The 115,441-nt window shown below is 43.0% G+C and overlaps 1 protein-coding gene across 2 annotated transcripts; it reads right to left on the bottom strand.

Annotated features, from left to right (window-relative positions):
• Window positions 1-17,452: 17,452 nt before the first annotated feature.
• On the bottom strand, window positions 17,453-113,579 carry foxp2 (forkhead box P2). Of its 2 annotated transcripts, XM_073480739.1 has the most exons (18): window positions 113,513-113,579; window positions 81,999-82,185; window positions 63,457-63,546; window positions 53,642-53,779; window positions 52,088-52,177; window positions 50,809-50,880; window positions 49,970-50,156; window positions 48,590-48,884; window positions 46,871-46,975; window positions 40,275-40,362; window positions 38,425-38,508; window positions 34,118-34,328; window positions 32,949-33,025; window positions 32,694-32,795; window positions 30,151-30,272; window positions 29,864-29,933; window positions 28,764-29,071; window positions 17,453-21,258 (listed from the first exon to the last, which is right to left on the bottom strand). In XM_073480739.1, the coding sequence occupies exons 2-18, from the start codon at window positions 82,173-82,175 to the stop codon at window positions 21,114-21,116; spliced, it is 2,361 nt and encodes a 786-aa protein (XP_073336840.1). In that variant the 5' UTR covers window positions 82,176-82,185; window positions 113,513-113,579; the 3' UTR covers window positions 17,453-21,113. The 2 variants fall into 2 exon arrangements, with proteins under 2 accessions (XP_073336840.1, XP_073336841.1); XM_073480740.1 differs by lacking the exon at window positions 50,809-50,880 and having other exon boundaries at window positions 32,949-33,052.
• Window positions 113,580-115,441: the final 1,862 nt, after the last annotated feature.

Genomic DNA, 115,441 nt, shown 5'->3' with positions numbered 1-115,441 from the left:
AAATGTGAGTTTTAATTTACCTCATGCCGAGACGAGCTGTGGTCACCTGCAGAGAGCCAATTCAGCGCGCATCGCTCGGTGCATGATGTCTGGCTCGGACAGAATGCGTCGTTAAAATAAACCCCCAATGCCAATTTATGGAACAGCGGTCAAATATTTATCCAGTTGATGAGCTGGGCTGTGTGTTCCTCGCCGACAATAATTAAAGACAAACCCCGAGCTAAAGGTGAGCGGCAGCCATGACATCACTTCACGATGGCGCTCGGATGGCCTGGTTTGAGCAGTGGACAATACAAAAACCAGCTGTAATTTGCATTATTTTCCTTTTCGTGACTCATGCATGATAAGTAGAAGGGAGGCTGGATGCAGCTGGTTGTTTCTTCCTGTTAGCATGTGTGGGTAAACATCCTAAATGTCAGAGTCGCTGCTTATCCAAACCAATTTAACCTCCTCAACAGCTGCGGCGAGAATAAGCACAGTCAGTCTGGGAAAGGGAAATAAATGAGTTCGCCTTGTTGATCTGAACCTTTCACCTCCACCAAAGCACGACACCCATCCCCACTCGACATGACGCGGTGGAATATCAGCCTAATTCTCTCATCTGGAAAAAGGAGTACATTCCCCCGTCTTCCAGCGCGCACAATAGACTTCAAAGATGTGAGAATGAGCCTCGATGCCCTTATTCCCCTATGGTTGCCTGCTACCTCCTCAGCGGAAGCTATTGAGATGTAGTTATGAATGGGTATGAATGGGGCCCTGGGTTGTGTGCTGTGGGAAGGGGCCTGTTGTGAGAGCTGGGGTTTCTCAGACAGGGATCACAGCCTGAGGTGCTGCGTGTGTCCAATGAACAGTGCTCAGCACCCTGGGATAACAATGAGAGCAGAGCAGTTCTGAAAATCAATAAACTGCTGGAGCTCTCCGTATAGTCTCCCTCATAGAGAAATAACAGCACGCCAGAGTCGATCTGTGTCTCTTTCTTTTCTTTTTTTTTATGTGTATCTCTTTTAACACTCTCTTTCTCTTTGGCTTTTTTGTTTTAAATCCAAACACACTCATATAAAATCACAAAATCAGGTCAAAAAAGCGCATAGAGTAAACACTAACTCCTCTTCATTTAATCTTCATGCACTGAGGGATATTTTCTATACATTTTCAGCTAAATACGCCCTTATAAATGTCACATCTAATCCACGGACTCACAGCATTAACGTGAAGATTGCGAGACGTGCATGGAAACAAGTCAGGACGGGAGAAAAGGGGGATTTTGTAAATCTCCCATCAAAGTTGTCTAATTATGTTAATCAAGAATTCTCCAAATGTCAGCGTTGCTGGAGAGGATGAGATTTGGAGAGAGAGCACTGTAAATGATGAACCAACCAATCAGCTGGACCACAATGATAGTAATGACATTAATTAATTTAAGTTGGACATACAAAAGAGGCAGGCTTAAATCACGGGCACACTTCAAGAGTGAACACATGAATTAATATCAAGAATCAATTTGTTGAAAGATAAATGTTTTCTTACGCTGAATCAGCATAGATTCCCGCTCAGCGTTTATGGAAATTAACAGTTTGGCTTCCCGAATGAGAAATCTGCCATCTGGAGAGACTGACATCCACCAGAACTCACTGATAGAACTAAATTAATAGAAGCATGTGTGTGAAACATTTTTTTTCCACCTCTTAAATAATAAAATTGAAGAAAAAAACTCTTGAAATATGTCTGAGCATGTATTCAAAAGAAGGGCTGTCGAAGAGACTTGCAAATTCATTCTGCAAGACACGCTAGTCTGACACTAATCTGACCTCAACACAAAGAAGTTTAGAGATTTAATCTATTGACCTTGAAGGAGTAGCTCAACATTTTGGGGAAATATGCTTTGCCTATTCGCCCTCAAGCCCATAGATGAGAAGATCATTAGCCTACTTGCAATTACAGCCTAGACTAAGGCTAAAGCGAGCAGCTGGTTAGCTTAGCTTAGCATAAAAGTTAGAAAGAGCTGGCCAAGCAGCACCTCTAAAGCTAGAAAAATTAACACATTAAAGGTGTTATTGATAACCATATCGCTTTCCATCAGTCATCTGCCCCCTCAAATGGTTGCCAGTTTGTGCACTAGCTAACGTTGCTAACGCTAGCTAAGAAATCGTTGCCTATGCTAGCTAGCAAACGTGAACTGTACTAACACTAGCTAGCTAAGAGTGGGGCAGCCATGTTAGAAAGTCAGCCATTCTAACGTTTTGTTCCACAAACTGGCAACTACCACACAGATACAGATAGTACCATGTGATACCAGTGACATAAAAATGCTATCAATATGACCTTTAAATCTTATTTGTTGTGTAAAAGCGTAACGAGCTTTGGCTATGTGCAAGACAGTTTCTCTGCCCCAGTGCTAGCACAAGGATATTACTGCGCTACCTTTTAACATAGCTAGGTTAGCTATTTCCCCGTTTCCATGCTTAGCTAACTGTTGACTGGTTGTAGCTTAATATTTACCATACAAACATAACAGTGAGTCATTTTTTCCCCCCTATTTCCTTCTGTTTCTAGTCTTCATGCTTGCTTGCTAACCCTAACCCAAGCCAGCTAACCTGAGCTAGCTAGCTGCTGGTGGTAGCCTCATATTTAGTGTACAGACATGAGAGTGGTAGGCCTATCAATCTTTTCTCTTGGCAAAAAAAGCAAATAAGTATATTTCCCGAATGTCAACAGCTACCCTCGTATGAGTTCTGAAAATATTTCCAGTTTTTCCAATTTTGGTTTATTTCTGTGTTAACACACATTCTCGATAATTAAAGAAAGGTAGTAGGTCAAGATGTTTTTGAAATTTAAAATATATAAAACAAAAGAATTATCAGTTTATTCTTGAGCAAAGTAGAATTTAACTGTGCACAGTGAAACCTGCATTCAGACTTCAGTAAAGCACAGGGGGCTCTGGGGCAGAAAGGGTCTAGTAGCATACATTAAAAACAATCAAGCTGTTTATTGTGTTTGCAATAATTAGATCTTTAACAGCAGGAGGCTTTTTCCCTCTGATTCACTAATTTGATACAGTATCATCTCATCATCGTGCTGCAGGTTAGCCACATAGGGAGGAAAGATTAATTTAATCCAACACTTTATTCAAAACTCCAGGGGATCCCCGCTAAATGTTGCAATCTCTGACTATTAAATCAATGTTGTTGTTTGTTTCGTGACGGAACAAATAGGATATACTTGATGAATTAGTTCCTTTGCTGAGCAGAAAATTGGACATTTGAAATGATGCACGGCGGTGGTGGGAACATTATTAACATACCTGTGGGCAATATTGGATAACTAACAGATTGGAATTTAAATACGGTGTTATCACTTAATATTAGTGTTTATATCAATTTGATGAAGTGAGTCTCGGAGCTTGGATCTGTGATATATGATCATTTCAAAGACACATTAATAATTTGTTAGATCTGTTGCCAGGGCGCTCTTGTAATTCTTGATTACTGACTGCATGTAATGCAGATGATTAAAGCTCGCCTTGCGTGAGTGTAAGTGGATGAGAGCGTCGGATAAAACGCCTGAGATGTGAACTTTTTCATTTCGAACGGTTCGGACTTATTTGTGATTCCTGGCAGCCGGTGATGGGTCAACCGTTCTTTAGGACACATATGCAGACTATGCTATAATTCCCATAACATCACAGAACTCTCTGGAATGGGCTTGAGACAGAACAAAACATTACGCCCCCATTTGCATGTCATTAGGAAAATGGAAAGCCACCTCCCCCCTGTGGGTTTAACCCCTTATAAATATATTTAAATATATAAATATCATGAATACATTAATTGAAATTACCCTCACAACACAACCACTAAAAGCACGCCACAGTCCCACTGTGGAGCTGCTTTGTCTCCTGGGAGAGGTCATGCATGCAGACGGCTCCACGCGCACCTGGAAACGCACAAACAAAAAATCGCCACAACTTGGCCGCACATCTCACCCAACTTATCCCCGACCTCCTCATAAACACTCACAGAGCCTCACGCTCCACCCTCTATAAAACAGTCACGCAGACATCCTTCCTCACCCCCCTGTCACATAATCCCGGGCCTCGTCCTGACTTTACAACACAGACTGTCTCTCTCTCTGTCTTTTGCTACTTTTCCTCCCTCGCCTTCTTTCTCTCTGTTTTCATGGATCAGCGGAGAGAGCAATTACATCAGCGTCGGTCTGGCGGCCTGGAGATGAAGAGCCGTGTGGCTGTGGGCAAACACCTGGCCGCGGTTAGAGGAGCAGGAGGAGTACGATGCAGGAGGGAGGAGGAGGAGGAGATGCAGTGGAGACAGATGTGCTGCAGGTTCTTTGGGCTGTGGGGAAGGCCTGGAAGCACAGTGTGTGTTGGGGGGTTGAGTTCTGATGGAGAGAGCGCTGGAGCACAAACGTGAGAACCAACAGGATGTGTGTGTGTGTGTGTGTGCCTATTTGTAAATCATGTGTGAGCGTAGAGTGGAGTGGAGTCAGTGAAGCCCTAAAACAACCCCCCCATCACAAGCAGTTAACATTACAATCCTTCACAGCAGTCAAAACTCTGCACCGCCAAAGTTTCGGGCGATCCGTTCAGCATGCGTCTGCCTTTCTACTTATTGACAGAGTCACATCCATTTGCATTACAAAAGGAGACTGTTTGAAAATATGCACAAAACATGTCATCTCTGATACGGCTTCAAAAAACGCTTCAAACATGCCCAAAAACGCTGGAAAAAAACCGTCACGGAAAGTCAAACGTAAAGAGGACAATAGAATGTAAAACACTCGCCGCGCTGCCATTGCTGAGGGTTATTTAACTTTAATGGAGAGAGGGGAAGGAGAGAAAGAAAGACATGAAACAAAGAAAAGGCAGGAGTGAAAGAAACAGAGCGATAGAGGGGGTGAGAGAGAGAGTGGGGTGTGCGTGTCACTGATCTGCTCTTTGACCTCGGTCTAACCTCCGAGAGGCCTGAGACAGGCATGTGGTTGCCATCTGGCCTGGCTCACCGTGCTATTATACCAGCTGATTTATTCTTAAATGCTCTTTGGATTACGCTGCTATGGCTGATTTAGCTTTAGTTTTTTTTGTTCATAGCTCACTTGGATTTAACTCTTGCCTAAGGTGTTTTATGCAGCACGTAATAAAGCTTTATTTTTAAAATGTGTACGTTGAATTTTAGTGGTTGTATCAAAGCAATCATCCAAATTTTGGGTTACATTCAACATGTCTGATTTGATCTGTTCATATAAACTGCATTGGATAATAACTGCATTGGTTTAAGTTCAAAGTATAACAAACAAGCACAGTAAGACACTTGGCTGGGATGCTTGTGTTGTAGGAAACAGACAACACAAACCGCAGCTTGTCTTTTCCAAGATTCCTGGCTTAGATTTAGTTAACTACTGATTAAAGGCTCCTGTCAAAGACATTTGGCAGACTTTGCAACTCAAGATTGATTTTATAAATCAAATTCAATTTATATACCCGACAATCGCGTGTTTGTTTACCATCCTTTCATTTGCAGGCTCTGAAAGTCTGAACTCTGAGAGACCAGAGAGAGAGCTAGAAATCCGGCACACGAGTAAGGCCCCGAATGCAGCCTCGCAACGACAATCTTTACTTAGTCGGTGTTGGAAAAAAAGCAGCTTTTATGGGGAAAACATTCAAGTAATGACATTGAAAGTGCTCCTTTGACCATGAACTTTGAAATTTTGTCTGCCTACTAAAAAAATGAAAGGTTGGAGATAAATACGGGTCCAACTGTTGATGATAATGCAGTCGGAATGAACAGTTTGTCGAGCTCTGTAAATAAAAGCACCGCAGCAGCTATCTGTCCAATGCAACTCTATCCGAGGGTGCTGACATCACGTCTCTGGCGCTCCAGCCCAACTCGTGGGCACTTGTTGCAGACGAGCGTACAGCCACAGCATGCCTCCTAGCCAATTAACAGTAAAATCAACCCAAACAGATTTCCAATTGATAAATCTTTAATGATACCAGGGATTTTACACAAATGCACACTTGACAGTGCTAATTTAAAGCAAATAGGAGGCTTGATTAAAAATTCCCCAGGCATGGTGGGGGGAAGATAAATGTTTGAATAATTTATCAGATTTAATTGACACGACTGCGATGTTGTAAACAGAAATGTTTTGATGTTCGTAATGCATTTTGACACGATGAGATTTTGGGACGGTTCCAAGGAAGCGAGCGGTGGAATGTGAGAGACTCATGGAGGGGGAGAACCTCCAGGAAGAGGAGGAAGAGGAGGAAGAGGAAGGGGTGGTGGAGGGGAGGAAGGGTACACTTTGTACTCCCTATTTACATATTATTCCGGATCAAGCAGCCTGTACAGCACTACTGGGTATTTTATCATAACAAATAAAAAAATAAATAAAGCAGGGAGAGTGCCGGGCTATGATAGGCGGTGAAAGTGATCAGCAAACACAATGATACACAAGCCTGGGAGCCAGCCCGAGGCAACAGCACTTTGGTTTGACCCCAAGAATGTGACACTAAACAAGGATGTAAATACGGAAGAGAGGGTGAGATAGAGGGAATGAAGGGGGAGGAAGTGGTGGTGGGGGGGAATTCTTAGGCCGAGCACATACGGTGTTTGTCGGAGCGCTGCACACAAAAAAATACAAGCACACATCAAGATATACAGAACGGGGGAAGGAGGCGTCAGGAAGACGGTGGGAACCTTGTCTTAATAAGATGGTGGGAACCTGTCTCGTTGTCTTCAGGCTCCTGTTCCACTGGGGACCGAGCAGGGGTTACATGGCCGGCAGGTGCAGGGCCGCAGCTCGTCCGATAAGAAACCGATCTGCATGTGCCTGTCCGCCCCGGCCCCTGGTAAACATCCTGGTTATCTGCAAACAAACAGAGTTTACTAGTGACTGTGAATGAATACATCAAATTTTGATGGAATTGCCATGTCGGGCTCCCCCGCGCGCTGAATGCATCTCCACCATGATACAATGTACACCTGAATACATGAATAGCCAACAAGGAGGGCCCTCGCTGTTTGTAGGGGTAATGTTGACTGAATTTTTAAAGATGTTATTTTGATTTGACACGACTGCTGGCTCACTGGAGTTCGGAGTGGGTTGGGGGGGTCGGTGAGATACGAGACAGCCGGAGGAAGGGGCAGAAAATCATACGAGGCGGCCTGCGTCTGGGGAAGGGGCTGGATAAACAGCAGTGGGAGAAAGAGGACGGAGACAAAAGACAATCAGCTGGTAAGGGATGGAATCACCATATTGACTGTCACGGGGACAGACAGTATAGGAAGAGAGGGAGGAGGGTGGAGGGGGGGACAAAGATACAGAAGCCAGGAGATAAACAGGTCCAGAGATGACAGGCTCACAGTGACAATCCTACACATAAAGACATAAAAGCACTAACACATAAAGACAGCCAGATGCAAAGATGCAGAATCAGATGTCAGCAGTACAGACAGCAAAATAAAGTCACCCAGATTGCCTGCAGGTAATGTAAGTAATTGGCACCATTTGTTTTTTCTTACACCTTCAATTTATTCCTAACAATGACAATAAGAGTCAAAGTGAGAAGCACGACGACGCGCCTCCGCACTGCAGTGCAAAAAAAAAAAAAAGGAGGCTAGAAGCGGAGCTGACACTACAACAAAATGCGTTTATGTTGCTTGACAATGTATCGCTTCCACATCAAAGGAAGCTTCACCTTTTGCAAAGGAGGCGAGGGCGAAATAAGTGGAGGGCCCTCGCTTTATTAACTCCCAATCAATAAACATGCAGTCGGTGGCAAGGTAATCAGGAAACACTGGCAAATGGCCTGACAATGTATCAAAGCCGACGCTCCGAGGCAACGGCACAAACCCTAACAAGCATTTTATTACCGGTAGCTGTTACTGACATTAGTCAAAAACCAAGAGAGATAAAATAGAATAAGGAATGCAGCGTGGCTGGGTGAGAGGGCCCCTCGGCTGAGAGTGTGTACCTCGCGCGTTTGATAGCCGCACGCCTCCCCTTTGATATGATAACAAATATAAATTGTTTAAAAACATCAAATGGGCAGCGAGCTAGAAGCAGACTTGCTGTGACGGGCGTCTGGTCTAGGGGGCGATGGAGCTGCTCGTCCGCAGACGAGAGACAATTGTGCTGCGGCTCGTTTTCTCAGCCACAGGATGTTTTAGTGGGATGACGATGCAGAGTTAGGTTCAGTTTTTTCGGCACTTGTGTCCCTGCATGTCTGTCTTTTGGCTTTTCTGCATGTCCCCACTGGAAGAAGTAGTCAGAGCCTGTACTTGACTAAAAGTGCCAATACAATGATATAAATAAACTAAGTTTATGTGAATATTTGTACCTCTTTGGACCTTGAACAAGGGCCCCAAATGTTAAAAGGGGTCACAAACCAGTGTGACCCTGTAATCTTTAAAGGAATAGCTTGACATTATGGAAAATACACTTACTTGCTTTCTTGCCAAGAGTTAGATGAGAAGATTGATACCACCCTCATGCATCTACGCCAAATATAAGGCTAAAGCTATAGTTAGCTGGTTAGCTCAGCTTATGTCCAACGATAACATAATACGTCCATACATCTTATTTGTTTAATCTGTACAAAAAAGAGTAAACACAGCACACTGTGTTGTTTTGGAAGGTCACCTGTGTGTGCTAAGCTAACTGTCTGCTAGCAATATCTTCACATTTACTGCACAGTTAGGAGAGTGGTGTCGATCTTCTCAACTAACACTCAGCAAGAAAGTGAATAAGTGAACCACTTTCATGTCTATACACTAAATATGGCACTACTGCTAGCAGACACTTAGCTTAGCTTAGCATTAGGACAAGAACTAGCTTAGCTCTGTCCAAAGATAACAAAAAGCGAATTTTGTTAAATGTCTGTGTTCCTTTAACAATGCATTTATAGTAACTACAGCTGTCTAAAACATTTAACTAAGTTATATAATTCCCTCTGAAATAAAGTATAGTTAAAGTTAGGTACGAGACACTTAGCTTAGCGTCAAGACAAGGGAAGAATCACGAAGACTCAAAATAAGGGGAAACAGCTGAACCACTCTTGTGTCTGTACGCCAAATATGACGCTACTGCTAGCAGACGCTTAGCTTAGCATTAAGACAGGGAAAGAACTAGCTTAGCTTTATCCAAAGGTAGCAAAAAAGGCATTTATACTAAATACAGCTGGCAAATACATATCGAAAAGTAATATAGTTCCCTCTAAAATAGAGTAGGCCTATAGCTACAGTAGCATAAAATGTAAATAACATGTATCTCACATTTAAAGTACCTCAAACTTGAAGTTAAGTCGGCTGCAGTACTTGAGTAATTGCACTTATCTACTTTTCCGCCTCTGCCAACTTCTGCCTCATCCCATTTGTCTCTCGCCATGCTCTCACTGTTTGGGAGGCTTGTTCGGGGGCTAACTCCTCACCCCAAGGATCACACACACAGGTGAGCAACCGAGATTGAAACTCGCTCCTCCCGTCAGCTAATTTGTTTGTTTCGTTCTGGGGGCATGGCTGATATTAAAAGGAGATCCTGAGCGGCGCTGCAGTGGGGGAAAGAGGGATGGAAGGGGAGCCGGGGAAAGGAGGGAGGGGAGGGAGGGATGAGTTTACAAGCCCCAGGTACGGTGAATGGGTGAGTGAGAAGATGCAGAAAAGAAGGCAGTGAGGGAGCGAGAAGAAAAAAAAAAAAAATCTCATCCAAATAATTTTCACCCCGTGGGCACTAAAATGCAAATCACAGATCAAAGAGGTTTGGAATGGAAACTAGCGAGATTGGGAGAGAATATCATCAAGCCGGGGTTATATATGTATGTTCAGGATGTGAGACAGACATGCTGGACCCAGGTAATGGAGCTGACCTGTACTTGAACACTGCCCCCCACTGCCACTATCATTTCCCCGCCTGCCTTCTCCCAGGATTATAGCATGTACAGTACACTGGAAAGTAATTTACTTTCTCCTTACAGTACCTTTCTTCCCTTTCTGTCTCCCTCCACCTCTGTTTATAAAGGCTTTTCATGAGCCGGTGAATGTGCAGTTTACACAGACACAAACCTCTCAAAGCAGCGGCGAATTCCCCTCTTACATGTTGACACTGAATTGATGTTTGGCAACTATACGGCGGCCTGTTTGCATGTCGCCCTGTACAGCGAGACGCCACCCCCCTGCACCCCCGCCGCCTCAACACACAGCACACTCTACAAAACAGATTAATGTCAGGAAGGAAAGTCAAGTAGTTTGGAGAGGTGTTTGCAGTTTGAATCCTCACCAAAATGCACCCTGCTAGAGCAAAATTTGAAATTTTAACCTCAACCTGCACTCTAAATAGTTAGATGAGAGAGAGCGTGCGGTGGGTGGAGGGTGAGGTACAGAAAGGCACGTACAGTAGTGGAGAAGGTGAGGGTAGACTGTACAAAGAGTCTCCACATTAATGCCTAATTAATGTCTGTCTCCCCGTTAATGTCTAATTAATTATTCATGTCTGTCTCATCCACCTGAAGCTGTCAGAACTTTTCTTGTATTCTGACATTAAATGTGACAACGTTGTCTCGGTGCACGTACTTGTGTTGCCCGCTCCTGACTTGAACTGGCAAAAGCATCTTATACTATAATGTGAACAGATGACTTTAAGCAGGATGCATGTATATTCAGATACAGATTTTTGTGTATTTTCAGGAGGCGCAATCCAAAAAACACCAATTTGTTCGGGATGTGACAATATTCCTGGGCTGTCAACATGTATTGTACTCAAGTACTATACTTTCGTACAATTTTAAAGTACCTTTGATGACACGTTATGATAACTATCATGAATAAATGGTCAATTTAAAGTTAATTAAAGTTAATAGTTATTTCACTTTTCACAAACAATGAAGTGCTAAATACAGCATTCGTTAAGCAATTGTCTATTGCAAAGCTGAAACTAATGTTTGTGATACAAAATACTGTGTAGTTCAGTATATAAACATTATCTGGATGGCCGTTATAAAGTTGAAACTGATGTTTATAAACCTTTACAATTCTAGGGTTTATAGAGCATTTCATTGGTTGTTAACAGTGAAATAACTATTAAGTAATGTTTAGTTAATAGGTAACTACTTACTGTCTTAGTTAAGTATTACCATACTTTTTAGTTGTGACAGATGTAGCCACCAGTTACTTTTCAGTTCAAGATTTTATCGAAAAACAAATATCTGATATTGTTATAGAATAAACAAGTTCCCCGTTAAACTTCTCAGATGGTTTCATTTCAATAACTGAGACTTACTTTTTTCTTCTTTCCATTAATCACCTCACGACCCCTCAGATTTAGGTTGTGACCCTTAATGGGGGCCTGACCCCTAGGTTGGGAACCACTGGACTAAACTATCAACTGTATAAAAGTACATTTTGCTGATGAAACTTCAGTATTTCTTTCAAATGAATGACTTGCAACTGAATATATTGACATTGTTGTACTGGTACTTTTACTTATAGGATTCTGAACACTATGTCTACCCCTTATTTCTCCAGAGGAAGTGGTGAGAAACTATTTTCCTTCTATGGTGAAGAGAAAACATAAGAAAGCCTCCTTAATCTGTGGTCTTTAAATTAACACCACCTAGCAAAACAAAAACGCTACCAACATACTGCATACTTCCATGCCTAGATCCATTTTAAAAAAGTCCACACACATCAAAAGAAATACACCTTCTCCTCCACAAAGTGAAGGTTAATTTTCCCAAAGCTTCACTATCTCTTTTCAGAGCCAGAGCAGGTATTCAGTTGCACTTCTTCCATGTGCCATCTGCATCAGCACCAAAGCCCTCCACTGATGTGGATTAGCGGTTCGCAGCACTTTGACTCTCACTGCCACAGGATTCAAAACACAGCTGGTTTTTATAGCTGGTCAGCACAACCTGTGCAGAGCCACACTCAGTCTCCACCCTGCCCTCCTCAAAGACACTGTTTCTTCTGCACTGTCGTCTCTTTCTCTCGTGGTATTTGCTTTTGAACGTAAATCCTTAATCCTCCCATCTTTTCTTCTCTCTCCCCACCTTTTCCTCTTCTCTTTGTATTTGTCCATCCATCTCCATCCTTGTGCCTTTCCCACCCGTCAACCTCTCCATCCCCTCGTTATTGCCAGCCGTCCAATTTTTTTGCGCCCGGTGTCACCTGCTTTGTAATCTGATTACTTCACGGCGGAATTAGTATGTATATTTAATGCGGCTTTTTTTTTTTCTTTTCTCCTCTCTGTCTTTTATTCTTTTTAAATCTTGATGAGTGATGCGGGGAGGAACGGAGATGGGGTGGGGTTGCTCTTCTTGCATGTCTGGCGGATATGCCAGGGCCATGCTAATAAATGACAGCTGATTTATGCGTCTGTATTCTTTTATTTATAAAAAAATAGCAAGCGGGCTGATTTCTGATATTAATAATACAAGTGGATCCACTTTGATTAGGCTTCTGTGGAGAGCTGTGCATATTCAGCATTACAATTAAAGCCTCTGATGTGAAATAGGAATGACACGCTAATGAAGCGAGCTAGCGAGCCTGAACCGCGACTGTCCAACAGCATTACGGCCCATCTCGGATGAAGAGTAATTATACGAGGAACACTGAAATGTCATTAAAAATCTTCAGTAAGTGATTTAACCCACCATTCCTCACTAATGCTAGATATTTCTTTTTTTCTTTACCACCCCTCACAACCCCCCACATGAACAACTCCCAAGGTTTTTCCTGTCTTTTTTTTTTTTTTTTGCTTTCAAAAATGTCTTTCTTTTTTCCACGAGGCTGAGACCAAACTTCTCCTTCAGAAGTTCCACAAACAAAAAAACAAAAAAAAGGGCAGCCGGGCGCCTTTAAACACAAACATATTGAGATTTGAGACAAAGACGTACAATTGCATTGTCCTAATTTAATTGCAGAACTCAGTGGTGCCGGTGGTGGTAGGTAATTGAAATCATTCCATTATAAATTCCATTATGAATTGGTGATTAAGGCCAGAGGTGATTACCATGGATTAAAGATGATAGTTGGGATTTTTTTCTTTGCCAGCATAACCTCTCCAGCCACCTGCACGCTATCCACCTCAAACAGCTTGATTTATCACAACTAACATGTAAGGGGAGAGCGTAATATGAGAGAGAGAGATATAACGTGTGAAAGAAGAGGAGGCGATAAAAGGCAGCGAGTGTGTTGTTTCTAAGAGGATTTAGTTAATCTGATTCTACCCTTTCGTGCTTGTTTGATGTGCTCATTTTCACGGGCGCGAGCAGCCTGGGAGGGTTGTTATTGTTGTTGTTGTTAAAGCATAAAGAAAACAAATAATGAGCTATATCATGTTGCCATATCATATTCATTAGGGCTATTGTCAAGTCTCTCTGTGCTCGTGTGTGTGTGTGTGTGAGAGAGAACCTGATAGGATGCGTGTGTGTAGATAATGCCACAGGCAAGAATTCATGAATATCAGCAGTTTCTCACCATTTTGTTGGGTTAATCCCTTGTTTCAGTTGGAGAAATAGGCATTTCTGTTGCATACATTACACCGGTGCCTGCACATCACATCCGCACAAAGTGAAAAGCACCTCAGCGTCAGGTCCCTCTGATGTAACGATGAGTGAAGTTTTATGTATCGAGGTCACAGGTTTTTTTGTCCGTCTCAGCAGCTCCTCAGACAGAGTGGAAAATCAGACGATGGGGCAGATGAGTTTGGACAAGTGCGAACACAACACTAGAACGAGCATTAAAGACAGTCTGACCTCGTGGGAATTTTGCTTATTTGAAAGTTGCATCTTTGTCTTCTGATGTGAGTGAAAATCTGCTGACTGTGAGGATGCTTTTTACATAAAACTGGGCCAAAACATGACCAACCTAAACCAAGAAATGCACTCAAAACTCTAGAGAGGCAACCACGTGACTCCACTGATGGCATCTGATATGGAGCACAACGCCTTGTGGCACCCAGCTAGGCACCGGCTGGGCGCTTACAGGAGCTGGGTGGGGTAGGGGCGCGGGCACACGAGTCCCCTCGCCCACCACCGAACCGAGCATCATGCCTCCGAGCTATGCAATTATTTTTGCACTGCGTCCAATATCAACTTGAGAGCAATGCAAATTATTTAAGACGCGCTTTTCAGGGCTCGCAATTATAATAATGATGATCTCAATTAGCGTTGCCATTGCCTCGGACTATTTAGCAGGCAATTTTGCAGCCTGGGGCGAGGGTCTTCTAGGGAGCCGACACGCATCGTCAGGTCAGGAGGGGTGGAGAGGGAAAGGAAGAGACAGAGGGAGAGAGAGTCGGCACTCTTAATCAATAAACTGTGAGACTGTGAGATATTTACCACCCAATCCCGCAAGGGGACGGTTCATAAATTGACCTAATTGGTCAGTGTTGGAGATGAGACGAATGATGCCAGGATGCACTGTCTAATTCAGAAGGGCAGGATGTACGCCGCTTGGCCTCTTTCCATTGTACTGAGAGAACTACTGTATGTCAAAGTGGTTCAAGGAATGGTTTTGAAACATGCTCACGCGATTTATCCTGAATATTGATACCTCTCTAATGTCTTTACGGTAAATATTAAGATACAACCAGCAGCCGGTTAGCTTAGCTTAGCAAAAAGCCTGGAAACAGAGGGAAACAGCTAGCCCCGCTTCATCCAAATGTAACAAAATACACTGACAAACACCACTAATTAACAAGTTAGTTCTTCTTTGTGAATCTGTACACAAAAATAGAGTAAAAACAGCAGACTGCGGTGATATAATAGCTTATATTTTTGTGCTAAGCTAAGCTAAGCTAAGTGGCTGCTGGAACTAGCTGTATATTTTCCACAGATTTGAGAGAACACTCAACAAGGAAGTGACGCAGTCAACCAGCAACAACTTAGCTTAGCATACTGACCGAAAACATGGGTCAGCAGCTAGCCTGGCTCCGTCCAAAGGTAACAAAACACCTCTAAAGCTTACATCTGGTTTGTCTTTACGAAAAGATATGATATGATATCTTTTTGTAAAACACTGCAGTGATATCATAGCTTATGTGTTTGTGATAAGCTTTATATTAACATACAGATGTAAAGAGGGGATTTGTAGTCTTGTCTCGCCTACAGTAACTCTCAGCAAGAAAACAAATCACTCTCATATAAACCATAGCAATCGTTTAGCTTAGCATATAGAGGGAAACAGCTAACGTTAGCTCTGTTTCTCACAATTTAACAATGCTATCTGATTACTTTAATCTGAAAAACAATAAAGTGGATAACCCCCATGTAAAACCCTTAAAATGTGTCATTTTAACAAGATACAGTATAACAAGAGTTAATGTGTTAATTAATTAGCTTTATAGCTGCGTGTAGATGACTTTTTTTTTACCTTCAAACACGTAGCACATTCATGTGGTGTCAGGATAATCAGAAACATTAGTCTCCAACAGCGAAAATTAATGTGAACGCCCTTGACTTGGAACAACAGCTAACAGCAAAAATGTTGATAACCAACTTGCCAACTTTGACGTCATATATGCAGAAACATGGTGGATGGAAACTTCACGTATTGTACATACATTTTTTGCTCACATGTAGTTTGTAATATGGCATAAGGTTGGAGCCATTAGTTGCTGTACACGTAGCATGACCTAGAATACTTAGTAAAGTTGATTTATTAGCATTAACTCTGATAACAAATCAGGTAAAGCAATATTTTAGTGGTTTTAGGGAAGTCTGGGACGAAATCACTTTGTAATACAACACATCTGCTTTGCAGCATCCATGTTGTTTCCACATTATGACTCACAAAGCTCATGAACGCATTGAAGTGGCAGTGTGATGCAGCAAGAGTCGAGCTAGGTGTTTTCTTTTTCCTGTTTTCATGCTAAACTAATTACATAGCTTATTTTCTCATCGATTTCCCAACAAGAAATTGAATAACCCCCCCCAAAGCTTTCCGAAACACTCACTTTTTCAAATAATTAACTCCAGTTCCTGTGCATCCTCTGTCTCCCGGCCTCTCATGTAGTGTACTGCACTGCCACTGTGTATTAGAGGGACTTCTTTTCCCCCCACCATTCATGTGGAAAAGGCTTGCACCACCAGCTACCCTTTCTTTTATTCATCGTACTGTAAATAACTCCACTTTATGAAAAGCAGCCAGTGTGACTCACGGATACCTCTCTAACCACAACCCATTATTATTTCATGGCCTTTGAAAGAAGGGTCTATAGCAGGCGCTCTCACACTTTAATGTCGGAGCTCCCTCTGATGTTGTGTAGTACACAGCGGCCCTTGTTGCACTCCGTATGCGATCCCTCACTTGAATTCACAAACACTTCCAAGTGCATAAATAGCACGGAAGACGAGTGCCTCGCGAGCTAGCTAATGCTCTGGAACGCCGTTGCTGAGGAGATAACAGGAGCCTGCCATGGCTGATGCCTGGGACTGTCATGGGGGTGGGCGGGTGGGGGGAAGAGAAAGAGAAGTGCTCCTTTATGAAAAATGCTGTTGTTTTCTGACCCCTCATGGGACATCATATGGTAAGGAAAAAGAACATGCATCAGCGTTACGACTAAATGACCAGCGGACATGATTCAAAGGGTCCCACGATGTCCCTGAGCACCCTTCGGAACGTGTAGAAGGCTCTCGGCATACAGACGAGCTAATGGGCAACCTATTGGTCATGGTAGATTCAGTTTGAATCTCAATGAGGGTGTCAGTGTGTGGCTGCTCCATGACCGACAAGGTGTGGTAGGCCTGCTGGAGTTGATTTAGCCAACACGGCCTGTCATAGAGTTTTACCAGTCAACATCCATCAATCGAAAAAGGGCTAAAAGGCGTGTTTTTTTTTCTCCATCTTTTGAAGTGTCAAGAGGAAAACTGTTCTCTTGAAGACGGGATGGAAAATGGAAGACGTCTGATGAAATTTCACATCATTGTTTGCTCTACGTGGTGCGGAACCTCGATGGTAATAAGGCAGATATTTTTTACATGAGCATGACAACAGACTTAATAATGCGGTTTGTGCCAAAACCACTTTTGCAGAGAAATGAAATCCTAGCCGGGCCTAGTCGCTTCTTACAAAAAGGCGTACACAGCAGTGTTTCCGTGTATACTGGGACACGCTTGTGGTACATGAAAGCAGTGGACTTGAATCATACAAAGGCTAAACCCATTACAGGTCCAGAGGGGTGGGCAATACAGTGCCTTGTCCCGCTCTTCTAAACAAGACTCTAGGTGCTGCAAGCTGGAACAAAGCCTTGTAACATATACATTAAACTTTAATTGTTTTTTCCAACCCCTTCCCTTCACATCTCTGAAGTAGCAGCTCCTGAAACGTTAAAAGTGTAATGCCAGCTAGATTTTCATGGCTGTGCCTTTGTAGAATAAAAGATATATGTGTAACAGTGGAGGGGGAGAAAAAAAATACTCTCTGATGCTGGAGGTAGACAGTTGCTTTTCAAATTCCAAGTTTTGGTCCTTTATTTTATTCAGCAGTGAAATGCCATGAATACAGAAAATAATAACGTCTGTTACAATTCTCAACCATGACCTTCTAATGTCAGAGAACCTTTAACGTATGGACACAGTACACAGTAATGAAAAGTATCAAAAAAAGTAGTTGAATCTCGATCATAAAGGAAATGAAACGAAACAAAAAGTCTTCACCAATTACATAAACATATGTTTGCTACAGTCCCAATTTACTGTATACATAGGGGGATCATATTCCCAATTATTAGAGAAGGATAGCAGTAGAAAGGATACATGACTCAACTGCCAGACATAATGCTTCATAAAGTATGCACAGAGGTACAAGCAATAAATACACACATTAGGTTAAGCCTTACAGCTACGCAAAGCAGATGCAGAAAAAGCAGGTTTGCTATTCTTAGCGAGCAATGAGAGAGAAACAGTAAAAATTCAGGTAAGTCAGAAAAGAAACACTGAGATTTTTTTTCCTCTTAGAAAAAAGTCTGGTAAATTTATGGGTCCACCAACATTTTTTTTTTTTTTACATAAGTATGCACAGTTATCAAAATACAGACAAAATCAACCCAGAAAATCCAGACAATCCTAAAATCTAGTGGAGGAGCAGATCGCAGTTCTGGAGGTCTTTCTGGTATTATGTGCAAGCAACTATTTTAGACATTTTTTTACTTAATTTATACAAAACCCATGCAAATCTACAGGTAATATGCATTCTGTGGCTGACAGGTTTTATCCCTCCCAAAACAGTATATCTGAGGTAATGCACTCCTATGCATTGTACGTACATTTAGGCCATCGTCCCGATGATTTTTATTATATTCTTTTTATTGGTTCTTGTTTCCAGTCCACCAAATGATTTTTAGACATGCATTTTTAAAACACAATATTCCCTTACAGGTAATCTATACATTATCATTCTACAAATGTTTGAGGACAACCTATTACAATGCAAATCTTCCATATCTTGACGCAGGGAATGTAAACGTTGGTTGGAGCCACGTCCTATGAGACAAGCGTAGTAAAGTGTAACAGCTCTTGTGGCGTTCTAATAACTCGTGCAATCTGTCATAATTGTTCTGAATTTTTGTTGTGCAGAGGTAGAAGCTTTTCGAAAGCCTTTTTGGGTGTAAGTGGGAGAACCCTTTTTTTTTTTTTTGAAAGACGCAGCGTCCTTTTTATTTGGTGTGATAAGATTATTAAGAACGTCGTCTTCAAGTCGTTTTGCTGACTCCAGCTAAGTATTGAAGGGATAAGCTTTGTTCCTGGGCCCAGTACCCTCTTGACGTAGAACTGGCATGTATGTGTGTGTGCGTGAGTGAGTGTGTGTGTTTGTACAGTACTGCACGTGTCTGTGTGTTAAGCTCTTACAGCCAGTTTCTTGGCTTGGCACAACACTCGAAAACAACATATGCACAGTGTCTCCACTTTGGTCCAAGCAGGCAGACGCGTCGCTCGTTACAGCACGATACAAAGCCACTCGTCGGTTCTTTGACAGCGTGCGTGTTCTGCAGCTGGAGAGTTAACTGAAACAAGAAAGTTGGCAAAAAGCTCGGGGTCTGTCTGTGTGTGTGTGTTTGTGTGTGTGTCTGTTCGCGCACAGGGTGTGTGTGGTTGTTTTCTAAGCATTTCTTTATCCCATACAAGAGGAGGCAGAATTTTGTGTAACTTTGGTTTACTGAAAACAGAAATGACCATTAAAGCAACAACACTTTTCTAGATGACATTAGCTGTGAGGGAAATGACGGGACGTAGTCTCCACAACAACTCTTTAGTCTCTAAGTGTGTTAGAAAAAGCTGGCTACCTATACAGAGTACATCAGTGGTGACACCGGTTGTATCTATATAGTTTAGAAGCTATGAACCACACAACGAGTGTCTGATGTTAAAGCAAATATCACCTAGAAAAGGTTAACTTTCACCTAAGATATCCTCTTCTGCAATGGCTATTATTATTTGCTTTTACATGGTAACCAAGCCACATCATTTCATATCAACTTGAAATTATGACTTATTTGGCTTCACTAGATATTTTTCATGTTTGGTTAGCGATGTTTTCAGTTTCGGTTTTCGACGCGGCTCGGAACAAAAAAAAAGAAAAAAAAAAAAGCCACAGAAATAAGACGTGACATTATTTTGACAGTCCCACTTAGAACATTACATATTTACCAGGTTAGAAAAACAAAATTGTAAAAAAAAAAAAAAAATCAAAGAAAACAATGACTTCTGATGTGTTCAATGCGTAACCAAAGTCAACAAAAAGTAAAGTCACAACAACACAATGTTTCTGCACTTCCATTGAATACACAAATGTCTTGTTTTGGTCATCATCCACTTTAACAGTTAGCTGCTCTCTACCAGTCAAAGCACAAAAAAATGCCTGCAGTTCAAATATCACATCACCTTTTTTTACCTAACAGTACGTCTGGCAGAAAATCTTCAAAGTGGACGTTCTATGAGTTATCAAATTACACATCAAAATCAGCATTTATTCCCCCTCTCTCTTACTCGTCGTGATCATCTTTGTATAGGGCTAAATGAAACAATCCCAGAGGTTATTCGAAGGTAGTTTGCGGAACGAAAGCTTCTCTTTGTACTAGTTTAAAGTCACAGAAGGCTGACCAAGAGGAGTTTGGTGGCTTCTGTCTATAAGCTATTGGCCATTGCTAGTGTTGGCTTTGGTTTCTAGCTGTTGCCTGTGACTGTTTGCAGGTAGACAAAGCTTTAGAACGAGGAGGTAAGGAGAACAGCAAGAAGAAAATTATGCAGAGATGCATTTGTTTTGTAAATGGTGCTTTACACAAACTGTTTTTTTCCCCAACTGAATTTCCAGTTCTTTTTACTTTTAATCACAAACAGATAATAGACTGGAAGCCAACTTTTTTTCTTTTTTTTTTCTCTTTTTTTTTTTCTCTGGACAGCTGCAACAACAGTTTTGGTACCGCGGTTCCGTTAATGGTGTGATTCAGGGAATGGCATTTACAGTTGGTGGTGTCGAAAATCATATTCTGAAATTAACGATGGTAAAAAAAGAAGAAAAAAGAAAATAGCTAAAAATAATATACTGGTTTTCATAATAGTAGCAACATACAGGCAGTGACACAAATTTCTGAGACTACTCCTGTGCAAATGATAACAGAGCAACAACTTGAATTGAACCAGCAATTGTCTCTAGACATTAACAACTACTGGGGGTCGGGTTATTCACAAACATAAAACGTCTTCCTTTTTGGCAGTATATGAGGCCGCTAGCTTTCAACGGAACATGATTTGCTCATTTGTTTCAGGTTTTTTTCCCCCTATCCATGAGTCCATCATCCTTGTACTGTATGTGGCCACGCCATCTCTAATGAAATAGGTCTCGAAGAGTTAATTTTTTTTTTAATCAGACATCTCATGCCTGTCATGTTTGGGGATCCCAAAGGGCTGCAACAAAGAGTTCCTTTGGAACGGTCTCCGTCCGGATGCATGCTCAATAAATAGTCCCAGTGGTGAGAGAGACGAAGAGAGAGTCAGCTGTGGTTTGCTTGGACTGTGGAGTGGTTTCTTAGTCTTGCAGGAGGTCTGTGTGAGAGAAACAGTGCGGCTGGGTGAAGGGATACGTTGACCAAAAACTGTATCCTAGTCACTCCAGGTCTTCTGATAAGTTCCCTTCCTCCAGCTCCCGGTCATCGTCCAGCTCCGGACTGTGATTGGCTGTCGTCACCAGTGACATCGGACAGTCGTCGTCATCCATGTTGAGTGGCTCCTCCTTCACGTGAACTTGTGGCCTGTGACACAATCACATTTGGGATGAATGTTAGATTTTTATACATACAAATTCCTGCAGCCAATAGCACTTGTTTGACCAAGAACTCAAAATGTACAGTTATTAGAAAACAATGAGGAGTAGAAAGACAATAAATTAAAGGTACACTGTAGTTTTGAGGAAGAAATTTTTATCAGAAGAGAAAGATCTTCATTGACTGATTTTTTTTCTTGTTGTTTTCATGCCTGAATAAACAAGCTGACCTTCAAGGACAACATACTTTCATATTGTTTTACTTTGTTCACCTGCCACCTTTTCAGCTTCAAACAGTGCTCTTAGAACAGCTTGTTTATTCAGTTATGGAAAAGATAAACATTTCTGAGTTTGTCTTATTGAGTTTGAATTTCTTCTCCAAAACGACATAGTGAAATACTAATTATCACTATAAAATAGTATGTCATATATAATATGGCTGCAACTAAGGATTATTTTCATTGTCGATTAATCGTTTGTTTAAATTGATTGTTTGGTCTATAAAATGTCAGAAAAAGATGAAAATTGTCTATCAGTATTTCCAAAGCCCAATATAACGTCCTCAAATGTCTTTCTTTGTCCACAACCCAAAGATATTCTGATTACTATCATAGAGGAGCAAAAAAACCAAAAAAATGGAGAATATTTTCTTCTTTTTCTGTAAAAATAACAGTTTGTGATTAATTAAATAGTTAGCAACTAGTTGATTGATCATTACAGCTGTAGTATGTTAAAAAAGAAAGGGTTTCTGGTCGTTAGTTCCCTTTACTACACACAGAATACACAATGTGCTGTTTGTCAAACAGATAAATATTATGGTGCATCAAAAAAACAGGCATATAACAGCCATTACATGCATTATCTAGTGAAAGTAACAACCATGTTGTTTGTGAGACGCTAATTCGACATGATGCCTCACGTCTACTGTAAGTAAGCGCATGAAAATTGCATGAAAAACATGGCCCCTGTAAGGCCGATAAGCTGTGATGTTCCAGACATGTTTGGCATTTAAAAGTTTACTGATGACACCAGGTTGAAATACATGAAAAAGGAAAAAGGGAAGAAGGAAAAAAAAACAGGCCACATGATAAATAATGGAGAATTTCTCATCCCTGAGCCCCCTGGAGCAAAGGCAGAGGAGAGGCTTTTTTATCTAGTTAATAGAAAGCGCAGCCACTCGTTAATATGCAGGGGCTGTGCATGTCGCTCCTCAAGAGGAAAAACCGGCAGCTAGGTTCTGCCATTAATCAACTTCAGCCCCGGCAGTTCGCTCGGACACCATGATACATGTTTTTAACTCTAAATGGATGAATATCTTTAGCCACTGTCAATAAGCGCTGGGCAGGAAGCAGCAGAAGCAGCGCTGCGAGCAGGACGCCTTTCCCTTCACAACAACACAGGAGTGGGCGGAAAGAGAAAAAAGTGTTGGGCGACTAACAAGAATAATAATGCTGTCACACACAAACAAGGCATAACATGATCTGGGGCCCTAGTCGGGGAGAGGGGTTTGTGCCACGATGATAAATCTGACAAAACCTAATTATTTCTGACACATCGGATGCATCAGAAAATCCCCCAAGACTTTGAAAGAGGGGAGTGGGGAGAGAGAGAGGGAGACTTGTGGTGGTACGTTAGGACTCGTCTCATAGCCTCTCTCCTGGGCTGCCTTCATCAGTGGAAAGGAGGGGTGGGGGTGGCGGTGGTGGGGCTTTGAATTTGAAAAGAATTTTAAAAGGTACAGATGGCTTTAATATTCAGAGCCAAATACTGTAAATTAATATTCTGATGTGGTGGGATGAAGAGAGGAGGCTGATCTTAGCAGGATGCAAGCGGAGCGATGAATATTTCTGTTTCTGCTCCTCGAGATTCACGTAGGCAGCGAGAGGCAGAGGAAAAACACCTCGGCCAGAGGTTACAGCAAGAGAGAAACACTAACTCTGCTGCCTCTGACCTGGCAACACGCGGTCTGCTCAATGACTCATTCTGATAAAGGAGTCAATTCTATTGTTGTTTTGCAAAAAAAATAAAATATAAAAGTATAATTAGACCATGCTCATTTAAATGTTAGTTAATGAAATCCTTATAAGAGATCTGAGATTTTCTAAGACAATACAACTAAAGCTGAAACTGATAAATTAGACAATAAAAAGATAATTTTATCAGGAACAGCTTTTATAGTTTATCATTTATGAGCAAAAATGCCAATAATTCTCTGTCTCCAGCTGTTAAAATGTGGTAATTGGCTCTTTTCATCACTGCAAATTGAAAATATTTGGGCTTTGAAGCAACTTGAAGACCTCTATTTGGACTCAAAGAGGTACTTTTTCCTATTATATGGCTTTTTATAGAGCAGATTCGAGTAGATTAAACATTTGATTGAAACAAAAGCTGATGAATTAATCCATAATCAAAATAATTGTTAACATTTGTAAATTGATATGTTTGCTACTTTAAAAATTAAACCACCATCAAAAAGATAAAGGATAAAAGTTGCCTTTTGGCTAATTCTTGCGGTTTTATTCACGTATCACTATGTGTTATATTCATTCGCGCTGTCCTTTTTTAAATAAACTAAACTAGACTAAACTAAATAAATAGAGGTACATGGTATCACTTTAAGTTCTCCCATTTAGCGTTCTAAACATTTGCATTTAGCATACAAACATTTAATAAATGGTTTGTAACTCATGATAATACAGTTGTACCAACCAATACTATCGACCGATATTGGCCTATCACAGGTGTACGGAATCAGTGTATATGCTGTTGATATCGACTGATATGAAAACATTTGGTTTTAAAGAACACAGTGCAGAAAACGATGCTTGGGGTGATTTGTAATTTGCAATTTCCAGTGAAGTTTACGGTTTCAGGCCACTGATGTCATTTTAGACAAATGTATTGTTAAACTGTAAAACATCCTGCATCCATTACATATTTTGTGTAGTTGTAGTGTTTAATAGCCCCATTTGAGGGATCACTGCAAAAAATGCGTGCATGTGTCGGCAGATAAATCGATATTGGAACTTTTTACTTCACTATCAGCCATAAAAACTGTATCAGCTGGGCTCTAAAAATAAAGTTTTTGTATGTATTTTTGTGTGTTTTGTTACAGAATTGTGTTCAAGATGTAGATGAAGATACAATAGATGGTACCCAACATGAATAAACGCACACATGTAATACACCCACCCTCTCTACCTGCTTATTGCTGAGTACGTAGTGTATGACAATAAAGATTGTGAAACTGATAAAAGCAAAAGGTGAAAGTAATAATGGACAGTGGAGGGGGCAGCCACATTTTGTTGAATGTTGACTCTCGGTTCTTCAGAGTGAACCTTATTTTCTCGAGGTGAAGGGTATTGGTCATTTCAGTGAGCCACAGTTTTAATTCTGCCAGAATGTTTCACTCAGAGCCCTCAGGAGGAGTTGTAGTCCAATACATTAATACGTGGATAATGCTCCCACAGCTTGGTTCTCTTAACAAATCCTGATCATCCTTTAGACACCGTGACTTAAAAATCTAAATCTATGTGTACTTGAATGCATCACATCGATCAATTGACAGGGCTAAATGTGAGCTGTATCACAAAATGAAGCTCTCTGCTGTTATCTGAATATGCAGCTCATTAGGTGTTTGTGTGGCTTTGAAGAAAAATATGCAGGAGCATATTCACAGGCCGGAGCTTTCTGACACTTTATTAAAAGATGTGGATGAGCCATTTAGTGCTTAATGGCTAGCTGCCATTATGGAGTCACTCAGGAGTAAAACACTGGACTTTGCGGTGTAATAAATATGTGGTGCTTTGCGCATGTGTGTGTGCGTGTTCTCGAGATGCCTGCTCTCACATCAATCGGAGATTAGCACCAGCAATCATGCAGAGGTATGTCAGGGATGCAAATAAGGTCATTAGTCCACGGGCCTAATGGTAGGTTGAGGGGGGGGACAGGAGAGGTGGTGTGGCGAGGAGGGAGGAAGACGAGAGGAGGGTAGTGGGGGTAGGAGAGGGAGGCAAAGGAAGCGAGGGCGAGGCATCAAAGACATTCATAACATCTCACTATGATTCATTAACTAACACCAAAGTGGGGTGGTCACCAAACAATTAGATGAGACAGCAGCACAAGATGCAGCTGATAAAATAAAGTGATATTAAAACTTTGATTGGAGTGCAGGATTAAGTTGGTTAATAGGGATGCAACTAATGAATATTTTCTTTATCGATTGATTGTTTTGTCTATAAAATGTAACAAAAATTGTGAAAGATCACAATTTCTTATTTAATTTTTAAGAAATTAAAAACCTAAATTCTCTGATTGCAGCTCTTAAAGGGGCACTATGTAATTTGAGAAGAAATTCAAACTCAGAATCTTAATATTTACAAAATGTTTCCATAAGTGAATAAACAAGCTGTTCTCAGAGGAAAATAAGGTGCCCAGAACGCTGTTTGAAGCTAGAAAGGTGGCAGGGTCCAGGCATTAAAAAAATCAGTCACTGAAGTAACGACATAGTGCACCTTTAAATGTATATATTTTCTGGTTTCCTTACTCCTCTATGACAGTGAACTGAATGTCTTTGGGTTGTGGACATATAAAGACATTTGAGGGGCCTAACTTGGGCTTTGGGAAACACTAATCATTACACTAAACAGTTTTCACAATTTTCTGGCATTTTAGTCCAAACAACTGATCAATTTATCAAAAAATAATCAACTATGAAAACAATTATTAGGTGTAGCCCTACTTCAAATTGTTTCGTTGGTCTACTCAACAGTCCAAAACCCAAACACTCTTCATTTACAGTCATAATTGACAGAGAAAGCAGCAAATCTGTACATTTACAAAGCTTGAGCCAGCAAATGTTTGACATTTTTGCTTGAAAAATGGCTGAAATGATTAATTTTCTTCCAATCAACTAACTGACTAAAATATTCTCCACTGGTTGTTTTAATTTTGTGTGAAGCAGCAAATTTGCTCACATTAGAAGACCCTAATTTACAGTTTTACTCATTTCTGGTTTATAGTACTACTTCTTTTAAGCATAGCCCTTAGGGTGTACATGAGTGTATTGCACATGCATACACACACATGCATGCGCGCACACACACACACGCCCAGTGTGGCCTGGGGCGATCTGGTTTGCGGTTAAGCAGATAGCATTAACCTTTAGACGTTGAGGGGAAGGCGAGGTTTGTCTAATTGTTGGATTGCCTCGGTTGTGCCGAGGAGTCCTCTCCTGAGAAAGGCCCTTCAAGGTGATGTACTATTTAGTTTAGTGCTACGAGCCGCTCCATTATTTAAACAACATCCTGGAAAAGCCAGTCATGAAAAACACATTTCTTCCATTTTGAGGTTGTCGTAGCTGTGTAAAGGCAGGCGGGGATGGAAGGAGGGAGGGAGGGATGGATGAATGCGTCTCATCCTCCGTAGCCACTCATGTCGGTGTCAAGGCGGCGTGGCCAGAGAGGAGGAGGAAGCGAGTGAGAAAGAGAAAGTCAATGCCGTCCGGTTACTAAAAGTTAAATGAGCTGAGGGAGTGGTAACACTGGGATTCTGTCGAGAGCTGGGCAGATTTGCTCCACTTAACACCCCATTTCAGAGAGGGGTAAACACGTCCAAATAGATTAATGTATAGACGTGCGGTCGGGCTAACCAAACACTCTTCTGTTCTCACTCAGAGAGGAGTGCATCCTTTATCCATTACAGAAGTGGTTGGCTGATGTCGGCTGACTTTGCAACACGAGCTTTGATGGACAGCAGCAGAGAATCGTTGATGTGTAATTTCTGTTTTTTCTGAGAATGGGCCCCATGTGTGCGTTTCCCTTTGGGATGCACCGATATATTGTCTGAACATCAGTATCGGTATTGATATTCAGCACGTTGACTAATATCGTCCTATCAGCAAGTCAGACATCTACCAATAGCAGAGGTCCATGTTTATCTGATCACACTTTTGCTGGCACATTCATGAGCTACTTGCTTGCGACATCCCTGCCATCAGTTTGTAAGACTATGAAAGTTACTGAACATTTTTTAGCATTGACTATGTAGTTGAATAATAATGCTTTTGAAGCAGTAACTTGTCAAAAAACTAATCTTTTTCACGTGATAGAAGATTCTATTAAACATCGTTTTGTAAGTTGGTATGATCAAATTTGTTCTCTTTCAAGATATTGTAATAAAGAGCTGAACTAATAAAAAAAATAAGTTTTTTTTATCACTAAAGAGGGAATAAATAACAACAAGAACAGAATAAACAACAACAAAATCAACATCTATATCAGTTTCGTCCCAGACTTCCACAATCTTTCCCTGCATGCTACCTTCACCACACTGTGGGCTCACGCAGACCTGCGTCACACCACTGGGCTCGGCTTGTTTCAGACATTTCCTGAAACTCGCGCATCAATTTTTCAAAAACACTCTCTTTCTGTCTCAACTCCATTAAAAACAGAGATGGGAAAAGGGGGCAGATTTTTAAAGTAATTAATGCTTCACTTGCTCAATATTAATAGGAACAGTCTTGCATAAAATATAGCAGCTAAACCCCTATAATGCAGACGGTGGTGTAATTAAAGAAGCATGTGTAATAGAGCCTATTTATAGATTCAGAACTAACTGTTATCCAAAACGTCAGGCTCACCTCAGGTAGGAGCACAGTGCCATTGAAAGCACTCTGCCTATGATACAATACATAGTAGAAAGTGAACCCTGTCCCCAGGTCATGGAGAACTGAAGAACATACTGGTACTGTGGGTTTAATATAAGGCAATTAAACTAACAAAGGGTGTAAGGACAGCGAGTGAGCTCAGTGTAGGAGAGGAGGTGGAGGTGGGGGGTTGAACATGTGGTGCATTCTTAGATAGCTCCTCATAAAAATGTGAGATGTGTGAGTCTGTGTGTGACACAATTATCTCTCAGATACTGCACTGAGAGAGCAGGGAGGGATTAGGGGTGAAAGGTGTTCACTCTGGTGGGTGTCAGTGGACTCCATGGCTGTTGTTGGTTGTCAGGAGTATTAGATCATAACCCAAACTTTAGAGTCTGAAGTTTGGGTTATGATCTAATCCTCGATTTATTTTCTCTTTTAAATGATCAAAAATGCACCAATTAATTCTATTTTTTTACATTTAAACGGAAAATAATGAGCCCTAAACAGCAGAGCTTCAAAATTAATTTGAATATTATTGAAATCACAGTATGGCCAAGCGCAATATCCAAATCCCCTGAAGCTGCAGAAATGTATGACAAAACAGCATCACAATGAAATACTGTAGTGCTGCAGAGATGCCCGGGCCAAGAAATCTTTTAATCCAGATGTAAGAAAGAATGTTTGTTTGGTACAGACTCCAACAGATGTCACATATTCATGAATCAATTTTTTTTTTACCACATTGTGCAGTCCTACCAGTTATCATGTCATTATCATATAGCTGCATGCTTGTGTGTAGCTGCAACGCACACGTCACACTCCACACTCCATCTGAAGGAACTTACATGTGTGCTGGTGGGGAGTATCCGGGGCTGCTGTGTCCGTTGGTGTCCAGGTGGTCGAGCGAGCCATTGAGCTCCTCGTGGGCCGAGTGCATCAGGATCGGGGGGCTGCTGCTCAGCGTACCTGGTGGGCTGATGCCCAGCAGTCCCGGCGGGCTCCCGCCCAACAGCCCTGGCGGACTCCCACCCATCAGGCCGGAAGGGTCACCGCCAAGGAGGCCGTGGCAGCTGCCTCCCATTGGGCCCGTGGAGCCGCTGTTCATGAGGCCGGGGGTCCCCAGCAAAGGCAGGGAGGTCTCTGCCAGGGCAGCCTGCAGGAGGAGACAGGGAGAAGGAGGATTAGAGTTTGCAGGGAGGTTGTTGGTAAGACAGGTAAGGTGTTTGAGAGGGGAGGAAAAACTGTCAGGTGAGGGAAAGATAAGATTTAACGTAGTAATTATTAAAACACAGTTGTCTCATGCTGTTGCAGGCTATTTTTCCCCCTGTGACACCTTCCTGACAACTACCTCCCCCCAGCTGCCATTCATATGCCCTTGTGTGGTGTGGCTATTTAAAAAAAAAAAAAAAGTCCCCCTGAAAACTTTACCTCAAAATAATAAAAAACTCCTGACACTTTCGCCTGCTGCGCATTAAAGTTATATACAGTGATTAAATTTTTAAAGTTTTTGCCATGAGCACCTCGCCAGCGTACACTATGAAGCCAAATCATTTATGACAGCTTAGATAAATATTAATGCACATGCCCTTGCATTTGCACATGCCGCTATCAATCTAGGGTGGCTGCTGTAGCCGAAAGAGGAGGGAAAGAGGGGAAAGAAGGAGGGAGAGCTGCTTCCTGCTCCGACCACAGGGTGGCCAACTGAGTCTGACTGCACAGGAGAGAGAGAGGAAGGGGTGAGAGAAGAGATATAGAAACACAAGAGCAGAGAAAGAGCCTGACAAAAGAAACTTGCTCTTATGAGTGTGAGTGCTAATGTGGAGGCCTATTGTTCACACTCATTCAGTCACTCAATTGGTCAATCAGTCAGGCAGCAGTCCTGCCTGTCAGTCAAACACGCAGGCAGCTGGTGAGTCAGAGGTTCTCTGAGGCTTTTGGTTCGTACCTGTAAGCTGGCGTTTAGTGCAGTTCCATAACCAAGACTGGAGGGCAGGTTCTTGACAAGTGATGGGCTCCTGGAAACATAAGGGTAAGGAAATATCAGATATCAGTAACTAAAGAACAGAGACGAGATGGTATGTATAAAGAAAGAGAGGGGCAGAAAAGAGAGACAGACAGAGGTGTGTTTCAAAGAAGAGAAAGAACAGAATTTGGGGCCTCTGATTCTCTATGATCCTCTAGATGTCATCGACCTTCAGATCTAGATCTAAGGCGAGGTGACAGAATTCGTACCCTGTGATCTTCTGCGACCTGCGTTTCTGGTACTCCACCTCATCTACCGTCCACACCGCCCCCTTCACGTTCTCCACGCGCACAAAGCACTTGTGCAGACTGAGGTTGTGGCGGACGGCGTTCTGTAGAGACACAGGTCAGAGGGATGAGGTAAAACCAATCATATTCATTCATTAACTGTCAAGAAAAAAAAAAGAAGGCTTGGAAATTGAATTTTTTTTCTTGCATTTTGAAGAAATTCTTAACATTCACGCACCATTGATTTAATTAGTAAAAATTGAGTGAGAGCGAATGCTCTTACAAGTCCTGCACACAGTACATATCAATCAGAGTAAGTAGGCTAAAAGGAGGTAATCAGCATAGCGAATGGCTTATGGTGGTGACAGAAGTGGTAATGCCGGCCTTGATAATGGTGATGTCAGTAACCCTTTCTGCTCCAGAAAAAGCATTTCTCTTAATGGACACATCGCTTTAAAGATGACAGAAAGACAGTCATCTGGAGGCCCTTTTGTCAGTGTGTGTGTGTGTGTGTGTTTGAGAGCGTGTGAATAAGGAGGATTAAGGTGAACTGTATGTGACATCTATATGTCCAAATATCCTCCATGTGGTGTCACATCTGGTGTTGACGACATGATTCCATGACACGATTATCTGTCGAATTTATTATGCATTTAAATTAAATCATACTATATCTGTCATACAGTAAACCAGTAAGGTGTTTTCATTAATTGCAAAAGAAGGAAAACCTATAGAATAAAAAGCCCTCTTATATTAATATGACCATATGACCATAATTAAAACATGCATCAGACTCTACAAATAATAACCTTGGCTTTAATATCCCTGCCTCTCATATTTATCATCTCCTTTAGCTTGCTGTGTACCGCTCCTTCTGCAAGAAAAGGGATTCAGAAAAAAAAGAAAAAGAAAAAAAACTCATAAGCAGATCTCGCATCTGACCTGAAAATCCCAGGATTTGATTGATCTTAATGCCCATGGCTCTGAATATGATAATTTTAATATTAATGAGCAAATGAGCAGTTTTATTATGCATGCTATATAGTTAGAACTAATAAGCTTCTGGGGTGAGAGAAAAAGAGAGAGAGAGGGTGGGGTGGGGGGGTAGATCCTTCTTTTGAGCTGATGAGACCAAGCTGAGATATTAAACTACCTTTCATATCTTTCTTTTCTCCTTTTTTTTTTTTTTTTAAAACAAATTCCCCCCGTTAATCAAATGACAAGCCCATCGCTGATCATCCCACTAATACTTACAAAGGGAATTGTGGAGCTGTAGATGTAAATAGATCACCTCGGTTATTGTGCGGGGTGGGAGACGCCGAGATATTTCTAATGTCATTGTGATATCATTGCTGTTGTACCGCAGGAACAAAGGAAACCAAAAAAAAGAAAGAAAAGATTCTAAAAAGGGGCATATGCGTGTTGTGTTGTTTAGTGCTGCGAATGTGACAACAGCCACATGAGAACATATCTTGTCACAACATTATTACGCAGCAAAACACGGCTCGTACTGTACCTAACAAACTGGAAAAGGGCACCGATCCTTTTTGCATGCCCTCCTGAATTGGTGATCACACGCCCATGTGCTTCATTTGCATCCCAAATCCAAATTAATTCACTTTGCTAAATCTAGTGCTGCGCCATGTCTTGCATACTGATGAGCGGCTGGTTTTGAGTTTTCCCTCCAGTCCTCTGTGCAGCCACAAAGGCTAAAAGGCGGCTAACGGATGACGCGCGGGGGCCACGGGATAAAACGCCGACGACGCTCGAGCGAGGCTTTCTTTATCAGCAGGCAGACACACTTCTGGTTAAAACGTGTGCTGCTGGAAGAGACATTTTTTACCATCTTTGTGAAGGCAGACAGGACAATAAAGTTGTCGGGACAGATATACAAATGGGCTCTTTTGTGAGGGTAAATAAAGAGTGCTCCCTCCATGACAGGCCAATTCTCACTTTCCTCGCTGCTTTAGTTCCACATGAACACACCCTTAACCCCTCTCTTAGACGCAGTGTATGTGTTTGTGGATTGTGTACATGTGAGCTCCTGTGTGCATGCGTCTACGGCCTCATGCGGCTGAGAGCTGGTTAACAGGCAAACAGCCATCTTTCTTCCTAATTAACCAATGATATGCGAGAGAAGGTGGTTTCAGGAGTAGGAGGTGGTGTGTCTCTGTTAACAAAAGGTGCTGATGATGGAGTGGCTGCTGTATAATTAGTGCGTCAGAGCACCTCTCCTCTCCACGCCAAGCCTCCGCTATTAATTGCACCAAATTAGAAAACGATATCTGAGGCAGAATAATTCTTTCGGCTGTCATTTCCAAACAGAAAAGGCAGAATGGCGGAAAAAATAAATAAGAGAAATAGAGGGGGCTCCGTTGGAGAGGCTGAGTAAATATGTGCTTTACTTGAGGTTTTGTTTTCGACTTCACCAGCGAGATGAAGGAGTAGTCTTTACAGTAAGAGGAGTGAAAGGGCACAGCGGGGTGCAGGAGGTGGACGGCTGCGTGGGGGTTCATCAAGGTTACCTTCCAAGTTGCAGCATTGCGTCTGAAGTAGGCGAACGTGCGTGTGAACCAGCTGTAGATTTCATTAAGCGTTAACTGCATGTCGGCAGAGTCCATGATAGCCTGAAATGAGATGACATCAAATAATGGTTTACTAACGAGACCACGTAACTGACACACACACGCACACACAGCAACGGATTGAGCGAGCTGCCATGATTCATGCAGCAATTAATTTTAATCTAATCAGGCAAAGTTAATTTATTTCCCACTCACCTGTCTTATGAGGGTTGCATAAGTAAATGGCGGTCTGACATCTGCGTTCTTATAAAACTCGTAGTTTGGGGCGATCTCTGGAAAAATAAATACTGTGTCACCACCTGAAATAATTGGTAAATTTTATTCCTTTAGGTATTGAATTTACTCAAGGTTTCATCAAATTAAAAGGGGGTGGGAGAGAGGGGAGAAAAAGAGGGTGGGGTGGGGGGGTTAGTGGGGGCACATCAAATCAGCATTTTCCATGTCTAACAAAATGCATTTTTAATTAATCTCTCTCACGAGAGATCTTAAACACTAATACATCCATAAAATGAGATCCGTGTAGTTAGTTAGGCTCAAGTTGAATAATTTATGTGTCTTCACACTAAACACAGAGAGAGTAAATATAAACATCAAAGACAGACCGTTTAAAATGCAAAGCTTAATACATGGAACGTCTTAATGTAATAAATATTGTATTTTTTCACCATTATTTGAACTTAATTAACATTCATGCAATATTTATGCACAGAGGAAGTTCTTGTCTATTTACATATAGAGTGATTAAACACAGGATTGCTTTTATAAACCAGCCAGACATCACACAGTGCTAAGACCAACAAGCCTCTGACTCTGAGTGTGTGTGTTTATGTCAGTGTATGTGTGTGTGCGAAACAGTGTGTGTGTGCACATGCATGTCTGTGTATGTTAAAAAGTACACCATTATGGGTTGAGTAATATTAACAGTGCAGTGCTCAAGGTTGTGCTATCACATGTAATTTGCTATTTCAACATTATGATGTCATTAAATATGAATAGAAATTCAGTTTAAAGGGAAAACAATCAAGTCAACAAAGTCTGAATTGGATTTTAATCCAAGTCAAATCAGTGACACAATTTAATATTCGTGTGTGTTTGTCTATGTGTGTGTCTGTGTGTGTGTGTGTCAGGGTCAATTCACATTTTATACAAGCAAATTAGGAAGCAAATTTTCCTCAGATTACAAAAATCAAAGACTTTTATCTCGTCTTTTTTTTAGGGATTTACACGTATTCGAACATATTGTAAACACATTTGCTTAAATGTGAATTGTCTGCACTGACTGATCATGTGTGTGTGTGTGTGTGTGTGTGTGTGTGTGTGCGGTGCGGTGCGTGTGACATGCAGTGCTGAGTAGTTGGTCCTACCTGACGAAAGGGGCATGGAGTATTTGTCCGAGTGGCGTCGGCGCATGGCTCCCATGCTGGGGACGTTTGCTCCTCCCAGTACTGATGGCACCTGAGGCATGGCAGCCATGGGTGTGATCGGCGCTGTGGGCGTGGTGGGTGTCTGAGGTAAGTTGGGGGGTGACGCTGAGGGCAAGTTCTTGGACATGGTGACGCTGGACACCAAGTTGAGCTGGGGCGGAGGAAAGACGGTAGCAGGGAGCGGGGAGGAGGGAGGGAGGGAGGGAGGGAGAGACAGATAGAGGAAGGCATTATTTTGTGGTTTCTCTGACAGAGCCGAGTGTCTGCTCTCCTCCTCTCTAACACAGCTGTGTTTCCACTAACAAGGCTCGTGGAGAGGAGCCAGCCCATCTCCACTAATTACAACCACCAAATTGTATCATAAGAATTCTAATTAGAGCACGCTGTTCAAGATTATCCAACGATCAGCCTCCGTGTTATCCCGGCCCCATCTCTCTTTATCTCTCTATTTATCACTCCCACCCTCCGTCACCCCCGCCTGCCTCCCCACTACAACCACCCATAATCCTTTCACGCTGAGGCAATAAGCGAGTTAAAACCTTGTTTGCTGTAGGTGTGAATTGATCGACCCTGGTCCAGAAGCACAACCCTACTCATGACATTACTGAACTGAAGTTACTGTAGTGACCCTGGCATTACTCCTGTTGCCAGAGACATTGGCAGCAACTTCGAGCCACCTCAGCCAAAATTCCTGCTATTACAGGTGGAACCAGTGAGTGGCCTGCGCAGTGGGAGAAAGTAATTAGACCCAGTTGACTGACCAATTATACAAGACTAATACTGCATCATGGGTAAATACCAGGCCATTACTGTCCATAGAAACACTTGAGTCTACATCTATGACTCCTTTATACTGTTGTGCTGGAATGGATGAGATACTGTGATTGAATACATCTGTTTTCATTATTTCGTCACCATTTTTTGGTCATGGTCTACTGTCATGTTCAAATATTTTTGTGATCAAGTAGAAGTAATGGCTGAGAGGGCTTGAATCCTGACAAATATGTAGTTTAAAAGAGTTTCTATAAAACTGGAGTAACATATAGTAACAATTAAAGCCACTGGCCCCCATTTCATAACAAGGCCAGGGTGTTTTTTAAACCATACAAGCCTTTGTTGTGAGCAGGTTTTATTAGGGGATGACCAATAATGCAATTTTGTGGTACTTTGCCTGAATATTTCCGTCTTCTGCTACTTTATACTTCCAGTCCGTGACATTTTGAAGGCAAATACTATACCTTTTTACTTCAATACATGTATTTGATCACTTTCATTACCAGTTTCTTTGCAGATTAATGATATATTACTATAGTTTAAGCAACCCAGAAGTACATAAAGTAATTTGAGCTCCACCTTGAATACAAGACAGAAAGGGTGTACTGTACTGTACATGCCAAGCAAGTATTATTTTCCCTAAAAGCCTTACTAGATAGGTAGAGTTTGAGACTGTATTCTAATTAGTCTTTGTGGATGAACACTTATAATCACAGAACTTCAAACATCATCAACAACACAACTGGAAGTCATTATTACTGACAGAGATTATAGCTTATCTCTCTATCTCCCCTAATCTGGTGAGACATCCAGTGGATGAGGAATTATAACACATAGAAGTTCATGTTCTTTCTCCGAGTGGAAAAAAAAAATGTGCATGTGTAGTTATGATGACTCCAGACACACTCACATTCACTCCGTCTTTGTCTCCTCCACTCCTTCAACATTAGGGACCAGAGAGCGTCAGTCACCTCTGGCACGAATGCCAACTGTGCTCGCTAATCGTCCAGCTTTTTCCACCACTTTCGCGTTTGCTTCCCAAATCTCATGTGAGAGGCTCTAACCGACTGGAAAATTCCTAACTGACCTTTTAGTCTCTGCGCTAATTTAGTTGGAATGGTAATGACATCGTTACATATTCAAACCAAATTGCCTTAATTGTGAGTCTACAAGTGGAATGCATCCGTTTGCGAGAGTTTGAATTAGAACCGACTTGAAAGATGGAAGGGAAATGGGGGCCGAAGGCGCTGAGAGACAGAGGAGCGAGGCTGAGGAGGGAAGGTATCGGCGGTCATTTGTGGCATGTGTTGATAAATACGATGAAATGTCAAGTTTGAGAGACTCCGGTGGATGTAGGGCTTTTCGGATGATAATTATATGCCCACTTAGCTGTAATGAGCTGCTACAGTGATGTGCTGGGACAAGGGCTGGGTGCAGATACAGAGCTTGGCTGAGTACAGAGAATAAGGATGACAGTTGATGGGTTAGAGAAAGTATATACATCTGTACCAATAGGTCTGACTGATTATATACACAGATAATACTCTTTGTATTAACTTTTTTGTTTTGTATGACAGACGTGTGCCACAGTGTAAATCCCTGTTTAATTCATAACGTTTGAGGTCATGACAGTGTGCCTGCATCACAAAATAACAACTGCGTTTCCTCAAAAGGCAATTTGATAAACATTCACACACTGTGTGGCAGAAAACACCTCAAAATATGCAAACTAAATTCAAAATAAATGCCTTTGTGTGTGTGCGTTCAGGCATGTATATTTATAACTTTAAAACATCATTTCCTGTCCTTTTTGCTGCCTCTGCACCTACGAGACCCGGCAACAAGCGTGACATGTTTGCAGGCGTGCCATCCCGTCTTTTTGTGTGAAATAGAATTGATTACAGGCAAATGGACGGTGGAGAGAGCACTCTGTCACCTCTCGCTCATCTGAATCCAGGGAGAGAGAGATCTTATTATTCCCAACTTGCAGCCTTGCTAACTTTGATTCGCACCCATCCATGGCATGGCCGAAAGGTAGCACTAATGAAGTGTGATTCAGGGGAATAAATAGGGTCATACTGGAGACAGTGCACCGGTGTCTTGCATTCATCTGGCTTTGGTTTGTTCCTGGGCTTTGCTAATGAAAAAATAGGATAGGCTAACACAGACTTTTCATATTTATCAAATGTCTGTCAGTGTGATCCCACTGGGTGTAAATCCATGCTGCCATTTGAAATCTCTCTTTTGTTGCATCTATCAACTTTTGCACACACATGTTATTCCACGCACCGAATCTTCATCTCACCTCCTCTTCAAAAAAAAAAAATTGGGGGAGCCTTAAAACTGAGGACTTAACTGTTCGTTTAAGAATTCTGTCTGAATTGCCCCCACCATCAAATGCAATTAGCTGCTCTTTCATGTGTGCTTTATGTAATGCAATACTTCATTAGCATCATTCATTCATATTCAGGCGTGGATTATAGGCTGCAAAATTCTTTATTGGACGAGATGGAACCAAGCTGCTGGAGTTTTGAAGATTAAAAAAAATGAAGCTACAGAGAGAGAGAGAGAGAGAGAGAGAGAGAAAGAGACACACAGAGAGAGAGAGAGATTGAATAATAAAAAGGGAGTTTGATTCCTGATGGAATTATGGGATAATTATGCTATCTTGTGATTATCTACATTCTATGATGAGAGGTGATGAGGGAAATTATTCTATTGAAAGTAGGCACTTACTAAGCAGCAGAAACACGCTAACAATGTTTTGCTCTCAAATATTTCAAAACGTCTGAAACTGGGAGGAAATAATGTTTGCCAAAAATGTATCATCTTTAATATTAAATTCAAATACAGGACGGGAGAAATGCAGTCGTAATCATTCAATCGAAAAGAAAGAAAATGTAGAGTGACATCATTTTCCTCCTTCGGTGACCCCTTTCACAATTTTTTGATTTTTTTCTGTTTTTTTCTGTAACCAATTTTAGCAGCAGTGTGGGTATTAATGTCAACATCGCACCGTCTTCGACACTCGTGGGTGTAATTTTCAGGTGTTTGTTGTTAAAATGACACATCTTCTCCTCTCTCATTCCACTTCTGAACACTGCTGCGGCCACCGAGCCAAACAGTCATCAGCAGCCAACAGGTTGTTTTGGCTATTATATCCATCACAAAGAAATGACCCTGCGTTTTAGCCAAGGACTCCACCGCTCTGCCATCTAATACACTTTCCAAACTCTATTGTCCTCTCACCGAGCACAATACCGATAAGAAGCAGATGTAACTCGGTATTAGAAAATCCCATTCCCCCTTTTCATCTTCTCATTCAACTGGCGGGTGGGTTAAACTGTTCATTTTCTGTGTGTGTGTGTGTGTGTGTGTGTGTGTGTGTGTGTGTGTGTCTGTGTGTGTGTGAAGAGGGGGGGACTCATTCATAGCCAAGCTTGTTTACGGTAGCCGGAGCAATATGCACTCACTGGTTTGGGAGATGACTTGGGTTCCGAGGGCCGCATGTGCAAGTGGGCCATCATCGCCTGAAGACGCTCACGTTCTTTAGAAAGCTGTTAAGAGAGAAGGAGAAGAGAGTACATTAGAGGAGATTAGAGAGGAGAGGAGAGGAGAGGAGAGGAGAGGAGAGGAGAGGAGAGGAGAGGAGAGGATGAGGATGAAGAATCTGAGACACGAGATTCCAGTGAGGATTAAGAAAGAAAGAAAAGGTTTGATATAAACCAAGCAGTTCTGCTGGTGATGTAGAATATGAGAGGCTGGGGGAGGGAGAGAGGAGGGGGTGCAGACAGGTCAGGCAAAACAAATAGCGTTTCATCTTTTTGTCAATAGCAAAAATTTAGGTCAGCGAGGCTCTGACAGTAACAAGCTAGTCGGGCCATAAATTAGGTGGTCCTGAGTGTCTGCTCAAAGTCCTGTGGACACTGTTAGGGGGATGGAGCGCAGCCAGCAGCTGCTGAGAGGTGAAGGGGTCTTCCAAACAGGGTGCCAGGTGGCCCCGCCTCCCCGGTCCAGTTAGTGGCCCCGGCCATCGCCTATCATCAATCTAATTCGTAGGGAGTGACAGGGACTAGACCATGTGAAAGGCTCAACGCCCCCACCAACACCCTTAATATACACACACACACACACACACAAGGACCAAACACACAGAGAAACAGAAAAGCAAGTACACACACATTCATACACGCACACATACATGCACTGAGCTGGGCCTCATTACTAGTGACGGCTCTCGTGGAAAAAAGAAGAGGAAGAGAAGGATGGTGGGAGAAGAAGAGAAGAGACAGGACAGACAACACAAGTGCACCGCTGTAATTGGTCACACTGTAAAGCTCAGGCTTCAATAGCTTTGGTTTGCAATGAACAACATAACACAGAAAATGAAGTAAAATTAAATAAATAACAGAATCCTTTTTATGATTCTTTTTTTTTTTTTTTGCACGCCAACATAATTTATTTACTTTTAAGATCCAACCACATGCCAAACAATTAAACAAAAACTGTTTATCCTACCAGAAAATAAGGAGGGAGGAAGTGCTTGGCCTTCGGAGTCTAGCAGTTAGAGTTGGATCTCTTTGTAAACTTTTGCCATCATAATATATTCGTAATATTTCCAAGAGTACCGACCCATTTTATTAACTTTATATATTGAAGAGAACTCATTAGCTCTGACCCAAAATACAATACAATGCAAAGTCTGAAGGCCTGGTTTCGACTGGCAGACTGAACATCTCCAGCTGGCACTTTGTTTGAACATACATATCTATTTGTTTCTAAAGGAAGAGGAACGCTTGTCGGCAGTGCTGAGTAATAATGTCGCTCAATCAGCGCTCTCATTATCTAGCCAGCATGACTTCTTAATAAGGTCACGCTCCACCTACTGAAAATAGTTCCCTCCTTTTGAGCTTTCTTCAGGTGCAAAGTGCAGTTAATTAACACAGCAGACCGGGAGAGATGCGCTCGCTATTAATTGGAAAGAAAAAGAGAATGAAAAAAAAAAAGAAAGCAGAGAAAATAAAGCACACGCTTAATTCAATTAAAACAGCCATAATGGCTTTGGTTGTAAGGCCTGAGGATTCCTTTGTTTAGTGGCTTTGTTGAATTCAGCAGGTCCTGCTTGTCTGGAAGTATTAAGCAGACCACAGTGTGGCCTTCCTCTTGCTCGCACAACTTTCAAAAAATAAAGTTTTGATTGGCTTAAATGAGAAATGGGTTTGCTTTAGTAAAATGTGACAATGGTACAAATGTAACAATACATCAAACTTTGTTCCAACTCAGGTGTGTTTTTGCTCTTTTATTACCTGAGAGCAGAACTTACTTGTATTTCCAGCTGCTGTACGACTTGCATTTGGACTCTACACTGGGCTGTGCTCCGGTCATCGAGGGCATGTTCACTGTTTAGGTGCCTGGAGGTGGAGGGACAGACAGACAGAGATGTTACAAACCAACTTTAAAATCTATCCAATGTGTCAAAGCTAGCAGAAGAACATTCATTTTCGCCATGATCCAAATTGTAGAGGATGATAATTACAGTATCAACTTCACCACTGTTTTATTTTAATGATAATATTTCTATACTGGGACAATCATCTATAGGAACCTGTTAGAAACCATTGTTCCACAGTGAAATGAGGTAATTAGAAGTAACATGACGGTGTGTGGTGCCATGTTTAACATGACAATAGGCCTGCGTCAGTTAAGATGGCTAACTTCAGTGCCACCCTGAGCGCTGCTGCTGCTTCTTACAGAGAATAAAAGATGCTAGCCCAGCAGAACGGCTTTGTCTCCTTCGTTTACCGAAAACAATACACACAATTTAACACCGGCAACATTTGACACACAAAAGCAGCTCTTTCCACTGAAGGTGCATTATCTGGCAGCAGACATATTAAATGTATCTGGTGTGTTCGCCTCATTAGAAGAAAAAGGCAGCCAGACAGCCATAACAGTCAATGAGGGTTTTTGTCTTGATTGGATTTCGTCTGTAGGACACAAAAGAGCCTCGCCATTAAGATAGACCTTTATTCCTGCTAAAGCGCACATATGCAGACGCGCACGCACACAAATATGGGGCGAAAAAGGGGTTTCTAAAGTGTTGTGATGCTGGGTAATGAGCCTCTATCTAAATGATCATTGGTGACAAACTCACAAAGCAAGCTTTGAGGAGGCATGCTTATGAAATGCCAGAGCTGCCACTTTATCTCCAGTAATTATAGGTTAGCTTGCAGACCCTTCAATGATCATTTACAGCGCTGCCTCCAGTGCATTAGAGGGAGTACAAAATCTCCCTCTCTCACTGGCTTTCACTTTATCTGAGAACACACACACTCGCTTACATTATCATGAACTTGCACAAACAGTAAAAACACACAGAAACACACACTCCCAACCACATATTCCTCTATTCTCTTCCCAAAACCCCTCACTTCTTGTTTATCTGCAACGTGCAAAAACAAGAACTCATTGAGCTGCCTTCTCTTGGCCTGCCAATCAAAAGCTGAATAGAACATTTGTAATCACAATAGCTCTGTACCTTTCAATTACACTGCACACCATTTAAAACCATTCCATCTCATCCCTGCTTATACTTTTTGTGACCATTTCAGGTCTAATGCTCAGAAATTTTTCATTATAAATCAAGAATGAGGTAGCATTAAGAAAGGAGGGGCGGGGGGGAGCGGGGGATGGATGAGGGATAGCGACGACGGAGAGGGGAGGGACGAGCTGGTGGGTTTTCTCCAGCCCTGTGCCTAATTGCTGTTTCAGAATGCGCATGCAAAAAGGGGGCATTACATTAATCATTTAATCACGTCCCTCGCAGGATGAGGGAACTAATGTTGCAAATACCCTTTTCATTTCACTGCCCATAATGCTATCTTATGCACTTGATGTATGGCGTGTGTCATGAATTACAGCTGCTTCAAAAGCACAGCACGGCCTGCTCGCTGTCCCTGAAGATACCTCATTACAAAAAAAAAAAGGGGGGGGGGGGGGGAGAGAATCTTTATTAAGTTTGCCTCTCATCGACAAGCAGCTTGTTTTTCTTTTATTTTGTCGTGCGATTGTTCTACGGCCTCTTGACAGCCCCTCCAGCCAACGCACACGCACACCTTCATCTACTGCTGGCCAGTTAGCGAGGTGATTACAGGCAGATTACTACATGCATTTATGAAATATTCAAATGGCATGCATGTCCTACTGTGCATTAATAATGCCACACAAAGACAAAAAAAAGGAGGAGGAGGAGGAGGAGGGGGAGACGGACGGGCAGACAGAAAACAATAATGAAAGAACACCTTATTTACTGATGCAGGCAAAAAAAGCACTTTGTATTTCTCTTCTCTTTGAGCTATAAACTGTCTTCTCTAATTGCATAAAAATCCCTTTACTCTTATCTGTTATTTCATCTCCTTCCAAGCCCATATACTCATGAGAAAATTATCATTACACTGCAGCTCTGATCTTTTGGTTGCCTCTAATCATAAACAAATCTAAACGAGATGCAGGTGAAAATGTAAACAGAAAAAATAAGAGTCAGACTGACTCATCTTAACTGTAACAACCAGGTACAATCCTTTAAACCGAGAGGCGGAGGATACATGTCTCACTGTCAGGCTTGGCTGGCTGCTGTTTGTGTTTACTGTTCATGCCTCGCTTTAGAGGAACATTGATTTCTGCCTTGAAGAGGGAATTTCTCATGCGATGAAGGCCTTGTGAGAACGGGGGGAGGAAAGGATGGAGATTGAGAGATGTAGCGGAGAAATCAGAGCAAATAACAGCAACTAAAGAGACTGATAAATAAGAGGGGGAGGGAGAGAGAGGTGAGACACAGCCGTTGTTTTTCAACCCCCAGATAAAGACTTCTTTTTATTGGATGCTGCAGTTTCTCTTAAAGAGAGGGGAGCAAAACATCTCAAAGGTTTTTCCCTACAGCTGTGTGTATGAATATGTATAGGCCATCAACGTCCACCAAGGGCCTAATAATAAATCTATTCAAGCCAGCATGTATGGATGATACACTTGTGCTAATTGTCTGTGTGTATTATCAGGGGCTGCAGAGGAGAGCAAGTTAGGCCCCCTAACTGTCTACATGTGACACACCAACACTAGACTAGCCAGACTAACACATACACATATACAAAGAGAGGAAGAAGCAGCCATATGTGACTACTGTACACCTACTACTGTGCACAAACAAGCACACACACAGACACACAGACACACAGACACACACACACACACACACACACACACACACACACACACAGACACACACACACACACACACACTCCCCATGGTGGTAGTGCATAAGTAATGCCCTCCGTTTTAAAGGTCTTGTCACAGTGCAGCAGACATGTGGAGGGGTAGAGGGGAGCTTGGCTATCCAGGGGCCAGGGGCCTGCCTGAATCCACTGTGTGTGTATATGTGTGTGTGTGTACATTAAATAGAGACTAAGACACTTGGCTGCTGCCTTGTGGGTTTAATTAGCAGTGGGTTACAGACACCGACGTTCAGGTTAGCGGCTGAGCTTGCCATTTTAACATGGAGCCTGCCTTCCTGCCAGTAATAAGGAGAGCAGAGTGGTGACAGAGAGTGGAAGGAGTTAAGTGTGTGTGTGTGTGGGAGCAAGTGTGTGTTTATGTGTTGAAACACTGTGTCTTATTGCGGTGCAAGGACACTGATATACAAGGTGAAAGGCCAAAATAGGGGCGATAAAAGCTGAGAGGGGCGTGAGATCAGGAGTGATTCAAACCCCGTAAGTGTAGAAGTCTGTACAAAAACTGCAGGAAATAGAAAGAGGTTTTGTACAGACAAATAAAGCTTCATACCAGGGCCGTAATTATAATATATATTGGGGGGGACAAGTCTCAAGAAAAATGCCCCCCACCCAATATATTGATCTAAAAAATATATTTAAAAACAGACAACCATGCACAACCGTCTGACAAAACCATCAGCAAAGCCCTCATCGAACTTAACTTAACAACTTTCCATAGATATGACTACCGGTTTTAATTAGTTCTATGTGTGGTTTGTCCAAGTGGTGTTGCCATACCCCACAAGAAGCCGTTGCTCAACTGCTGTAGGTACAATGTCAGCAATGTCAAACACTGTCTATTTCATTACGTTCAAATGTATGAAAAAGTGAAAAAAACAAGAATAACATTTCTGTAAAAATGGTAATTTTATAAATGGTTATCATCTTGTGATTTTATACTGAACTCCTGTCAGAACGTTAGCTAGCTAGCATACATTCAATGCATTAGCTAGCTAAATAGCTAAAAAGGTTCACCTCATATGATAATGAATTTTTAAATATCTTAGAATGGAAAAATGTTTTGTTTTTTCTAGGGTGAAGAATTTCCTCCCCCTGAATGTTGACTCTATGGCTACAGCCTTGCTTGTACAGCTATGCAAATGATGACATGAAGAGCCTAAATCCTTTTTTATTCTTTATGTTTACCATAAAAGCCCCCACAAAAATAGCTCCACTTGCACTAATAGCATTTATGTTTCCCCCTTTTTCTTTCTCATGTAACTGACACAAATACACACACACACAAACCCCAACACCCACCACTCAAGAAACATCCCCAGCAATATCATTTCATTTTGAACTTCAGAGAGCTAATTCAGGGTGCCAGCCACCTCGCGGCTACCTTTTCCAGGTGAGAACACTTAAAAGCATGCTGAGGAGCTATTAAATGCTGATCTTGACAAGTTTCTTCATGCAACAAAACAATAGATGACTAAACGTGTCACCGCCGCTGAGCTGAGCTCCTACAGCGAGCTGCGAGACGCCAGCTTGACTTGCCCCCCCCTTTCGCCTCCCCGCGCACGTAACCCACACCCAACTACCTAACATCTAAACTGTCATCTAAATCTGACACCCGCTTTATGTAACCCCGTTTAAACTGTGCCTGTGTGTGTGTGCAAAGTGTGTGTGTGTAGCCGACTGGCATCTCCGGAAACATGAAAGGACTCCCTCTGACACCGACAATCACTGCTCCAAGGCACGCCAACGAGCAGCCATCTTTGTTCTGATGACGAGACTGCCTTCTTTGTTGGTGCCTGTTTTCATGTGCTGGCTGGGTTACAGTATAAGAGCCAGCCTCTGACTTGCAGGGGTGTGTGTGTGTTGGCGGGGGGGCTGAACCAAGACACTGTTCTGTTTTGTAGCAGCCGATGTTCTGGCACGCGCTCCTACTAAACCATCTGCCAACCTGTGTTCTCGCTTTCAAGTTTGAAATCTACCTGTTTTCTCCCCGTCTGTCTTCCTCGCTCTCTCAGTTTGTCTTTACAACCACGCGTCCTTTTGCATCGGCTCGCCAGCTTACTGGATTCGCAGACACATCGCTTTACACATTGCATCTCTGCCCCTCACCTAAATAACCAGCTAAGCTACCTAGACACAGTATCCTCAGAGCACACAGACTTAGGTTTTGTTTGCGTGTGAGCGGAGCGTACAGTGCACAGGGATAGGCTGATGTCTCCTTTAAGTAAGTGAACTGAGGTGATAGGACAAGATATCAGAAAAACCTGCTAATCCGGTGCAGGCTTGCCTCCTCACACACACATTTGTTTCCCAAGCTGCAAGGCAAACTCTTATACCTGGACTGAAGCACATGTAGTCCGGATTGGACGCACATTGCACGCTGAAAACTGGCTTTTCATAAGCAAGCAGCTTCTGGAACGATACAAGATGATGCCTATGGATGTCCTCTGCAGAAAACTGGTACTGACATTGACAAGCACGTGGCGCATTTTCCACAGGGGATAAGCAAACACACTTGTCAGGCTGTAGTTGTAATATATATTCACCTCTGATTCATTTAAATCCATCGCTGTCAATTATGGTTCCTTTGAGCGCATTGTATGCCTTGATAGAGTGTGAAAATCCAGCTTAATGTCACGTCTGGCTGTGTTTTTTAAAGACCGGTAAACACTGTGTTTATGAGACTCATTTCATTCCACAGACGCACCTTTTAGCTTTAATTCACAAGCTGCTGTAGAATTAGTAAAAGCCTGACCTAAATCCTACAGCAGCTCCCCCATGGGTGGACTAGTTTCTTGTATCTGTACTTTTTTTTTTTTTTTTGCTTTCTGCAACTTATTACAGTCACTAGTGTAGAGAAATGCATAATTTGGGGGAAAATACACCAGAACAATGTCCTGATTTCAGGAGTTTATGCGAATTCACATGGACATTTACAGCCCCTGAAAAACACTCGCCAGATCGTTATTTCACAGTTAATTACAAATCTAATTAGAATATTCAAATTAAAGCTTTCCCTTTCTTTTCTTCTCTGTGTGAGAGCAGGGAGCCAGGGAAAGAGTGATAGTGAGAGAGAGAGAGAGAGAGGGAGAGAGACTCAGTGAGTGGCAATGTGATAACCTGTAATCGGCAGTGCTGCAAACACCTTCTTCCTTTGATGTCCCCCCACTAACATCCTGGCAACAAAGCCGGCCAATTACAAATGAGCTAATTAACTAAATTGTTGATGGAGCATGAAGAGTTCATTCGCTCTGGCGGCTGCACCATGACAACAGTGAATGGGGGCCTTTTGTTGTGGAGGTAAGTGTGCGGCCGTGCGAGTTGCCATTAGCTTTTGACGCTTTTTCACAAACCTATCAGGCCCCTCCACGCCGGGAAGGAGATTTGTTATGGATCAGAGTTGGTTTGAATCCTGCGCTGCCTGAGCTGAACCCTGTCAACTGGCTGTCTGCGGGGTCAAAATGTGCTCTTTGAGAGGCAGTGATGTTTTCTTTGTTAGGCCCACACAGAAAGGAGGTGCTGTGGCATAAGGGGGGAACCTGTGTGCCTTTCACAATAAAATAGATACCAGCTTCTTGCACATGGTGTTAACAGGGAGAGGTGAAGAGGCAACATCTTTTGCTGTATGATTCTTACTTCAAAAACTGTCCAAAGTCCTCGCAGATGTTCTCACAGCCGGGCCACTTGCAAACGCCGTGACCGTACAGGGGGTGGGTCCCTCCACTTTCTTCATGTAGCGAACTGAAAGAGAGAAGAAGAAGGGAGGGAGGTCAGGAGAGTGAAGAGGGGAGGGCAGCATCGAGGTCATTGCAGAAATCTGTAAAAGGCTTGAGGAGGTTTGTTACTTAAGGTTACAGTCAGCAGGAAAAGGGGTCAAAACAGGTCAGTTTTGGCTGAATTGTTCAGCGAGAAACACACAAATATACCAACAGAAGCACAATATGCAGCTACATGAACTAAGAGACTAATATGTGACTTCAGCTTAATCCCCCAATGGAAATCTAGAGTGAGCTGTAGCTTTGTCTCCACCACTGCCACCATCCCATCTTGTAAAGCCATTACGGGGGTGGGAGGGGTGGACGCTTTCAAGTAAACATTAAAAATCCAGACAGCCATATAATTTTCATCAGGAGATTAATACTCTGTGTAACTTATGTTCTTTGAGGACGAAGGGGGAGCTGGCGTTTTTCAAATGGCACCCAAATAAGTTACGACCCTGCCTAGACAGCACATCCTATTAAAGATGACAGTTTAACCTTTAGGCTTGGCACTGGTGTGTGTGTGTGTAGATGTGTTTGTCTGCTTATAGCTGATGCCTGTACTTGTATGTGTGTGGTCCATGAATATGTGTGTGTGTGTGCTGGCAGAGCTCACACTGGGTTTTACGGAGGGGCTTTCCCCGCATCGATCCGTGGCATGTTAGTAAGCAGTGCTCCTGACAATACTCCTTGTTCGATCATTATGAGACACCACACACCCCTCGGGACGCACGCAGGCAGATAAAAAGTATTTTTTTCCCTCCTTTCTTCCCTCTCCTCTCATTCCCTCCCTTCCTCTCTGTCTTCCTTCTGAAGGTATCTTTTTCAAGCCTCCTTTTAGTGGTACTGGAGAGATAGCATCTACTTTAAACCAATTACACAGCACTTCCACCTCCAGTGTGAGTCTCTACCGAGCATCCACACAGACACACACACCGCTACCCTAAGTCCTTATTATAATATCGCCCAAGAAAAGCCTTTGAATAATGCATGGGCCAGATAGGCAGATATGTGAACAGTCAGTGTTTTGGCGCTGGGTGCATTTATAAAAGACGCCATCACAAGGATAAACATCCTGGAAACGCCACTCAAGGCATCACGTATTCTGTTTACATGACAAGCAAGCAAGGAAGGTAATTTTCAAAAGAGAAAAAAAAAGAAAGAGAAAGCACTAAATACTTAATGTACAAGCAGGTTACCTTGTCTTGCCTGCCAGAGAGGCTTGTTGTAAGTGTGCCTGCCTGCATGGCTTCCTCTCCCTGCTTTTGATATCTGTGTGCAAGCTAAGTGCGTTCAATGGCACACGCGCTCCCTTGGGAGAACAAGGCTCTTATTTTTTTGAATATTGCCAAGACGCTAATAAACTATTGAACAAATAAACAAAACATCAGGTTTCCCCTGTTGTAAGAATGCTGTTATTTTAAACGAGGACAAACACTCTGGATGAGAGTTCTGATGTGTTTCTGCACTGAATTGTGGCACAAAGACAAACAAGCTCTTGTGTGCGCTGCTGTAAACTTTTCATCTTCTCTGCCTTTTTCCTGTGGAAAAAAAAGAATAGAAAAGGTGGGTGGATGACATCTCAATTATTTTTTACCTCTCTCGCTCCCTTTCCCGTTCCCTTTCCCTCTCTCTTCTGTGGTTGAGGACGGGGGACTGTCCGTTGGCGATGGAATGGTGAGAGATGGGTGGCGACGCTTTGGCGGGATTGGAGGAGGAGGTAGTTGAAGAAGAGTTGTTGGTGGAGAGGTCGAGACCACCGCCGCCGCCACCCCCGCCGGTGCCGGTGTTGCCGCTGTTGTTGTGTTTGATGCCGTTGTCCTCCATGCTGTGACCGCCGGCTCCGGTCACGTCCTTCCACAACTGCTGGAGCTCTGCGGGGCTCAGGCCGGCTAGGGAAACAAGGAAGACAACTGTTGTGACTGCTGTGGGACAAAAGCTGAACTCTGCAAACTTTATTCAACAGCCTGAAAAGTTGTCTAAAGCTGCATGACTCAAGGCCTTCCCCTCAGTGACTGGCTATCATCCTGTGCTGCTTCACTGCAGACCTGAGCTTGAACTCATACTGTACTGATCAATAAAAACAAGTGTGCTGTTGTTCTTCCTCTCTGCTCAGTTAGATACTGATTTTAACCTGTTAACAGATTACTCTTCTAGTCCTCAGTCTCAAAATTTGTGTGTGTTTTCACTGAGGAAGAACTATAAAACATTGATCACTGTGAATGTTCCAGATAAACAAGCTTTGTCCACTGCTTGTTTCCAGCTTGGCAACTAATTAGGCAAAATTGCACTCCTTTGATTTCCTCCTAACATCTCTCTGCCTGTTGTTTTTCGAGCTCCGCCATTTTGGTGGTAAACAACAAACATAGGTGTTTACTTGGCTCAGGGGAAGAAAATGGAGCCTGCTCTCCTCTCTCTCCCTGTCCTTTTTTATTCTTCTCTTTCTCCCCTCCCTGGCTCTCGGTGAAGGCAGTAAACAACAACAACAACAACAACCGAGGAAGAAAGGAGGGGAGGCTGGGGGAGCGGGGGGAATAGAAACAGAGATGGAAAAAACAACAAACACAAACATAGGCAGAGCAGAGCTGAGAGGGAAACAAAGAAAGCCACAATCAGACAAGAAGAGAGAGAAAAGAAAGAGTGGAAGACTAAAACAAAATGATCATGTGGAGAGTTAGGGACAAAGTGGAAGGCACAAGAGCATACCAATGAGGGGAAGGCAGACAGACATACAGACATACTTAGAGATAACGCAGGGCGGATGCAGGTGCATACCAATGAGAAACACAAAGACAGACAGGAGAGAAGTGGGACAGACAGGCTTGGAGATGAAGAAAGGGACAATGACAGTGACAGAGGCAGCAGCACTCACACCTGCAGACAAAACACAGGAAGCACGTGACCACCACTGGAGCAAGTCACATGCTCTACATTAGCGCGGCCACATTTCCCCTCCTCCCTCTCTCCCTACACTTACCTTGCGGAGGCAGGGTCTGTCCGGGCAGGGCGGCCTGGCCGGGCGCGGGCCCCGGCAGCGAGAGCAGGCCCTGCCGCTGCATGTTGAGCAGGTGCTGCTGCTGCTGGAGCTGCTGCATCTGCAGGAGCTGCTGCTGGAAGACGAGCTGCTGGGCGGCCAGCTGCTGCTGCTGCTGCTGCTGCTGTTGCTATAGAGAGAGAGAGGAGCGAGGAGGAGGAGGAAGAGGAGAGGAGCAAGAGAGGAGCGGAGAGAGGAGGGAAAATTACAGAGGAATTAACAACTGTGTGAGAGAGAGAGGAGAGAGAAGACGGAGGGATGTTGTGTGCTGTGTGAGTGTGGAGTGTCTGCACTCGCTCGCCTCTGCCGTGACCTTAGCTACACCTCTCTGCCTCTTCTTCTGCCTCTCTGCACGCTCTCCCTCTCTGTCTGTGTTCACTTAGTCTTCCCTCCTGTTTTTTGGGCTGTACCACAGTGCTGTTCTCCTCTCTTTGTGTGTGTTCATGTCTGTGAGTGAGTGCGCTAAAACAGACACAAAGCTGTACTGATATACCAGCTCTCAAGCCTGTCAGTGTATGTGGCTTGTGATTGTGTATGATACTAAGCCTCCGGTATAATCCCCCATCCCACAACCCTCCCCCTGCCTCCACCACCACCACCACCCCTGATAGTTAATTGTCTCGCCTTCGCTGATGGTCTGTTACAGCTTATGTGGCCAGAGGGAGCTGGCAGAATGAGAGATTTACAACATAAAGTGTGTGTGAATGCATAGACACAAGTGCAATCACACCCCAACATGTGCACACGCATGCACAACGCTTCAACCCCCCCTTTTCACCCACCCCTCGCTCTGCTCTCCTCGCTGCCTCACTGAGTTGTTTATCGCTGGGCCAGACAGGCGATTGCGTAAGCCCCTGTGCAAAACAACAACAAAAACAACAACAAAATGAAAAACATCAAACTCAGTCACCGCCGCAAAACAAGTCTGAGAGGGAGTGAATTTTAGGCAGAGACAAAAGCTTTGAATCTGAGCCGTAACACGTTGGACTGTCATTAAATCATGAACACAGGTAATAATCAGCAGTAAGTACACACTATTAGATTTGATGGATTATATTCAGTCTTTCTCGTCTGTAATGTCAAGTTTTTTCCAGTTTTTGTTCTCCTCTCCTCTATATACATGTCTATGTGCATGCAGCGTGTCATGCTCATGTGTTTCTGTATGTTTGTGTCATGGTGGACCTGGAGAAAAGCATGGAGGTGGGGGGTAAAACTTGTGATGCGCTCACTGGAAAACAGGCTGCATAATGGAGTGATGGAGGGAGGTAGTTTGTCCCCCCCTCTGCCACCCACCCCCCACACCCTGCCTCAAGAGAAATAAGGGAGCAATTTCTATTCCATATTTGATGGCGGGGGCCCCTGAAAAATTCTATTCGCAAATCCAAACAGAAACAAAGCCGCCGGGAGGTCAGTGGCGGCTTCCTGTAGGGGCAGCATAATGGGCTGCTTGAGGAGACACAGAGATGCAACACAGAGAAAGAAGTGTGTGTGTGTGTGTGTATGCGTCTATGTGATACCTTTTTTTCTGATCAATTTAACTGCCTCCACACGTACGGTATTGACTGGATGTGGCCCGCCGTGTGACACTAGAACGCAGCGACGCAAATGTGGCTAAGGCTGTCGTGCTCATCCCCTCCTCTTCAGCAGCCGGAGAGGACGAGACGGAGCCATGTCTGTCCACCAGCTGCCTGTCATTCTGATTTACTGGCGTCGTAGGCTGTAACTTTAGCTGTGGACGCATGTGTTTGGACGCCCATAGAAACAGTTCACTAACGAATTGGACCCAGGACCCTCGGTCTCTGGTCTCCTTTCTGTAAATCAGCGAGAGTGAGCGCAATGTCTAGTGTGTGTGGACGTCACTTGGAAGAGTTCAGTCAGAGCCTATGTGAAGGTAGGAGGAACAAAAGTATAGTTGGGAGTTTTGTTTAATCGCCAATCAAACTAATAAACAAATTAACCATCTGATGTGAATCTGAGGTGAAGAGACGGAAAGAAATCAAATATTCCCTTTTTCTTATCTTATCTTAGGTGTAGGTGGTTGTGTGTATGTGGTGCTCTTACCTCTTTTACCTGCTTGCCGGGGTGTTGCTGTTGGAGAAGCTGCAGGTGAAGCTGCTCCTGTTGTTTCTTATAAAACTCCTGCAGATGTTGCTGTACACACACACAGATGCACACAAGCAGAGGATAAGAATGAGTTAATCTACATTGTCTCATATACAGTACAACTCTGTAAAACTTTATAGGAGTCAAAGATCAAATTGAAAAAACTGTATTGCCATATTGGGGACTAATTCTAATGGAAAAAAAAGAACCATCAAAGTCGACCATTTCTCTCTTCATCTTGTCTGTTTGCTCCAGCTGTACTTCATATGTCAGTTCTGCAGCAACTGTTGCACATTACAAATAAAACATCCTCCTGCTTTTGGCATTTGTATCCTCGCGTCTTTCACAGTCCTCTCCATATGGACTTTTAATAGTCGCACTATTCTGTAGGGGGCAACAATTCATCATATTAACTACGCATTTGGCAGCCAGAGTCCACTGGCGTCCTTTGGAGTGGCTGAAATAAACAGAGTAAACCCTCTCAGGAACAAGTCTGCTACATTAAACTGATTCCTTTAACACACAAACTGTGACAGCTATTTAGAGGATGATTTTATTTCATGATATCTTCAGGTGGCTTTTTTGGCCTGGAGGAGAGGTCTATGAAGATCTTTCTAACTTCACTCTCTGCTCACTGAGGTGAAGGTTTCCACCCTGTGCTTCCCTGTTGATTTAGGATTTTGGATGCTTAATGATCCGTGTGACAGATTCCCTTCAAAATGATTCAGACTGACCATGTAATCCTTATAGTACTGTAAACTCAAGAGTGCCTTCAGTTGCTGTGAAAAAGGCAGTGCACTGAAACCAAACGTAGAGTCTGAGCGTTCCTCATGAAGAGGAATAATCAGAATGACTGACATTCTTAATTAAACAATTCTCTTTCCCTTAATCAAATCTAAGAATGAGAAATGCATTTCAACTCTGACACGTGCCTGTGCCGAATGTGTGCGCCTTCTCGAGCTGATTCCAAACATTACATCATCCATCACCCATCATTCAGCTCTCTGTGCCCTACTCTCCCAGTCCCTGATGGATGCTTGTCAGGGAATTGAACCAGTGACACACCGGAGACGGTTAATTAGAGGTGACGTGAACAAGTGCGTCAATTTCAGATTCCTCTTGGTAAGCGTGTCAAGGACAACCGGGCTGTGGTGAGTTGGCATGAGCGGCTGGTGGCTATACACTGGAGCACAGAGTGACTCAGGGTTGTGTGAGGGAATGTGTGTGTGGTTTAGTTGATGTTTGCACACACGCCAGACAGTCATGCCAAAATAGGGCACTTTCAGGATGTATATGTGTCTCCAACATACCAGCCTACTACTGATGGGGCATGGCCCAATAAAGGTGTGCGTGTGTCTGCATGAGCTGGAGTAAATATTTGTCTGAGTGTGCATGCATTGAAGTCCGAGTGTGTGTGTGTGTGTGTGTGTGTGTGTGTGTGTGTGTGTGTGTGTGTGTGTGTGTGTGTGTGTGTGTGTGTGTGTGTGTGTGTGTGTGTGCGCGCGTGTCTACCTGCTGCAGCATTACAGCCTGCTGCTGCTGGAGCAGGGCCTGGAGCTGCTGGGGGGAGAGAACCTGCTGCTGGAGGATCTGCTGCATCTGTTGCGGCGTGATCACCTGGGGACTCATCATGGCCACTGACACTGGAACCTGGACGGGAGGGATGAGAGAGGAAGGGGTGCAATGAGTTGACCAACAGGATCGGGTGCAAAGGAGAGGTAGAAAGGGTGAGAAAATTGAGAAAGGGGAGGAGATGAGGGTCAACAATTAAAGAATAGGAGTGAAATGAATGGAGGAGAAAGGAGAAAGTTGGAAAAATAGATCATTAGAAATGTGCATCAGGCCTACTGGCAGAGATCTACTGGGAGTGTGGTAATTGGTAACTGAGAGGTAGGGAGAGCAGGCCTCCCATGGCCGTGACGCTTGGCAGCCTAGAGGAGATGCTGAAGGACAGATGGGTGCTGTGCCTTTGTGTTGCTCGTCTTATTTTGCTCTGCCTCCACCCCGCTGGGAAAAGGACGAGATTTAAATAGACGTAGACCTTAATTAGCAGGACCCTTGAACTCCCCCCCCACTTCAGCGTGCCTATCAGCGCTGCTATTGTGAAACAGCGTGAAATGCACAACTCTATAAAGTTGATAGGAACTACACTGATGAAGTGGACACCTCAGCGGGATGTGGTGGGTTGTTGGGGGTTCACCCTAAGCTACTTTTAATGTTGGAAGAGAGCAAGTTATTTCACAAGACGCTTTCTGCAGTGAACATGTTTTACATCCTCACAAAATCAACCAAAAGCACAACTGTTTCTCGCTCTCTGCTGACGTGCCATTTTAAAAAATGGATGTCAAGGTGATAATCATTAAAATATGTGCTGTCAAAACTGCAGCCAAAACAAAACAAAGACACATATCCTGTATTTCCGCCAAATTCTTCTGAAAACGGCAGCGCAAGCGACTTCTGAGGCAGTAGATCAATGGGAAAAGGATATGTTTCTCGTCGCTCTTTGATTGTGCGCGCACTTTAACTGGAGAGTGTGGGCTAACGGTGATATTGTGGAGTGTCGACTCCTCGTGGCTGCTTAAAAATTTAACAACTTTTGGAGAGAGAAGATAATACTGTGCTAAAACTGTTTACTTTTCACTCGAGTAAATTATTTTATATCCAACACGGCAAAAACACACCAGTTGATTCACCTTGACTCATAATTGGACTGAAGTGAGTCAAATCTTTCCCTTCATGACCTTTAAAATGTAATGAAATCAGCTTGAACATTAAATACTTTGATTCCTCCAGCACTACGATGTACTAATATATCATTTTTAGATGCATCTTGTCAACAAAGATTCTTGACAGACAAGCTTTATGCGACTATAACACAATTAAAATATCAACATGTAGTAACACCTTCACGGATGCTAATTGCGACAGTCTCTTGCATGGAGCTGCCACGACAGTAGCCAGCCTATATGGTGTGTCAAGGGGCCAATAAGACATCCCTGTCCTCATCGCCAGCTAATCAAGCTGCCTTGATTACTTTCCATGCATGTCTCTCCTCCCTCGCTCCCTCTCTCTCTCTCTCTGTCAGGCCTTGACACGTCCTTGTTTAGCTCTCCTCTCCTCGACGCCAACCCCCCACCCCAGGTTTTCCCCCCTCTTTGATTAGCCGAGACATTTGCATGGTCACTACACATTTTTCATTTTAGAAGTCATTATGCATTAGTGGCTCCTGATCGCCCGCCTTGACTAATCCTGATGAACTGAAAATCACAGCTGAAGGTCAACTTCCAGCCGGCCCCGCTGCACATTCATATTCATATTCAAACAAATCCTGCCTCCATTGTTCATTAGGGTCTTAGAGAGAAGGGACTCCATCTAAGGTGGGAGAGGTGGAGGAGGAGGAGGAGGAGGAGGATGTTGTGGTACATCTCTTTTCTTCTCTGGACTCCTCTGTGCAAAGGGTGCAGGAAAGAAAACGCATTCACAATAAGCGAGGTGCCGAACAAAAGCCGTCAAAAGTTGCAAATTAAACAGTCCGTGTGTAATTATGCAAATGCTCTGCTTACACCTTCAATGTTATTAACCCTTAAAGGTACATTTGCTAGGTAAGTAATTACCCCCGCAGTCACTCCTGGTTTTGTGTTGGATGCCATGACAATAGGACGAGTGCAGCTGAGAAACAACATGAGTGATGCACTCATTAAGACTATTAATTGGATGCTGGCTCAAAGATGTTTTGGTTCACAAAAGGGATGCAGGCTTAGACATGTAGGATTTAACACAAATGTATGCGCATGAATATATAAAGTGGAATTAAATATAAATTCTACATTGCACTTCAAACGGTTTCCTTGTTGTGTAAGTGGGGGAAATACAAGCATTCATAGTCAGATACCTGTAAATGAATAATGCAGGATTTCCGCAACAAAACAAGACTTCAACAAAGAAAGTCTAAACAGCAAACAAACCAGGTTATGAAACTGGAAGTTCCTTTTACACTTTTGAGGCGTAATGCACGATAATCATCTTCATTTCACCGCTGCTCCAGACAAAAAGAGGGGAAGAAGAAGAAGGGAGAAAAGGCAGGAGGAAGAAAGAGAGGGGAGAAAAGGCACTGGCCCACGTCCATTGTGAAGTGCAGCACAATGCTAATTCCAGCATTTAACTGCATGCTTTTCTGCTTGACGTATCAGAGGCTCCAAGATGAAAGCAGATAAGTAATTGCTCTCCTGGTTCTTATTCTTCACTGACAACCCATAAATTTAATTTTACACACACGTTCATTTACATTTTCGAGTATATGACATGATAATTGCAGGAATATAACACCTCCATTTTGCAGGATACTGCACGAGGGCTTGATTGACGGGAGCGGTGAATTGAAAGGAACAGGAGGCTGAATTGCCTCTCCTAGAAATGATTTTGCCACGAAGGGATAAAATTAATGAGCATTTACTCGACGATGGCAGTGGCGTAAACATCCGCGCGCCGTGGATAGACTGGAGACGAGCCATGATATCCAATTGGGCTGTGCCTCTGTTTCTCTGTAATCCAAAAGGATATATTTCTAACACTGGCGCTCAAAAAATATTAATAGGATTTATTAAATTGTTGGAAATTAGCTGCAGCTGATGTGGCCACTGGGGACCTTAATAACAAAAAAGGTGCTTCTCCTGTTTTTAATAGAGAATTTGGACAGAAAGAGTAGTTTGAAAATTGCTTTTGAACAAGTCATTTGAATATAAGAGTCATGCTTATTTAATGGTGTCCACCATTTGAACCCCTATTTGTTTATGTCCCTTGACTTAAAGAGAGCCATGAGCTGTATTGACATGAACTTTGAAGCCATGTGCTTTACCCTCAAAGTTGGAGAGCAAAACAAAGGACCTTTAAATTGGCTTCTGATGTTAAAAACACCGGTGGGGCCCCTCACCAGAACAAGCGGATCATAACACCGCTCTTGTCACACCGGCAGCCTGTAACCAGCCTCTCCAATGCCTAGTGAAAGGTCAAGCTCTTCCACAGAGAGCTCAGGTATCTCTTCCAGGCAAAAAGCTGGCACCACAGTCTCTTGTTACGTTTGATTTAACTGGGCATCCTGGCATTAAATGCAGGACACTGCCATCTCCACTGTATGCTGGCTAACACAGCTGTGTGTAACTATCTGGACCGATGGACAAATGCACTTTCAGCAATTACGTCCACTCCACTGTGTGGCGCTTTATCTTTACAGTTTTTACGAGTGAACTCAAATCACCTAAAGGAGGAGATAAGTGCTGTATCAGAATTCAAACTTAAACAATTAAAGCAGTCCAGCAGAGAGGAATTCCTTTTATTCGATTTCTTTTCAAAAGGAGTAATGATCAGCGGTGATTAGATGTCGGCCATAAACATCGCTGGGGCAACGAACGCGGGGCGGTTATCAACGACAGAGGTTGTTCCTGTAGCACTGGGCAGGGGGCTGAGCTGCACTACAGACACTGCTCAGATAAAGGCAATGAGAAACGGAAAGGGTCCTAGTCGGTAATTACTGTGGATCCTTGGCAGGGAGAGTCACTGCTAATTAAGCCACTAGCTTCGTTTGACACACAGGAAGAGAGAGAGAGAAAGAAAGAAATGGGAGAAACTCCAACCGCCAACCCCCGTCTCCTTTTTCATCTCAATCTCCTGAGCATCCCAAGGGGGTCCCAAACTCAGACCCCCCCCCCCCCCCCCCCCGTAGCTTGTAGACTTCTGACCTCTCAACTCCCTCTCAGCTGACACTGCTCATTTACTAGCCAATTACTGCCAAATATGGCCACGCGATTATTGATAGCCGGGATTCTCCACTCAAGGACCACCAATGCTACGGGGCGGATGGCCTGGTGAGGACCTTGCTCTGAAGTTCAAGTGTGTTGACTGTGTATGCACTCACTCAAACGCATGTCGTGTTTTCAGCTTAGGGAGATCAATACTCCAGATTGTCAGGACTGAAGCTAAGTGGATTACTGAATGTTTTCCTAAATCAATTTCCATAGCTGTTTGGCAGCAGTGCATGGGAAGCGCAATTTATCATAACATAAAGACCCATCATGTAAAAAGCCTCTAATAAAAAGCCCGAGGAGATTGGGACGGGCTTAGTACAATTTCCATATTGATTTATCTCTACATGCAGATAGTCATTGATTAAGCCTCTCCAGTGTTGTGTACGCCCACTGTAGCTGTATCGCATCGCTCCGGCACATTGTTTGTGTCATTATTGGCACAAATTGTCGCACCTTTATCATTAAACTGGCACAATTCTCTCCTGACTGATGCCTCCCTGCAGGTGCACATATTTCAGGAGTAAATGGGAGTGACAGATAGAGGGGGAGAGAATAAAAAAAAGAGAAAGTGCAGAGAGTGGAGAGTGCTGAAATAGAAAGAAAGTAAGAGAGAGAGAGAGAGAGAGAGAGAGAGAGAGAGAGAGAGGTGGAGGGGGGTAGACACTTCCCTCTGATGTTGCAGGTAATATGGCCTCCACTGGATCAGCCTCTTCATCAGTGACACACAGTAAATTACAAGTGCTTCAAGCAGCTCAGTGAATTATAGTTCATCACTTGGAAAGGCTTTCCCCCCTCACCATCGGGGCCCAGGCGTATCAGATCTGCCGGTTAGGATCCAATTAACACCCTGGCCAGAATCATCTGATTGCATGTGTAAGGGCTGGTATAACTCGTTTATTGCACCCATGTATCTTCTGTCACAAGGTAAATTTGTTGCTGCTACATCAAAGGTCTGAGCTACTTTTTTTTTTTCTTTGCTATCCTTCCCTCCCTCTCACTTTCTCTTGATCCCCCCGCCAAACTCAGCTACCTCGCCTTGGGGTTGCATTTCAACTTCTTTTGCATCACAATGATGAACCTGCTCTGTCCTCGCAATTTAGCAATCTTGTCCTGTAGGTGTTGTAAATGCAGGGGGGGAGAAAAAAGAGAGGTGGGGTGGGAGATGGGGAGTGTATAAAAAAAAATCTTGTTTTCTGGTTACAAAAGCAGTAACCAAGGGTGTTTGACTTAAAATGTGCTGACGTTTTTTTTCTCTTTCTCTCAGAGTCAACAGAAGTTTTCCTCATGAATAACATAATATTTTCCCCCTTCGTAGTGATAATTTTTCTCTATTTTCAGATCCAACCAGAGGGGATGCAGCGGAAAGATATATTCATAAATGTAAATGTGAACTACCATCCTTTAGCCACGCGCGCTGGAGTCAGCTAACCTATACACAAGCCTAGCGTCGCAGCCCTTTTCCTTTGAATCTCTGTGTGTGTGTGTGTGTGTGTGTGTGTGTGTGTGTGTGAGTTCCGGATGAAAGCCAATAAGCAGATGAGTGCTGCTATCGAGGTGATATTGGCTCAGTGGTGAAAGTTTGGACCTGACCTTTAAGAGTGTGACACTTCCAAGGATGGCCCAGTGCCCAAAACCAATCTGACTGAGCCCGGGAAAGGAAGCTGCAGAGTTTACAGAAAACAGGGCTTAAACCAACATCTCTCCCGATCCGTACACCGACCATAAAACCTTAAATATTTTCATTCATACTTAGACAGGAGCGTTGCACAGATGGGACTGAGGTTATTAGTCTTGTAAAAAGGGGTATTCACAGCTTGATAGTGTGAAAGGGGGCACAGTTACTCTGATGTAAGCTCTCAGGTTTTCAGCTGTTAAGAATTGGACATTCACTATTGGGATACACCCACGAGACAGAGTTAGGGGGTCATTATAGCTGTTTTATATGTGCCCAGAGGTGGTGGCTGTGTTGCAACAGGAGTTGAATGTTGATTAATGTGTCGATTACTTTCTTCATTAATCGATCAGTTGTTTGGTCTATAAAATTACACGAAATGGCGAAAAATGTCAACGATGGTTTCCTGAAGCCTAAAATTACGTCCTCAAATATCTTGTTTTGTCCACAATCCAAAGATATTCACTTTTTTATGTTATTTTATGTTAAAGAAGTAAAGAAATGAGAACAATTCACATTTTAGAAGCCGGAATCAGAGAATTTTGACCTTTTCTCTTAAAAGATTACTGCAATGGATTCATTTAATAGTTGACAACTAATCTCAGCTCCATTACAGTTGATTTTGTGGGGTTTCTAGTGAATCTTGAGCCATTCTTTCAAACATGGAGCACTGAAACTTGCTCCCCCACCATGTGTTAAGCTGCTTTAAGCCCTGCTCTGCCCTGTTCTTTATCAATAATGATCAATAGAGCCACTAACTAACAAGACTTGCACAAAGTCACTTCTGGCACCGTGAAAAACTTTAAGTAACTGTCATTGCTCTTGTGTTTGTGTATGAGTGCACGCTGTGTGAAGATGCTTTATGCACGTGTGTGTGCGAGCGAAACAACTGTCACATTCGTAGGCCACTGTAATCCTCTCCGCCTCTCCTTGTCCGCGTTTCTTTATTTGTATTCCAAATGTCAGTGTATAAATGCCTTTCGGAGGGGGTGTGGGGGTTATATTGCCACGGAGAGGAAGGAGAGCATGGGGAAAAAGGAGCAGAGGAGAACAGAGCATAGACGAGAGGGTGTTTGTGTGCCTTGGGAGAGCCGTGTAAGCAGCATGGCGGCGGCTGGGGGGATTTACAGGGAGAAATAGGTGTTTATTGAGTGCTCCCGTGGGCTTACTGTGTAATAATAGACCTGTCACATTACGCAAATGTGGAGAAGAAGCAGCTTGTGTGTGTGTTTGTATGTGTTTGTGGGACTGTTTTTTTTTTTAGTTTTTTTTTTAACATGTGTGCGTGCGTGCATGTGAATGCCAGAGCTGCCTGCCTCCACATCATCAACTACTGAGAAGCAGCGATGAGCGAGCGGATAGAATTAGTCAGGCGAGAGCCTTTAGCCGCTAATACGCGTAATTAAAACTGCAAGCTGAGGCACTTGGATGCTTGTGTACTAAATAATTTACATGCCATGATCTATGGATCATTTCCCGCTCTTAAATACCAAAGATGGGAGAACAAGAGGGTAAAAGACTGGCAGAGGATTTATCAGTATCTCTACTATAAGCAGGATGTCATGGTAATATTAATCCTTTTTCCCCACTTTCTACTGCGCTAATCATACAAGGGGATCAATGCGCCTCATTCCTCCGGTGGAAAACATGCAGCTTGATTGCCATTGACGCTTATCAAGCTAACAAAATACTGCACTATAGCACCCACTGTGGCCTCATAATCCAGGTAAATAATGCAGCTTTATTGGGTAAACTCCCTCAAGACAAGAATGAAATAATCTGGTGCTGATAAAAAAGGAATAAATAGAACAATAACAAGAGCAAAACAAGGCCTTTAATCATGAGTTGCTGCTGCTTTGATATTTGCACAATAGGAGTATTACAGCTAAAATGTCATTTGAAATGAGTGGATTCAAGGGCACACAGCAGCACATTCCACCTGTAGAAATGATCTTGAACCACAATGCACTGTCTGAGGGCCTGTTTGTGCAAGTGTGCATCACTGCCACGACTCTCTGCTTGGAGACTTTTTGGAACAAAGAGGTGAGGCTGTTAATAAAAGCTGGATCAACAGATGGATTAGCAGGGAGCTGAGGACGGGCCCGATTTGCAGGCCCCTCCGATTCAGATTGATTCATATCGCCAACGCGAGGCAAGGATGGAGTAAGCAAATGTAAATATTCAATATTTACCATCTGCTGGTGTTATTAGAGGCAGGGGCTCGGACATGGGCTGACGGTTATCATGCAGCCACACTGCTCTCATTCAATATTGTTCTTCCTGCCATGTATGTATTGTACTTGGTGACTCTGCAGGTATTTGTAGATCAGGAACCCATTTGTTTGAATCCATTCGCTTTGGCATACAGGACCCCAAATAGAAGAAGTGCAATGGCGTTATTTCCCCTCACAGCTTAATAAACAAAAACACCCTTTAAAATCATGTTTTTAATACGGATGCCATTGTGTGGGAATATATACTGAAGATATTAACACTCTTGATGAGGTTGAGTTGAATTATTTAAATGCAAAAGCATGACTGAGTCTTCGCCAACCTTATCTCTTCGCCAGTGCGTAATTAGGTACACAGGGGTGTGACTCCAATTGAAGGTGTCGCCATTGTTAGACTCTGTGAAAATATCAACGGGTGAGGTTAACGCCAATTTCCCTGACATTAATGAAATGCACAGAGCTCCTAATGAGGTAAACCATTGCTCCTTGATAGTACTTATTAGCCGAGTGGAGGGCACAAACTCCCCACACTTCAATTTCAAACCGCTAAAAATAAATTAAATGAAAAAAAAAAATACTAATAATAAAAACAGGGAGCAGATGTCAAGGGGCCTTACATAATTCAAGAGAGAAAAAACCTAACTAACTGTCTTGTTGACTTAAGCGAGCAGAAGGGAAAGAGTGCGAGAAAATCTTAACACCAGGAAGAAAGGGGATTGAAAGCAATGTGTTAATGTGTAAATATGTGTGAGTGTGTGTGTGTGTGTGTGTGTGAGTTTGGTGTCGGCGTGCAACTGTTCCTGTATGTGTGTGACCTTTTCCAAATCACTGACAACAGAAATAGACAGCTCCACGAATCAATAAGGCAAATTAGCGTTGAAGAGTAGAAATGACAGGCAGTTAAAATTAGCTGTCTTTGTAACCTACTTCTCAGGCAGATGTGTCTTTCAAATGATAACTAACCTCTGCATCGTCTTGTGGATGCAGTGTAGCAAAGCGTACAGGTCAAAGGGTTTGTCAGCCCACCATCTGATCTTTGGATATGCTTCAAGTGACCAGTTTGATGGACAGTATGCGTAAAATGTTTTTTAAAGCCTCCCTGACAATTTTACTGTATACTAGTGAAGATACAGCGATTCAGCAATACTTGATTCACTGCAACAATCATCTACGATAAATCACAATGTCTCTGTGCCTGAAGAAGAAAAAAATAACCCACTGTCATCATCTAAAGGTACAATTCAGTTTATAGAAAATTAAACCATGAGGAGTTAAGACCACCTGCATGTTTTAATATAAATATCAATATTTGGCACCAGTGTATTGATAATGTATAGCAAGAGGAAGCAATACAATGTTTTGTCCCGTCCCTGCTTGAAAATATACAGAAGACCTCTATGGATCAAACTTTGCTCTCTCATATCTGCCTCTGTTGTGTTTTTCTTGTGTCCGTGTGACGCTTAGCCTCCAGGGGACCTGCTCTTGTCCAGCTTTAGGATTCCAACGGCAGGCCCGAGGATTGCGTTGGCAAATCAAACACACTTGTGGAACAGAGGAAATCTTCTTTTCGGAGGAGCATGTATTATGGATGGACTTAAGAGATTAGACGGGGAGCTGCTTTACCTGCAGTGGACGCTGCTTGTCCTGGCTCTTTGGAGATTTCAGGCCACTGCCTGGCTGCTGCAAGAGTAATTGCCTCGCTGCTTGTAGGGCCTGGGAAGAAAGGAGCACAAGACAAAAGGGCGGTGTGTAAAAAAGGAAGGAAGAAAAAGGTAAAGAGACAGTGAAAATAAACTATTAGATTCCCCGCAGCTGACAGCAGATATTATTCTAATTTTCAGGGACAATGTCTGACTGAAAAACCCTGTCGAATATCAGCTGGTATTTTGTGCATTCTGACATGGTTAACACTGCGTTGGAGATACGTTTTAGTAACAATTCAGCGAGCTGTGATCAAGGATAAATACAGTTTGTCTAGAGCACCCATGAAGAAGAGGGTGGAGGGGGTGGTGCGGCAGGAAAAAAAAGGCAGAGCGTCAGTAGAATTGACCTGTCTAGTGTGTGCTCAACTGAAATACCCACTTCTCTCGGCAAATTACCGCCACATTTGCATATTCATAATATCAATTTGAAGTAGAGGCAGCACCATGTGAAGTGTCCCTGGGAGCTGTAATTAAAGTTGACAAAATCAACATCAGATTACATTTAGAGTGAATTAACTAGCAGCACAGGTTTTACACTATGTATTACGGGTTGCTTATGAGCAGCGTGATACATAGACAGAAAAACAGACTGATAAATGGAGAAAGAGAGACCTTTTCCTGCCTGATGAAATTAGTTCACGGCTGTTTACACATGAAAATTTGGAAAAAATCATATTTGTGACTTGTAAAAATTCGTCAACATCTTTTTAATTTGTTTGCCCGACACGGAGACGATAAGAATCGGAGAGGCTGGGATGTGGCGTAATTTATTTCTCTAGGGTTTGATGGGATTACAGATCCCCTCCCGCCCGGCTCTGCGCGCTGAACGTGTGTGACGAGCGGAGCTACGGCTTCACAGGTACGGTGGCAGCTGGGCGAGCAGCTTCACTCTGATTCTTCAAGAGCAGATGGATGAAAGACTCTGGCAGAAAAGAACACTGTGCACAGCTGCTACTACTGCTGCTGCTGCTGCTCCACACTGTCGTATATACCTTGTATTCTTCAGGCCCATGAGCATCAAGTGGGAGAAAAAAAAAAAACACGTATGCGTGCACACACACACACACACAAACACAACACAACAACTTCACAGGTGTTTCTGTTTTTGATGAAAAAAGAAGAGGACGAGTAGGAGGAGAAGCAAGAAATAATACCAAAAAAAAAAAAAAAAAATTCTCAGATGGAGAGTGACACTTCCTCAGGAATCAGGGGTGCTCATTTTATTTTCTGGTGCTTGCCAGTATCCATGACAACAGCTGCCTTGACAGGGCGTGCATATGGCGCAGCTCTGCCAGCTGGTGGGAACAATGTTTGAACAAGTACATTGAGATCCTGAGCAAACAAGAGGAGAAGACGGGAGAGAGAGAGAGAGAGAGAGAGAGAGAAAGAGAGAGAGGGATAGCAGAAAAAAAAAAAAAAAAGAAGTTGCCATGTCTTAACCCCTCAGGGAACGCAGCCACCCCCTGATCAATTATGAAAAGACAGAGCAGGAGAGGGTGGGGGTGGGGGGTGCTTTCTGTCTGTCTGGGTGCTCAGGAGGAGCCAGGCTTTCTGAACTCGAGTAAACAAACACATTACACTGGCACTGGGTCCTAACTGCATTGATCCGTCTCCTTGGTAAGAGGAGCCTAGTCGCCACCGCTTTATGTGTGTGTGAATGTGTGTGTGTGTAATGTGACATTTGTAAGCTGAGCCATTGCCTCTCTCAAGAACACACACACACACACACATATACACATTAAAAAAGTTGCCCGTAGCCCTATCTTAAGTAGACATCAACACAGGAGGTCGACGATATGGCCTTAAAATAATGCGTCGTGATACACAATATATATTTCTATATTATGAAATCTCCTCAGAAACACTTCATAAATGCTAGGACTAGGCGACAAAATGAAATATTACAATGTTTTTGACCAAACACCTCGATATCGATATCATACAGTAGAAGAAGAACAGTCTGGTCAGTTCAGAAAATAACATTACTTTACTGTAATGCAGCCTCTCAAACCAGGGAAAAAACAACACCAATGCCATCACAATATCAAAAACACTATTTATTTTCATTATTCAAGCCTTAATCAACACCTTCCCATGCAGCTCTGTCCCTCAAACTGGATGAGGAAATCAAACAATTGCTTGACTTCCTTTTACTGAAGGCAAAAAGACAAAACAAATTCCTTGAATGCGGCCAATCACTTTGCTAATTAAAACACGGGGCCTAATTAATCTCACCACGATTGGTGAATCAAAGTAATTATAAGGTTTATTGAGTCCTGCACACAGTAGTTAGAGGGAAGGCTGCTTGATGAGTGCAACCCGACGTAGCTGTCAGGAGGAAATGTTTATCCGTGTGTGAATCAATAATGACTCGCTGTGTTATATCCAAAGTCAAGAGAGCCACTCGATATTTTACACGCGGGCCAGGAGCACAAAGAAAGAGATGTTTTTAAAGGCACTTCCAATATCGATGCCAGGTAAATATGGAGAGAGGTGTGGGTATGAGAGGTGATGCAGAGAGATCAACTACACCTGGCTTATTAGAAGAGAAGTCTGCTCCCACTGCATAAAAAGTGCTTCTCCAAACATAACACAGACCCCTATCAACACTGGCCAAACTTTTCCAGAGTGGTTTTGTCGTGTCTGAAACTGTCTGTCACCTCTCCCTTGGAAGTGGGGTTAGACACTTTTTGAAAGAGTCTGTGTGTGGAAGGTAGGGGAGAAAAAAACTAAAAAAAACAAAAGTCCTGTCCCCCTCGCTTTCACTGGCTCTGAGTATTCAGCCATTACAGTAAAAAGCACCAATTTGTGCCACCTACTTCCCACTCCACAGAGATGGCAAGCAGAAGCCCATCTCCGAGCACAAAAAAGCACAAAATGCCAAGGAAAGTCATCAAAAGTTTGCTGGAGAGCTGCTGGAGGGGACAAAAACGCAGACGAGTGCAGACGCACCGTCTATTTAACCTGGGTTGCTATGCAAGAAAAAATGACATCCCCAGTCTATTAATGCACACATTGTATAAACAGCACAATGTGACACATTCTTCAGAATGAGCGAGCGAGCCAGACAGACAGAGAGAGAGAAAGAGCCAGACCCGGCTATATAAATAACAAGGCACTCAGAGGCATATTTGATGTTGATATCCATCACTGAGGTTGGAAAAGAGGAAAAAAACAAGAGGAGGGAAAATAACACACAGAGCAACCAAGACCGCGACATGGGGATCCTTATGAAAATAAGATTCAGCCCAAATGGATCTGCTGTAATTGGTTTCAGATAGTGAGGTCAGGAGAAAGGCGATACAGGCAACTATTATGCGAAACGGACTGAGAAACAAGAATGTTTACACAGGCATTCCTCCGCTACATTAATAGGCATGCAGAGATCGCTGGAGAGGGAGAAAAGGAGAGAGTGAGGAGAGACTGACAGAGAGAGGGAAGTGAAGAAAAAAAACACATCAGCCATCCATTCATCCCCTCCCCTCCCACTATCCTCCACTCTCACAGCCCCAGTGTTTAGACTCCATACAGAACGGGGTAATAAGGAACACCTATCACAATGCACCTTTGTAAGGAGCATGCAAAGATCTTAAACAAGCATGAAATACATTAGCAGGCCCTGCAATACTGGGCCAAACCATTACAAATCTCCAGATTGCTTATTGTGTGTGGTGGATGGAGGGGAGGGGGGAAGAAATAAGCCATCCACTAAGAATGTCACTCTTTCAAATCCACCTGGAGACTGCACGATATGCAGCCATGACATTGGAATTGATATATCTGAGGGGCTGTGACATTGTGTTTGGACAGTGCAGATCACTTCCTGGCTCAGGTCACGCTGGGGGGTTGTTTTTATTAGGGGATATAGCAGATATTGGAATGATGACACAGGTATGAAATAAAGTTGCCCTCAACAGGTGAGTCCTCGCAGCGCTGTGGCCTCTGCAGGATGTTCCAGAAAGTAGCTGTAAACACGGCGTATCAATCGTTGATCAATAAGAAATGGCTTGCATCACGATAGCACAGCCTTGCTGTGGTGTGCTGCAGAACAGATGTTTTGTGTGTATGCATGTGTGTGTTTGTTGTAGGGACTAAAGGGCTGCTGTTCAACGCTAGGCTGTCGGCCAGAACAACTCCAGTCATGCTGACAGCTTTGACAACTCCCACACACACGCACAGCACCACCAGGCTTATCTATCTTCGCTTCCAGGAAACACAGAAGGAGGAGGGAAGGGGAGAAAAAAAAAAAAAAAGAGGCAAAAAAGAAAAAGTGTGACACTTTATCAAGCCGGAGAGAGTTGCATGCCACGGAAAACAAGGCACAAACAGTTTAAGCTGAACAAACAAACATGGCTGATTGGACTGAGGCTGCCGGCCCGCTGGCGGGGGAGATATGCGCTGACACTCCACACCAAAATATTTACACCCTATCTTCTTATATAAGTGGATTCGGGGCAGATGGATGGATGGATACGGATTTGGAGGGGCTGGCTGGAGAGGATAGACAAATGAGAAGAAGAAGGGGGAGAAGGATAAGATGCCCCATGCAATGTCTGAATACAAAAGTGGGGCCTGAGTTTGTGAAAACAAGCAAAGTGTGACCAGGGAACGTTGTCGGGAGGCCCTAAACAGTCTTGGCGCAGGAAGAGAACGGATGCAGCTGGGTGGTGTTGAGATTACAGAGCGTCCTGAAAACAGAGGTTCAGTTGATACAGTTTGTGTCTATTAGAGCTCCATGTCGTTCTATCAGAGGTGCTGGCGAAGTAAAGGGCAACAATGTATGAGTCTTTGAGCTCACTCACTTGTAAATTAATGCAGCTACCACAATTTCTTAGAATCGGGTCAATGCTTGATGTGTGTTGGCTTCTGTGGTTGCCATTGATCTCATTCACCTTAAGTAACTCGGCCAGTAGAGAGTAGAAAGACTCCTATCCGTTTTCTAAAGGTCAGAACTGGCGATGACGCGCCAGTGCCTCGACAATGGCTCCAGATTCAGTTCCCTTATCGCCTCCACAAAGCTCACACAGAGCACAATACACACCTGGCTTCAGTCACCTCTGCCTGGTTGAGAATTTGTAAAGGAAATACAAAGTAAGAACTTCTTTTTTACTGCAGAAGGAATACAAATAACTACATGCAAATGTTGAAAAGGCTGTTGCAACTTGACAGGATTGGATTTTTTTGCCCTAAGATGTACTACCAAAACACAATCAGGCTGAAAAATGAGTGCATTACAGAGCATAGGGTTAGGGATCTCAAAATGGGGGGAAAAGATTGCAATTTACATGATAGATTGTGGTTGCTATTAAGTCAATTGTGATGTTATTTTTCGGCCTTCTGACAAGTGTATAAATCAGTCATGGTGGATGCTTCCCAGGTTCCCTCCATACTGCCCAAAATGTGGATCATCTGGCTCAAATAACTGCAGGAATGGTGGCAGGCTGGCCACCAAAATGTCTCCCAAATTCCCTACAGAAACCTATAAGGTGCATTCATGAGAAACTAGAGAGGAAGAAAGAATGGAGAAAAAGCAAATTTGGAAAGTGTGTAGGAGTAATGAGCATTTTAATGTATGACTCAATAAATCAACAGTGTGCAGTGAACAAGGGAGGGAGCGAGAGGTCCATGGAGAATCTGCCTGGGCCTCAGGATGGAGGTAAAGCCATCCAGCAGAACAATGGGCTTCTGTGTCCTACTCTGTTATCTCTATCTCAGGATTTTTTTAGCTACTTCAGCTTCCTCTGCCGCTACATATAAAGCACATCATCTAAAAAAAGTGGATAATAAGTCGGTATTGATCACTTGCACTCTTAAACTCCTCTCTACCTCTTCACTGCACTTTGAATTCAACTCTTTTCTCTCTCTCTCTCTCCACTCCCTCCCCCGCTCATATCACATTATTCATTTCTTCCCTTCATCTTTCTGTCTTTCTCCCCCCCACCTCTCTCCCACGTCTCTCACCCCTTGTTTATTGATTCTCTAGATTAAGAATTCCTAGGGTGGAGGATTGTAACACACAAGCATCAAATTATTTTTGGGGTGTGCTTATTTGCCTTTCCCTTGCATCTATTTGGCCTGTGTCTGTAGACAATTATGCCTACCCAGCCCCAGACTCAGGTGCTAATAATGAAGGACAAATAGAATCATATGTGTAAACTTCCCCCACTGATGAAAATTTATATTAACTTTCTGCCACAGTAAACAGAGCTGCATAGCTACACCCTCCCGGGAGGATTGACGAGATGAATTTGCTCACTCCTACCCCAGGAAGAAAAGCTTGTATAGGAGGTAAGAGGTGGAGGGGCTCGAGGTGTCAAGCTCCATTGTGTAACCTCACACTTATTTTTCCACTAACGAAGACAAAACATGGGTCTGCTTTGCCCATCACAGATAAAGTGTGTGTTTATAACTGTAAGAGAGAGGTGAAGAGAGCATATGTGCCGATACGCGACTGCTGAGACGTTTGGAGGCCTGCGCCAGCAATAACAAAGCCGCCATTCACTGCAGCCGCTAACATCCACCTCTTGCTGTTATCACCATGGATATTCTGTGCAAATATAATAATATATCTGTTGTAGTGAGTGGGGATAATTGTTTTCAGCTACCTTCAAGCTGAACTGAGCATAGTGGAAAAAATGCATTTGGACTATTTTCATCAGGTTTTAGAGTTTGATTTACATGCTAGGTTCTTGCTCTCTGCAGCCATTCTCCTGTCCATTGTCTTCCTCTTTTATGAAATTCAATTTGCCCCACAATGCTCCTTTTTTCCCCACTCTCTCCCTCTCTGCTGTTGGCTCTAGCAAAGTCTTTACTTTGACCTGGGCTGTACGTTTAGATAAGGTGACAGCAGGCCCATTCAGCAGCGCGCTTTATCTACTGCTGCTCTTAGGGAAGTCCTTTAGAGCCAGACAACTGAGCACTGCCACAATATACTATCACAAAGAGGACAGAGAGGAAGAAAAACAGAGAGACACACAGAGAGAAGAGGTATTTGTGTGGGAGTCTGTGTGGGAGTCTGTGTGTGTGTGTGTGTGTGTGTGTGTGTCTGAGGTGGACAGTGTGTGTGTGTGTGCGAGGTCAAGTGTTCTCATTGCAAAAGCAAAGCTGGCATGAAGTATGAGTGTTCAACTGTGCAGGCCCCCCGACCGACCCTGCAGACACACAAAAAACACAAATACACACATTCTCTCTCCATTACCACACTCTTTCTCTGTCCTGAAGCGCTTGATTTCCTCTTCAGGTGATTATGATCCCACTCCTTCTCGCAGTTCCAGGCGAGTGGAGGTCACACAGCTGGATGAATACCTGATATGAAATGTTGCTTTCAGGGCCAGCCATAGTTCATTTGGAAAAAAGGGGCTGAGCCCAGTGGAAAGACTGGAATCGTGGCCTCAATCACTTAAAAATACTGTGCATATTATCTGAACAAGCTTGATATTATAACACTACACGTGAACCTTATGCCTACTGGTGCTGTTCAGTGAGCTAGAACACAGCTGTATTCCAGCACAAACAGGGTTTTCTCATCATTCCTGTCAGACTCTCAGACGCAGAATGAAGTTGTTTTTTACGCCGCTTGTGTCTGTCTTTGTTGACAAGGCCTTATTTAGACGCTTCGACTCCAAAAACATGGCCAGAGGCGACTAGTGATCCGACTGTGGCACCAGAGAAACAAGCAGCGCAGCGGAAGAGCTCGTTTTGTGCAGGATGCCAATACTGATAGATGCTGTTGAGAATGTGCTGACAAGCACTGTACATAGGAGACACGCGCGCAAACAAAAGCACTGGGGCTACAGTGGTAAATAAAAGGTTGCTGCATCCTAGGAATGTAAACTGCATTTAAGTAAAAAGGCATACACAGCATGTACACAGAGTATATACACTCAAGAACACAAAACAATGATTATGGAAAACAGGAAATCAACTGAGTGCCAACCAAAACTGTCTAAAAAAAAAGGGGCTGCTGTCACATATTCTGTGTGTGCATGTGCAGACATAAACCTGTGTGCCTACTTAGTGCATGCGTGTGTCTTGGGGGCTCTGCTGTTGCAGGTCAATAGTATGAGTGTCTGTCTGTCTCGTCCTGCACAGCTCAGGTTAAGTGCTGAGTCTAAGTGTTCTGGGGTCGATGCGAGGGCACCCTGACCTTAGCTGTGAATGACCTCACCTTACCCACTGCATGGCTAACCTTGAGTCTGTCCTGTAGCTCTAGTGACACAAACTTAACACAACATAATAATAGATACTGTAAACAACAAACATTTCAGTGTGTTCATTTTTCTGCAACAATTTGTCGATTGACATAAAGAAAGCCATTTTTTTAAGCAAGCTTGTCAAACATTTGCTGGTTCCAGCTTCTTAAATGTAAGGATTTGCTGCTTATTTTGTGATTTATGACAGTAAATGAAAAGTATTTTGGGTTTTGGACTATTTGATAGGACAAAGGAAGCAATTTGAAGAATAAAACTTTGCACTTTGGACAGAAATTGTAATTTTCTGACATTTAACAGTAAAAATAATTGGGAGATTGAAAGAGAGAGTTACTTTAAGCTCATACATACATACATACATACTTCAATAATTGTTTATATATTAAGATATGTTCGGCTTTAAATAGTCAATGGCTTCATTGAGTATGCGGACAGACTTTTAATGTCCATTACATAGTTTAAACAAGTTTATGTGACTACTTTGTCTTGCCATTACCCCCGTCACCTCAGTGAGGACTGCTCTCCATTGAGGGTGATGTATCCTTCAATGAATGCCATACTCGCCCCAAAGATCAACTCAATAAATAGCCACTACATCTACTAGTGGAAGGGCAATGGATCACATTCACCGCCATCCCTCCTCTCCTCTCTCAGTCTCTTTACTTATGTAACACCTATCTTCTACCGCGCTCCTCCTCCTCTTTCTTCCCTCCACTCTGCATTGTACCTCGGTAGTTGTCTTGTGAATATTCCAATTACAGCGATGTGTGTTTGACCTTTAAATGTCCTGTAGAAGATATAGTTATCTGCCTTCCACTCTGACACCCAGCGTCTATCAATCAGTGTTGCACCCCCAACCACCACCACCACATTCACCAGAAGCAGCTGCAAGACTGGTGAAATATGTGTGCACATATGTGTGTGTGTGTGGGAAGTGAGAACGAGATGGAGAGAGGGAGTTATCATGGGCACAGACTGTGACTGGGGTAAGGTAAGCAAAGAGGCTTGGAGAGTCCCAGTGATAACAATGTAAAAATGCATAAGGTTTGTGTGTGAATACATGAATGCGCAGCACATACACACACAGAGAAAGAGAGAAAGATGTTAAACATTTTTTTCTCTTTAATCTTCCACCAGCCTGACTGAGCCTTCCTTCCATAAACAAAGCCTTTTTCCAACTGCATCCTATATCACGCTTCTAAGAACAAGCAAGCGTGAGCAGAGTCATATTTCTTTAGTCTCATTCTTATTCCCCGCCCTTTTCCAAAGGGCTAATCTACATCTTTCATTGAATCAAGAATGGAAATTCACAAGAAATGCTTCTTTTTCAATTTCATGCTGAAGTAGCTCAAGTTAGTGGATGTAATTTCTCCTAACAAGAAAATTTATCACTCCGTCGCACACTTAGTCCGGCTATGTAGGCTGCAGTTTTTTTTTTTTTATTTCTTGGGCTTTGATAAATGTGCCAAAAGCATGATCACTCCCTTCATAGCTCTCAATACAAGGGCAGAACAATTACAGTGGTTATTAAAAAAATAAAACCTCTGGCTGAAATTTGTATGAAAGATAAATGACATATCATTTAGGACTGTGAAGGCATTACAAAATTAAGTCTGGACTAAGCCAAGAGGGGGGTGGGGGTCGCTTTACACATACTGTAGGGACCTCAACTTCTGAGTGTGGGAATTATGTCATGGTGCAGACACAAGCTGGTTGGCACACTGCTAACACAAAGACTGTGGAGATGGAGGGAAAAGAAAAACAGCTTTCAGAGGGATTCTCTCTTCACACATTTGAAGGAGTATTTCCTCTCCGAGACTAAAATTCCGGGAGAGACTAACGATGCACAAAACTCATGCAAATCCATTTGAAGTTTTGTGCAAATTATGATTATCGGGTTCACACCGAATTGGATGATGAAGTCCAAACAGGTGAGAAGGAATGCATGAAGAATAGTATCGCTGAAACAATACCACGCATGGCCAAGCCACCGGGCTAATGTATATTTATCATGTAAACTTCTGATAAATGCATATGCAGAAACAATCAAATCTCCGGGTTTCAATTGGAAGATTTTGCGCCCACGGACTCAAGCGTGAAACCAATATCAGCTTAGTGTCTAGTCAAGCTTGAAGTGCTGCGCCTAGCCCGCAAAGCATGTTCTGCATATGCTCATGGGCGTCGCTTTTATCAGGGTGGAACAAGCAGCTTTCCAGTGCTATCGCTGATCAATTCGTGCGAGTTAAGTCCCCCCAGTGTGGGTAAATAAGCAGCGGTTAGGTCTTGATGAGGAATGGCAGGCTGTGTGAGCGGCAACATAGGCTGGAGAGAGGTGGGCCTGTCTATCTCTGGATGCCTGGTGTGACTTCCATCATTAACCTCAGACTGGAGTACATCTTATTCTCTGTATCTGCCCCAAAACAAATGTTCAGTTTAGCCTCCTAAAGGACTTGATTTTTCAGACAAACTGTTTGCTCTATTTGATCACATTTAAAAAATAAAAAAAACATGGCAAATAATATGTCTGACAGTATTATAAAGTTGTAAATGATACAGATGTCAGTCCACCTTGACAGCAAAGCGAGGACCCGACCTTGCCTGATACACTCTAAAACCCAGCAGCTTCAGCTCTAAAGCCTGCAGTGAAGAGAGCCAAAGCCAGCGCTAAGTGACATGTCAGTCACTTCGTCTGTTTGGAGCCTTCAATTCCCCACGGCCTCAGCTTATTTACTGCATTTGTATGAAAAGCCTGTGAAAAGGAGAGGACTCAGAGCCCGGCTGGCTCTCTTACATATGTATACAGTGTTTGGAGGCAATGCGTAGAGAGCAGCCTGGTAGCGATGCAACTACAAACAACTTGGGAGAAGGATAGAGCCATTTATATATTCAGAAATGGGTCAGGGATGAAGGTAATCGGAGCAGCGCAGAGTGTTAACAACTGTGGTGATACCTGGAATCTAGAGGAAGTGATGCTACCACGTTTTGCTAGTCATCTTCTGAACCAGATTGGAAGTCATTTTAATATTAGTTAGAGAAGGGAGAGAGGAGGGGAGGGGAAGGGGGGGTACACACAACAAACCATCAGGCATGCGTTTCAGAGTCTGATTTGTTACTATTCATGGCTAAAGCAGAGAGGAACTGTAATACTAGACATGCTTGTTAAATTCACAACACTCCAAAGCTGCCTTCTAGCAAATCCTGTCTTTTGGTTGTCAGCTTAAGACACCCCGGCATATGCATATGTAGGATTTTTAAGCTCTGTTAAATGGATAGCGGTGTCGTGGCCTATCAAATGACTATAAGCCACTTGGCTTTTTTCCATGGAGGGAGGGAAGCATTTACAGGAAAAGCTAGACAGCAAATGCGTTACCTTGTATGCATTGGAAAGCACCCCCCTCACATGTGTTTTCTCCTGTTAGCTCAGGCAAACAGAGCCATTTACATGAACGTTTCCAGGCTGAGGGTGACAGTAACGCTCCACCCTGCCATATTAACGACTGGTACTCTGTTTAAGCCAACGACAGGGGAGTGGCAACAAACAATGACAGAATGCCTGTTTTCGATTGTGAGGCCACGAAAGATGAAACGCCATTCAGCACCAAGGCGGTTAGCAAATAAATTATTGTGCGGGGTATTGAGCTGAAGCAATTGCTCAGTCAGTCCACTCAGAGAATGCACAGTGTGTGTTTGTGGCGAGTGTGTATGCATGCCTGTGTGTATGTGTTTATGTGAGTGGACTTATAGATCCAGTGCCATTTATTTCCCAGAGCTGGAGCAGGGCAGTTAGGGAGGCGTAAAAGGAAATGAGTTGTGAAGTGGCCATTGATCCTGGCCCGTGCTAGGCTGGCTAGAGACTGCAGGACTTCTGGCCACAGTGTGTGCGATTGAATGGCTGCTTCTTATTTACACTGAGGTGGTTAACCCCGACCCAGTTCATTTATCACCCGGCTAATGCCCTACACAGGAAAAAATGTGTCAGGTCAAACAAAAGGCCATATCTGGAATGATAGCTTCCATTTAATGCATTTACCATTGCCATTAAAGTATGTGAAAATGTTAATGTACATGTGGTTTCTGTTTTACTTCGTATTTAATTATATTATGAGCAAAAAAAGGGACCTCTGTGGCATTAATCTGATATCCTATATGCACACACTCGCAGCATGATGTGTTCTTTTCTCCACCTGTGCTGCCCCTCGACCTGCAGCTCCTCCACAGCCCCCAACTGCTTGAGCATAAAATACCCATAAGTGTTTATTTCCAGCAGATTTCACTCTGTCTATCTCACTCATCCTCCACGTCGCTCGCTCTCGTGTCCCTTTCTCCTCGTCTCTCTTTCAAGCCTTGCAGCTTGACATTTCGCAGCGCTCTCGGGGGACTCCTGTGCGAAATGGAGTTACTGGGAGAGCGCCACTGTAAATTCCAGGAGGCCACATGTAATGTGTCTTAAACGTAGATGGACGGGCCCGGTTTCGAGGAGCTGAAGAATGAGACGGAGGGGGGAGAAAAATGGGAGAGAAGCGGAGACAGAGGAGGAAGAGGTGGCGTCGAGATAGATAATAGAATAATACTGTGTTTTGTCTGGGGAAGGGTGAGCAAACAGTAGCTATGCTGTCATTCACACCCTATATCTTTAGTGTCATCACAGAGGGGGAAACTACAGGCCTATATGTCACAGGCCTGTATGTACTATTCTGTGGGGACTGTCTGCCGATAGGCGGGCTTGAAATAAAAAGAAGGATGGCTTTCATTGTAAATAAGTCAGACACAAAGTATTGCCAGGAAAGAGCTGTCTTTTCACTGAAAAGGGGAAATAATTTTACAAAGACATACAGTACAGGCTGCTTCCCTAATGCTCCTCTAGCCTTTACAGAGGAACCTTATCTTCACACGGATGACGATGCTCAACAAAAGGCCCCTTTATGAAATCGTTCATATTTCAGCCGAGGTCTGTCTCCTGTCCTGAGAGGTGATTGATGCATCAGGCCAGGGCCGGTGTCTTATTTACACAGTTGAGTGGGGCAATCTCAGGCCTGAAAGATAAACCTAATGAGCTTCTTTGTGTAAGGGTGCAAATGAGAGACACCATCCTCCCTCCCTCCTTCCCTTTTCCATCCAAAGGGACAGTCTGGGTGATTAGGCCTTTAAATTATGCTCAAGGGCAAAGCCAAGATTTGCATCTTAGGTGTGTGTGAGTGTGTGTGTGTGTGTGAGTGTGTGTGTGTGTGTGTGTGTGTCTTCTCACATGCGAGGAGAAAGACAGAGAGGCAGGTGAAGGGCAGAGAGAGAAAGATGCTTGAGGCTTGTTTGTGAGAGGTGATGGTAGGTGAACACTATGTGTCAGTATATTAAGTATTTACCCGCACTAAACAACAAACTCCAGTTGTTATAAGAGGGAGGTGAGCTCAGGTGCCTGTCAAACGAGCACACACACACATACGCACACACGCATACGCACACACACACTGTCATTTTGTCCCTTGTCTGTGGGGTAACTTTCTCCCTAATGACTTTCATTTTGGGGAGAATTTCATTTGCCCCTAAACCCTAAATATTACCCATCACTTGCTGTCAGATTTCTCATCCCCTCCATTTCCTCCAGCTAAACAGCTAGGAAGGCAGGTTAATTGCTGTCACTCTCAAGTTGGACCACTGCCTAACTCTCGTGTAGCGACAGGGGGTAGCCTGGAAGTAAGATGGCACCTCGGCGCACTTATTGTAATTTATGTCAAAATGCTGCAGTCATTTAAATATGGTTGGATGGTTTGCATTATGCTGTATCATGCGGTTCAGGAAAACAGTGCAAAATGCACTCCCAACCAGTTTACCAACATGTAGACCTCTGCGTCACTCTCTTGTCAACTGGATTTTTGTGTAAAAGTAAATATATTATTGCCCTCACAAACAAGCAGATGAATAGTTTTATGACATAACGGTTAAAAAATGTGAAATACAAGAAGATGAAATGTAAGATTTCTCCTTTTATGTTTGAGATAAATGAGTCAGTGATCTGGATGAGTAGTGGGCTGCAGTGACAGAAGGTTGTCCCAGCAGATATCCAGAGGTCTTTGGTTAAAACAACTGACCTGACCACAATAGATAAGCTGAAGCCTCCATCTTGCTCTGAATATCAATACGCTTCAGTACAGTAGTGAGCCCATTTAGAGGGGGCAGTGAGTCCCGCATATTGGCTCATCAATCCCACTGATAACCTTGGCAGGATTAAGTCTACAGACCACTGTAATCAACTAACAGCCTCATTATGGGACATTATGGTATAGATCCAAAGATCAATGCATATAGCTCCCGTGTACATACACAGCAACATCGAATATTAAAACGTAAGACTGACTACTGACTACAATGATAAATTGATTGGTAATATGAGCTCAGCACATTTTTTTTTAAACAGGGGAGCTTTTATAGTGATCATTTTAGCATAGTAATTAGGGCTGTGCAACATTCATCATTTGCTCTGATACATATCTGCAGCTGGCAAATTGCAATCAGATACAGTGGGTATCTAATCTGTGATCTCAAATCAAATTAGGCCTATTTAGACAACCTTGGGAATGAGGGTGATGAAACCCTGACAGAAATTAGGGGTTGAAAATTCAATTGTGACACAGTAGTTATTATTCAGATGCACGGATAAGACGGAGTGTGTGGCTTTCACACTGAACACAATAAAGATTGTGTACAGGATTTACCATCAAATATAAGTAAGTGCATGACATGTGGGAAAAATTATTGGTGACGCTTCATATTAAAGTCCTTGAAATAAGTGTTAGTTAATAGATAATAAAGCCCTTAGTCCTTATAAGACGCTTACTGACATTAAGATTGTATAAATGTTAATAATTGCATTATAAACATGTTTATTAAGCACTTAATAGAAATGTGTTAAGTTTATAGACTGCTTACCAACAAAGTGTGTAGTTTTGAAGAATAAATTCAAACTCAGAGTTTTAATATTTACAATATTCATGAAGCAATAATTCAATTCAATTGTTTGAAGCTAGAAAGGTGGCAGGGTACGCCAAATATAAACAAAGTAAAACAATATGAAGTTGTCTTGTCCTTAAAGGTCACTTTGTCTATTCAGTTTATTCAGTCATGAAAATGAAGAGTTCGTTTTAATTCAGTTTGTTTAGGCAGATCTTTCTCTTCTGATTAAAATTTCTTCCCTAAAACTACATAGTGCACCTTTAATGATAGCATTACAAAAACATTTATTGAGTTTACTTGACTTACCTACCTAATATGTCATTGTTAAACCTATATTTGTTGCTTTATTGAGATGAACACACTCTTAATAATACAAGCACTTAAAAGGGCCTTATTATCTGTAAAACAATGTTTATCACAAGGACCTGAATATACAGAATTACCAAACTATCAATATTTGAATATGGGAAAAATGGCTCCTGTGTAACTTCGTCTTGATCTGTGTCCTATGAGCCTTTGGCCGAATCTAAGGCAACGAGACCTTAAGATGCAGCTTTTCTAATTATAGCTGCAGGTGGTATTTTGGAGCTGCTAGGTAATGGCAGAACCCACAGGGACAGTGGAGAATTCATCAGTGCTTATTATTAATCATCCCCCCAGCAGCGTGATGAGAGACTGGAGCGTCTATACCCACCGGACCACTCAATGTCATTCCAAATATGGGTGGAAAATTACACCCAACAGCCTTCCTTCAAAATGGACTCAGAGCAGACGTGGATTGGAATTTTTTTGAGCTGCACACAGGTGCAAAAAAAGGAGAAAAAAAAGGAAAAAAGGAAAAAAAAGGAAAGGAAAAAGCAAGCATGGATGGACGTATGACTATATGACCACACATGCATGCTGTCATTCGCATCACAATATCACCTTGTTCAGATCAGCACGCTAACAGCTGCAAAATAGCACAGCTCCGTGCTAACAAATGCATAAAAAAAACAAAAAAAAACTTCCATCCATCTCCGCTCTCTGAAGAGATGCGGTGTGAGCGCGCCACAGGAAGTGTGTGTGAAGTTAACAGCACAAGGCCCCTGTTTTAAAAAGCCTCCAGAGACCTGTTAGCTGGACTGCTCATTTCAATGTGTCTGTCTCTGGGCTGGGAGAAGGCCTGGGCTGGCCTCTTTACAAGGCGCACACTGTCACACACACACACACACACACACACACACGCACACAGACACATACACTCCCACTACCACCCCCAGCCCCACCTTCCCACCCACCACCACGGAGCTCTTAGCCGTACGTACATCTCAGACACTTAACTAGACACTTTATGCTTACGTCGCTTCTTTTCTCTCTCGGAGCTCTGGCCTTTTTTTTCCTTCTTCTTTTTTTAAAACGCACAGCTTCTCTTTGTTTTTAGATGATTTACTGAGTTCACATTTACGTGCACACGTTCACACAGTTTACTCTTCTTATGTCAATCAGTCTAATCTTGGTAATGTCTCATATTAGATCTGTTTACTTACCATCTTTACTTTGCTTACTGTTTACACAGATGTAAGCAATTTTCAATAAAATAAAATTCACAAAACATTTCTCAGATCAGTTGCAACTATTCCTGTTTTCCACTTTTTGATTTTTTTTAGTATTCAAAATGAATTGTTATCCAAAAAACAACATTTTAAAATAAAATGCTTCAAAGTTTTGTACAAAAGAAATACTTTCTGCTGTCTAGTACAATTTACTGCACTATAGTACAACAGTAGCTTCTTATCCTGCTCTCTATCTCTTTCTATTTCACCCTCTATCTGCAGAGAGTATCAACACAGAGAGAAAGCAGTCCTCTACCCAATACCTTCAAATGTAAAAGAGTGATGACTGAGAGAGCGAGAGAATTGACCCCAATCAGGTGTGTGAGTGTGTATAAGAAGAGTGGCAGAGTGGTGATAAATGGGGGGTAAGGCCACAGTGCTATGATGCCGTTACAGCCACCAGCGGGACCACTGGGGTTTTGCAGTGGATGGAGGATGGGTGTTTGGTATGGGGGATGGCAGAGGTTGGCTGCAGGACATGCTACGTTTTGCACACAGGAACACATCGTCATCTATTGTATCGCCCCCGACCGACTGGAGTGACCACAGGCTTTCAGCTGCCTCCAAATGCACACACGTATACACACACTTGCATGAAAAATTCCCATCAAATGGAAAGGGCAGCGCGCATCATTACGGACCCGCAGCGTTGTCCCCCATCCACCCCGCAGCATGGCCCTCTGACCTCGGCTCCCACTGCTCTTTTGGCGAACTGTCAAAGCCATCATTCACCGTGAAAAGACACGAGAGACACTTGACTCCTTTACTCAGCTGGTGACTGACTTTCACAACTCCCCGACCCCCCACCCCCCATGCAGTTCATTCATTCTTACTCTGACTGAGGAGAATAGAGCCAGGACAATAAAACATGGGGATGAGGAGGGGAAAGTTAAAGATGTTTGGGATTAGTTAGAGGTGCCTCCACCTGAAGCAATGCAGTAAAATCAATACGATAAATAACCAACAGAAGTGAAGAATATCATCACGTCAGTCAGAGAGAAAATTATCTCAAAGTATGTTTTAAAAATTCATTTCTAATTAAGAAAAGTAAGACAAAGTGGCCCAGTCAAGGTTTCTGTGGTGCTGGTGTGTCTATAGTTGGAGCGTCTGCATCTGTATGTGAGCCTCCAACTAGTGCCGAGTTAGGAGGCCCTCTGGTGGATACAGCGCTGCCATGACACACACACACACACGCACACACACTACCCAAACCGGTCCGTACGATGCTCCAACACACACATTCTTTCCCTTTCTCTATCTATTGCACACACTCTTACATGCGCACACACACACGCACACACTCTCACATGGCCTCACATGGCTGCTACAAGCTCTCTGTAAATACAAATTGAAATGCCAGCGCAAAAACAACAACAAAAATCAAGTCAAACAGTCTCTGGAAAACATTTTCATCACTCTACAGGCAAAAAGCTTCAGGCAAAAATGTGCCGACAGCACAACCGAGAAAATTTACCAACAACACAAACAGCCGATTAGATAAACAATGTTTTTCCAGCGTGCTAAAAAAAAAAACAGAAAAATAATGCAAAAATAATACTTCATTGTGCCTCCTGCCTAGGAAGAAAAACCCCAGCGCTGCCTGAGAAGAGAGCAGAGCAGAGCAGAGTGGGAGAGCGAGGGGGAAACAGAGTGAGAGAGAGAGCGAGAGAGAGAGCGGCAGAGAGACGAGACGGGGGAGAAACACAACTTACCTGCTGTTGTTGCAGATGCAGCAGCTCGACTGTGCTTACTTCGCTGCTCGTGTCACCAGCGCTTGATCTCCCATCTCTACTGCCAGCCTCTAATTGGCTGCTGCTTAGGGTGCTCATTCCATTTTGACTCATTGAACTGTTGCTTATTGTCTCTGTGGCCGACTCCTGCATCATCATGATTTAAAACCTAGAAGTGATTAAGAGGCACCGGTTAGGGCTCTTCTTGTTACAATTCCCCCCTTTTTTCCCTCCTATTTTTTTTTTTTTTTTTTTTTTTTTTTTTTATGCTTCCATTATCAAGCCCTCAGTCCCCCTCTGCAAATTAAAGCATTTAAAGAAGAGGGAGGGGGGAAAGGAGAAAGGTGGGGGGAGGATGCAGGAGGAGCAATTATGCATTCATTGTGTAAATGAAGCAATACAAAGAGATGCATGTCCTGGTGCTATTTAAAATGGGAGGGGTGCCGAAATGTGGCTGTTTTATCCACTAAAATTTGTGCATAAATCTTAAGCTTTAATAAAAAGTTGCATTATTTTTGCTTTTTTAAATAAAAACACATTTGTGGTAAATTAAAGCCAAAAATAAACTTGATTCACAAATGAGCTTAATTCTTAATATCACCCTCACACTTTAGGACAGCCAGGCTAACACAGACAGAAAAACAGAAGCAGGCACTCCTAAAATATTTGCCGTCTTGAAGCTGTCAGATTTTTTTAGTGGGTGTCGTATCTGAATGAAGTTGCCTAATGACGCAAAGCTAATCATGCAAAATTAAAATTTGGTGGCGGAGTGAAAGAGGAGGAGGAGGCTACCAAATCACATGGTGCAGGGCTGGTGATGAACACTATAATGGGTTTGTCATCTTTGCAGTGGCTAAATAAAAATCTGCCTCACAGGCTTCTCATATGTCATTCATTGGCTTCCTTTTCCCCTTTTCTTTAATCAAACCTTATATACACTAATTTATTTTGTGACATTTAAAACACATCTCTCAACGGGACACAATTAAACCAACATTGAGCTGCAATCAAACTTTGTGGTGGGGGGATCTACAATTCAAGACAAAAATTTTAAATACATTTTTAGGATTCTGAATTAATTTCCTCTGCATCTATTAGATATGGAAAACTGGTGAAAGAGAGAGAAAAGAGAAGGGAAGAAAAGGGGAAAAAAATCTATCACGAATATCACTAATGATTGTGCTAAAAACAGCATAAATTATGCATATTACCTCCTCTCTCTCCAGTAATAAATGTTTTATCATTTCCCCCTCGCATTTAATGCTCTGTACCTTCGCTGGGGCAGAGAGGAGCCCCACCAACATCAGTCGACATTCTCACAATAAAATAAAAAAGACACTTGAACGGCAACTCTAAATGCACTCCAGAATTATGGGTTTTGTGCCGTCTCTGTTTGGAAAATAATTAGTTTTAATATTTAAAATTGGAATTTGAAGAACATTTGAGACAATTAATATTTCAAAGGATTAATAAAACCATCACTGCCTTATGGAGGAAGTTTAAAACAAATTTAAAACACAGCTTTCTTTGAATGAAAAGAACAACTGCAAGAGCAACCTAATGCACACGCATGCAACAAAAGAATTATGATTGTGTGTGCATCTGTGCCCAGCTCACATGGGTACCGTGTGTATTCTACAGCCAGTAAATGCAGTTTTAATATAAGTGTGTACACGTCCTTTAATGTGTTTGTGTGTGTGTGTGCCAGTGTGTGTGTGTTTGACGAGGGGCAGATACAGGACAGGCCTTAAAGGATGTCCACAGCCAGGATAAACAGGATCCAGGCAGGGAGAACAAACAGGGGCTGAGCTGTTACACAGAGCAGGGCGACAGCTGCCCGGGACACAAGTAAATAGGGAAGAGGCCAGGACAAGGCGTGCTTGTGAACAAACAGGCCCCTGTTTAACACCGCGCCGCTCACTACTGATGGAGAGAGACACACCGAAGAAAGACAGAGAGAGGGAGAGAGAGAGAGAGGAGCAGAGAGGGTGGGGGGTGACGGAGAGAGACAGATGAAAAGAATGAGAGTGAAAGAGAGAGAAAAGGAGAGTGAGTGGGAGCGAGGGAGGGAGGGAGGGAGGGAGGAAGGTGGTGGAGGTGGCGGAGGGGGCGGAGAGGGGGGGAAGACTGGCACAATGTGACATCCAATCCGGTGATGAATCTCAGCATAAGAAACTCAAGGCTGCAGCCGAGATCAGCCGGCTAATAAGTATTCAAATTAGGCATAAATTTTACATGCCCGATGTTTAAAATATTCAGAGAAAGACTGTCTGATTGCCTTTACTACAATTTTATGAACATTCTAATGGAGCCTGGATCTCTCTCTCTCTCCCTTTTTTTTCGGCTTTCTTTCTCGGACCGGCGACGGATGTTCGGAAAACTTGGAAGATATATGAGACGAGGAAATAAGGATTTTTAATAACATCTGAATGCAAGGAAAGTCCAGGGAAAATTGCTACTTTGATATTAACAAACCAATGAAATTTGCTTTTAATGTAATTACTGAGGTATGAAACATTAATATTATAAAAAGAAAAGGGCAAAAAAAGAAATCAGACATCGTAGATTTGGTACAAAAAAAAAAAAAAAAAAAGAATCAGGACGTATAATTTGAATTTAATACACAAACAATAAAAGCCCAACAGCCGGCTTAATCTCGGCGCCATAATCTTCCCTCCCTCCTCCAAAATAAAATCGGAGCAATATGTCTAACTGCAACATAATGATAATGCAGATATATGCAAAGTATATTCGCAGAGATCAGATGGTGCTTTAACCTTAATGACAGCGGTGAGATAAATTAATTAGCCATCTAAAGGCGGCATTCAAATCTGCCAATTAGAATGTCAATTAGAAACACAGCCAGGCTGCAATGATGAGCGGGCTACCGAGCTGCGGATCCGACTGTGGGGGTGATGGAACTGTCACAGATAGACACACACACACACTCACACACTCACACACACAATACTCAAGAGAGACAGAGAGTGACAATACTCGACACCTCAGGGTGTAACTATATGCACATGTGTATCTGCATTTGTGTGTGCCGACTGCCATGCCCTGTACCCCTCTCTCCCTGAGGGGTACCAGCCCTGACCCCGGCTCAGCCTGTCCTAAACCAACTGGGTCGGAAGGAGCCGCACCACCCCCAGCGACAGTATCGACCGGGGCCCTCGCTCTGTCTGATCTGCGCCGGTGCAGGCAGGCTTTAATGCCGCATGAGTGAGGGCTGCCGGCTTGCCCGCACGTGTGTTTGACATCCCATAAATTGCCGGTGTCCTGCATTTCAACACACCCGCTATTTGATGCCATTTCCTCAAGCCATAATCTTCCAATGAGGGAGAACCCAGACCACTTATTATCGTGATCGGAAACAGAGAGGAAGGCTGTTATTGCCCTGGTAATACGCTGGTAATTCTGTAGATGTATAGCTTTGGGAAGGAAGATGATAGTGATACTAAGTGTTTAGGTTGTGGGGTGGTGGAAAGATAGTGAGAGACGGAGATAACTCTGTGCTCTCTAAATTTACCGTCGCCAACGATCGCTGATGGCTCCAACATTTCTATTAAGGTGGAGGCTCAATGGAAGGGAAAGGCATTTCCTGATTAAGCAAAGATAGACACAGACAGACACTTTATTTGCAAAGCTTCGGTCCAACTCCGGCTTTTGTCTCATTCCTTGTGCAACCATACCCTTGCTTGCTATTCCTCTTCAGCTTGAGCAAATATTTACTCTCGAATCCTGCACTACGCAAATCTGTCTCCTCCATCAGGTGCTGAATCTGAGAAAGGGTCCTGACGACACATTTGGCCCAGAGATTGGGAGAATTTCTCCTCTTTCTTCCGAGAAGTGACACAACAAAGGTGTAAGGCGAATTGAACCTTTCATTGCCTCTCACACGCACGTGCACTCGCTCTCTCTCTCTATCTTTCGCACACACACACACACACACACGCACACCTATCATTAAAGGGGAAAGAAGCAGCCCTCCATCTTTGTTTGCGAGCTCTAAAAGCCCTTAATGTAGCCTCATTACCTGGCCTGTCTACCGCTCTATCATGTGCAGTAAACACACACTATGACACTGGCCATCCATCTAGTGGGAATACACAGCTGTCTGCTGTGCTCCAACACTGTCTGGGGAACACTGGGGAATTTAACACACACACACACACACACACACACACACACACACACACACACACACACACACACACACACACACACACACACACACACACACGCACACACACACACGCACACACACACACACAAACACACACACACACGTTATGTTGTTAACACACAACGGGCTTGACACTGGTTTTTGTTCTGACTCTCTGGGCTATCTATTTTCAGTGTGAGGATGTTCTCCAGTGCTGTGTCTCTATCTAGAACACTGATCCGTTCTCTCATTTTATATGCATGAGTTGCAAAAAAAAAAAATGTTTTCATTAGGATGACGAAAAAGAAAAAGGGGAAAAAAATGACCGGTAAATCTGTGATCCCAGACGTCCGTTCATTATCAGTTCACATTTCAGGTGGCTGCCTGGAAATTCTTTTGGTTTGTGAGATCAAAATAATAAAAAAAATAAAATAATAGAAATTACATTTCACAGTCTGCTGACTCCTCACAGCTCTGTGATCAAGTGGAGATATGGTTACCATTTAAAATAATCACACATTCTGTGCTTGAGTGAAATTAATTCATCATTGCCATAAGTTACTGTGCATACAAAATAAAGAAGTAACTGGGCAGGGGCTCACATATTCAATACTTCAGATTGCTTAATAAATCAAAATGCCACATATGTGCTGACTCAAAAAGAAGGAGAAGAACTGCATTTAAGAAATGATGAATTTAATCTAAAAGCAAAAAGTATAAAATAACTTAATCAGTCGTCTTGAATACTTTTATGCAAGTCGTACCATAAATTTATGTCTTCAGAGAGTCTTTGATTATGATCATTTGTTTGTTTGTACTTGGGTGTGTACTGTAATTTCTTGTGGTTGCGAGTTGTCAACGCACAGCGACACCACAAGCAGTTTATTACAGTCTTCAGCTTCAAGCAAGTGAGTCGGAGATGGAAAAACGACCACTTGGAAAGCTACGTTCGACAAAACCCAGTCCCCCCCTGGATTAAGGAAGGCAAGCCAGGCTGCCGTGCCTTAGAATTAAAAGCTTCCTTTTTGGCACTAAAGGGCCGCCATAAAAGAGCATTAATGACTACTTCTTATAAACCTGTGTATGGTAATGGTTTCTGCTCTCAGATAGAGGAATTTCAAAAGTGTTTCACCGGTGAATGAAGATTGCTTTGGAAAAAAAGGGGCTGAAGAAATCATATTTACAAAATCAGGAGTGGGGCCAAATGAAAAGAGATGAATATGAATAATGGACTTTGCTTTTTTCCGGGATTAACATTATTCAAAGCAACAGAATCAAATGTGGTTATCTCCTGTCCAATGAGCCCTACATTGAGAAAACCCTCAGTCATATTTCAATTCTTCATTTGAGCTGACAATAAATCGTAGTTCTGTGATAGGAGACATTCAGTCAAGAATGTTCAGAACTTAATTCTCTTCTATTTACAATAAGGAGATGAGACAGAATAAGATAAAAGACAGACTATTTGCCACAGTGTGTAAGTGTCCCTAAATGGAGTGTGAGTGTGTGTCAGAGTCAGTGTTTGTGGAGTACAGAAAGAGGGAAAAAATGACAAAGAAAGCCAGAGGAAAGGGTGTAAAGTGCATGTTCAATTGTACGGTCTGCACAATGTCTCCTTAGAATCAAATGCAAGAAGCACTCATGAATAGTGTGCATGATACTATGTTAATACAAATTCATTTTATATGAATACAACCAGCTCAGAAATACGACAATGGCAAAACAGATATTGCACAGAGGCTATCCAATTATGAAGAAAAAAGGAGAACAGCAAGGCAACATCAAACTGTTAAATTAAAATCAATAATGAATCATTCAGTAAAATAAGGGAGAAAATATTTTAAAGATGAAATTTAATTTACAGTTTATCAAATGTCTTAAATGCCCACTTGTTAAATATGTGACTGCAGCAGCACGCCCCTCACAGACAGAGAAAAAGAGGAGGAGAGAAACTAGTTTTCTCCTGCATTTAGGCTCGTCCCATATCATTTACACGTTACCCATCAGCCACCTCATTCTGCTGAGGCAGGAGACAGCCCCGCCGCCGTGGGTGAGCGAGACAGTGACGAAAGCTGATCAGTCGGCTCTCATTTGCATATTTGCCAATTCCATTAATTAACTCAGCCCACCTAATCAGGGCTAATTGACCTATAAAGAGGGGAGGCCTCATTGTCTCGTCCAATCATCTTAACCAAGAGTAGAGGAGGTGCATGCTGGTGAAAGCAGGGTACTTCCGACCTAAGTGTATTTATAGACCTCATGCGTGGAAGTGTTCCCCTCAGAAAAAGACATTTTATTCTCCACCTGAACTAAAGCGACCAGGACTTACGGAGCGAGAGTTGGGAAAAACAAAAAGAAGAGAAAATGGACAAATTCTTTACGCTGGTCCGGCGCCTTGTCGATGGGAGAGGACAAATATCAGAGGATGTAATGACAGTCGGATGGCCTGACTCTGCCGTCCCTCTCCACAGCGTGCCTCGTCCAGTGGACAGGCGCAGGAGAGCCAGCCGCGGCCGGCGCAGCTTCAGAGACATAGCTCATTGTGACGTTTCCAGTTATTTCTGGTTGATTAGGGCCATTATGTCTCCAGCTCTGATTTATGTTGTCATTCCCCCTCAGCAGTCCTGCATCGATAGATCTTAATGAATTGGTAAATAAGGGTGAAGATTGCAGTTGACAACACCGCAACATTTCTCATTCATACCAGACAAGATTTATGTAACCAATTAGGAGCATAACAGTGGAGGTGGGGGGGGGACTGGTCAGGAGAAAAAATAATCTTTCCACAGGAAAATTACCAAAGACGAAGCCACGACAAAATAGATAATGGGCAGTCTTTAACACCGGCTTAGTCACACTTTCTCCATGCCCTGTTGGGGACTTTAAAACTGCAGAGAAGAAAGGATCACACCTGCTCCTCTTAGGATTAAGAAATTGATTTTTACAAAAATATACAGAGATTGGTTGACAGCATGCACTGCCTGACTGCACCTCTCCATTCTGAAAACACACCAGACTATTCAATCCACATCTGAATAATGCCCCCACTCACACTAACCATTCAAAATTAGAAGTCATGGGCATGCAACTGTGTGTAGGTGTGTTGTTTAATGTCTGATACATCCACCAAGAAATACATTTTAAGTCTTATATCTCCATCATTTAATTTATCTTCTCTATGAATCTGTTAGCAGACAAATAAAGGTTTCTTTATCATTAAAAAAAAATTCAGATAAAAGTGCTGATCATCAATAGCAAGCGACAGGCCAGGAAGACCCATAGGGCAGGAGTGAACAGAGGTGGAAAATTAAAGCGGAGTGATACGGGAGCCGGCTCCTTTCAGCCTCTCTCCCCTTCAAGCACATGCAAATGAGGCCCGTGCTGCTTAACTGCATCATTTATGTGGATAATAGCGGCATCATCATTACGGGAACTCAAATTAAATTACATCACAATTAGCATAACAAAGTGATTGGTTAAACTTTCAAAACAAATAACGCGGCTCGGCTAATGAACGGTGTTAATTGGCCAGTGTGCATTCTAAATAAAACATGTAGGTAAACATGTGCTTTAGTTAAACAATTTTAAAATTCATTTCCCCCTTCAATTTCTCTATTACAAAATCAGACAGACGTGAAAAGAGGAAGAAGAAAAAAAAAACAACAGAAAAAAAAAGAGTCAAAACTGGATATTGCCAGGGGGATTTGTAAGCTGAAATATAAAATGTGTAGCATTTAATTTTATTGCGCTAAAGAACCTATTATATGCCAGACTCTGGAGAACAATGTAAATTATCTGCCTTCAAAATGGAGTTTGGCCAATTCTCCATGTGAACTAATCACATAGCTCATTATGCATTAGGGTATTAAATTATGAAGAGGAGTCCCTTTCGCATTCCTGCACAAAGCCCTATGAAATGTTAATAATATGCCCACAATAGCCCAATACCATGCCTTGCTCACCCTCATCAATATTTAAGTAAACAAATTATCCTACTCGCCTTTGATAAAGATAATTAGTGCTTCACCGATTATCAGTCTTGTGACCTCTCGCCACTTCAAACTAAATATCTGCTCCAAAGAGTTTTTTTTTTTCTCCACCCGCACCAAGAGATGGGAGAAAAACAAATAAGTCAAACTTCCACTAAAAGCTTTGCCCTCTCAAAAACACACATCTGCAACTGATTAATATTTGATTGTTATTAGCTTATGAAAGGTTATACAGCAGTGGTGCCCTTTTATTCTGTTTAACCATAGTGCTGAATCCCTGTCCTCTTGATTTTAATGATCAATGATTAGCTAAGCAAGCAGGCAGCGCATCTTAAAAAACACCACAACACTTCGACCAACTAATGCAAGAGCCACAGCAAGTGAGTCCACAGTCGCACGCACACACACTCGCACGGACACACAAAGCCACATCGGTGCACACACGCGCGCGCGCGAGCACACTTGTACGCATGCACACACAGGCACACACACTGAGCCATTCATCAGCACTAATTAAGCAGCAGATTAACAGAGCCCGCAGACCAAGGCTGCACGGTTACACAGTGGGATGAACCAGCGGGGGAAGGCGAGGAGACACAGCCCGGCAATAAAACACAACCATTAAACACAGCCAAGAGCCTGGAGTCGACTACGGATGACACAGGATTGATGGGTGGATGGTTGGATGATGGATGGATAGATGGATGGATGGATGGATGGATGGAGTCTGCCTCACTTTTTTTCTCTTTTTTTTTTTTTTTTTTTTACCTGAAGGTGAGGAGTGCCAGAGAGCTTGACCAGAGAACAGAGTGCTTGCCTCTACCAACGCCGTGGGTGTCTAGCAGCGACGGCCGCAAGTCGACTGGTGTCACCCCGTGGAGAGGCAACACTATCTGTGTCATCACTTCAGCCGTGTTTATGGGGGATGGCATCATAAACAAGCCTGCTCCCCCCTCACCGCCAGCCCCCGCCCCAGTCCCCCCCCTCCACTCCCTCTCCTCTCCTCTCTCTCGCCACCTCACCACCACCACCACCACCGCCGTGCCATTCATGCATACTTAAATCACCCTCGCCCCATTAAAAAAAAAGAAAGCCCAGACGCCTCTCCTGACAATTATTCTATCATTTCCAGTTGTCACCGGGGCAATTACCGACCGGGGGCCCCCTGTGCGGGTCGGACATGCGGGCCCGATAGGAGAGGCTTGAGTTGGGGGAGAGAGGGAAAAGAGTGGGAGAGGGGACAGCGGAGGGAGTGTGTGTGTGTGTGTGTGTGTGTGTGAGTGCATATGTGTGTGTGAATGGATGGGGGTGGAGGGGTGGGGGGGTAGTGTACAAAATGGAAATTTATGACAGAGACACGGTGGCTTCTTTCTCTCTCCACACTGGAAATAATTAGACCATCATTTCTTTTGCCTGCCGCTGATGAAATATATCACAATTACTGGAAAACAGTACTTATCATTTCATTCCACATTTTATTGGAAATCAGAGACACGTCGATTATTAGTTTCATCTCTATTTTTGCTCTTTTAATTTTTCAAATCTGATCACATTTATTAACATCAGTTTTTGCAAGTAAGTATAAAGAAAATTTTGTTTTTCTGCTGCGAATGTGTGTGCAGGTAGTCTGTGTGTGTGTGGGTGGGTCCTGTGTGTGAATGAGAGTGTGTGTGTGTGTGTGTGTGTGTGAGAGGGGATCTTCACACGAGGAGTGCTGTGGCTCCTCGCAGGATGCTTCGCCGGCTCTCCCCTTGCATCTCGGCTGCATGCTCGCGCTGCTCTCGCTCTGATCGCACATCTGCTTCTCTGAACGCTCTCTGTTTCACTCTCCCTCCCTCTCTCTCTCGTACAAGTGCACACACACACACACACACACACTCTCTTACACACAACCTGCCGGACTGGCTCTCTTGCTTCGCTCTACCCGGCATCGTTGAGACGAGAGGGAAAAACGGAGACGGGAGCAGGGCTGGAGGACGCTGCTACGAGAGGTGCATTTGTCGCAGAGGTATGTGTGTCAGGCTTTATTCTAGCGCAGTTCAGCGCTTTTCCTTTCACCTCTGATTGTGTGCGTGTCAAAGTGTGTGTGTGTGTAGATGTAAAGAGTCTGAATGGGATTAGTGAAGGGCTGAGCGGCAGTCGGTAGCCTCCACGCCGTGCTCCGGCAGAGAGTGTATAGGGCTCTTAAAAACAATTAGCCATATCACATCCATGCATTACCAAGTGACACGCTATCCAAAAACACTGCTACTATACCACAAGTACAAATCCAGCAAAACAAAGTCAGAAATAGTCCACGACTGCAGAAGAGAGAGGGAGAGAGTGACGGATAAAATGACCTACCTTTTAAACAATGAGTGAGAAATCCACTCTCCTCGGTAAGAAGCATTTGAAGAAGTATTCTCAGAAGCCTGGAAGCATTATCGAAAATGAAGAGAGGGGGAAAATGCCACAGAGCATCAAAAGTGAGGGGAAAAAAAGGGGGGGAAAGAAGAAGAAAAAAAAGTAAAGAGAAACTAGCTGACGCTTACTGTCAAAGACATCACCAGAGAAGTATTTACAGCGGTATTTACAGTAGTGCGAGGGGAGAGCACCTCTGCCTGGTCACGTCTGAGAGACAGTTGCCGTTTCAGTGCTGCCTAATTAAAACAAGTCAGGCAGCCCCGCTGGATTGTTTTGACGCCTGAGGACCAATAGTACACAAAAACCAGTGGCTTGATCGGTGGGGTAGGGGGGCTGGTCGTGGGGAGCGGAGAGGAGGGGGCGGAGGGTGGCGAGAATTGGCAAAGGAATGGTGGTGGTGGTGGGGGGTGTAACTGTGTGTGTGTATGTGTGTGTGTGCGTGTGTATGAGGGGAGTTCAGAAGAGGCGTTTTGTAGAGGAATCTGAAAGGGGAGGGAGACCACAAAGGTTCAGAAGTGGGGAGACCTCCACATGCCGAATGCTCCTTCACTTTTATCTTAGAGAAAACACCAAGATGATGCTTTCTGAGACTCTCTGTCTACACTTTACGTATCTTTTTAAGCATTAAACAATGTACCTGACCAAACCAAACTAAACATCACAGCACCGAAGCTATGATAAGTGTTTTAAATAATGTGAAGTTGACAAAGATTTCACAGCTCTTTCACCAGCCTGTTTTTAAATGCTTGGTTTACCACTTGATAAAAAGGCAAACGTGTCTGTACAGATGTCTTACACCAGGCTTCACACATGTGAACAAGTCTCTCCTAATGAATTAGTTCAGTATCTCTGACTGGGACCGCAAAAACCGCCGGTACCCGCTGCCTAAGAAGCCGGCGAGCAGCCAATGCGAGCTGAAGAAGCCGAGCTGATGTATCACCATGTTTCCTTCCACTGTAAACAATGCACAACAGGCAATGAGCTGGAACATTTAGGGCTAATGGTGTTTGCCAATGCTTTTGTCAATTTTTTTTCTCTCTCTCTCTCTCTCTCTCTCTCTCTCTCTCCTTTTCTCTGTCTCTCTCCCTTGCATGCCACAGATGTTTTCCTTAGTCGCTCCAACAGACAGGAATCTACTGGCAAGAAGAAAGGCTCGGTCTTCCCCAGGAGAGAGGAGTACAAAGCCCCCAGTCTGCATACAGCAGATGCAGAAAGCCAGTCCATCTGCCACCAGCTCGCTCTGCCACATGGACCTGAGAGATTTAATACAAGAGGGGACCTTTTTTTTTTTTTTTCTTTTTTTTTCAATACATCTGCCTACACAAGTTTGTGCCATATATACAGAATCAAATACAAACATCTCATCTAAATCTTGCAGATGCAACTCCAAAATTAAATTCATAGTTATACACTAACACATACACACATGTACAGGCATACAGGCAGCCACAGCATGGGGTTATAGAGAGTGCAAGAACTTTAATGTCTTAAAGAGAGGCACCCAGGGCAACTATGACAGATTTATTTAGGAAAAGATGTAGCCCCTAACGCGGGGTAAAGACCACTTGAACTTGCAGCTCTGAGCGGTGCACTGGCGTGATTTAACAGCCTCTGAATAGCACATTATCTCCCGGGCTCCGCTGGAGCATATTTCAGCCGTATGATATCATTATTTAGAGACCAACACAGACCAAAAGATGCAGCATTTTCATTAGTGTCAACTGTCTGAGCTCTGAGGCAGGGAGGGTAAACACTAAACAATCATGGCAGAGCGAGAGAGACGGTGGGAGCTGAAGCAAGCGTGATAGAGAGAGAGAGAGAGAGAGAGAGAGAGAGAGAGAGAGAGAGCAGTGGAGGGACGGGGGGGACAAGAGTGCAAAGCAAGCAAGTGAGAGAGAGAGAAAAAAAGACAGCAACACAGAGAGGCAAAGGGGGCTAGCATGAAACAACTGCTGTTAATTGCTCTAAGCATCCACATTATGCCAGTAATTTCTCCCATTTCTCTTTCAGCGCTCAGGGCTTCAGGCTAGAAAGCTCCTTCAGCCCCTTTAATAAACTACTCAGAGTGCCTCACTGGAAAAGACAAACAAGAGGCCCCTGGCCTTAGAAACATTGGCTTCACTAGGGGGAACGCTATGCCGCCTATTTCTACACATCTGTGACAACTGTGTGCCTCCTCCCTTCAGGTATTTACTCCCTACGTCTCTTCTTCCTGTGCTTTCTGCTGCCAAGGTCAACGGAGACGAATGGGCCCACCAGCGTCTTGATGTGGTGGCAGCAGAACAGTGAAAGAGAGAGAAAAAGGGGGGAGGAGAGGGAGAGACAGACATGTGTAGTGGTGGGTACAGTGGGGAGGGGTGATGGTGGCAGCAGCTGGTTACCAACCCTGGCAGCAGCAGCAGCAGCAGCAGCATCAGCGGCAGTAGGGGGAAGCAGCGGATCTGTAACGACGGTGGCGAGGGATGCTGCTTCCCGTCTCTGCTATCGTTTTCACACACTACCACTAACTATTAATTTTCAATTAAAGTCACAGTGAAGTGCATCGCCTCTGGGGCATTAGACAAAGTCAAGCGCCCATAGTGGCGGTTTTCCTCGTCATTTCTGCCACCATCACTTTAGTACCAAGCCACCACAAAGTACATGAGGTCTGTCAGTCAGGAGCAGCCCTGCCTTCAGCCATATGAATCACTCTATTAACCCTTTAACAACCAACCATTAGCCTAAAACTTGCTGGCTAATGATAGAAATGAAAGTATGTGTTTAAATAATAGCACGCATGACCATTTAAATAACATAGAGCTGGCAATATATCGATATTATATTGGTTTTGTGATATGTAACTTGGCCTAAGTGTTGTCTTTTCCTGGTTATAAAAGGCTGCATTCTATTTGTTTTAATATTTTGACATTATATCCACATTACTGATGATTATTCATCAAAAATCTCATTCTGTCGATATTTTGTAAAAAGGACCAATAGTCGTCACTACAGTACTGTTGCAATGTAGATATTGAGGTATTTGGTCAAATATATTGTGATACTTAATACTTAAGCCAGTCCTAGAATTAATTAACTGTTTTTGAGGAGATATCAAAATATCAAGTTATACATCTATTTGATATGCATCGTGATATAGCCTAAAAATATTGCAATATTATTTTTTAAGGCCATAATCACCCAGCCGTAGTGGAAAGAGCAAAAAAGACAAAGAGACAGAAGTGGTGCAGGCGGAAAAAAAGACTTTTTACTGATATCAACGGTGTTCACTTCGTGTTGGGAGGTTAACTGTTTGACTTCCCTCCTCCATCGTTCAATCGTACATTTAAGAGCCAGTCAGACAAAATGAAGTGATTTTATCGTCTGCTAAAATATGTTCAACTGCCCCCAAAAACTCCCACACAGTGATAACCGTTGTTTCAAAGAAGAGAAACACACCACACATGTGAGCCAACAGAGCCCGCACACCAGCACCAGTCATTAGTTGTCACACAAATGTTCCACAAGCACAATTCATGAGCCACTTAGTCCGGCCTACAAATAAATATAAAAGAAGCCAAATAAGCCATAATGAGGGGGTAGGGCTCTTTTATAGTCCTGGGCAACGCTGATCACACGATACGTTGCTTATGGCCAGAGAGCAGAGACCATTACGGACCGGTGATTATATAAGTGGTTGGAAGGCAGCACCATTTTAATATACTGTACTTAAGCACCAGGGGTATCCATGGCAACTTGCCTTGCGCTGTGCATTCAGAAAATCCCTAATGAAATGCCTATTAAGTGGCTGATAATGACAGTGTCCAAATATATTTGCATATGTATTCCACTGCAAAAAGATGAGAGCAGTGAATGAAGGTAGAGAGGGGCCTGATTACTGCAATCACAATAACACATGTGGTGATTTTGTTTTGCTTGTTGTTCCCGAGAAATTGTAGCTATTTTAGGAAATGTGCCATTTCTAAATCAGTGAATAAGACAAACGCAAGGATAAGGACTGCTTTTAATAAAACTTATAGAAGGAAAAAAAGTAGTGGCGGTGGGTGTGAATTGAGGCCTCATTGCCTTCCTTTGGGAGTCTCCACATGTGACTTCCATTTGCGACTTTGGCTGAGTGCCCAACAGGACATCCCTGAGAGAGTGTTTGCTTGACTCAATATCAACAGCCCGAGTAAGCAGCCCGGGGGGGGGGGGGTCTCTCTGGCCAAGCCCCGGCCTCAGGTTCCTATTGAAAATAAACCAGGCTGTACATTCACTGGGCCCAAAAAAATATCAACACGCGCTGCGAGGAGCCACGTATAGCACTCAGCAGCGTTCCGCTGGTGCCTCTCCAAGGCTTAATGATACCTGCACCTCCCCTCCAGCTGCTTCTGCCGACGCAGCCGCTACACACAGACAGCGGGCGGGCGGGAATTAAAGTATACATTACAGCAGAAAAATAAAAAGAGATCGAAATGACAGAAGTCAGACAGTTCAAGCTGACCGGGCCTCTTGAAACGAAGGAGCTGGTAGACTAGCGACAGACACTCGAGGTTAAATTGGCCCTCCTGTGCCTCCTCTCATTTTCCCACCACCACAGCTGCCTCCAACGCCCAACCCCCCCCTTCTTAAAAAAAAAAGCTTTTCTTCAAAAGCGTATTTGAATTAAACGAGTTGCTGAAATCAAAGGCTCGCCTGAGCCGGGTAAATTTAAACAAGCAAGTGCGGCTCACAGCAGTTTACCTGTTATACAGTAGATTGGAATTAGATGAAAGAGTCGAGCATGGCAGACGACTGCCCTTTTTTCACAGTAGTAGATATTATCATATAGTAAAGGCAGCTGCGGTTTAAATTACATTCCTTCTTAGAGAATGTTTTTTTCCTGTTCCTGGCCATGTTGTCAAGATGATGGAACAGAAAAATAAAAAAGTGATATACAATAGTCGTTTCACGCATTCAGATTTCCTGTTAGGGATGAATCTGAAACCCATTTGTGACAGTGATCTGTCGTGTCTGAGGAGCCCACAGCTCCAGCTCTGCCAAACACATTGTCATTCCCAGAACCTCGGCTATACAGTTGAATGGCAGCAAGACAAGCTTCGCTGGCAGTCAAAAGAGCACAACACCTGTATATGCGACGCAACAACCACTATCTCCGATCCGAGGAATCCTGTCGATGCATCTGTGAGTAGTGATGAAAAACACTTCCATGCGGGATGACAGAAACATTAAACACTGACCATGAATTTGATAATGGAGAAAGTTTGGAAATCATCTCCAGAAGCGTTCTGTCCTCTGATTACCTCCTCCGTCTAACTTACCGCTGACACAGTGGCTCTCCATTCATGACTAAAACACCATTCAACTAGACACCAATAACACCTAAAACCCCACTGATCAAATTAATTCAGGAAAACGGCGTTCCAGCAAAGAATAATAAACTCATTATATGGAAATTTCAAACTCTTCTATTCTCTGCACCGCGGCTAATTCAAACCTAATTTTTACTAGCCACTAATTTGAGGGCGAAGGGCGGGGGGATAGGAATTACATCTGGAGGTAATTCATTGTGTGGAACTGAGCCCAGTGGAGGCTACGATATCCCCCCACCACAAAAAAAAAAGGAGAAAAACACAGAGACAGACATAGAGAAGGAACTATTTAGGTGAGTGGGACTTCCATACCACTGAAACGACACTTTTCAAAAAATTGTTTTCATTGTGCTGTCACCAGAGACGGGCTGGAGAGGATATAGGTGCTGCAGGCAAAGACAATGATAAATAAGGGAGAGAGGGAGAGAGGTTTTCAGGAAATTTGGGAAGACAGCTGCATTGGTTCAGGATTTAGCAAATAGCCAAAGATGTGGAGTTTAAGAACGAGTGTGGGTGGGTTGGTTAATTTGGACTCTACAGTTGGGTGCTGTGCCCGCTCTCAAGGCTCAGAGTTTATGAGGACGTCTCCCTCTCAAGTGACCAGCTACATCTGGGCTGCCTAAGTGGGCTGCCTAATAAATGGCACACTTTCCCAATGATCTGCAGTTTCAAAGCACTGAGTAAAGGGTATCCAGCTGTATCAGTTTCACTGCATGGATGCAAACTTTACACTTATTTGAAGGAAGTATTTGTGAGGGGGGGAGGAGGACTAAAACTGGACATATTTGAAAGATTTTGCTTGATTACACTGAAAGAAGTCGGACTGATCACGCTGAGCGGCACAAAATATAAAGTTTGGCTCCCGACAATCAGGCACAGTGCAAAAATCCCTGCAGAAGGACATTAACATGTGATAGAGAAACTTGCCTCAGTCCCTTCCACAGCAGAACCCCCTGCTCTCCACTTCCATCCTCTGCCACCCCTCCAACACTAAATGTGTTTTCCAAATGAAAATAAACGGAGTCCGACCGGTTTGAGGCAGTCATACTCTGGAATATGAGATCAAATAAAGGCTTCTGTGGAGGCTGAAAAGGAGAAATGAAATGGCTTCTGAGGGGAGATGTACCGAGTAATAAAATTACTCCTTTATATCTTCCTAAACAGCACATGTTCCCCTGGAGTGGGTGAGGGCTTCACTTTGGTCAAAGACAAGTATGCAAGTGGCAATTTTTCCTTCAGGGAAGATCCCCCGATACACTTCTTGAGACTCGGCGCACTGCAATTTTCTTGAAAACGAGAAACTATTTCGGCAACAAGTTAAGCGGAACTTTGGAAGTTTCACTTTGATGATGTGCTGGTACACGCTGTCATTGAAAGGTATGTTCCATTAAATTGGAACAGCAAGATGACTCATAAGCCTATTGCTTTTCAATGAGTTCAAACTAGGCTGAAATGTTCGGATGAACAGTTGTATTTTACAATAAAACATACAGTCGACTTGGAACTGACCATGATGTCACTACTTGAAATTGGTTAGCTATTCCCGCTATACAAGCAGCGTTCCATTTGGCATTGGGGGAAATTTACAACAAAAGTATGACTCTAACTACTTAAAATCATGCAATTGATTTGTATTCTTAAAAAGCTGGCCACAATAACATTCAGATGGACTTTTTCGCTACGGCAGAGGGGCTATATTAGAGGACATTTGCAATCGGAGAGAATACATTATAATTCATTATACAGTAGCTATTAAACCTTCAGTAAAAATGCTTTAGTACAAGGATTGAGCCACTTATCAGACCTACTCACTACCTTTAAAAGCTGTCCATGTTCTGTACTCTGAGTGGCAAAAAAGCAATCGCTGATGACTTTGAAAATAGGACTAGATGTACAATTTATCAAAACAGAAACGGCTGGCAGGGATTTCAGGGAACCAGGAGTTGTAATTGTTTGTTCAGAAATCACAGGAGAAAGGATGACTGCAATTTACAGGAATTAAAAAAAAAGGAAATTGACCGACATCATTTTTTAAATTTACCAATGAAATGATTTGAGTTCTTTTGACCAAAAACATCTTTGAGAGATTTAAACAAGAAAACTGTATTATTGGTTTTGAGAGATGTTCACTTCAATACTTTACTTTAATAAAGAAATCTGTACACATTTCCAACACTATGTGGGTGTTGAGTTCTCTTAATGAGCGTTATTCAAAGAAAAGGATAAAAAGCAAATACATTTCTAGCAGATGCACATAATTCTGCTTGTTTCAGTTTGTTTAACACAGTCTTGGAATGTAATTAAGTAGTTTACATCAGGTTGATGATGTTTGTGTTGTGACTAAGAATTAATTTCTGCCGTGAGCACAATATAGAACTTTATTCTCACTGACAACCTGCAAGACTGTTGTTTACAAAACATACACAAATGGAGAGCAGACTCATTAGAGATCTCATAACACCAGGTCCCAAAATAGAGCATGGAGCGTGCATCCGTGGGCTAAAACACTTGTCAAACCATTATCAAGGGTGACTTTTAATTTACGCAAAAGGCACCCAATTATACTTCGAGGCAGCGTTTTCAACACTTTGCGAACTTGGGAAACATCATTAACTTTCTCTCTGTATTGCCTTTTGCCCCTGTCGAAGCCTGTTGCCATCTACTCAGGAAGACGAATAGCAAAGGGGATGTTTCTGACAGCTTAAAAGTACCCATCAGCTGCCTGTGAGACATCTCCCTGCACATCCAGGCCCGAACCTCCCCAAACAAACAGCAGGCTCCACTTCAAATACATAGCAGGACTATTAGGTAATCTTCTCCTTTGTTCACTCTCCCTGAGCCTTGGTGACTAACCTCAATCTCTCCCTGTTCCACCTCCTGCCTTCAAGCTGACTACACAACACTTAACGCTGCCGGGGCTATATAGGAGTGCACTATGATGAATGGCTGGAAATAAACACATGCTATCTTCTGTATTCAAAGAAGTTTGTTGTGTTATGATGACAGTAACAGTATGGTTTTAAAGTGAGAGGGGAAAGAAAAGAGGAGGGCGGCAGCACAAGGGCTCTTTGTTTTTGGGACGGGACAAATCTGAGGTTTCCTTTTGGATATTCAATATCCTGCAAGGTACAAAACAGAGTTACAGTAGTCTAGTGTCTGGGTTTTTTTTTTTTGGGGGGGGTGGGGGTGGGGTGGGGGTGCAGGCGCTTGCTACGTGTGTCTGTGAATTGTTGCATGCTTCTTAGTCAATTGCTGTGTGGCTTTGCGTGAGTCGCTTCCAACAAAGCCTGGGAAATCAATCAATCTGCAAAGAAATACCTCTTATGCCAGATGTGGCACTTGGAAAAAAAAAGGGAAGGACTTAAAAAGACTTGCTTGTATTAGGGACTCTAAGGGTCCAAACAGTATAAAACCATGTTGAAATGAAATATTTATTACAAGTGAATCAAGCTGTCAAAATGCTACCTACTCCACTTTGAATTTCTGCTTGTTATTTTAGGTGGCTTCTCTAAGGCAAAGCATGTCAAATCTGTAAGTGTGTAAACGTCTCACTCTGAAATATATCTCCACTGTTTACTTAACAAGTTGCCAAGGAGAATGAAAGACAAATGTTTCATTAGCAGGTGACTTTTTTTTTGTTTCTTTTACAAGTCTTCAGTAGTTCCGCTCCTTGACACATATACGCGCACTCTTGCATACACCGAGCGTAATTATAAATGCAATGCTTGCTATAGGGAGCTGAACTTTTCACACCTTTCAAAGCCACAAAATTGGATGGTTTTGTGGTTGTGCAGCTGCTGCCGCTCCGCACTAATGCAAGGCGGTGTCATATGAAAAATATTCCTCTCCCCAAACCACAGGGCTGGTCATTAATGAAACACAGGCCGCGCAGTGAGGTCATACAGAGTCTAGATTTCAGCAGCCACACTTAAAAACCGCTCAGAGAGAATAGAGAAACATGAACACAAATCAGATTCCAGCTCCAAGGACGGGGAAAATAAATAAATAGAGAAAAGGCACTGGCCCCTCTCACATTTTCCCCCGGCGCTCTGCAAACAACCGTCAACTGCAGCTCAGAAACAGCTCACAATGAGAGCAGACTAAACAATCTGGTCCCGGCCAAGGAAAATGCTAAGCAACTCTGCACACAGGATGTCTCACCCTAATTGCCAACTATCAAATCTCACAATGGAATCCATCCATTTGGCAAAATCTTCACAGTAAACCTGGCGATATACTTTTTGCTTTTAAAAGTGTCAACTTTTGTGATGAGAAGACGGGATGCAGTTGTTGAGAAATTCATTTTCTGTCTTGGATTTGCTGGGGGGTTTATCGAGCTTACAGGAAAACTAGCAATAATGTGTGCTGAAGGAGAAAAAAAATACTTTGATTAGATAAAGGTGCTGGGGGTCTTGTAAATGAGTGATTAAAATCCTCAGCATTAAGATAAACAGACTAAATAAGTCCCCAAAGACGCGCACTCAGGAAGGAGAAAGAGCATGGGCAAGTCAGCAGGAGAGACTGACAGGCTGGAGGTTGGCATGGGAGCGTAACTGGAGCCTGGGGACTGGTATAAGAAACAGGGTTACCAGGAGGGACCACGGCTTTAAACAGGAAACTAATGGACAGTCTCCACCATCCGCCATGTGGCATTGTATTTTCTAGCCAGTCAAAGCCATGCTCGCAGAGACCCCATGACTTCAAACAGCCAAAATAGCAGCACATTCATGAAACAGAACAGAACTACTGGGAATTAAAGGAGGCAGGGAAAAGAAGAAAATGCACATGCGCTCACGCACACACACAGGCGCATACACACACACACACACACATACGCACACAAAAAGGTAGCAGGCCTCGACAGCAGATGGTAAAATTAACATTTCAACAGTTCCTTCCTTTCATGTAGGTCTCGGCAGAACTTTTTCTTTTTTGGGAAAAAAAGAGGGGCTTCGGTTTTGGTGAGATACAGTGGTGTAGAAGGCATCTGGAAAAGGGGGAAGATGAATATTGGCTTATTGCTCCTGATGGTCCACCTCTATGAAAAATTAAATAGGTCTGTTTTGCAGGTTTCCCCTCTCTGGAGTGCCCTAAGCTGTGTTATGGAAACATCATCTTGGTAATTTATACGCCAAAGAACACCTGGTGATGAAAGAAAAATAAACTAGTCCTCTCTTTCTTTCTCAATTTAAAGCCCCAACACTTTGGCTTTGTGCTCTCTCCCTTTGATGTCTCTTTTTCCACCTTTTTAATGTCCATCCATTTGGCTTATTTTGCAAGAAGTTGGCATCTATTGTAGTGTTAAGTCGTTCACAAAATACTTGTCAGATTTCATTTTGAAGTCTTGATATACACTTCAAAAAAGGTTCTGTAGAGATGTTATCGTGGAGCGAGTGGAAGACTGAGGCATCTCTAATGAAGACCCAAACAATGGACAGCCTCTCTCATTTCCAACCCTGTCCAATGGAGCGTCTCAGTAGTACCCATTAATTTGGACACAGTTCTGGCTAAATTACATGTGTTCCACCTCTGTGACATTTTAAATGCAATTAAAAGCTGGTTATGGAAGTGTGCGCGGACTTCCCTGTGATGAAGGGAAATCACTGACGTGATTAACATGCAAACGAGCTCACGCTGGCAGACTAGATTGGGGTTTGAAAACCTCAATTACTTTTGTGTGATTATCTATTTACCAGTACACAGATTTCCATTTCTCATCTCCAGCCGAGCTCCCTGCGCACGAGCCTCAATTATACGTGGCACACCTTTATTTATGATGCGCGCGACGGCGAAATACAAGCTGTAGTTATTTTTCACTGTGATGTATTGCGTCTTTACAGGCTGCTCATGAGGCAGGGCCAGCACACCAATGCTTCCTACTGCTGAACCATTTGCTTTGTGAGCACTTAATATGAGCTTGATCCCTACCACCCTACACACCCAGTCCATCCATCCAACCCGTGCTTAAACTCAGTTTAACCCTCTTTATAAAAGGAGGGGGTGAAAAAGACAGAGGGCAACCATTTGTCCCTTTTAACTAAATTTTATACTTTAAAAATAAATAAAAAGTGTACTACAACACTAAAAAACTACAGCACTAGCATAAATTAAAACCCTTTATGTGTGTGTGTATGCATGTGTGTGTGTGGGGTCTATTATCTGGAGACTAATTGCAGGTGAAGATTCAACTATATCAAGTGGTGGATGAGAGGTAGGTGTGGATTAGAATGAGATGCAGAAACACTCCAGGCCTTATAGTATGTATCATCTTGTTGATGCAATTATTAAAGCAACGCCTGGCAGCGCAGGAGGAATGCAATCTAATTAATTTAAATGGCTGAATGGTAACAGAATTACAGTTGCTTTTTATAGTTAAGATTTACATTAAAATATATATTACATTTCCCAAGCTGTCAAGATTTAAGATACAGAAAAAAACTTGAACTTTTTTAAAGAGAGGAGCTATAAAGCAAAAGAAAATCTCCCAAAACACACAAAAAATTAATGACTGACAGTACAGTAACTGTGCCAATGTGTACTTGCTTTTCAACCATTTTATCTGAAGCTCAATGATTTTTTTTTTAAATGTATAGTGCATGATTTTATTGTTTGTCAGTGTTCCTGCATGTTTCTCGGTGCCCAGGGACAAGAAGAGAAGGGAAGACACACATATCTGTGGCACAGCCAGGCTTTTCACATTGTGCCCAGCATACATAAAACATGCCCTGTTGCTTCAGCTGGAGCAAAAAGGAAAACAGTGCCATCAAGTGAAATTTCTGAGGATTCCTCAGCAGATAGATCTATCACCTTATCAAACTGAAGGTAGAAGAAGAAGAGAGTCCACTTTTGTAAATTAATAGTGTTTATTCATCCAAAATAAGAGAAAAACACACTTTTAGTAGTAATTAAAATATATTCTTTACATCTGCATCTTTTCCTAAATAAATGAAATCTGGATGGGAATATTAGACACAAGAGTGCCTCCCACTCAAGTACAGATGATAAGACAAGAAATGAACATGAAGCTTTCCTGACTTCATGTTCACAATCCTGTTTGAGGTACCTCAGGAACAAAGGGAATCATTATTACTATTTGAACTCAGTTGCCAGGACTTGGCTACAACACTGGTATGAGGTTGCTAGAGTAGGTAGGGGGGGGGAAAGGCAGTGGGTGCAGCATATTGAGTGAGTGAAACTGGTGGTGACGGCTAGAATTGTGAGTGAGCGAGGGAGAATAAAAGAGAGAGAGAGGGGTAGAGCTTAGATAATAGTAGATAATGGACAATTAACTCGGGCTGCTAGTGCCGGCTGCACTGAATAGCAGCTTGTGGTGCAGCGAGTCCCCGATCACCACTCAGCCATATTCACATTGGGAATACAGGCGATATCAAGCTGCAGGCTACTGGGCCTCAGAGGTGTACACGCTGCATTAGCAATCTCCACAATGCCTTCAAACAATGCTCGATACCAACAAAGTGTCCCAAAGTGCAAACGCAAGCACTCTGCCGATGGGAAGTCTGCGCAGGGTGCCATAACCTTGTCCATTGTTTCATGTCCTTTCACCATCAAAATAAACCCAGGAGCCGTAAATCCATTAAAAAAAAAGTGACATACTGCCATTCCAGGGTGCAGACATGGAAATTAGCATAATTAAACCTATATAAAAGCTAATTGCATAAATAAATGAGTGAATGTCACCACTGTGCATCACACAAACAATGCATGTGTTCATATCAGGAGCCTCAGAAGTGTTTTTAACAGCCCCCCACACCCTCCCACATCCCCTTCAAGCTCCATCTAAATCTATTGATCTGTGAAACACAGGGACCCAGGGGAGGCAATTCACTTAATATCATACATCTAATGATGAGATGAATAACGATTATACCATTTGGTAATTAAACGTCTTACAAACCATTTAACTGACTGTGCGTCACGAGGGGTCGCTGGAGGTCGTAACGATTGTTTTTCATTTCTTCGCTCGGCACGAAAAGCAGGAGACGCACGCAGGAGGTGAGGCTGGGGGAGGTGGTGGTGGGAGAAAACAGTGCGTGGCACAATGGTGAAAACACACTAATGATTGTTAGCAGCTATGGCACTAATCCCTAACGCTGTCAAGACTTTGAAGGGAAAACAATTTGGAGGGGGGGTGAAGGAAACGCTGGGAAAAGCCAGACAAACATCTTTGCTTCCCTGGATTTTTTTTTTCATATGTAGAAATCTCATTAGCTCGCTTGTGCGTCCTTTCACAATAAGAGATAAGTGAGTGAGGAGAATAAGCCTGTATTTACTGGTGAACTGTAAATACATGTGAAAGAGGAGGAGGAGGGGGTTTATGTGCAGACACCTTCACTCTTTGCAAGAATGTGTCTGATCCATACAAAGGTGTGTTAAACACACGCTCTGAGAGCCAATTTACTGTCAACATCCACAGCCTTAATCCCTACTTACAGGCAATAATTACCCAACATTGCCATGTCAATGTGTTGTTGTGTGTTCTCCAAAGGTCTGTTCAGGGCTTATTTCTTATGAAATGTAATGTATACAGTGAGGCAGGGAAATCAAGTAAGAATGTTTTGAGACAAATGTCCAATTGCTCCATGTACATGGACATTTCTTCTGTATCTGCTCCTCACGCATTCACACATTTACTGACAGAGGGATGTGTGTCACACTCCTGGCTCCTTATTGAATGATAGCTGGTAAACATTGTCATTCCAAAGAGAGATGGGATTAAAGCCTGCTTCGCCCATTGAGGCGAACAGTGCGCGGAAAGAGAACCAGAACAATGGCCAAATGGAGGACGGTATCACAAGGGTCCAATGTCTGCCATGATGAATATGTGGGAGATTATAACCCATTCCATCATTTCCATAATGTAAAACTCTCTTTCTTCTTCGCCCCGTCGACTATTCACTAAATAAATGAGAAAACTATCACCCGCGCGGAAATATTCGACAAAAGGCAGAAGGGAAGGTTTTGAATGACCCCCGTGCCTTTGACAATACAGCCGCTGTCCGACCACATTGGGAAGCATCAGAGTGAGTGAGACCTGGTTGGGGTATTTATCACTGGGCACAATGCAAATGTATTACCATGTCACCTATACCACTTTACTGCACAGAATGGAAGCACGGCGAATACAAGGGAGTTTTGAACAATACCAGGTGGTAATGTGAATGTTCTTTGGACGTGCAGCTTTGGTGCCTCGCTAGCGCTCTAAACTGAGGGATGATTCAGTGGACGCCGGTTTAAAAAACCCCTGTAGCCGCAGAGAGTCAGCCCTTTGCATTTAACCAATATGCTAAATAGCCAGGCTAATAAGTCCTTCTAACAAAAAAAAAATCATTTGAATTGGACTGGTTTGAAAGAACTTCTGAAAAGAAAAGTAGAATTACAGAGTTCAGAGCAAAGAAGATGTGAATAAAAGAAATGATCAAGACTACCTTTGGCTGTGGGTGAGTTAATAACTTTTCTTAAAAGACTTTTTGAACATCTGTGAAAGCTATCTGGTTAAGTACGGCTTCCGGGGAAAAATAAATGTCCTTCGCGTTATAAAGTTATACTGCATACTGACTTTACACTATGGACTGACAATATGAGCAGCCACTTGACTGCAGGCCCTTGAATCCAACTGTTACTGAAGCGAGCTCCTCAAAAAACATTAAACTTGTGAAATTCCTGAGCCATAGAAAATATCTCCCCACTCCACTCGCACCTCAGCATCACTGACACCTTTTGCAGCCATTCACTTGATGCATGTGTGTCTGTTTATGTGTGTGCAAGGTTACGTGTGTGTGTGTGCGCGCTGCAGTCTATTCCAGAGATTTCTCCCACGGTAACCTAGTTTATTTACTTTATCTACAATATAATGCTTCAGTGAACATTAGCAACTTTGAGACACAAGTTTCAATCAGTGGTGCAGCGGCGGTGTGTGCTCAGCCAGGTGCAGAGAAGAGATGAACACCGCCGCCGAAGAGACGGCGCAGCTTTAAAGCGAAGGACTGACAAAGAGGTCCCAAAATAATACGAAATAAAAACGGACAGCGGGAGAGGAGGGAGAGGGGAAACAAAAGGATGGAAGAAAAAGAGAAGCAGGGAAGAAAGCCAGAGAAAATAAACTGTACAGGACAGCGGGGGAGAAGAACAGGGAGGAAAGGCTAGGAGTGGGTTTACAAAATAAAAGAGAGAGGTGAAATATTGTGCAAGAAAGACAGACAAAGAGAATGATAGATATGGACATAAACAAAGTGAAAGAGAAAAGGAGAAAGAGGAAAAGAATAGGGAGGGAGACAGGGTGTTCTCCCTGGGTAGTATGGAGCAGGTCTTGTCCAATAAACACAGGTGAGCGGCTCGACAGGCCAGGACCACCAAGCTGACTGACAGCTGAGAGTGCTCACTGACCGCCAGCTTTATGTTACATGACATGAGGAGAGCAACTCGACTGACAAAGAGAAACTGCCTGCACCTCTCAGAGTGTGGGAGGGCAAGCGAGGCGAGGGGGGTTTGACGAAAGCGTACTAGCGGCATCCACGCACCGTGGCCACAAAGTTGCAAAAAATATCCACTCACACACACACGCAGACAGGAGGAAAGCCGTGCCATTTCCCTTCACAGGTGAGCAGAAGAAGGAAACACCCCGGTGCCTCGGTTACTTAGCGGGAGAAAGTGAGGAGTTGTTGGGTGAGGTGAGTTGGGGGGGTTAGAATGTATGCTGTGTGCCGACTGAATCTTTTCCACATGACGGGCCTCGGGCTGTTTTTGTCAACTGCACTCTTGAGCAGCAAGGAGTCAGGTAGTGTGACCACATGATTGCCCAAGAGGCACTGTGGTGAGAGAGGGAGAAATGGGGAGAGAGAGGGAGGCAGAGTGAGAGAGAGAGGGAGAAGGATCGGGGGGCCGGGGACAGGACCGATGCAGCACGCATGATGAGGTGTAATCACAAACCCCATTCAGAGTGCAGTGGAGTTTGTCAACATACACACATTCACATTCCACTGTCTGTCAGCTCTATGACCCAAATCGAGCATGCTGGGTGAGTGTGTTTTTTTTTTCCGCACACACACATCACGGATGCTTTCTGCCCATTTCGCCTCCAACCAGGTAGTAACGGTTTGCACTGTCTGGGCTTGTGGTTTGCGGCAGGGAAGTTAAGATTCCAAGCTCTTGTAGGATTTCACTGCCGCCTGTATCCCTTTTCAACCGGCGATCAAGTGATCACGATGAACAAAGGGACTTGGCTTGTTGCCTCTGGAGTAAAAGCTTTTTCAGTGGCTGTGACGGTGTGGTTTGATTAGAAACTTTTACTCAAAAAGAAAAAAAAAAAGAAAGAAAAGTGCATGAAAGAGGAGGATGGTACTCATATCAAGATGGAATCTAAAAAAATGTTGCCTTATAGACAACAAAAATAGAAATACTTAATGAAAAAGTGTTCAAGTGTTTGGACTTCTTATGCAATTATAACTTCATATGCCATATATATATATATATAAATATATTCTGACAATTTCAATGCTGCTGTCTTTTCATGTTAATACACATGAAGCTAAATCTCATTACATACATGGCATGAAACAGAACAAACAATCCTATGTGTCTGATTAGTTAAACAATGTAAGTCTTATTTCACCACAGGAAGCCAAAATCCCCACTGTCACAATTCATTCTGAGGTGGATGTAAGTGCAAAAAACACAGATGTGTTTCCTAGAAACCAATTTCTGTGGATAACATACAGTATGTGACAATATTAACATAATGTTTGCATTTTGTTTCAGATAGTAAGAATTCAGCACTGATTTGACGGCAGCTCAAGATAGCTCCACACACTCTAACTCTCTGATATAAATAGAGATCATCAGCGGGTTAAAATAGTGCAGATTCAGTTTATGTCAATATCATTATAAAACACTGGACTATGAAGGGCTAACATAAACTGAGGGCTATGTGTGCAGGCTGAAAAATGAGGCCCTGCGTGACAGTTTGGTGATAACACACGAGTTCAATCTGTCAAGACAATCAGCATTTCGACCTCGGGAGAAGAATGCGCAACTGTGTGCGACCGATTCATTGGACACGATCACCTGCGAGCTGAAGCCACTCGTAATTCTTCCCACCTGAAATGAGGAGTTCAAGCTCGTGTCAGGCTGCTCTGATGTCATGCCTGCCTCGGGTTAGGTTTCACAATAATCTCGGGCTCTTGGAGAGATGCCATCGGGTCCGGCATCCGCACCCGAGGTTCCTCCAATTAAATTGCGGGGAAAGAATAACATGAAGAAACACTAGATCCCTGCTCATTAGAAATTAAGGTGGCGCACGCAATATTTGCAATCAGTCATTTCTAAAGTATCCATCATCTCTACTGTGAGGTTTACAGAGCTTTTAGAGAGGCCCCAAAGCATGCTGAGGCCGCCTTTGCTGAGAAATGTACCGTTTTTCTCGATAATAATTTCCAAAATCGTATCAAGATTTGGCATTTTAAAGAACTGGATAAAAGCTAAGAGTGAGGGATATAGAGAAAGAAAGAGAGAAGGGGAGCAGAAGCAGCGACAAGGATCAATAGACTCATTGAGCCTCTTTATCTCCTCCTTAAGGAATGATGGCAATACTCATTCTGAGCCTCCTCACCTCCCCACTTTCTAACTCCATTCTCATGGCAAATGTGCACTCTGGACAAACACTCTGCATGCAATCTCTTTTCTTCAGTCCTCCACATCCTCTCTTGTTTTTTCCCCCCAGTCGTTTCTCTTTCACATCAGACTCATGCGAGGTAAATACCTGACACTAAGAAAAGACATCTGAAAGGTTCAGATTGAGTTGGAGTTCTGGACTGAATTCAGCCTTGTTATATTTGCAATGTCTGATGGCTTTCATATGGGGCGATCTCAGCAGTAAGAAAAAAAAAAAAGAGCTTGGAATATATATATATCAGGTGTGAAAAATATTTCCTCTGCGGATATAACTTAAGTACGATTCCGGATGTCTATTTAAAAAACAGGACAGCTCCTAATCCGAGGGATCAGCAAAGGGCAGGATGTCATTGGTCTGTCCACTTTTACACCAATTTGCACACAGCACGACACTATCAGACCCCAAACCAAACCTCATTAAATCAAAATATGGAAAGTTGGGGAACTTCCAAAAACTTCTCTCCCTCCCCCGTGCCTAAGTGTGAAGACAAAACAGTGGACCATAGAGAGAAGGGTGCATGAAGAACGGCAGCAGATCCTCTGGACTGAGAGCGAAAGGAAGGAAGAGAGGGAAAGTAAACCTTTGATGAGTAAGACTTTTTTTGTTAAGCGAGGGAGGCTTAACTTTAAAATATTCTGGGTGGCAGTGAATGGGGGATTGACCAATGGCCCTGATCTCAGCCACACACTGGGGCACTGGGGTTAATGGTGGATAAAGATTAGGAAAAAAAGGGGGTTGCTTTGCCTGATCTCCATCCACCCCCACGCTCCACCCTGCAGTTTTCACCTTCTGCACCAATCCCAAATCAGCTAGACAATGGGGGCTGCCAATGGGGAATGATCTGAGTCCCTTTGATTTCTGCTTCTACCCCCTCGACTGCTCTGAGTGCCCAGGGTAAAGACCCGTGGAGGTTCCCCCTGTTTGCCCACTCGCAGGGACGACAGTTAGCAGGCTCAGGGAAACCATTTGAGGATTGGAAATGGAATGACAAGAGGTCTCTGATCTATGACAAGAAATCAATTTCAAACTGGAAATGTGAGCAGAGGGCTGTTCAGTCCGAACTTCAGCTTTTTTTAAAGCGGCCAAAGATATATTTAATTGCTGTAGATTTTTATATACGTCTATGCTGGCAGAACAGCTCGCAGTGTTGGGGCAATTACACTTTTTTGCGATGATTAGAAGGACTTTTTTAGGCCAGTAGATATGCAGTAAGACTTCATCTTTGAAGATTTTACTGAATACTAGACAAATTAAGAACTAATATTTAAATCTCTTTTAGGTAGGGAGAGGAAATCTGGACTCTGCTCCACCCTGGAATGATGGGACTCTTGGGGAGGTGGACCTGGCTCTGCAGCCATGCCACCCAGTATTTTGCTCCCACCCATACACTTAAATCATATCTTTACCTCAAAAGTGCTACTGCACAGTGACGTACTGAGATAAACAGATATTCTCCCTAAGGTTGGAAGCAGAACATCTAAATAAACCCATGTCAATTTCCAGGTTCAAAGCAAAGATCACCAACCAATATAAAGTCACTATGCACCTCTCTGCTCTTGACTATTTCAGTGTTTTTAAATTATGATCAGGATTCATATTCTCTTTCAAAATAGATTAAGGAAGGGCTGAATGACTTTAAAAAAGTTCAGTTGTTTTGTACAATTAAGATTTCTGTTTCCCTGGCACAAAAGGGGAACTAAATACCAACGAAAACAAAATAAAGAACAAGACAAAATCATTGGTTATCGGTTTTAAATATCTGTGTGACAGCACATGGAACACACCTGTAGCTAATCATCCCATTTAAAACACACAAGCAACACTTATTTGACCGAAAACTTGATCTTTTTTTGACACGTTTACTTTATATATCAGATAAAACACCGACCGTATATGTTTAAGCTTTGGAGTAGTGCGTACTGCCATTTTTTCATATACATTATATATTTCCAAACCAACAAAAATAAGTTTGACTGTGTTTTTTCTCTCCATCACTCCCTGAAAGTCTTTGGAAATGTGTCTGTGTGAGTATATATGAGAGATCCAATCAATAGAAAGGCCACGCTGGAGATATAATTGGTGACTCCCATTATGCGACCTGAGATTCCTCACACTCTTTTGTACAGTTACCTGGTGACAAACACCATATAGTCTCATTAGCTTGTAAAATGGAGCTATGATCATGTCAGAACTACAAAGATGAAGCCTCAATCAAATAGTTACTAAATAAAAGAGCTGCAATGATTAAAATATCCCTCAACTAGTTGTCAATTATTGATACTCAATTAATCTGTTTGAGTCATTTTAGTAAGTAAGTATGTCATCTTTTGGCTTTGGAAAAAGGTTATCCACAGATTTCACCATTTTCTGACATTTTATGGGCCAAACAACTAATTGATTAATAGAGAAAATGATCGACGGATTAATCGATAATGAAGATTTATTGGATATCGACTGAATAACATATAATATTTGATATCACCCATAAATTTTACTCGTAAGTGTTAATATTCTGTTAAAAAACATTGTGTTTGAGAAATGCAAAAAACATTTAAAAACATCTTTTTAAATGATGCCATTTTATTTGTAATGGCTCTAAATGATGTGAGAAGTTAGGTCCTTCACACAGCTTTTAACACGTGAATATGAATCTTGAAATCCTCTCTTCAGAATACTTTCCATTGTTGAATAAAGCCCATAAGAAAAATATTTACTAATAGGTCTACTTTCCTCGTACCTGGCTCTGCTGTTTTGTCATTCAGCACCCAGGACTGTGTTTTTCTAAACGCGCCGACAGTTATGACTGATGTGAGTCATTACAGTGGACACATTAATCAGGGGGAAAAACACACAACACCAACATCAGGCATGCAAGAACAATGAAAACTGCTTTCACTTACCACTTTGGACTTTACAGTGTGTGTCGTCTGCTGTTTTCTACGGGCGCAGAGTGCACATATTTGATCCTGAAAGGAAAAAACAGGAAAATAGTTGTTTTGGACTGAAAATATGAACAAAGCTGCATTACTGCCTCTAGTTTAAACAGCAGAGCAATGCAGACCAGGTACACGAACATCGGGTTAGAGCTGAAATAACCCTGTTCACGTTTTCTGTTATGTTCCGCTACAAATCTCAATCAAGACATCAACAAAATACATTTAAAAAGAAAAACTGATATCCAAGCTCTCCCACATTTGTCCGCCATAATGCATATCATAACTTCTAAGTTAGAGTAGATTGAAAATCTTTGGGGTGTGAAAACCAAACAGGCACAACTGAAAGGTTGCCCAGTGGAGGGGGAATTCTATCAAGGTGGACAAGATGAAGATTTGTTACATTTGAGCGAGGGAATGGGGGCCCCTTGACCTCCACTAGCCACTACAATCACCCGAGCACAGTGGGGCTAACAATAATCTAACAGCACCGCCACAGACACAGTTAGTGTGTTGATAAAAAAACAAAATCAGTTTATCATTTTAAGACGTTCCTTCAGAAGAGTTTTACTTTGAAAGATGAATGATCTTGAGAATACACTGTAGGTTACTGTTCATTTTAACACTGATCCTTGAAAAGACACTGCTAATGCTACTCTAATCTCTCCCAAGGTTGAGGACTCTTTGACAGATGGACATGAAGGGACCATGTTCAAATACTCACCCTTGGGGAGAGAACTTGCTGTTGTTGTCCGTCACAGGAGTGGAGGGAATCCAGCGATGTCAGCTATCTGGAGGTGAGACAAAACAGAAAGTATACTATTAGTCCAAATCCAGTCAAGTAAAGCTGATCTGTTTTTTTTAACATTTCCTTGGCACATTCAGTGCTGGTGCGGACATGTGTGGGCTAGAATGTGTCTTGCATAACTATTGTACTGTATGTAGGTGAAAGCAATAAAGTTTAGAACAACAAAGTGCACCTGGATTTTGCTGTGAAGCATGAGAACGTGTGTGTGTGAGTGCATGCACAAACAGGCAACGTACAGTACAGATGCAGCTACAGTCCCCACACCCCCCCACCTTGTCCACCACACACACATACACACTCCCTCACTCTCTCTCAAGTGAAAAGGTGCAGTGCCTGGAAGGCTCGAGCTCTCACCGCCAAGTAAATCACACTGTTAACCTGACACCATTGATTTCTCATGTAGGTCCATTCAGCTGTCTGCATCTAAGTACACATGTTATGGCATCCGTATAATTTAGAAACCATTAGTAATGATTATTTTTTGTGTTAATCACTCCAGCAGGAGTGTACAATACCACAACTGCAGCCACAGATTGCTCTGGACGTTTTTACTGCACATACATCACATTTAGAACATCAGGGGGGAAAATATTTAATTCCCCTCATTGAAGAGCGTCATGGAGGCAAATTTCTGCTGCTGCTGGGGGCACGAGGGGCACAAAACGGCCTGGATGTTCCTCTCCAAGATTTTTTTTTTTCTCTCCCTTTTATTCTCCCAGAATTCCAATGACCCCTACAGGCAACCAACGACTGCTGAATCCTAAGGAATGTGCTCTCTGAACTGTACAAAAAGCCCTCAGCTCAGAAGAGCACAGCTGAAAACAAAACATGCCAACTGCTATAATTTTTCACTGTTTTGAGTTTGTGGAAAATGTTGCACAGATTGCCGTGCAACATTTACTCAGAATGGGGTGAGAGGGTTTGAGGAGGGAGGGGGTGAGCGCCCAAAGAATGCACTGTTACTGAGAAAACAGACATAAAACAGTTTGACAAGTGTAGATTCAAAGAGGGCATTACATAATCATATGATTAAATTGTATTGTGTGCGTACAGGAGCTGCAACAAATAATGTTTTTAATTATTAATTT

This window comes from Pagrus major, chromosome 14 (genome assembly GCF_040436345.1).
Source record: "Pagrus major chromosome 14, Pma_NU_1.0".
In the NCBI taxonomy this organism is placed as follows: Eukaryota; Metazoa; Chordata; class Actinopteri; order Spariformes; family Sparidae; genus Pagrus; species Pagrus major.
This window is presented reverse-complemented; position numbering and strand designations above follow the sequence as displayed.

Coding starts and splice junctions, on each gene's coding strand:
- foxp2 (XM_073480739.1), bottom strand. CDS start 82,175: ATGATGATGCAGGAGTCGGCCACAGAGACAATAAGCAACAGTTCAATG. Junction 46,976..48,589: donor CGGGAAAGGGAGCGAGAGAG/GTAAAAAATAAT, acceptor TCTCTCTTTCAG/TTCGCTACATGAAGAAAGTG. Junction 38,509..40,274: donor TACAGCAGCTGGAAATACAA/GTAAGTTCTGCT, acceptor CTCTCTTAACAG/CTTTCTAAAGAACGTGAGCG.